Source organism: Bubalus bubalis, chromosome 1, assembly GCF_019923935.1.
Source record: "Bubalus bubalis isolate 160015118507 breed Murrah chromosome 1, NDDB_SH_1, whole genome shotgun sequence".
Classification (NCBI taxonomy): domain Eukaryota; kingdom Metazoa; phylum Chordata; class Mammalia; order Artiodactyla; family Bovidae; genus Bubalus; species Bubalus bubalis.
Genome location: NC_059157.1, coordinates 128,225,763 through 128,357,096, shown reverse-complemented (window position 1 = coordinate 128,357,096; position 131,334 = coordinate 128,225,763). Strand labels below are relative to the sequence as shown.

Here is a 131,334-nt window from a genome sequence, read left to right as displayed (position 1 = left end):
GCTCTGTAGTTCCTAGATACATACTTTTGGGCAAATTTCTGAACCTCTTTGGACCTGTTCCTCAGTCTGTGTGGAGGCAATAAAATCTAGAGGTGTAAGGCCTAGGGAGCCATCACTCACTAGCTGTGTGACTTTGGCAAATTACTTAACCTTTTAAAGCCCTAATTTTGTCATCTGTAAAATGAGGATAAAACAGAGTTTCTTGTGAGCTTTAAACATACGTAAAGCTCTTAAGACAGCGCTAAGCAGAGGGTGCTCCCTCATAATGGTAACTCAATGATATTTAGAATTAAGAATTAAAGATACTTAAATATGTAAAGTGCTCAGCACAGGGTTTGGTACAGAGTAGGAGTTCTACGAATGGACCCTGTAGCTATTACTGGAACCTCCTTTCCCTCTCCCAGAGCAGCAGCTGTCCAGGGTTAGTTGACCAGGACCCTATCTGCACCTGGAGAGGGCAAGACTTACCTTCCCATGACTTAAAGGATATGGTTGGGTGTGAGGGGCTGGGGTGGAACCTTCCTTTTGGAGGGATCCTTCAGCAGCGACAGGATACCTTCCCCTGTCCTGGGGAGAAACCATTGAGACAACTTATCAAACCGCCATAGTGGGCCACACGGAGCTCAACGTGTCCCCAGGCAGCCCCTAAGGCCTAGGCCTTTCACTCTTTCCCCCACGTCTGCCCAAGGAACTGCCCTGCTTTCTCACCTGTGCCACCTGCAGAGCGCAAAGAGCAAGAGCACGGTGAGGTGGGCAGTCAACAGTGCCAGGTGGAAGGCACGATGCAGGAAGAGGGCCTCAGGGAGAAAGCGCCAGTTCACTGTCCAGCGGAAGAGAAACTGGCGGCCAAGGTCAAAGGAGCGGGATAGGTAGCCGACGGGGTTCTTCAGCAGGAAGGGCAGCCCTAGCACCACCTGAGGATGAGTGTGACATCAGCAGAGCTGCCCAGGCTCACCCTCAGCTTCATGCTAATCACTGAGGGGAGGGGAGATAGGGTATAGATCCCAGAGGTTCCCTAATTGCCACTAGGAATAGCAAGAAAGCCAGCCCACCCAGGCAGACCAAAATCTTGGGCCAAAAAGGCCAAGGAAGGACATAATAACAGTGCTTTATATTTAAATTCATCTAGTCATAAATGTGCACAGCTAGAACGGTTCTCTGAGACCATCTAGTTCAACACCCTTGTTTTATAGCTAAAGAAACCAAAGTCTAGAGGTGGTGGCTGTCCAGATCAGAATCAACTCCAAAACTCTGTCCCCTGGCTTTGAAGATGTCTCAAAAACGAAAGGAGTCCAGACAGAGTGGCCGCCACTTCATCAGAAAGGGGACAGGGTAGGGAGGGAATACCTGAAGGACAGCACAGATGCCCAACTTGGGGAGGGCCCCACGGAAGCCAAATTTTGTGAGGAGAAGGAATAGTAATCCAGGGGCGAAGAGCAGCACACTCATCTTCACAGAGACTGCCAGGCTGGAGTGGATAGTGGGGAGGAAGAGTGAAGATCAGCTTCATCAGGGCCATGTACCCCTGACCATCACCACAGCAGCTCCCTGTTCCCTGCCAGCAAGCTCCAGGCAGAGGGTGAGCATTCATACTCAGAACCGCTGGAGGGGTTAAGGCAGCCTGGGAGGAGGCTGGGATAGGGAGATGATACATTGTCTCTACATTCAGGCTGAGCCGCAAATAATACATTGAGTACTTAGTAAGTGCAACTGACCAACTCCAACCACAGAAGCAGCCTGGAGGAAACAGGATAGGAAGAGGGTGGGGATAGGCGCCTGGGGATGGAGACTTTCTACACATCCTGGACTCGCAGGATTCGAGTGCGGCCCTTAACTGATCTACACTGTCTGGCCACTCCCTTACTCCTGCTGCTGCAGAAAACTGGGGAGAAAATGATGGAAATACAGAAAATGAAAGAAGGGTTCACAAGGGAGGGGTGTTGACCTGAAACAGCAGCAGCCCCAGCTCCAGCGCTGGGCCAGCAGGAGGTTGACACTGAGGAAGAGCAGCACCATGGCCACTGGATCATTGAAGAGCCGCAGCACAAAGATGGAGTGGACACGATAAGAGGCACAGCACATGAAGAAAAAGACGAAGGGAGGTACCTGAGAGGTGGGCACAGTGGGGGACAAGGTCAGCGCACCAACCCTGAACCGTCCCCACTCCCCAGCCCTCGAAGTTTGGGGGCCCCTGTTCCTGGTGGTGAGAACTCACCTTGCAGGTCTGGTGGTAAATCAAGAAGACAAGCAGCAAAGTGGCCAGGTAGAGCACAGCAAAGATGTGCTGGGCCATGCGGATGTCAGCGCCTCGGTCAGTGGCATAGTAAAGCCCCATAAAGATGTACACGAAGCCAGCTGGGTACCTGGAAGAGAGGGAACATGAGTCCAGGTCAAGCTACTCAGCCTGGCATCCAGTCAGCCCCTCCCATCCTCGCTGAACCTCCGATCCTACTCACACAAGAGGTCCAGTGTCACCTTGCAGTTGAGTGTAGTCATAGGTGCCATTTATGACGCCCTCTACCTCAGCCATGTAGGCTTTCCAGTCAATCTCTGTATCTGCAAAAGGACAGGAGGGTGTGGTTACTTTGTGGTCCAGAACTGCTCTGCCTCACTCCATCAAAGCACAGAGTTCCAGCTCATTCTTGGGATTTCTATCATAATCCCTTCTCTAACTGATCTATTCTCTGCATGAACCCAAGTATCTCAAAATCAAACATGTCTGTAATGGAACTCAGAACTTTCCACTCCAAATGTGGTCCCCTTCCTGGGTTCCATGAATGGCACCATTAACCTCTCACTTGCCCAAGCCACAAACCTGGGAAACATCCTTGATACTTCTCTTTCATTTCCAACCCTCAGTCACCAAGTCCTGCCTCTTCTTCATCCTAAATATTTGTCTCATCCTTCTCTGCTCAATTTGGGTGTAACAATCTCTAGCCTCAATGGTGCAATAGCTCCCTAATTAGGCTCCCAGCTTCCACTTTCACTGCACTACATTTTATTGTCCACCCTGCAACCAGAGAGCTCATCCTATAATAGAAACATCACATTTCTCTGCTTAAAACCCTTCAGTGATTCCCCAAGGCTCTTCGATAAAGACCAAGTTTTTTTATTATTTCCATTTTTAAAGAGAAAATTATGAATCAACGAGGTTAAGTAACTAGCTCAAGATCAGTAAGCTAGGAAGGGAAGAGTTGAGATTGGCACATATGGAGCTCTAAATTCTTTTTCTTGAGCTCTAAATTCTTAATCATCATACTATCTCCTTAACACAGCTTAGAGATTCCTTCATGATGTGAAATCTCATCTCTTAGTACTACCCTCACTTGATTTGTGTTCCAACTCTAATTATTTCATTTCTTCAAAGGAAGTGGACTTTCTTTCAATGGGAGCTCTTTGGAACAAGATTCTCTCCTAGAGTATAATCTGCCCCCTACCCCTTTCTCTCTTTCCTCAAGGAACTAGCTCTTATTGTTGGAAAAGGACTCTAGGAAGCCTTCTCTGACTCCTCAAGTCTGGCTGAAGTGCCCACCTTTGTCCATTATAGAACTTTGTCTAGTACCATTATGATGAATATAATGTAATGTAATTTTCTGTTAACTTATCTTTGTCCAGGTCTGCATACACAAGTAGGAAATCTGTCTATCTTTTTCACCACTATACCCTTGGCACCTAGTATGGTGTTTAGCCATATAATAAGCACTCAGCAAATATGTAGTGAACTAACTGTCTTTAGCAAGTAAGCTTGAAATCCAGTGCTTTCTGCCTGGAAAGGAGTGACCAATAATGCCGAACTGACTGTAACAAAATGCAATCACAGAGAAAATACTTCGAGACCTCAGAATTCAACAGATGAGGAGACTGAGACCCAGCAAGGGATGTGACGTGTCCAAAGCCATAGAGACAAGCAGTTGTTGCTGCTGCTGCTGCTAAGTCGCTTCAGTCGTGTCCGACTCTGTGCGACCCCATAGACGGCCTCCCACCAGGCTCCCCCATCCCTGGGATTCTCCAGGCAAGAGCACTAGAGTGGGTTGCCATTTCCTTCTCCAATGCATGATACTGAAAAGTGAACGTGAAGTCGCTCAGTGGTGTCCGACTCTTAGCGACCTCATGGACTGCAGCCTACCAGGCTCCTCCGTCCATGGAATTTTCCAAGCAAGAGTACTGGAGTGGGGTGTCATTGCCTTTTCCGGAGACAAGCAGCAGCAGCCATTAATTTAGACCCAGGTTTTATGGAGGAGATTAAGATCGAGTTTGGTTTTCTGTGGAGCAGACTTTGGATTTGGGTAAAAGATATTGGTCTGCAATTGATGGCTGAATGGATCAGGGGTCTAAGTTTGAGTTCCGAATGTGGGTCCCAGTTTTGACTGGGGGTTCGGTCTCCCTCCCCCTCCTCCCCTCCCCCTCGGCGCACTCACATGCCACCCTGTGAATGACCCAGAAGGTGATGCCCACCTCCGCCAGGCAGAGGCAGGCGGCCACCAGCAGCGTGTAGCGCGGTTCCAGCAGCAGTAGGCGCCGCTCTTGCCAGGCGCGCCGCAGCCACTGCCCGCAGAGTCCTGCCGCCCGGGTTGCGGGACCCTCCCGGCCGCGTTTCCGCAGGCCTGCCGCCATCTTGCCGGTGCGCCGCTCTTGTGGGCCCGCTACCCCGGAAGCCCGACTCTTTGGTACTTAGGTTCCGCTCCCAGCGCCACGTGTCCCAACGGACTGAGCGCAGAGTTGTCTGAGTCCTTTTTTACGCCTCGAAAATTTCCTGCTTTCACATCTGTCTTCTCTGATGGAGTGCACATTCCATACGAGCAGGACTAGTCTTACTCCTCAGTACATACTTAGCCCTGGGCGCAAAGGCGCTAATGTGAATCGAACGTTTGCCCAGAACAGTAACGTTACGTTTCTTTCTGACCGCGCCATGGTCTTCCGCACCTCCCCTCCCCTGCCCAGCATAACACTTCGCCCGTGTTGATATCTGCGTTCATGCCCGTCTTCCCTGGAGAGCAAGACCCGTGTTCGCACTACTCCCGCCACCCCTCAGAGCCCTCCGGGTGCTCAAAACTGGGAAGAAATGAATCTTTTATTAACATTCAGGCTTCTTAATGCAGAGAGCTTGTCAAACTGAAAATGAGGTGGGTAGTGACGACCCGGAATGTGTGACACCATGAGTGTGACTCTCAGAAGTCAGTGAGCAGTGCATCCAGAGAATTCAGCGTATGGACGATACTACTTTCCCACCCGGAAGATTCTTTCCCGAACGCTTAGCAGAGGACGGAAGTTCCACGTGTTTATGTTGAGCAACTTCAGATGCCGGGCGGAGACACAAAGGCCACGCCTCCCACATGCCACCATTCTCATTGGCTACATTGGAGCACCACGCCCCGCCTAGAGGTGGGTGCCAGTTGCCCTCACTGTCCGGCAGCCACAAGCAATGGCTTGTCTGGGGCCTTCCGCACAGGTGCCGGAGTTACCGGAGAAGAACTGCGGGTACCGCGAGGTCCAGTACTGGGACCAGCGATACCAGGGCGCTGCCGACTCTGCCCCCTACGAGTGGTTCGGAGACTTTTCTTGCTTCCGTGACCTCCTAGAGCCGGAGTTGCGGCCGTTGGACCGTATCCTCGTGCTAGGTGGGTAGTTGCGGGGCTGCCCAGTCCAGGTGGAGATGGTTGGACGGGCCCCGCCCCTTGCTCTGCTTGCCGCTCTCCGAGGACACTCCAGTCAGAAGTCAGGATCCAGTACCTTTAGAATCTCGGCAGTATTTCACCGGGGCAAACAGGAGCCAAGAGATTCTTAGTCCCGGGACCTTCAGGGGAAAGACAGTCTCTCTGAGTCTGAAGGTGGTAGGTGACCCATGACCCCGTTACGAACCCTGGGGAGGCCGCCTCGAGCACTAGCGAGTTCAGAGGACCTAGTTCAAGTCCCAGCGCTAGTTGACTGTGTGATTTAAGACAAATCATAAACTCTGAGCCCTGAATTCACTTCTAGGGACTGCGAATTCAAGTTGGATAAGGCACGTGCGTTCACCTTGAGCGGAATGCCTAGCGCTTTTCTGTTTGCGCCACTGGGTCATTGTCTCCTAGAGAGTTCTCTCTTGACTCTCCAGACTAACTGAAACTTGGTCCTCTGTCGTCCCGCTCCCCCTCTTCCTCCCCCGCGCCGTGTGTAGTGAGGATGAGGATAGCGCCCTCTGACGGGAGAGTGCAATCAAGATTGGTGTGATTGCCCAGAAGGGGTAGGGCTTCCCTGGTGACTCAGACAGTAAAGAATCCGCCTGCAATGTGGGAAACCTGGGTTCGATCCCTGGGTTGGGTAAATCCCCTGGAGGAGGGCCTGGCAACCCGCTTCAGTATTTTGCCTGGAGAATCCCCATGGACAGAGGATCCGGGTGAGCTATAGTCCACGGGGTCTCAAAGAGTCGGACACGACTGAGAACAGGATGGGTCTCTGAGAGATCCAACTAACCCCGACCTTGGAATTCTCTTCCACTGCCAGCCTTGAGGGCTCCAGTGAAGTTTGATTAAGTAACGGATTTCCTCCCAAAATCTTGATATTTTTAAAAGCATGTGTATGATTAAGTGAAATATTTCACATATGTGAGATATTTATATGTAAATACATGTAAAGCATAAATAATAACTCGAATGTGTGTATATACCCTACTCAGTTTGAGAAACAGAGCATTCTTCAGACCAGAAAGCGCTTAAGAACTTGGACCCTGGAGGCAGCCAATTATGTAGGGATCTTGGCACATGTAATCTTAGCTGTGGAATCATGAACAAAATCATGGAATTGTAGCTGTGGATCCTGGACAAAATACTTAAATTTATGTGCCTCCATTTTCTCAGCCTTTAAAAAAAAAAAGAGTACATACTTACAGCTTTTAAGATGATTGAGTGAGTATGAAAGATACCTAGAAAAATGCCCAACAAAATTAAAAGCCTTGTATATTCAATGTTTTCTGTGTGGGCCCCTAAAGCTCTTCCCCCCAGAGGTTAAAAACTCTCTTGAATTTTGTGCCTTTAAACCATTACATTTATTTATAGATTTAACATAGATCTATGTTTTTCAAGCTTTAGTGTAATAACCTGGAAAACTGGACTCACTTTGATTTTCTAATTCTAGGGATGGTCTAAGGCTGGTCCCAGGGATTTGTATTTTCAACAAGCCTGCAGGCTGATTCTCATGCTGGTGATTGGCAGAGAAACACTGCCTTAAATTCTGCCTGACTAGGAGGTATCCTTTTCTGGATAGAGGAGGGAAATGTCTAAAGATCAAAAAGAAAAACTTTCCAGACAGAATTCCTAAGATCTAAGAACAGGACCCACAGCTTGGGGAGTACCCTATGTCACATTTCACCTAAAAAAACACATCGAACACCTGATGCTAGGGAATGTGGTGGGCCCTTCCTAATTTATTTAATCCTCATGACAATCCTTAGAAGTTAGTGAAAAATATTATGAGACCTATTCTAGCTTCAGATCTGATCAGATCAGTCGCTCAGTCGTGTACGACTCTTTGCGATCCCGTGAATCGCAGCACGCCAGGCCTCCCTGTCCATCACCAACTCCCGGAGTTCTAGCTTAGGGTTCAGTAAATTTTTTCTGAAAACTGCCAAGTAGTAAATATGTTAGGCTTTCCAGGCTGTCACAACTGGAAAATGGTGATGGCTGCTGTAATAGTGTCTTCTCTCTGGAGCTACTGGGAAAATAAACTGAGATAATCCTTATAAAGTACTTAGCGAGAGACCCAGTGTTCAAAAACTGTTAGCTATCATTATTATTATTGAAAACGGGAGTCAGAGAGGCACTTTCTCTGGGAATGCTCAGAGAAAGAGGACCTTGCCTGAACACTTGTGTGTCTAGTCCCTGTGGCTAGGTTCCTCATTGCAGATGAGTGTATGTGGCTGCCCAGTTTTGCTGTCATTATACTTCTCTGGTTCTCACTTCTGGCTTGACTCCAAGCTCTGTAGAATCTTCTGATTATATTTTTGTCTTAAGTGTGTATTTCCTATAGAGACACAAGGGACTGACCAGAGGATTGACTGTCCAGACCCCATGATGGCTATTTTTCCTGTTATAAATTAGTGAACTGGTAATCTGGTTTATACTTCAGTCGCTTGGTGTTGGGGATAGCATTCACATAGCTCTGGGCTCCCATATGATGCATTCTTGGATCTTGGATCCAGAGCTCTGCTTCCCTAAGGCCCCACCTAGGGAAACAGTAGCTGTTCCAAGCCTCATCTTAGTTGTTAGTCCCAAGTCACTGCTTTGTGGGCATAAAGTGGCTCTGTGGTCAAGTTTTGTTTTCCCTCCATCTTTAATAAAGTTGTCTTGGAAGATGCCATTCCTGTACCAAAGGGGACAATGGGTCTGTCCACAGTTTGACAGAGCACTGCAGGCATATGAGGTCAGGTGTTGGGTGATGAAGGCATTGTGGGTCAGAGAACTTAGTGGGATTTCAGCCTGAACTGAGTTAGGGTCTCCTGCTCAGTCATCCTCACCTCCTGTCCCAGAGCCTGTTGTGGTTCCAGTGTTGGGAGGTACACATTAGGTTTTCCCAGGCAAGACAGTACTCTTCCTGTTTCCCAGAGTCTGAGGAACACAACAAGGGCAGCTGAGGACCAGTCAGCAGTATCTGGCATCTGTCCAGGTGCCAAGTTCTGCCTGCTAGATTAGGGCTATCCCAGCAGCTTATTTTGTGATCCTCTTAGGGAGGCAAATGGGGATTAAAGGCAATCTGATCCCCAGATCTGGGTATCCCCATGTGAGGCCACCAAGAACTGTCATCCAGGCCTGTTCTTGGTGATACTGACCACAAGAGGGCCTAGAAGAGACCAATAGATCTTTGAGGAAGACCATGCCCATTGGGCAGTAGGTCCACATCCACTCCTCTAACCTCCACCCTCCCTCCATCCCTTTGGGACTGCTTCCCAGAAACTTCCCACCAGAGTGTTATGATTCTTCAAGACTCTTGATTGGTTGTCAGTTCACCTGAACCTGTTAGCCCACCCACCTAAGGTGGGGGGACAGGGACTCTCCCATGTGCTCCTGCAGCCTGTCCCTATTGAAACACTTATCACATTATGAGGCAGTTGCCTGATTACACATCTGCTGCCCTCACCAGAGCATCAGCTCCTTAATGACAGGAGCTCTGTTCGTCAAGAGAACAACAATATGTGGTGCTCAAGCGTACATGAAGAAATTATTGGGTTGGCCATAAAGTTCGTTTGGGTTTTCCTATGTTATGGAAAAACCCAAACAAACTTTCTGGCCAATCTAATATAGGCAGTCATCTCCACTGTGTGTCCCCACTTAAGTTTCCCCTTCTACTTGTTGATTCTGCCTTAGAAACCCAAGTAAGATAAAAACCCCTAACATGAAGTCTTCCCATGGTTGATGTCATCAGAGGAGAGATTAGGAATTAGGATAATAGTAGTGTTATCCTGTTAATAATACTACATGCCAGTATTATCCCCAGGGCTTCCCTGGTAGCTCAGTTGGTAAAAAATCCACCTGCAATGCAGGAGACCCTGGTTCAATTCCTGGGTCGGGAAGATCCGCTGGAGAAGGGATAGGCTACTCACTCCAGTATTCTTGGGCTTCCCTTGTGGCTCAGCTGGTAAAGAATCTGCCTGCAATGCAGGAGACCTGGGTTTGATCCCTGGGTTGGGAAGATCCCCTGGAGAAGGGAAAGGCTACCTACTCCAGTATTCTGGCCTTGAGAATTCCATGGACTGTATAGGCCATGGAGTCACTAAGAGTCAGACATGACTGAGCAACTTTTATATTATAATATTGTCCCCATTCTGAGTCTGAGAAAACTGAAGTTGAGAGTTGAATGACTTACCAGGGCTTTATGACTAGGGATATCAGAACCCAAATCCTTGAACTTTTAAGTTCAGAGCTCCTACTCTTTGGGTGTTTTAGTTGTTAAATTTAGTGCATCACATCCTGTATGTAGGGTAGGTATTGTTGTCTTCATTTTTCTGGCAAGGAAATCCAAGTTCCTAGTATGTAAACAACTTGCCTTAGTCCACACAGCCAGGAGTGATAAAGCCAGGACATGTGCCCAGATCTGTACGACTCCCGGGCTCATGCTCTTGTACCATGCTGCTTCTCCCTCAGTACAGGAGCCTTTGGGCTTCAAGAAAACAGGCCAAGAGTGGATGGATAATTGCGGAGGTGAGAACCAAAGCTAACTAGACCTTTTGTCACCCACCCCTTCTCACCCCAGGCTGTGGAAACAGTGCCCTGAGCTACGAGCTATTCCTTGGGGGCTTCCCTGATGTGACCAGTGTGGACTACTCATCAGTAGTGGTGGCTGCCATGAGGGCTCGGTATGCCCACGTGCCCACGCTGCGATGGGAGACCATGGATGTGCGGGCACTGGGCTTCCCTAGTGGCTCTTTCGACGTGGTGCTTGAGAAGGGCACACTGGATGCCCTGTTGACTGGTGAACAGGATCCCTGGACTGTGTCCTCTGAAGGTGTCCACACTGTGGACCAGGTGCTAAATGAGGTGAGGGAGCAACAAGGGAAAGAGGGCTATTCAAGAGCTGGGGAGGGATTCCCTGATAGTCCAGTGGTTAAGATTCCTCGCTTCCACTGAAGGGGGCATAGGTTTGATCCCTGGTTGGGGAGCTAAGACCCCACAGGCCGCAAGGCCAAGAATAAATAAATAAATAAATAATATATATATATATATATATATATTTTTTTTTTTAAAGAGCTGGGGATGAAGGGTTAAGGTTTTAGGAGACTTGAAGAACTTAGAAGCCAGAGGAGGCATGGTTTGGAGCAAGTAGTGGGTCACCTTCAGGATTCTGGTTACCTGAAGGAAGAGGATGTTAAGCTGGGTCAAGATTATAGGGGGCTGGAGTGGCCAGGCTCCCAGAGGTTGAGGACTGGATACTGAGTTATCACAGAGATGAGGTTGTGGCCAGACCCCAGATAGGGAAGGTCAGCAGTTGAGAGGAAAGCAGTGCCCCCTGCATCTGACATCATTCCCATGCTCCTACCTATCTAAGATGTAGCCTGACACCCATGGAACAGCCAGAGGCAGAGAGGGAGCCTCAGCCTTTTGCCATGGAAAGCCCTGAGCTACTGGATGCAGGGTATAACCTGAGGTCTCACTGGGAGGGGATCTGGTGCAGTACTGACCTTTAAGAACCTGGAGGTGGGCTTCTCACCAATGGCTTCTCTATCTGCCTTGCAGGTGAGCCGAGTGCTGGTCCCTACGGGCCGGTTCATCTCATTGACCTCTGCTGCCCCCCACTTTCGGACAAGACACTATGCTCAAGCTCATTATGGCTGGTCCTTGAGGCATGCAACCTATGGCAATGGTTTCCACTTTCATTTCTACCTCATGCAGAAGGGCAAAGAGCTCAGTGTGGCCCAGCTGGCCCTTGGGGCACAGATCCTCTCACCCCCTAGACCTCCCACCCCACCCTGCTTCCTCCAGGACTCAGATCATGAGGACTTCCTCAGTGCCATTCAGCTGTGAGGCCATAAACATGGTCCTTCAGCCTCCCTTTCTGCTCCAGGCTCAAGTATTTGGTATTCCTGACTCAGGGCGGTCAAGTCCAAGGTGCTCACACCCCAGGGGCATCATGTCTAATATAGAGCTGATGGAAGCAACCCCACATGAAAAAAATACAGGTTCAGACCTCTCTTGGATTCCCCAACTGCCTCCCCCACCATATTGAATCACCAGTAATTCATCTCCAGCACAACCCTTCTGCATGCCAGCCAGACTTGGACACTTACATCCCTGGGGCCTGTTATTGACCCCCATCCAACCTAGATTAATTGACAGAAGGCTGCAGACTTTGAATCTAGATTGCTTCTGACCCCAGCTCCAGCCCCAACTCTGGTGACCTATCCTGCTTAGGTTGTATTATTACCCAAGGAGACCACACTATTATGGTGTTTCCAGGCCAGACTGACCTGACTTTTACTTGCCAACCCTTCTTTGCCAGTAACATGCACCTGAGATTCCCAAGTACCTTATCCCCTCCCTAAAAAGAACTGGAGCCGTTTGGGGCTGACTTCTTAGCAAACCAAAGCAGCAGCTACACACACACACACACACACAGGGAGGTCTGTGTTTATTCACACACTCCTGGTACAGTGAGGATGGAGGAACATTTACAAAGGACACCCCCAGGGGTTGAGAACATCTCCAGGGCCACAGGTGTCATCCAAAGATGCAGTGCAGCCCCTGTTTGGAATCCTAGGGGCAGGACGCAAAGGTCCAAGGTAAAATCAGACCTGGGCCCTTGGAAGGTGATACCTTGAGGGGAGGAGGTTTGCCAGAGAGCCGCCTGGAATCAGGCATGGGCAGACTGGTCATGTGGTTGGTTACCATGTTGGGGGCTTGTCCCATCCCAGCCTCAACATCCATCCTTTCTGCCAGGCGCAGAAGAGCGTGGCCGAGACCATGGGGGGCAGGGCATGAACCATGAGGGGAATTAGTAAACAAAGAGTCGGATATAAAAATACAAATGTGCTGAGGAAGTCCCTTAGAAAGAGGCTGAGGCTGGGGTCACGCTAGACAGGGGTAGGGGTGAGGAGCGGCTGGGCTCAGAGGGGTGGGAAGCTCATGCAAATACGCAGCCAAACATCCCTGGCTGCGCTCGAGGTCCGACACCGGCAGGCAGTCGGTTTGCAGACCAGACCTGCCGGAGAGGGGCGGGGCAGGGGAGCCGTGCGGGAGGGGACGGGCCGGGGATTGAGGGCCGCGGGTCTCTGTCCGTTCCGGTGTGCGGGGTGGGGCTGCGGCCCGAGGTTCTAAAGTGCAAGAGCGCGGCGGCGGGCTCCGGGCCGGTCCGCGCCGCCGCTACCGCCGCCGCCGTGGTGCTGAAGCGGACAGCTCCGGAGTGCCTGGCGGCGGCGGCGGCAGCGACTGCAACCCAAAGGCGGCGCGGCCCTGCAGTCCCCGCCCGCGGGCGCCTGGGCCGGGGCGGGGGGCAACGGCAGCCGCATCGCCGGCCCGCGCTCCTGGCCGCCGCGGGGCTGGGCCCGGAGCCCGCCGCCTGAGCCGGCGCGTCTACACTCCGGACGGCGGCTTCTCCCCCATCCCCTTCAGCACGTCGTCTATCCGGTCATCCTCGATCACCACTGCGCAGGGAGAAAGCGCGTCAGCCGCGCGGCCTCGGGGGGCAGCGGCGAGAATTGGGCCCCGGGTCCTCGCGCCCCACTCAACTACTGCCCGTTGCCCAGAGACGCCCCAGGGACCACTGTGCTACAGTGCCCTGCCCATCTGCTCTTTCCTGCCGATTCAACCCAAGGCCGACCCCCAGCTCCCATAGACCCGCTCCTCTCTTTGCGGAGGAACGCCCCTCTTCCTAAGACTCCAGCCGTTCAACCTTCCAGTCCAAACCCTCCCGCTGCCTGAGCTCTCCTACTTCCGAGCTGATCGGAAAGCTTTTGCTCATGGGATCCCCCTCTTCCACCCTCCCTTCAACAGGATCCCCTCCTCAACTCGAATCTCCATCTATTCCAGCCCTCTCCCCAACCTAACCTTGTGGTTTCAACCCCTCTTCCGATCCTGGCACCAACAGAGCCCCTTCCCCATGCAAACAACCAGGACAACCGAACCCCCCGCCCCCCTGCCCACTCTCCAATGGGCATCCCTCCCCTCGCGAAGATTCTTCCGTAGCATACACCGACTCAGCGTTTGATCCTGTAGAAGCGGCCAGTCGCCCAACGTCCCCACTTCAGGCAGCCCCGAATGCCCTGGTCGGCCCCTCCCCCTCGCCCGTGTGCCAAGGCTCTACTTCCAGAGGTGGCGAGCATCGAATCCGGGGCACTGCGTTCCCAGGAGAGGGGAAGAGGGGGACACAACACTGCAGCAGGGACCACCCTCTACCCGCCACCCCCCTCCCCCAACCGCGGCTGGCTGCGCTGGTCTGCGGCAAGAGCTGAGGGCGCTTGGCGGGGAACTGCAGCCGGGGGGCGCCCGGGGAAGGATTTCTGGGTCAAGCGGCGACTTCGGGTCCCGGCCGTGTACCTCTCTTGGCTCGGCCGATCTGGCCCAGCTTGGGGGGTCGCTTGGCTTGGTTGCCCGCGAAGAAGGAGTTGGTGTCCTGCAGGCGACAGCTGAAAGAGAGGTCAGAGCCCTCGGGGTCGGCGCCGAAGCGGCCCATCTTGTCCTCGCTGTAGGGCAGGATCTCGGACATGGCGGGCGCGGGACTGCGGCGGGGCGCGGGCGGCGGGCTAGCTGCCGGACCGGCCCTCGCTCAGCAGGGGAGCCGGCGGAAGGATGAAGTCATGCAGCATCCGGGGCTGCGGAGCCAAGCGGGGCCTCCTCCCCCGCGCCTCCGCCTCCCCGGCCGCTGGGCAGGCGGCGGCGGCGGCGGTGGCGGCGGCGGGGACCGGGCGGGGGCGGTGCGCGGGGGGCGGGGGCGGCGGCGAGAGCGGAATGACGATGAGCGCCCTACTGCCGCAGAGCGGGGCGGGCGGGGCGCGGGGAAGGAGGGGCGGACACCGGCCAGGGGTGGGAGGCAGGGAGGCGGGCCGGGGGTGGGGTGGGGTGTGTGTTTGTGTGTGTGCCGGGACCCGAGCGCCTCCGGCTTTCTGCGGAGATACGGGATCGAAAATGGGAGGGTCCTGCCATTGGCGGGATTGGCGCCTGGGCGAACCGTATCGGCCACAACGGGTGCAGGATCTGGCGGGGAGAGGCGGGACTCGGGGGAAGGCAGGAGCGACCCCGGCATGCGAGGGGCGGGAGGAGAGTCTTGCAGACAAGCTCTGAGATGCTTCTAGAGGCACTGGGAATTGGGGAGCGGGTCGGGGCCGGAAGCAGGGCCAGCATTCGAAGCTGGGCGGACACCGGAAGCGTGGCGGGGGGAGAGTCGGATACGCGGGAAGGTGTGCGGGAACCCGCAGGACGCAGGAATAGCTCAGGCCAATGGATGGTGTCCCCACCTTTGGCGCGCTCTCGTGTGGGATTGCTCTTCGGGTCTGAAACTGTTCATCTGGAGTCTGTTTCTGTGACCGCCCTCTGTTTCTGTCTGTGCCTATTTATTTGTCAGTCTACCTCGACGTCTCTGTGTCTCTGCCTTGGTGACCCATTTCTTTTTGTGTCGTAGTCTTTGTCTACGTCTCTCTTTTTTAAAATTTAAGCTATAATATTTTGAGAAAGACCTTTGCCTTACACAGCAGTAAAAAATTATGTATTGTACATTGCATGAGTATGTGACCAACTCTTTGCGACACCAGTGACTACTTGTAGCCCGCCACGCTCCGTCCTTGTAATTTTTCAGGCAAGAATACTGGAGTGGGTTGCCATTTCCTACTCCAGGTGTCTACGTCTATCTCTTAAGTGTCTCTGTTCTTCTATATCCATGCTTGGGCTCTTGTGTGCCCCTGGTGGTACTTGGGGACCTCAGGAGCTGGGAGAACCGCAGGGCGCGGCGGGCGCTTTGAGCCCGAGTTTCGGCGCCAGCAACAGGGCTGGGGGTGTAGGTCTGCCTTGGTGCGCGCGTGTCGGCCCAGTTACCGAGACTCCTCCAAGGAGAGAGCCGAGATTAGTGCCGAAACTCGGGCTCAAAGCGCGCGCTGCGCGCTGCGGTTCTCCCAGCCCCAGAGGCCCGCGCTGCGCTAGCAGTGTAGGAGGAATGAATGACGGCGTTTCGGTGGGGGGGGCGGGGGGGCGCGCTGGCTGCAGGTGACGCGGGGAAGCCCGGAGCGCCTGAGGACGCGACGCGCGCCGGTGAGTCCGGAGGTAGAAGGGGAGGGATAGAGGGCGTCTCCGCCCTGGGTGCTGGGGATCACGTGACAGTTCTCGCCGCACCGAAGACCACGCACCCTCGTCTCCCTCCTCCTCTGGCCGTCAGCGGCGGCGTCACCTGCTTGCTGGCGGGCTGGGGCTCTGGCGCAATCTCTGGCCTTGGGGGAGGGAGGTGTCGCACATTCGGTGACAGTGACGACAGCGCTGATAAGGATAATAACCATCCGAATAATAATCCATACTCAAGGCGAAGGGTTCTCTACCGTCGCCGAAGCCCATTTCCTCTTTCCCTCTAAATCACATAGCTGGTGAGGAGCCTAGTGCTGGGTCTTCTTCCTCCAACAGTTGTTAGTTCCAAGGACACAAAGGCGAATGCCATCATGGCTGCTCTAGGACGAGGCTCGGGAGTGCCAGAATTGCCTCTGTACAGCCTCACTCAAGACCAAAGACTTGAATGAAATTAAAGTTGTTCAGTCGTGTCCTACTATTTTTGACCCCTATAGTCCATGGGGGAGAAGGCAATGGCACCCCACTCCAGTACTCTTGCCTGGAAAATCCCATGGACGGAGGAGCCTGATAGGCTACAGTCCATGGGGTCGCAAAGAGTCAGACACGACTGAGCGACTTCACTTTCATAGTCCATGGGATTCTCCAGACCAGAATACTGGAGTGGGTAGACTCGCTTCTCCAGGGATCTTCCCAACCTAGGGATTGAACCCAGGCCTCCCGCATTGCTGGTGGATTCTTTACCAGCTGAACCACCAGGGAAGCCACCTGTACAGCCTCACTCAAGACCAAAGACCAAAGGCCTGTCCCTATCAAACCCTCCTCTGCTGTGTCCTGGTCTCTGGGATGAGGGCTGGAGCTGGAGGTGGAAGCCCTGCTGGGTGAGCAGAGTTTCCAGACCTGTAAGGACAGGAGAAGCTGGAGCTCAAGGTTACTAGGGGAGAGGCCAAAGAATTCCATCCCTACTGGAGGTTGTTCAGCCCTGGGTTCCAATCCAAGCTCTACCACTTCCTATGTGACCTTGAGCAAATAGTTTTCTAATTGACCCCACAATTATTTTTTTTAATTAGTTAATTGGTACTCATAACATTTTAGGGAGATATGGAAAATCACACAAAATATTTCATATATACCATTCCAATCTTTTTCTCATGTATTTGTATAACATGCATACATACTTCGCTGAGCCTCCATGTTCTAGTGTGAAGCCTAGAGATGATAGAGCCTACACTTACAGTTTTGTAGAAGAACTTGTTTTAAGGTGAAGTGACTTGTCTCAGGAGGTAATGCACTGCCCCTACCAAAAGTGATCAAGGGCCCCTCTGGGTTCTTGCCAAGAATAAGATGAGAGCACTGGGTGGGGAATTGAAACATTTCTGGTTTCTCCTCTCAGAATGAGAGAGAATGGAGGAATAGCAATTTTGGAGTTTATTTGGTTAGTTCCTTCTTAAATAATCTTACTTCTGTAAGACACATGCTGCATTGTGATTATGGCAAAAGACATAAGTGCAAAATTGTAAAGATATAGTAATACATGATTCAGCTATGTTGTGAAAATTTGGAGTGAGTTCATTTTTTTAAATAATTTTATTTATTTATGGCTGCACTGGATCTTCACTGCTGTGCGTGGGCTTTCTCTAGTGGTTACTCTCTAGTTCTGTTGCATGGACTTTTCATTGTGGTGGCTTCTCTTGTTGCAGAGCACTAACTCTAGGCACAGGGGCTTCATCAGTAGTTGTGGCACTTCTCAGCATGTGGAATCTTCCCAGAGCAGGAATTGAACCCGTGTCCCTTGCATTGGCAGGTGGATTTGTTAACTAATGGACCACTTGGGAAGTCCAGAGTGAGTTCTTTAAATTATGATACTCTACTTAAATCTGATGTTCTGCGTCCCTGTCCATGAGATGAAGATTCATTTTCACAGGTAAAGTGAAGTAAAGTTTGTTTGGATTGTTCTGACAATGCATTGAATTTCTTTTGAAAGCCCTTCAAAACCTACTAGTGGGGAATCCATACGTTCTCAGCAGAATAATATGCCTTTTGACAGTTGAGTATTAATGACACTTTTATTTAAGCGGAAACCGTAGGCCTGTGTAGTGAGCTGGACAGGGTCTCCCCTAAAACTTATGTCTACCTGCAACCTCGGAATAGACCTTATTTGAAAATAGGGTCTTTGCAGATGTTAATTAGTTAAATTAAGCTAAGGTCATACTAGATTAGGGTGCAGCCTTACTGGTGTCTTTGTAAGAAGATGACAAATGCACAAGACATATACACGCTTGGGAAGGCCTTGTGAGGAAGCAGAGATAGGACTGGTGTGGCTGCAAGCCAAGGAACACCTAGCATTGCTAGGAGCCACAAGAAGATGGAAGAGGCAAGGAAGGATTCTTCCTTAGGGCTTACTGAGGGAGCATGGCCCTGCCTAGATTTTGGACTTCTCACCTCCGGAACTGTGAGAGAGTAAGTTTCTGTTTTTCTTTTTAGTTTTTTCTTTGTTCTTTGTTTGTTTTCTGGCTGCACCCCAAGGCATTAGTTCCTTGACCAGGGATCAAACTTGCTCCTCCTCAACTGGAAGCACAGTGTCCTAACCATTGAACTGCCAGAAAATTCTAAGTTAAGTTTGTAAGTTACAAGTTTCTGTTTTAAGCCACCCAGTTTGTGGTACTTTGTTACAGCAGTCCTATTAAACAAGTACAATGTTACAAGTATTTTGGGGTCATCCTTTTACATCTCTCATGATCATGTCTCTCCTTCCTTAAGCTCTCTGGGGACCCTTTGCTCTCACCCTGTCCCTCAAAGAAAGCCTATACCACGAAGGTATTTCTGGGATTCTTCTTTTTAGCAGAGGCTGATAAATCACAAAAAAGAATGAAGCAGATCTGTGTGGATTGACATGGTAAGATCTCTAAGACCTGTCAAAATATCACCAAATAGCAAGTGTAGAGTGTGATTTCACATGTATGAAAAAGTATACACACATACCTATGCACACTTACACACACATACACAGTGTATTTAGATAAGTAAATACATGTAAAAGAAAGAAATATATACCAAACTGCTGCTGCTGCTACTTCTAAGTCACTTCAGTCATGTCTGACTCTGTGCGACCCCATAGAAGGCAGCCCACCAGGCTCCCCCATCCCTGGGATTCTCCAGGCAAGAACACTGAGTGGGTTGCCATTTCCTTCTCCAATGCGTGAAAGTGAAGTCGCTCAGTCGTGTCCGACTCTTAGTGACCCCATGGACTGCAGCCTACCAGGCTCCTCCATCCATGGGATTTTCCAGGCAAGAGTACGGGAGTGGGGTGCCATTACTTTCTCCACCAAACTGCTAATAATGGTTATCTCTGAGAATGGTACAGGGATCCTGGCAGAATGAACTTCATCTTTTATTCGATATACTTCTAGAGTATATTACATTTGCAATAAAAGAGTTTTAGTGATTTTTTTTTTAAAAACTTTTGAAACCAATGATATAGTCCATTTATCAAACATCACACTCTGACCTGAGACAAATCAGTTGACTTAAAAAGAGATTCGTGGTTAAGAGCATGGAGTTTAGATTCAAAGCAAGAATCTTCCTTCTCCTTGATGTGTGACCTTTTTAGGTATGTTATTAAGTTTCTCCCATCTGGACAATGATATTGGTAGACTCTATCTTACTGAGTCATCATGAGGATTGAGTAAGTTAACATACATAAAGTGCTTTGGTAGTGCTAGATAATAGAATTGTTAGCTCTTATGCAGGAAAGCATAAAGAAGTTAAAAGTAACCTCATCATTAGATACATTGATTAACATTTTGTTGCATGTCCTTTCAATCTTTTTTTTAACCTATGCTTTTATACTTTTTTGCTTCACAAAAATGAGATTTTATAATTATTTCTCTCTCCCACTTAACTCTATATGGAGACCATTTCCTGATAGTATTAACTCTTTTCCATCATTTGTAAATGATGGAATGTTTGGATGTGTGTATGGATGTTTGATTTATTTAACAAGACCTCTACCTTTGGACATTGAATCCCCTCCCATTTTGTTATTATAGATGGTGCTGAGATGAACATATGGTATAGGAGAAAAACGGCCCAAATATTTTGTAGCTCTTCCAGTCAAGAAGTAGACTCTTTTTCTCCATCCCTAAATCTGGGTGTGATCATTTGACTTGCTTTTCTCAGTGGGGACCTTAGCAAATTTGATGCCAGTAGAGGCTTGAAAAGTGTTTATGTACTGGGGCTTGCATGTTTTTGGTTGCTAGGAATTCTGATACCACCATATGAAGAAGCCTGGGCTAGCCTCCTGGTGAAGGAGAGACCACACAGAGACTGGGCCCAGTCATCTCAGCTGAGGCCCAAATATGTAAATGAGGTCATTCAGCTAGGCCATTCAGCTCCTGGTGAGCTGACCCAGACCTGAAGAACCATGCAATCAACCTACTGAACATGAAAAGTAATAAATGTTTGCTATTTTAACCCATTAAGTTTGGGCAGTCTGTTATTCATTCAAAGCTAATTGATACAAACATGCTATAGATAACATGCTTATTCCTAGAACAATTTCCTAGAATTCGACTTTCTAGGTAAAAAATTATGTACACATACCTGTTGATTCATATTGCCAAAAAGACTATGTCAGTTTATAAGCCACCAGCAATATATGAAGAGGCTTACTTTCCCCATCTTTGTCAACACTGAGTACTAATGTGTGTGTTATCTTCATGACTATACGGTTCTTATAAGTTAACACATAAAACATTTTCCATTCCTTCTCAATTCACAATCAATTTAGAGAAAAACTGACCTCATAAAATTAAACTTATAGGAAAATAAGAGCAGAAAATAGAAAAATAATAGAATGAGAGGATAAAACAGTCAAATATTATAAACACAGAGGAAGTAAAATAGAGTTATATAAAATAGAAGAATCTCCAAGCCTATGATACATAAGGCACTTAACATGTAGTCAGGAATAGTTGTGAACCTGATGAACTATCTGGGTTATGAAAGAGGCATGGAAAGGAAATATCCATTTAGGCCAAACCTAGTGAAACTGGAAATACTGTATGTAGAAGTACCAGCCTCTTTCTTACGTGGTTGCATTTAATTTTCACAGCAATACACTGAGTAGAAACGATCCCACCTTGATGAAGAAGAATGAAAGGTCAGAGCTTTCAAATAAAGATTATATACCTGATAAAGAATGGAGCCCAGATTTGAATCCAGGTCTGTTTGGCTTGAAAACTATGTGCTTCCCCTTATTCTTCCAGAGAAGATGTAGCAGAAGACTAGCAACTAATGTTGGGAGGAAGTATGTCCTCCTTTTGATTCATATTGCCAAACTGCTCTCCAAAGAGGAGTCAGATTGCCTGGCTTTGAATTTGAATTTCAGCTCTACTACTCACTAGCTGTGTATCTCAGCCTCTCTATGCCTCGGTTTCCTCACCTACAAAATGGCTTCATAAGCCATTTTGTGTGCCATGAAGATAAATGAGTGTGTTGATGTAAAAATACCTGGAACAGTGGCTGGCCATGGCACAGTGCTATATAAGCTTGCTACTTACAGCATGGTATTACAACAGCCATGGGACTATTTCTATGAGTCTGTTGCTGGAAAGTCCTTATACAGAAGTTTGCTTCTACTCACATGGCCATGTCATGGTGGGATTTTCTATATGACAGGACTGACCCTGTGGCCATGTTTCCCTCCATCCAGGCTTGGAGGAAGTGGGAGAGGTCAGCAATGTGATGCCACATAGTCATCTTATTGAACATGAACTCCAGAGACTTGTCCCGTGTGGACAGGAGAAGGTTGTGCTGCTGCAGACCACAGTGCGGCTGGATGAGAAAGTTCCTTACTCAGGGAACCCTTGATTAACCTAGAACCCATGTTCCCATCTGGAAAACAGAACAGGCTTCCTCCAGCCATACAATTCTCATTTCCACCTATAGGATTTTAATAATAACTACACCAACAATAACAATAGCAGCGAGAGTACCCTTTATGTGCCAGAAATTGTCCTAAGAATTTTACAAGTATTGTTTCATTTAATTCTCACCACCATCCTTTGAAATAGGTACTATTCTTATTTCCATTTTACCAGAGAGGAAATTGAGCCTGGATCCAGAATCTTTCATCCTAACTATGACACTGTACTGCCTCTTATTTGAGAACATGCAGTTTTGGGGTGAAAAATGCCAAAAGAAAGAAATCCAGCAGTTTCTCAGTCGTACATCATCTACCCTTTCTTAGCCACAAGAGCATTTCAAAATTGTTCGAGATGCTCACAGCAAGATGTTTGAGAACTGAGGTTAGAGTCAAGACACGGGTGTGGATTTGCTGCCATTCCAAGCCTTCTCAGGTCAAATCCGAGAGAGGTGGGATGAGGATGAGGCACTTTTAAAAAATTTGTGTGTTTTTAAAAAAAAAAAACAACAAACGACCAGACACTCTTCAGTGAAGCAGACTGCAACACCACCAGGCCTGATTAAGGAATGACAATATGGAAGGCAGATGGCAGATGCATAGACGCCACACTATTGCCTTTCAGTTAAATATTGCTTGGTGTTTTTTTTTTTTTTTCTTGTAAACCTCCCAAATAAAGTGGTTTGCTTTTCTCAAGTTAGAAGTGTTAGCTCGTCTTTTCTTTAAATATCTGTCATGGCTGCTTTTTTCCCTGCCGATTTGTCACCATCTGTAACCCTCCCTTTGTGAGATGATCTGATGACAACAATTATCTTGGAAAGTAAAAGTGCAGTCTTGAAGCAGCGTGTAAGGGTGGACTCAGAGTGTGCGCAGTGTGTGTATGCTGCCCAAGCACTGTGTGTGTGTGTGTGTGTGTGTGTGTGTGTGTGTTGACTGTGTGTCCGGAACCTCAGGGCAGAACACACGTTGTCTCTGGGTGCCTGGTAAGTGTATACCTTTTGTGTGAACATGCAGTCTGTGCGTGGTGTTGTGTGTGTGTGTGTTTGTGGACCGTGTGTTGGGCTGAGTGCCTGCCTGTGCACTTTGGGTCTATGTGCTCCCTGTATAGATACGGTGCTGACACCCTGAATGTGGGTCACCTCGGGCGTGCTGCTCTGTGTGTGTTGGCTGAAGAGGGGCAGTGCGGACAGCTGGGGGAAGACGTTCCCCTGAGAGCGTAATTTCTCAAAGGTGTTTGAAGGGGATGGGGAGGGCCTGCAATTTCGGGGATTGAGAAGGGTTTTCGGTCTGGGTCAAAGAAATGTAAATTAAGGGAGGCTTGCAAGAGGGTGTTGCTGGGATGGGGTGCTGACCACAAAGCGGGGAGGGAAACTCGGAGCTTCTGGAGGGCGGGTGGCTCTGGCTGGGTGCAGCTCTGTGGGGCGGGCCGCGGGAGCCAGGACCGGGCGCCGGACTGATGGCGGGGCGCGGCCGGCGCGCTCCTCCCCTCCCCCACCCCTACCCGGAGCGCCGCGCCGCGGGGGGAGGGGGGCGCCGGCAGGCGGGGGCGGTGGCGATGGCGGGCGGCGGCGGCGGCGGGGGCGGCGGCGGCGGGGGCCGGACCCGGGCCGAGGCCACGGCTTGGGCGAGAGCCAGCCGCCGGGAGCCCTAAGGTGCCGCCGGCCCCGACTCCAGCATGAGCGTCGCGCTGCAGGAGCTGGGCGGCGGCGACAACGTGAGTGCGGGCCCCGGGCTCCGGGGGAGAGGACCAGGGGTGGAAGGAGCGGAGGGGCCCGCGGCGTTGGGAAGCGGCTCCGGCTCGCGGACTAACTTGACGGGCGGGGGTCGGAGGGACCCAGGCTGGCTGGAGGGAAGGGGCCCCGCACTTGAGGCAGGAGGGGCCCGGCCGGGCGAGGGGCGCCGGGGCAGGGCCGTGGGCGCGCAGCCCTCTCTGCCTGACCTGGGTCGGCGCCCCGACTGTCTGGCAGATGGTGGAGTACAAACGCGCCACGCTGCGGGATGAAGACGCTCCCGAGACCCCCGTAGAGGGCGGGGCCTCCCCGGACGCCGTGGAGGTGGGCAAGGGGGTCTTCCCTGTCTCACCAGGCCCCCCAGCCCTGGCATGACGCCCGGCACACCCAGGAGCTCTCTGGGTTGCCCTGGAGGGTCACTTGCCCCCACCTCAGCTCCATCTCTGGCCTCTGCGCTAGGACTATGGGTGAGGCGACTCTAAGCCATGACGTTGCACAAAACAGGCTCAGGGCTCAACTCAGCCTGCCTCGTTGCCCCTGTGCCCCGAGTTAACCCTGTTAGCAGTCTTTGCTCCATGGCTCTGGAAACTGCCTGGGCCTTCACCCTCCAGGAGGACTTCTGTCGTCCGGTCGCCCACCTGAAGCTTGCTACTCCAGGTCCTCCTCTGTTCCCCAGGCGGGATTCCGGAAGAGGACCAGTCGCCTCTTGGGGTTGCACACCCAGCTGGAGATGGTCTTGGCTGGTGTCTCTCTACTGCTGGCTGCCCTGCTTCTGGGTTGCTTGGTGGCCCTGGGGGTCCAGTACCACAGAGGTAGGTACTCCCACTCCTGTCACTAGCCCTCCTAGCTGTGGGGACTCTGGAGGCTGATGGGAGGAGACCTCTGCCAGCTGTCCTCTGGGCTCCCAACCTCCCTGTTGGGAGGGAGGGCCTCATGGCCCATCGCAAAGCATTTGCCTCTCCCAGACCAACTGACTGTCCCCTACCCTCCCCACACCCCACCCCTCATGTCCCCTGCCACAGACCCATCCCATAGCACTTGCCTCACAGAGGCCTGCATTCGAGTGGCTGGAAAAATCCTGGAGTCCCTGGACCGTGGAGTGAGCCCCTGTGAGGACTTCTATCAGTTCTCCTGCGGAGGCTGGATTCGGAGAAACCCTCTACCTGATGGGCGTTCTCGCTGGAACACCTTCAACAGTCTCTGGGACCAGAATCAAGCCATCCTGAAGCACCTGCTTGGTGAGTGGGCCTACCAGGGAAGCGTTGTATCAGGTACGTGCTTCGTGCCAGCACAGGGCTCGGCACTTAGTAGGTACTCAATAAATGTCCAGGAATGAATAAGGGGATGACTGCCAGCCCTCCTGGGATAGGGATGCAGACACTGGGGGCTCCTGAATGGTGGAGTTGGGTTGAGGGAGCAGATCTCTGAGGACAGTGAAGGAACTCTCTGAGCACTGGAGCATCGCTGAGGGGTTGTAGACACCAGGGAATCTGTTGGGCTTTGAGATCTTTCAGAGTCTCCCTGGACAGGGGATAGGAAGCTCTGCTTTGCTGCGGTTGACAGTCTTCCCATGTCTACATTAGGAGCAGTGCCCCCTTGAGAAGACAAGGAGAGGGATCAAGCAAGGATCCAGACCCCTCTCAGCAGTTAGCATGGTTGCCACCCAGACCTGTGTTCTCTCTGACAGAAAACACCACCTTCAACTCCAGCAGTGAAGCTGAACGGAAGACGCAGCGCTTCTACCTCTCCTGCTTACAGGTGGAGCGCATCGAGGAGCTGGGTGCCCAGCCACTGCGAGACCTCATTGACAAGGTAGGCTCCTGGGGTAGGCTGTGGGTGGGGGAGCAAGACAGGCCTTGGGAGAGGATGTGGCCCCAGAGAGCTTTGGGGGCCTTGTGCCAGAGGTGCCACCATGGTCTCCACTCAGATTGGTGGCTGGAACGTTACGGGGCCCTGGGACCAGGACAACTTCATGGAGGTGCTGAAGGCAGTAGCAGGGACGTATAGGGCCACCCCCTTCTTTACTGTCTACGTCAGTGCCGACTCTAAGAGTTCCAACAGCAATATTATCCAGGTACTGGGCTGGGGAAGGGCGGGGAGGGACTTATGGACTATTTGCTGAGGCCACACTCCCTTCCCCTGTGATGGGCTGGCTGGGGTGGCCTCCCTGCACAAGAGTCCAGATTTCAGGGGGAGGGCTCACTGCTTATCTTACTATTGCAGGTGGACCAGTCTGGGCTCTTTCTACCCTCTCGAGATTACTACCTAAACAGGACCGCCAATGAGAAAGTAAGGAGGATTCTCAGAATATCCACCCGACACCCTTGTTGAGTTGGGCTGATCCCTGTTTACTTTTCCTTTTGCTCAGGGTCAGAGTGGGGAAGGTGAGCCCATCCTGTCTCCCAGCCAACCCCCTTTCTTTTTTTTTTTCTTTTCTTTTAATGTATTTATTTTTGGCTCCACTGTGTGGGCATGCAAGATCTTAGTTCCCCAACCAGGGACTGAACTCGTGCCCACTTCCCTCAATACCCTGACTCCCCCAACACCCCCACCCCACTCCGTGCAGTGGAAGCTCAGGGTCTTGACAACTGGACTGCCAGGGAAGCCCCCCCTTCCTTCTTTCTCTCTTCATTCTCCTCTCCCTGCATTCTTCCCTCGCTCCTTTCTACCCTTTCCTTCCTCCTTTCTTCTTCTCTTCTTTCCTTCTTTCCTTTCTCTTAGTTTTCCAGGAAAACACTTACAGGTACCCATTGTGAGGTGTATACTTCAAAGCCTCTGTCACAGGATGCTTTCAGTGCAGATGGGTTCATGGGCCTGGATAGCTGAGAGCAAGGCTCACAAGAGGGGCCTCTAGGGCTCAGGCGAGATCCAGCAGCTGGAGAAGTTTTCCTCAGGAGGTTGCATTTGAGCCAGGCCCTGCAGAATATCTCGGGCTGGGTGAGGGCATGCCGAGTTTAAACAAAAGTGTTAAAGAAGGAAAATCTAAGGTGTGTTTGAACAACAGGAAGGGGTCCAGTTTGGCAAAGTGTAGAGCTCAAAGCAGATGAGAAGGTGGAAAGGTGGGTAGGGACTAGTTATTGAGGGGACCTGCAGTGCTACACTGAGTTTACTGTATAGGCCCCAGAGAGCCACTGCATGCTCTGGGGCAAACCAGGACTGCCCCAGTGAGCAGTGCTTTGGGAAGGCAGTTTGGCTGGGTGTGAAAAGTAGATGCAAGAGAGGGAGCCTGGAGATCAGTTACTCAAAAGTGTCTGCAGTACTCCAGGCTCTGAGTCTCTGAGGACCCAAATGGAGGAAGTGGCAGAGGGAAAATCAGGAAGGGGAAGATGCAAGAGACATACGTGTGTGCTAAGTGGCTTCAGTCATGTCTGACTCTTTGTGACCTGGTGGACTGTAGCCCACCAGACTCCTCTGTTCATGGGATTCTCCAGGCAAGAATAGTGGAGTGCATAGCCATTTCCTTCTCTAGGGGATCTTCCCAACCGAGGGATCGAACCCTTAGTCTCCTGAATTGGCAGGCAGGTTCTTTACCACTAGTGCCACCTGGGAAGCCCCACAAGAGACATAATTAAGTCCAAATCATGAATTGTTAATGCCTGGATGTTAGAAGAGAAGAGATGAAAGAGGAAGAGATAAAGATAGTTGAGGCTGTATGCCAGAATGATGGTGGGATGGAGTGGTCCGTAGAGAATCTGGGGTATTTACAGGGACAACCAGTTTCAAGCACATTGTGGGTTGGGTGTTGCTATCACAGGAAGAGACAGACTTTGAAGTCAGACCTTGATTTTAATCCCAGCTTGGCAGCTTGGTGCAAGTTGATGAAGGTCTCTGAGGCTGTTTCTTCATTTGAAAAATGGGGATCATAGCATCTACTTCATTGCGTGCTTGGGGACAGTAGGAGGGTGCAGGTATATGATTCTGTATGTGGCAGACACTCGAAGTGGGAGCTGCCTGTTTCAGCGATGTGAGTGTGAGGGAGCTGGGCACCATCTCTCTGGAGAGGTCAGCAGGCAAGTATGAAAGTTGAGTGGGGTCCTGAAGAGAGTACAGGCCTGGAGGGAGCCAAAGGCTTGAGGGGCCTCTCCTTAAAAGCCTAGACAAAGGCTTAGGAGAAGTGAGAGAGAGGGCAAGACTGAGACTAGAAAGAAGGAGATCCTTGTATTTCAAGAGGCAGAGAGAGGAAGAGAGACTTCTGTGGAGCAAGGCAACCAGGAAGGGCTTTGTGCTTCTTCCATTCACCCCCAAACATTACTAAGCATCCCTCAGACAGACCCTCTGCTAGCATGTGGTGAACAAGACACTGCCATTCAGTGGAGAAGGCAGGAAACAGGACGCACGCAGCTGTCCTGTGAACAGTTGCTGTTAGAGGAGAAGTGTGGCAATCCGAGAGTCCTTTAACAGAGAGCCAGCCTGGTCCTAGGGTGAGGGTAGGCTGTGGAGAAGAGAGAGAGAGTCTGGGCAAAGGAAACGGCTGATGCAAAAGCTCTGAGAGGGGACAGGGTATGTCTTGTTGACAGATTAGAGAGGGGAGTGGGAGGGGAGAGTGGGCCAAGTCCTTCTGGACAGGTTGGTAGAGTCCTGTTATACATAAACACTATGGGTCAAGTTTAGCATTGATCCCAAAAGAAATGGAAAGAGAATCTCAAAAGTGGGGAGTGGTGTGGAACAGATTTGTGGTTTTCATGTCACCTGAGTCAGGGGAGGAAGGAATTTTGAGAATTCAGGAGAGAACCACATGGTCGACTCAGCTTTTAGTGTGATAGCAGTTTTCTTGAGTAGGAAGTCTGTGATTACATCTTGGGGAAGCTGCAGTGCCAGAGGTTTCTTATCCTATCTTATCTGCAGAGTTCAGGAAAGTCTCAAAAGTAAGTCTTGGGACTTCCCTGGTGATCCAGTGTTTAGTACTCCATGCTTCCAATGCCAGCAGCCCAGATAAGATCTTGAAAACTGCATGGTGTAGCCAATAAATAAATAAACAAAAGTAAGTCTTAAGCAGAAAGTAAGGAGGTAGGGAGAGAGGGGTGAGTTGGGGAGGGGTTGGCAAGATCACTGGTTGAACCAAACATCCCCCTTAGTAGCTGGGATGACTGGAATTGGTACTCAGACTTCTTCTGACATCAGCAGCAAGGAAGAGGGGAGGTGGGATAAGGGAGATACTTCGAAGTGCAGAGAATGGAAGAAGAGATGGCCTTTGGCAGTTAAAGGAGCCCAGGGTGGGGCAAAAGTGAAAGTGGTCCCTTGGAGGTCCATAGGAAGTCAGTGCTGAGCAGGGCTGAGGGTCTGTGTACAGGATTTCATCCATCAGTCAACAATATTTATTGAGCACCTACGATGTGCTAGATGCTGTGCTAGAGCCTGAGAACACAGGGGAGAACAGAGCACACAGCCCCTGCTCCTGTGCAGCTCATGTGGCAGCAGGGGCTGAGGCGACATGAGTTTGTTCTGAGCCCAAGCAGTGCTGGGGCTGTGGCCCTGGAGTCATGGAGCCTGGGTCACATTTGGACTCTGCCATCTGCTCGTTGATGGTATGAGTCAAGAAGTCATGTTGTCTGTAAAACGGAACCTAGTACTCACTTTATGGGGTTGCCTGGGCTCTGGTGGCGGGGGAGGCGGGAGATATATGTAAAGCCCCAGCAGAGAATTTGATACATGTACATACATGGAGTCACTACATATTTTTTCTCTGTGTTTTCTTCCGCCTTGGAGGCCAGAGGGGAAGGCAGCAAGTCTGAAGTCTGGCAGGATGAGAGGTAGAAGGGAATGAAAGCCAAATGTAGACCAAATTCCTCCATGGGGCCCACCCAGCTGTTAAGTGAAGGCACGTGGTCACTGATGGGCTGGGAAAAGTAGAAGGGCTTCAGGAAATGAGAAGGGCAGAGGGATATGGGAAGCAGGGCCACCCACTGGACAGAGCCTATTCTGTGCTAGGCCCTTTTCCAGGCCTTTGGGATACAGTGGGAAATACTCCTCTATAACCTGGAATGGTGCTCTCCTGGAATTTACCTTTTCCTTGGGTAAACAGATGTTGAGCAAGGGCACAAATAAATAAAAAAAGATCCTAGCAGATGGTGATAAGCAGTATGGCAGAAACGATGAGGGTCATCTCAGAGAGCTTCTTTGAGGAAGGTCCACAGAAGAGACGGTGCACAGGGGCAGCGGCCGGAACAGTCCTCTCGGCCTGCAGGACTTGTTGCTGGGCTCTGAGCATGACTCGGGGCCCCAACAGGTGCTTACTGCCTACCTGGACTACATGGAGGAGCTGGGGATGCTGCTGGGCGGACAGCCAACCTCCACGCGGGAGCAGATGCGGCAGGTGCTGGAGCTGGAGATACAACTGGCCAACATCACGGTGCCCCAGGACCAGCGGCGGGATGAGGAGAAGATCTACCACAAGATGAGCATCGCGGAGCTGCAGGTGGGGCAGGCAAGGAACTGACACCACTGGAAGGGGTCAGCCCCCAGCTCAGGCCACCCAGCTCCCCTTTGTGCTGTCTGCCTGAGACAGACAGTCCTCTCCTTGTTTCCCTGCTGTTTCTGAGCTTCCCGGCTGCACCATTGCTATCCTGGAAAGAAAAATAGTGTCCATTTTAGGGCACCCCCACTGGGCCACCCTTTGGTCCCTTTCATGTTGCCTGGGGTTGCATAGAGGGATTATGTTAAAAATCTGTAACAACTTGTACAAGATGCCCACAAAACAGTCAGAAGAGAAATGGAAGCATCCCCTGGAAGGCCCTTACTGCACCAGGTATCAACCTCTTAGTCTTTGGATTATGAAGAAGTTGAGTAAGGGGGGTTCTGGAGGAGAGGCCAGGTATGTAGGGACCCTGCATGGTGTCTGGGGAGTTGATCCAACTGTTTGAAAAATATTTGAAAATCTGTAGCCCAACTAACGGAGAAGGCAATGGCAACCCACTCCAGTACTCTTGCCTGGAAAATCCCATGGACAGAGGAGCCTGGTAGGCTGCAGTCCATGGGGTCGCTAAGAGTCAGGCACGACTAAGCGACTTCACTTTCACTTTTCACTTTCATGCATTGGAGAAGGAAATGGCAACCCACTCCAGTATTCTTGCCTGGAGAATCCCAGGGACAGAGGAGCCTAGTGGGCTGCCGTCTATGGGGTCGCACAGAGTCGGACACGACTGAAGTGACTTAGCAGCAGCAGCAGCCCAACTAAATATCACAGATGGTTGTTTTCCATGTATAATAAGTGACAGAGTTCCCAGATTGAAGCACACTTAGGCCTTAAAATGGGTTTACTTTAGGAAGGGGCCACCAAGCAGCTGGTAGCTGTTGCTGTGGTGATGGAAGGGGCTCCCAGCTCCAGTGTACCAGTGGGGAGGGGTCTGCCGAAAGCCAAGGGGCAGGGAGGCTTGAGACTTTTTGCTCACAGGCCCTGGCACCCTCCATGGACTGGCTGGAGTTTCTGTCCTTCTTGCTGTCACCGCTGGAGCTGGGTGATTCTGAGCCTGTGGTGGTGTATGGGACGGATTATTTGCAGCAGGTGTCGGAACTCATCAACCGCACAGAGCCAAGGTTGGGGGGAGCCCACAGTGTCTGGGGTGGGGTTCAGGGCTCTGGGCAGGCTATTCTCCTAAGCTGGGGCTTCAGGGGGCCCACTGTGGTCTCTGTTCCCATACCTTGCTCCACCCCAACTTTTACAGGCAGGTGTGTGGTCCCAGGATCAGAGAGAGGGATTCTGGGAGAACGCCCATGAATGACTCTAAGGGATTCCTGTTATCTGCATGTTGGTAGAGCTGGTTTTGTGGGGGCGGAAATGGTTCCTGCCTTTATCTTATGTTCTGGTCACTTATATACCAGTGTCCTGAACAATTATCTGATCTGGAACCTGGTACAGAAGACAACTTCAAGCCTGGACCACCGCTTTGAGTCTGCACAAGAAAAGCTGCTGGAGACCCTCTATGGCACCAAGAAGGTGGGTTTTCTAACTCTGCTCTCACCTTCCAATCCAGTCAGGCTGATGCTTCACAACCCCTGTGTGTCAGACACCATTTAATTTACATGTAGAGCACATGACTGAGATTCAAGCTAACTTAGGTTTCAGTCCAAACTCCTCCATTTTTTGGCCCATGGGACCTTGAGCATATCTCCACCACCATTTTGTCTCTTCATTTCTGGGTTGGAGAAACAGAAACTTCTTGTGGGGTTGTTATGAGGACTGAATTCACATAAGTGAAGTACTTACCAGTACACGCTATGTGTAGGCACTAACTTTGATAATGAGAGTGAAGAAGAAAATGAATAAGTGCCGTTCTCAGTTTCAAGAAGCCCTGTTAAGTGGGGGAAGGAGATACGTAAACAGACATTATATTCTGGGGTGCTCACGCTGAATGACCTTCTTTGTGATGTAGGACAGAGGTGGGGTAGCACATTTTACCTGGGGCGTGGAGTAATGGAGGGGAGAAGGGCATTCCGGGCTGAAGGAGTAGGATGTGCAGATCCCAGAGGCCAGGAGGAGTGTGGTGGTGTTGCCTGTGTTCTGGCATGACTTTGAGGAGAGGGCACCCGAGAGGCTGAGGGTGGTGAGGCTGGCCTGGGGTGATCCATAGAGGGACCTGAATGGGGGCCTAGGGAGCCTGGCCTTTCTTTCAGGGATGGAGAACCTGGGACAGTTTTAAGCAGGGGTGTAACTGGTTGGATTTATATATTAGGTCATCATTCTGCAGCTAAATGGAAGACAGATGGTGGGGAGTGACAGGGGAGGGGGATAAGAATGGAGTTGGACTGTCTAGTTAGGAGGCCACTGAAATCTTCAGACAAGAGATGATAGTGTTATAGGGCAGGGAAGTGGCAAAGGGTGGGTGGAGGAGATGATTAAGAAGCAGAGTTAGAATCTGGTGATAGACTGAATGTGGAGATGCAGGAACCTGTGACTCCCAGGTTTCTGGCATGTGGGACTGACTGGATGTAAGACTGAGATGTACAGCTGGGTAAGAAACATCTGGACCCCAGTGGGCCTCTGAGAAACCAAGAGGAGGAGAGTGCTGAGAACAGAGTGGGCAGCGTACATGTGCCTCCTGAGGTTTCACTGCTGGGGTTCGCATGCTTTGCAGTGTTGCTCTTCATTTTCCCTGGAGTCTGAGGGAGAGATGGCACCCCAAACCCAGGGCTCTGATGTGCGGAGCTGAGAGGGGCTGGCCCCAGAGACAGAGAAAGACCCTCAGACTGGAGGGCAGAGCCATCTCTAGGGACCCACTCTTTCCCCTTCCAGTCCTGCACACCGAGGTGGCAGACCTGCATCTCCAACACCGATGACGCTCTTGGCTTCGCTCTGGGCTCCCTCTTTGTGAAAGCCACATTTGACCGGCAGAGCAAGGAAATTGTGAGTTTTCAAGGTCCTTCCAACACTACCCTTCATTTTAGTTAAAATTCACTGCCTCTATTTGTATGTACATAAAGGGAAAAAAGGCTTCCCAGGTGGCTCAGTGATAAAAGAATCTACCTGCCAATACAGGGGATGCAGGTTTGATCCCTGGGTCAGAAAGATCCCCTGGAGAAGGAAGTAGCAGTCTACTCCATTATTCTTGCTTGAGAAATCCCATGCACAGAGGAGTCTGGCGGGTGTCCATGAGATCACAAAGAGTTGGATACGACTTCAGGACTAAACAACAACAGGGAAAAAACTGGGAGGGAATTTATGGTGATTACTTTCGGTGGTTGGGGTTATGAGGGATTTTTTTTTTCTTTTATAAGTTTTCTGTATTTTCCAAGTTTTCTACAATGAGTTATGTTACCTATATAATTAGAAAAATAATATTTATTTATTTATAAGGAGATGATAATGTTTGTGCTTCAGATATTACCTACAAGGATGTAAGTGGCAGTGTTGCTTATAATAGGCAAAAATGTATCCTTTGTCCCTGTCCACCCTAGTGCCCCATCCCTGTTCTTCCAGATTCTTGAAATAAGGCTGAGCATCTGGAGAGGGTGAAAAAGAAACATGATTTGTCTTTTATTACCTACAAAGATGTAAATGGCAGTGTTTATAATAGGCAAAAATGACAACAGCTTAAATGTCCAATATAGAGGACAGGAAGAACAAATTGTGACTAGGATGGATTATAAGGCAGCATTAAACTGATGATTGTTAAGTGAAAAAAAAGGTTTTATATATATATATATATATATATATATATATATATATATGTTGCACAACATAATTCTATATTATATATGAATATCCCATCAGGGAAAGACACTAGAAATAGGTAATCAAAACATTAGAGTTATCTCTGAGTGATAGGATTTTTTTTTTTTTTTTGGCCGTGCCGTGTCACGCAGGACAACCAGGGATCAAAACCTTGCCCTCTGCATTGGGAGTGCAGAGTCTTAACCACTTAGGCTGCCAGAGAAGTCCCTGAGGGATAGGGTTTTTAAATGATCTATTTTCTTCGACTCCTTTCAGTTTTCCAGTTTTCTGCTATTAATGCCTGCCTTTTATAATCAGATAAAAATCAAAGCACTATATTATGTTAATTCAGTTAACTTATTAGTTTTTTTGATTCATTTGGAGAAAAACCATGACAGTCCCAGTGCTTTCACGAATCACGTGTCTTTTTCATCCTCTTGGATGCTCAGCCTTATTTCAAGAGTCTGGAAGGACAGGGATGGAGCACCAGGGTGGACAGGGACAAGGATGCATTAATGTGTGTGGGAGGCCGACTTGTGCACCCTCCCTCCCAGGCAGAGGGGATGATCAGCGAGATCCGAGCCGCCTTTGAGGAGGCTCTGGGACACTTGGTTTGGATGGATGAGAAGACCCGCCAGGCAGCCAAGGAGAAAGTGAGCAGTGGCCGGGGTTGGGGCGCCATCTGGAGGTGAGGATGGAGAATACAGTTTTGGGGGGGGCCTGGGGAGGGAAATCCTTAACCTGGTCTCTTCAGGCAGATGCCATCTATGATATGATTGGTTTCCCGGACTTCATCCTGGAGCCCAAAGAGCTGGATGATGTTTATGATGGGGTGAGTACCTGCCTGTGAGTACTGAACCTTAGCTCTGTGGAGGTGGGGTGGGGCATAGGGCTCAAGCACTGCAAGGGCAAGAGGTGCTTGCTGGTTCCTTTCAGAGGCAAATGCTGGCTCTGTGCCAGGCTGCAGGCTGGACAGCAGCAGAATGCAGTGTTTACAAATAGAGTTTTGCAGTCAAACCTGTTTCTACCCAACTGTAACCTTGGACAAGTTATATAACCTCTCTGGGCCTCAGTTTCTTCATCTGTAAAAGGGGGTCCTGTTAGCACCTACCTGATAAGATTGTTGTGATAATCAAAGGAGACAGTATATAAAAAAATAAAGTGCCTGCAAAATAATATTGACAAGTTATTATTTGCTAGCTATTTTACACCCATTTTACAGCTGAAGAAACTGATGCTCAGAAAGCTGCTAACTAGTAGCCAAACTGGGACTATTACCTTCTCTAATGTGTTCTCTCACTTGTTTTCTACTTCTGACCATTCCCATAGTATGAAGTGTCTGAAGATTCCTTCTTCCAGAACATGTTGAATTTGTACAACTTCTCTGCTAAGGTGATGGCTGACCAGCTCCGCAAGCCTCCTAGCCGAGACCAGTAAGAATGGGAGCTGCTGATGCTTGGGGCAGCAGGAGAGGTGGGGGAAGTTTTCAGAGTAGACAGAGGGGGATGGCAAGATGGATCCCAAATGAGGCACCAGGTTCTGGTAGGATGTAGGTCAGGCTGCTGGACATCAGGAGAGTCAGGCTCCGTCTCAGCTTCTCCCTCCCCCAGGTGGAGCATGACCCCGCAGACAGTGAACGCCTACTACCTTCCAACCAAGAATGAAATTGTCTTCCCTGCTGGCATCCTGCAGGCCCCCTTCTACGCTTGCAACCACCCCAAGTGTGTCTGAGGCAGGAGGGACTGGGTGCTGGGGCCTGGGCCTGCGGGTGAGCTGGGAGCAGGGCTGGAGGTGAGATTGAGGTGTCCCTCCACCACGCCCTCACTCAACATTCCTCACCTCCCAGGGCCCTGAACTTTGGTGGCATCGGTGTGGTGATGGGCCACGAGTTGACACATGCCTTTGATGACCAAGGTAGAGGTCCACGCAATTGTGTCCTCCAGCCTAGAATTGCTCATGGCTCCTGTAAAACCTTGAGATGTTGGGAGCAGGCCCCATGGTCCCTAGCTGGGAGGTGGGGTGCGCAGGGGGAGGGGTCTGTGGATGAGAGGTAATGGGGGCACTGGTGCCCCCAAGGGTTGGGTTCTGGTCTCAGTAGGATGTAAAGGTTCATTTTCCTCAGGGCGCGAGTATGACAAGGAAGGGAACCTGCGGCCGTGGTGGCAGAATGAGTCATTGGCAGCCTTCCGGAACCACACGGCCTGCATAGAGGAGCAGTACAGCCAGTACCAGGTCAACGGGGAGAAGCTCAACGGGCGCCAGACACTGGGGGAGAACATTGCTGACAATGGGGGGCTTAAGGCTGCCTACAACGTGAGTGGCCCTCTGAGGGCTAAGGCTCACCTCTTCTGGGGGCGGGGGCAGGGCAGGCCCCAACACGCTTGCCACCCATGTTCCCAACCCCAGGCTTACAAAGCATGGCTAAGAAAGCATGGGGAGGAGCAGCAGCTGCCAGCTGTGGGACTCACCAACCACCAGCTCTTCTTTGTGGGATTTGCCCAGGTACTGTCCTTCTGGGAGGCCAGGGGTCTGCCCTTCTCCCACTACCTCCCAGGCATGTCATTAGAAGTCTGGGGCATGCAGGAAAAGGGACTGGGAAATGGGGCTGAAGTGGGAGTGTGGAAAGTGGTCTGGGAGGGCCTCATGGTCAGCCTCCTGTGGGGCCCACAAAAGCACGTGAGGAGGCTGGAGGAGGGAGGTTTCAGGAGGCTTTTGCAGATCTCAAAGGGCAGGGGGTAGGGAGCAGGACTGATCTTCATGATGCTCCTGTGAGGTGGCTGTGGAGGAGGAAGCTCGGGGACAGAGGTACCCAGGAAGACAGTAAGTGGCAGACTCAGCAAGGTCTCCAGGTACTTTGCACTATGGCAGGCAGTCTCCGGGGCTGGACTTCTTCCCCTCAGACACGTCCATCCTGGGCAGCCCTGTGTCCAGGCAGCTTTGAAAGGCCTTCGAGGAATTTCAGAGGGCAGGCGCCTTCTCCTCCCTTGGTGTTGATAGCAAGGCCTTGGGGCTGAGATGCTGGCTAAGCCCTCTTCTGCGTCCTGAGGCCTCCTGAGCCAAGAGGCTGGGGTGGTGGTGCCACGTGTCCCTGGGATAGCTCTGCTGCAGCTGGGGCAGGGGCCTCGCCCACACTAGACACTCTGTGTCCCCGTGTCTGTCCTGGCCTGCAGGTGTGGTGCTCGGTCCGCACACCCGAGAGCTCTCACGAGGGGCTGGTGACCGACCCCCACAGCCCTGCCCGCTTCCGCGTGCTGGGCACTCTCTCCAACTCCCGTGACTTCCTGCGGCACTTCGGCTGCCCTGTCGGCTCCCCCATGAACTCAGGGCAGCTTTGTGAGGTGTGGTAGACCTGGGTCGGGGGAGAAATGGCCAGCTCGGTTGCCGGAGCCTGGGGTAGCTTGCCCAGCCAGGCTGTCTGCTCTGGGGTTGAGGGAAGGCACATGCCAGCTGGGCTGTGTCCTGCCCCACCACACCATAGGTGTGACATGAGTCCTAGTCCCTCCTCGGCCTCCACATTGTGCCTCTGCTTTGGGGGTGCCCCTGCCTCCAGCAGAGTCCCCACCATTCACTGTGATGTTCTTTGCCACCCTGCCTGGAGGAGGCCTGGGCAGGGGCCACCAGCTCCCACAAGAAGGGGTCCACCTCTTTAGGTCCCCAGCTCAGTGGGTTTGGTGGCCACAGGGCCTGTTGTGCCTGCTGACCACGCAGGGCCCGGCAGATGTGCCTCCCACACATCTCCCCAAGGCTTACTCACTGCTCCCTTGGGCATAGACGGAGCTCCTTTCAGCCCTGCCCCCAGGGGCGACCTTTATTCCATGTTCCTCGTGCCACTGCTCCTAATACTGCTGCCAGCCCTCTCTGACAGACCCCCTGTGCTCAGCTCTTAGTGGAAGTCCAACAGCCTTTACAAACCTTCCTGTTGCCTCCCAGGGTCCCTGGGCTCAGCGGGGATGTGTGTACATGTCAGGGATACTAGGCCCTGCATCTTGGGGTTACAAGTCTTAGGGGGTGACTGATTCTCCCTGGACCAAGCAGGAAAGCAGATAGAGTAGGAAGAGTGAAGGATAGAGTCTATTTTTACAGGAAAGGGTGTGGGGAGGGAGTGGTCTTGGCCCTGGAGGACCCTGTGCCAATAAATAGACGCGCATCAGTCAGTCTGTCTCTTCCTTCAGTCCTGTTTTCATTTACTCATTCCACCAGTATTTACTGAATACCTGCTGTATGCCAGGTGCTCTTCTAGGCACTCATTTATTCACTCACCAGACACAGGGGACTGAAAATAAAACCCCAGAGAGACAAAAAGGTAGGATGAGGAGTGGCACAAAGTTGAGCCTGGCGAGTGGAGCATGTTCTCCGCTCACTGGTGGCCATGTCCCATCCCTGGCTGACCTATAGCTGGAAGGGTCTGCCGTGGCCCCCATGGATGCATGTAGCTGGGCCTGACACTGATTCTGGGTAACAACTTGGCCAGGGTCAGCTTGGAAGGTGGGTGGCCCTTACCCTGCAGTGGAAGGCAGCCCTGGCCAAGGTAGCACTTCACTCCCTGCAGCTCGGAGCGCTAGCCTCTGCTTGTGATGAGAAGACATGCGTTTCTCCATGTCCTCAAAGGCTTAGCGTTCCTGAGAGCCCCTCATCCCACCTACACATACTCATCAAGCCCTACCAGGTGCCAGGCACAGAGCCCACAGGTTTGGTGGCCACAGAGCCTGCCACCCTCTAGAACAAGTGAGGGAAATGGAGCGTGCATGGAATACCTCTGTATTCCAGGCACTTCTGCTAGGAGACTCATTACTTTCTTCATTCATTCATTTGTAAATTTATAGATTTATAAGTATTGGGTTGACCAAAAAAGTTTGTTTGGATTTTTTGTGACATCTTACAGAAAAACCCAAATGAACTTTTTGGTCAACCCAATATATTGATTACCAGTAATGTGCCAGGCACTGGTGATGCCAAGATGAAGATGATTCCTTCCCTCAGGTGACTCTTCTGTTGGTACTTTCACCTTCATGAACTCATCTGATCCTCACAGCAACATATGCTATATGTGCTCCAGTTTCCATTTTATAGATCTAACCATAATCACTTCACTGCAGTCAGAGACCTGGATTGAAATTGAAGCTCTGACAGCTATATGAGCTTCAGCCTGTCCCCTAACCTCTAAGAGCCTGTATCTGTAAAATGAGAACCAGAGTAAAACAGTGGAAAGGGCCCAATCTTAATTCTCTTTATAATGTAGTGTCCCCTAAGGTTTAAGTACAGTTGGGTTTATTAAATTAGGAAGGGTAAGAGTGAAGTTTTGTTAATGATTGATGGGTTCCTGGTCACGTGTCCTGCATGCTGTATCCTGTCCCAACATCAGACTGTCCCCATAAAGAGCTGTCTCTATCAAGTGACTTGGATATGTGGCTGCCTGCCAAGGGAAGGAAATCGCTGGCTCCTTGGGGAAAGTGGGCTTGGGAACTCTTAATATCACGGGAAAGCATGGCTTGAGTCTCTGCTCTGAGAACACAACTCTAGGAGGGGCGGCAGAGTGTACTGGAAAGAGGAGGGCTGTCACATCTGCAAGCCTGGTTCTGGCTCCAGCTCTGCCGCCTGCAACTGTGACGCCAGGCACGGTTTATCCCGTCTTCAGATCTCAGTAACCTTGGCCGTCTGTAAAATAAGTGGGTTGGATGAGATGCTCTCAGAGGCCTAGATCAGCTTTAATGTTTCAATAAGTGGCTTCATGGGCTTAGCAAGTTCTAGAACCCAAAGAAAAGAACTGGCTTATGAAGTTTGGATGTTGCACAGAGAATGGGATTTATAATGTCAGTGTCATGATGGAGGAGAGAGGCTTGGTATCATAAAGCCTTGCCCTTCTCTTGACACTTGATTTCAAAGACCAGCTTAGAATACTGACCAGCTGGCCACTGTGGCATTAAAACTCCATATTTGCAAAAGGTCAACATGTCAAATAATGATAATAAGCAGAAGCCCTGATTTACCAAGTCTCTTTTGCTTCAGTCTGTACTAAACACTTTAAAAATATCACCTCGTTAAAGTCCCACAGCTTACAAGGAGGTTCTATCATTGTCTCTATCTTACAAGTAGAGAAACTAAAGGAAAAAATTATATAACTTCCAATGTCAGCTAAGACACACTGCATTAAAGTCAAATTTAGAATTCAGATGCTCTTAATCACCACCAGTTAGTCCTCTAAGTCATGACAGAGTTGAGACTCAAGCATATATATCTCTTCTGGGCAATTTCATCATGCTTCCAAGTGAGGCTGTTACCAGCAGGTGCATTTCCATGGCACCCAGCTCACTCAGGCCAGATACATATGACAACCAGGTAGCTACAGGAAACCTAAGCACATGTTGAAAGTAAGTGAGGCAGCACTGTTTGTTGAGCACTCTGCAGGTGCTTGGTTCCAGAGGCAAGGCAAGGTGAACATCAAGTGACAGATGTAACCTTCACCCTTAGTGGCCTGCCAAGCTGACAAATACCCATCTGTAATATGCTTTGGTGTGTTAAAGCAGAAGAAGGAATAAAGGATGGTGCTCCTCAGTGGGTACATGACAGCAGTTATTAGTTAAGGTGCTGGGCCATACCCTACACTGTCCCATGAAAGTTGGACTAATTCCGATGCACAGTACAGTAACATGCGAAACAACATAATTTCATACCTGGAGGTACTCTGGGAATGTCATGTTGGAAGAGAGTCGCCCATTAAATAAGCACAGTGTCGGTAGACCTATCCTGACTCACAAGTGGAGACTCCTGAGTTTCTCAGTGCTGAGCTCTGGGCTCCAAAGAGACTCCTCCTAGTGGGCCATTATCATATACAAAGATGACCTGAAGATGAATGCAAAGCCATTCGGTCACTCACTTATTTAACAAATACTTGTCAAGGCCTACCACAAGCCAGGTATTAGACTGGATGCTAGGGGTACAAAGATGAATAAGACATAGTTCCTGTTCTTCTAAGAGCTCAGAGTGGAGTGAGGGAGAGGTAGGTACCAAGCAACATAGGAACACAGGGAAAGGCTTCCTACATAGGTGATACTGAGCTGGAGTACAAAGGATGGGAAAATTTGCTAGCAAAAAACAGTAATGAGCAGGGGACTTCCCTGGTGGTCCAGTGGCTAAGAATCTTCATTCCAATGCAGGGGACACAGGTTCAACCTCTGGTCGGGGAACTAAGATCCCACACGCCGCTCGGCAACTAAGCCTGCATGCCACAACGAAGACCCAGCGCAGCTGAAAGTAAATAACTGAATACATTTTTAAAATAAAAAATGGTGACGGGTATTCCATACAGAAGGAACAGCAAAGTGAAAAGGCTGATCCAGCTCAAAGGGGCAGAGCATGTTCAGAAATAGTAAAATGTTTAGGCTGATCAGAAGGAGGGAGGCGAAAGGGGCATAATAAAGAGGTTGTAACAGAAGAAAGGAAGTTGTAACAGTCATTATGAAAAAGAGGGGATTGTAACAATTCCTTTCAGTTCTGGGAATTAATGGTAGGAAGGGCCACAATGCAATCTGACTTTGAAAAATATCACACAAAGAAAGTAGCAGCCCAGTGGAAACAGTGCAGGTGTGTCCTGTCTGGAGCATTTCTAGTGTTACAGAAATGATGCTTTGGGTTGCATGATTTTCAGAGCCTCCATAAGAGCTGTAGTTCTACAGCTCAGGCCATAAGTTTGGGGGAAGCATGGCTGGTCAATGGGTGCAATTTGAAGGAAGGTGGTGAGAAGGGAAAGGTGATGGGCCTTGATTGGAGAGCAATTTGGTCACAAGGCTGGGAGTCCGGCCAAATGGTAGGAAGGAGTGCTTCTGAGAGAGCAATTTGACTGAAATGAAGCTTGAGGCAGGTCATCAATGTATCATCAAGCCTTGAGAATAAATGCGGGACATTTGCATTTGGCCAGAGAGGTTTGGGGCTTGAGTGCTTGGAGGTAGGGAGCAAGGGGCAGTCCTGCAAATCTGAGGAAGCTGGAAAATGATACTGTTTTTTTCTCCAGTTGCCAGGCAACTAGCCAGACACTTTATATACTCTTATTTTATTCTCATAAAAACTTATGAGGGAGATACTTAATTACTCACATTTCATAGAAGAAACCAAACAGAGAGGTTAGGAAGCTTGCCCAAATATCACAGCTGGTGAAGGGCAGAATTTGGTGTTTGTTCTTTTTTTTAAAGTCACAATATACTTTATTCAATGACCTAAGTTATTGGCTTATTTCCATGTTAGTACATGTTTTTGTGAAAGGCTGTATGTTCTTCCATTATATAGATGCACCATAATTAATGCACTAGTTCCCTATTGTTTTCCATTTTTTGCTTCTGACTGGGTCTTTTTTTTTTTTAACTTTTTGTTTTATATTGGAATATAGCTGATGAACAATGTTGAGATAGTTTCAGGTGGATAGCAAAGGGACTCAGCCATATATGGTTTTATTATTTAAAAAAAATATTTATTTTTTTAGGCCATGCCACATGGCATGTGGGAGTCTACTTTCCCAGCCAGGGATCGAACCCACACCCCCTGCATTTGAAGCATGGAGTCTTAACCACTGAACCACCAAAGAAGTCCAGAATTTGGTTTTAAATACCAGGTCTGTCCTCTCTAAAGCTTATGTTCTCCTACTCATCCTCAAATTTTTAATTTTGAAACATTTTAAACAGAAAAAACAGTTGAAATAAAGTACAACAAACATTCCTATACTCTTCATCTGGAGTCACCAGCTGTTAACAGCCTGTGCTTTATACCACAACATTACCCCATCTCCTCTAAGGTAATGGTGGGGATATGATTGGTATAAAAGACAAAATTTGAGATCTGACAAAAGGAAGTCATGGAAATAGGAAAGATTTAGGAAAAATATCTCTATAGTGACTGAAGAAAGCATGTGTTTTGACACGGACATCTTGAAGCCACAGAATAGGCAGAATAGCTGTGCGTGTGTGTCTCTGTATCTGTGTGTCTCAGTCGCTCAGTCACGTCTGACTTTTTGCGGGCCCCATAGATTGTAGCCTGTCAATATTTCTGCCCATGGGATTTTCCAGGCAAGAATACTGGAGTGGGTTGCCATTCCCTATTCCAGGAGATTTTCCCAAACCCAGGGATGAAACCCATGTCTCTTGCATATCCTGTTCTGGGAGTCAGATTCTTTACCACTATGTACCACCCAATATCTGTCAGCAGACTAGGGCTGGGGCAGTCACTGGTGATGGAAATGAAAGGTCATCCCCAGAATTCAAACACTGAGTGGAAAAGAACAGCTTTTAAAATGGGCATCACACCTTTACATCAACATCTATACAAATATTTAGCCAACCTTCATTCAACGCTAACTGTGCTGACCAGGTGTTTTTTGTTTTTTTGTTTTTTTAAACAAACACTTTCCGCTTTTTTTTAATGACTCAGAATCCATAAAATAGACTCCAGGCCAAATGGTGAGTGTTCCCACAAGATGAAGGGGAGCAGAGTTACTACTTCTTTTCTCACCTTCCAGATATACACAGAGGCCTAAGAGAAGAACTTTTGAGATTTGCCTGAAACACTCAAGAATTTGGGAGACGGAAAGACTGAGTTTCATTCTGATTCTATTACTTACTATGATTTTCTCTGTAAAATGGGCACAATCCTACCAAACTCAAAAAGTTGTGAGAACAATATATATCATTTAAAATAAGACCTGACATAAACTACGTTGGTCATATCCCTCCTAAGTCATAACAGGGAGAGGAAGACCAAAAGACAGATGGAGGACAAAGACCTTATCTTCTTCCGTTTTTAGCTTCAGAACTTCGCCTTAGGGCGTAGGACTGGATGTATTTTTTTCTACTTCATCTGGCTCAGCAGGTGGATTTAAGGTGGTATCCACATCCTCACAGTAATATCACAGCACTCTTCTTCAACGGGTGGTGATGGTGATGGTGATTTAGTCGCTAAGTCGTGTCCGACTCTTGCGACCCCATGGGTAGCCCGCCAGGCTCCTCTGTCCATGGGATTTTCCAGGCAGTAATACTGGAGTGAGTTGCCATTTCCTTCTTCAACGGGAGAGGAATGTTATTAGGTGAATATACCACGGGGCTTGATTTATTACACAAACTTCACAAAGACTGCAATCAACAGTCCAGTACTTCAAGAATCTCGTCCATTTGTCCCAACACGCAGCTAACTGGGGTGTCACCGTGGGTACTACTCACACTGCGGCCTCGGCTCACAGCCAGTTCAACTCCTACTGCACCGAGCGCCCCCGAATCCCAAACAGCGTTCGGGAAACTCCAGGTCCGAGCCTCTGGGGCTCCTATAGCGCATGGGAAGCTGGGAATTGTAGTTTTCTCGTTGCTCTGATAGCGAAGTCAGCGGTTGCTCGGATAGCGAAGTCAGCGGATGGGGACTCCCAGGCCTCGAGGGTGGGTGGGTCGCCGCGGAGTTTCCGGTCGCAGGCGGGCTTTGGAGGGGGAGGTGCCGTGGACGATGCACGCAAAGACACCTGGGAAACGGGGCGGTGCGCGCGCAGCTGGCCCGCACTGGCGGTGGAGATGGAGGAGGGTGGCAGAGACAAGGCACCGCTGCAGCCCCAGCAGCCCCCAGCGACGTCTCCCGGCAGCGGGGACGAGAAGCCGAGCGGCAAGGAGCGGCGGGATGCCGGGGACAAGGACAAAGAGCAGGAGCTGGTGAGGCGCGGCCCTGGGAGCTGGCGGAGGAGGCGGCCATGGGCTGAGTCACGGCGGTCCCGCAGGCCTCGGACTCAACTCCCAACGGCCCCACCGGCCCCGGGAGAGGGCAGATAGGGCGATCCTCTGGGATCCCGGCACCCCGCCTCTCTGCCCCCTCTCCCATCATCCGTTCCGCGCTGTCACCTCCGCCGCCCCTACCAGCCCTCACCACCTTCCTCACCGCCTTCTCGTGAGGTGGGCTCGGGCTGGTAATTGTCACCCCCTTTTTTCAGAACGGCTTTCAAGCAGAGCCTGGCCCAGAAGTCAGGCTGCCTTCCACCAGGTCCTCTCACTCCCACTCTCCTTGTCCACCTGGTCCCCCCTAAGGAGGCAGGCTCACTCTCCTCCTGCCCCAGGGTGATTGGGAGGAGGATGTGTTTGAGATTCCTTCTCTTGATGGGCTTCTTCCTTCAACTCTCCAGTCTGAGGAGGACAAACAACTTCAGGATGAACTGGAGATGCTCGTGGAACGATTGGGGGTGAGTCACAGTGTTAACAAGAGCCGGTGCATATACGAATCTTTCTCACTTGCCTAATTCCAGTTTGGGCAGCAACTCTTATATGAGGTAGAGAGAAGGATGGAATGTATTTTAGAGTCATGTTGCGTATTTTAGAGTCATGTTGCGTATTTTAGAGTCATGTTGCAATCATGTTATGAGGGAGGGGAGTAAAAATAGATGAAACATTTTTGTGGCTTCGTTTAATGGGAGAAACAGTTCTTGAACTCTTAACTGGGGACATTTGTTTTTGTGCCAGGCAGTGTGTGTGTGTGTGTGTGTGTGTGTGTGCGCGCGCGCGCGCGCGCGCCGGAAGCTGGACAATCCAGATAGATGAGACACAGTTACTTTCCTAGGGGAGTTGTTAAACACTTCTGTATTATGACTTAAGGGATGAGATTTCTTTTATCTGAACCTTGATATCTCCGGGTCAGGAGAAGGACACTTCCCTGTACCGACCAGCCCTGGAGGAACTGCGGAGGCAGATTCGTTCTTCTACAACTTCCATGACTTCAGTACCCAAACCTCTCAAATTTCTGCGTCCACACTATGGCAAACTGAAGGAGATCTATGAGAACATGGCCCCTGGGGAGAATAAGGTAAAACTATTCCAGAATCTGGTGGAGGCCTAGTTTGGGAATTCCTTTTCATCTAGACCATGGGGCTTATGGTGAATCAGGAAGCCTAGTAGACCTGAGATCCTGAGCAAGTTCAACAGAACTCATCATAATCAAAACACTTACGTAAGAGTGAGTTGATAGGAAGATTGTTTTTAGAAAGGATAATTTTTTATTCAGAAAGGATAATAGTTTCTGTTATTTATGTTGGACCTTGGGATTTTATTATCATGATTTTTATCAGTTTACTTTTAACCTAAATTTTTTTCTATTCTTTACATCCCATGCACCTTTTCTATTTGTTTTATCTCTAGAATATTATCCCCAACTCAGTAACTTTTCTGCCTGTTGGTACAACCCTAATCCAAGAAATGTTCAGTTCTCACCTGAACTACTGCAGCAGCCTCCCAACTGACTGACTCTCTTCCTTTTTTCTGTGACTTCCTACACAGTTTGTCTTTCATAGAGCAGCCATAGTGATCTTTAGAGTGTGAATCTTTTCTGCTTAAAACTTTTAAATAGTTTACTATTGCAGTTGGAATAAAATTTAGAGTCTCCATCTTTCTCTGCTCTCCCCTGGCTAGCACCCTCCAGTCATGTTGGTTCAAAAGGGAGATTGCAGCAGGCTTGGGTAATATAAAATGTTTTAAGCTTTTAACATGAGATTGGTGATATAATTAACATTTACTTTGGGGGATAGTGACAGTGATCTTGATTCCATAATGTAACATTCCCCTTACCCTGAATTTGACTTCAAAGGACTGATTTCTTTGTAGCGTTTTGCTGCTGACATCATCTCTGTTTTGGCCATGACCATGAGCGGGGAGCGTGAGTGCCTCAAATATCGTCTTGTGGGCTCCCAGGAGGAATTGGCATCATGGGGTCATGAATACGTCAGGTAAGACCTTTTCTTCTTGGGAAGCTGAAGGGGTTCTGAGTTATAGTCCTGAGGTCTGTCTTAGAGTACCAGTGTATCGAGTTTCCCAGATAGTGAATTCTTTGACCCACAGGGAAGTGCTTCCCGTGAAGGTCTGTTTCTCTAATGGTCTGGGCCTGTCCATAGGCATCTCGCAGGAGAAGTGGCTAAAGAGTGGCAGGAGCTGGATGATGCGGAGAAGACACAGCGGGAGCCACTGCTGACCCTGGTAAAGGAGATTGTCCCCTATAACATGGCCCACAATGCAGAGCATGAGGCCTGCGACCTGCTCATGGAAATTGAACAGGTGGATATGCTGGAGAAAGACATTGATGAGAATGCCTATGCAAAGGTCTGCCTCTATCTCACCAGGTAAGTGAGCAAGGTAGCGAAGGGTGGCAGGCCTACCCTCTCCAGTATTTCTTTCTCAATTGTGACTCCTTTATTTTCAAAGAGTGTCTGCTTCAAAAATAGCAATCAAGCTGTAGTTAATTTGTTAATGTCTGTGAACTTCTTGAAGACAGAGACATCATGTCTCCTTAGTAGTCCCAATAACTAGTGTAATGTTTAGTGTATAATAGGCATCCAATACTTTGGCCACCTGATGTGAAGAGCTGACTCATTTGAAAAGACCCTGATGCTGGGAAAGATTGAAGGTGGGAGGAGAAGGGGAGAACAGAGGATGAGATGGTTGGATGGCATCGCCGACTCAATGGACACAAGTCTGAGTAAACTCTGGGAGTTGGTGATGGACAGGGAGGCTTGGCTTGCTGCAGTCCATAGGGTCTCAAAGAGTCAGACATGACTGAGCGACTAAACTGAACTGATAGTAGGCATCCAGTATCGGGTAAGTGAATTAAACAGGGTAAATGAATATCTGATTGCTGTATTATTTTTACTTTGGTAGTTGTGTGAATTACGTGCCCGAGCCTGAAAACTCTGCCCTACTGCGTTGTGCCCTGGGTGTGTTCCGGAAGTTCAGTCGCTTCCCTGAAGCTCTGAGATTGGCACTGATGCTCAATGACATGGAGCTGGTAGAAGATATTTTCACCTCCTGCAAAGACGTGTATGTAAGGGAAAAAGTGGGTGAAGTGATAAGCTGATGGATGGGACATGTGCATGAGGGAGGACATGTAGTTTCTGGTTAGGGCTTGAAGGGCTATTCTAGTCGATGGGGGCTGAGCAGATGTGGCGGCTGTCTCCCACAGGGTTGTACAGAAACAAATGGCATTCATGCTGGGCCGGCATGGGGTGTTTTTGGAGCTGAGTGAAGATGTGGAGGAGTATGAAGACCTGACAGAGATCATGTCCAATGTGCAGCTCAACAGCAACTTCTTGGCTTTAGCCCGAGAGGTGAGATTCTTTGTCCTTACCCATCAAGGTTTTTTGGTTTTGATTCCACCTGGCATTTTACCTCCCTGATGCTTCTGACTAGACTCTCCTTGGTTAGAACTGCCATTCAGTGGGATAACAGAAGGGATGACTAAGGGAGGACTGGGGGAGCAGTTGTGACCCTCTGACTTCTCTTCAGCTGGACATCATGGAGCCCAAGGTGCCTGATGACATCTATAAAACCCACCTAGAGAACAACAGTGAGTGGACATCTCCATGTGTGTGGGGATTGGAGGATTGTTAACTGTGCTTCTTGTATTGAGTGTTGGCTTGGCCCAATATGCTTGTCCTATAGAGCTCAGAATTCCCACATGCTTTTTCCCTATGTCACTGTTGGGGGCCACAGATAGAGGATTCTAAGGGGCCAGCTCAGAATCAGCTGTCATGCTATGTTCCTTTCTTGTTCTACTCTAAACCTTCATTTTTTTCCCCTCCTTTGCAGGGTTTGGGGGCAGTGGCTCTCAGGTGGACTCTGCCCGTATGAACCTGGCCTCCTCTTTTGTGAACGGCTTTGTGAATGCAGCCTTTGGTCAAGACAAGCTGCTGACAGATGATGGCAACAAATGGCTTTATAAGAACAAGGACCATGGTATAATTCTGTTCCTCTTCTGTGTAATTTTGTTCAATCTTTTTGTCCTTCTAGGTGCATGTGTTATAAGGGATTCCCGAGGCAGTTCTTTATAACAGTTTTTCAAGGGTAGAGCCTAAAAGACTGATTGGTTTTTCCTTGGTATAGGAATGTTGAGTGCAGCTGCATCCCTTGGCATGATTCTGCTGTGGGATGTGGATGGTGGCCTTACCCAGATTGACAAGTACCTGTACTCTTCTGAGGACTATATCAAGGTTGGTCTGGGCACAACCCACTAATGCAGACATCCCCCTCCCATGTGCTAGGGCCCTCTTAGGGCCTCCTTTTCACTGGTAGGTCGGCCCAGTTTTTGACTCCAGTTAAGGCAGATGCTATAATGAGGCCCATGTGGCATCCTTTGTGGTGAGGAAGGTAGAGTAGCCCAGGTGAAGAATCTGTTTGCATTTTGTAGTCAGGAGCCCTCCTGGCCTGTGGCATTGTGAACTCTGGCGTCCGGAACGAGTGTGACCCTGCCCTGGCACTGCTCTCAGACTATGTCCTCCACAACAGCAACACCATGAGACTTGGTTCCATCTTTGGGTAAGGCTTCTTGCTTCTCCTTTTGATAGTACTCAGCCTGTAAGCTCTGTGAAAACAGAACCGGGCCCCTCCACCTTTGTATAGCCAAAGACTACCATTGTGCTTATTTGGCTCTTGGTGACTGTTGAAATGACCAGTTCTCATTTTGTTTCTTCCTTGTCTTATCCTCGGGTGTGTGTTGGGGACTGTCTCTCTTTGGCTTTTGTAGGCTTGGCTTGGCCTATGCTGGCTCCAATCGTGAAGATGTTCTCACCCTGCTGCTACCTGTGATGGGAGATTCCAAGTCCAGTATGGAGGTGAATAGAGGTTGTTGATCATTTAGGGGAGTTAGGAAAGGTATTCTGAGTCCTTCCAGTCTCTCGTAAATAGTGGGGAAAAGAGTGTGTGTGTTGTGGGGTAGTGGGGGAGGGGAGAGAGTGGGGATGTGTATCATTTCAGTGAAATTGCTTGGAATTGGGTTTCTAAGCCTCAGGGGACATTGAGGCTAAAGAGTTAATGTTTTAGTATTGAGTTCCAGCCCTTGGGATCCATGAGGAAGTATCAGACTAGAGTGGGGAGGAACTTTATCCAGCTTGGGGTGGGTATGCTGTTTTAGTCATTAGCCAACCTTAAATTTTCTTACTTGTGTAGAATCATTTTCAGTTCAGTTCAGTTCAGTCGCTCAGTCGTGTCCGACTCTTCGCGACCCCATGAATCACAGCACGCCAGGCCTCCCTGTCCATCACCAACTCCTGGAATTCACTCAGACTCACGTCCATCGAGTCAGTGATGCCATCCAGCCATCTCATCCTCTGTCGTCCCCGTCTCCTCCTGCCCCCAATCCCTCCCAGCATCAGAGTCTTTTCCAATGAGTCAACTGTTCGCATGAGGTGGCCAAAGTACTGGAGTTTCAGCCTTAGCATCATTCCTTCCAAAGAAGTCCCAGGACTGATCTCCTTTAGGATGGACTGGTTGGCTCTCCTTGCAGTCCAAGGAACTCTCAAGAGTCTTCTCCAAAACCACAGTTCAAAAGCATCAATTCTTCGGCGCTCAGCTTTCTTCACAGTCCCAACTCTCACATCCATACATGACCACTGGAAAAACCATAGCCTTGACTAGACAGACCTTTGTTGGCAAAGTAATGTCTTTGCTTTTCAATATGCTATCTAGGTTGGTCATAACTTTTCTTTTAAGGAGTAAGCGTCTTTAGTGATGGATAAATAAAGTGTGGTGGCTAAAAGCATAGGTTTTAGTCAGACCTCAGTTCAAATCCTGCCGCCTCTGCTTACAGGTAGTGTGAACTTGGACTTGTGACTCAATCTCCTTAGGCATCCTTTTTCTTGTCAATACAAGGAATAACAGTAGAACCTGTTTCATGGGGTTTTTGTGAAGATTAAATGTTAATAGTATGCAAAGCAGTTGATGTAGTGGCTGCTTGATGCTCTCGTCATTTTGGCCTGTCATCAGAAGGGGGTTGTTACCTAATGTGGTTTCAGTGGACTCTAGGAGTTGGCTATCTTGAATCAAGATAGGTGAACAACTATTTTAACAACTTACTTAATATTTGATAACTTAATACTTAATGTTTAATAGCTTGATATTTAGTAATGCTAAGTATTGATTTTGCCATTTCTAGGTGGCAGGTGTGACAGCTCTGGCCTGTGGAATGATAGCAGTGGGCTCCTGCAATGGCGATGTCACTTCCACTATCCTTCAGACCATCATGGAGAAGTCAGAGACTGAGCTCAAGGACACTTACGCCCGTTGGCTTCCTCTTGGACTGGGCCTCAACCATCTGGGTGAGAGAATGTCTCTCTCTTTGGGCAAAAGACTGGTATTAACTGGATACAACAGGGAGAGTTTATGAGTCAGGCTGTGCTGGAAGAGAGTATCTGTCCTCTGACCCCTTGAACCTCTCCTTTAGGGAAGGGAGAGGCCATCGAGGCCATCCTGGCCGCTCTGGAGGTTGTGTCTGAGCCATTCCGCAGTTTCGCCAACACACTTGTGGACGTGTGTGCCTATGCAGGTCTGTGTGTTTGTTCCTCCTCAGGGACATGTCACTTCTTTCTTGGGCCTCCTTTCTTAGTCATCCTGAATTGCCTTAGATTCTTTAGCTTGTGTTCCTAGAGGAAGCTTTTCCTTGGTGCCTTCTCATCTCTTCCCTTTCTTTGCGTGACCACCCTGCCCCAGGCTCTGGGAATGTACTGAAGGTGCAGCAGCTACTCCACATTTGCAGTGAGCACTTTGACTCCAAGGAAAAAGAGGAAGACAAAGACAAGAAGGAAAAGAAGGACAAGGACAAGAAGGAAGCCCCTGCTGACATGGGAGCACATCAGGTTCTGTGGGCAGCTGAGCACACTCCAGGGAGGCTCTGGGAAAAGATAATATGGATTTGGATTTGTTTTAGAGCCTCTCTGGGCATTGCTGAGTGTTGAAATAGCACGAGACAAGGTTCCTGCATGAGGGGTCAGGGTGTGCCCCACAGGACAGCTTTTTCTTCTTAGATGGCTTGAGTCAGGGGTGAGTTTTCTGTTCCATGAGCTTACTGGGCTTTGCTGGCTCTTCTTTTGCAGGGAGTGGCTGTATTGGGGATCGCCCTTATTGCTATGGGGGAGGAGATTGGTGCAGAGATGGCACTACGAACCTTTGGCCACCTGGTGAGTATCACATGAAGATTGAAATGTATTGGTTTTGATGCCTAGAATTCCCCCAGGAGATTTCCCTGATGGGTTTTCTCAGTCGGGAAATGGTCTTTCTGCTGCACCCTTGCTACAAAACTTAAGGCCCCATCTACCCATCTGTCTGTTCTTGTAACTGAGCTTGTTCTTTCTGCTTTCTATGACACCCTTGTTATTTTATCACCAGCTGAGATACGGGGAGCCTACGCTCCGAAGGGCTGTGCCTTTAGCACTGGCCTTAATCTCTGTTTCAAATCCACGACTCAACATCCTGGATACCCTAAGCAAATTCTCTCATGATGCTGACCCAGAAGTGTCCTATAACTCCATCTTTGCCATGGGCATGGTGGGCAGTGGTAAGTATTGGTCAGAAAGAAATCTTAGGCATCTTGGGGGAAGGGTTGAAGCCCTTTTTTCAAGCCTCTGTAACACTTAATATTTCCAGGTACCAATAATGCCCGTCTGGCTGCGATGCTTCGCCAGTTAGCCCAGTATCATGCCAAGGACCCCAACAACCTCTTCATGGTGCGCTTGGCGCAGGTAAAGAATAGATCTGTTCTCCTTAGAGTGCGTGTGCCAGGGGAAGTGTCTGTGTGATGGAAGGGAGACATGACGCTGTGTGAAGGGAAACCTTAAATCTGGCCTGGAAAGAAGGATGTGAATGAGTTGTGAGATTTGTGTGGCCGAGTTAGGTGATTTCTCCTTAGACGTGACTTCCCCACCTCCACTTCTCTCTGTATTTTTTCTTCTCCCAGGGCCTGACACATTTAGGGAAAGGCACACTCACCCTCTGCCCCTACCACAGTGACCGGCAGCTTATGAGTCAAGTGGCTGTGGCTGGGCTGCTCACCGTGCTTGTCTCTTTCCTGGATGTCCGCAACAGTGAGTTCCCGTCAGGAATCTTCCCTGGTGGCACAGAGTGCCCTCTTTCCACCCCTAACCAGGGCCTCCTTGGTAATTTAGGAACGAGACTCAAGTTAACTGTGTACTCCTCTGGGTTTCTGAGGTTCTTTGGGCCTCATGAGACTTCAATCTCTCACACTTTTGATCTTAACCAAAGAGATTTCTTTTGAAGATGAACCAAGCCCATTTTCTGCCCTGAGGGGAAAAGTGATTATCCGAGTCAGGTGGTGGCATCTCCAGTTTGTAGTAGGATGTCTGTGGGGAGGGCTGTGGGTTCAGCTGTACAGCTGAGGGGTTAAAGAGTCAGGGCTAGAGTGGGGTCCCAAGATTTAGGCCTGCTCTGCTGCCTTTAACTCTATTTGTCCTGTGTGCTTCCCTCAGTCATCCTAGGCAAGTCACACTATGTATTATATGGACTGGTGGCTGCCATGCAGCCCCGAATGCTGGTCACATTCGATGAGGAGCTGCGGCCATTGCCGGTGTCTGTCCGTGTGGGCCAGGTGAGGGGCTGAGCAGAGGGGAGGGCCCAGGCTGTACTCCAGAGCTTGTAGAATGCATATATGCCATTTCTCTGAAACTGGGATGGGCACTGGGTTGCTGTTGCACTCCTATCAAGAGTCCTTCATCTCAGTTTTCTCACCCTACAGGCAGTGGATGTGGTGGGCCAGGCTGGCAAGCCTAAGACCATCACAGGGTTCCAGACACACACAACTCCAGTGTTGTTGGCTCACGGGGAGCGGGCAGAATTGGCCACTGAGGAGTTTCTTCCCGTCACCCCTATTCTAGAAGGTTTTGTTATCCTTCGGAAGAACCCCAACTATGACCTCTAAGTGGCCACCAGAGGCTCTGAGCTGCAGCTGATATGTCAGCAGGTCATGATTCCTGCTGCCAGGGGTGGACACTGCTCCAGACCTTTAGGGGAATCCAGACCTTCTTTTGTTACTGAGTGCGATAACTTTGTTGAATAAAGACCTTTATCCCCAGGTCCCTCTGTGTCTATTTTCTGGGATATTGTGGCTGGAGGCCACACTGGGGTGGAGAGGGGATATGAGAGGGTATTGTTTGTAGCAGCTCTGAGCCTGGGCTAGCAGGAAGGCTGCTGTGAATGGAAAAAGCCAAGCCCCTTTTCCTTCTCCCTTCTTTCCTAATCTTCTTAAAAAGTGGTTAATCTTTAAGGGGCATGAACTTTGAAAAGCTTATAAACGTCATGAATCTCCTTTTAGGAGAGATATGTATACCAATTTTTACGCAAACTCTTACAAATAACTTTCCAAGGGGTTTGTAGATCCCAAGCATCCCCCCTATTCCCACCTGCCAATGCACACCCACCTCAAGCCCGTCATTCCCTGGCTTTGGACTAAGGATCTCTGCTCTTACGAGGCAGCAAAGTTAGCTCCACTCTTCCTAACTTGACTTCTGTGCTGCTGAATGAAATGGACATCTTTACCTCCTATAACCCTCTTGTCCTTTTGGTGAGGCTGCTAGTTGAGGGATTTGATCATGTTAACATTTACCTCTAGGCTGTTCTTGCAAAAATGGTGCAAGAAAGCTTGACCCTGACCTTCCTCTTTAGTAGAGCAATGGGAAAGAAATGGCCTCCTTCCTGGAATGTAATCACTCATGATCTGTAGTGCTCCTTCCTGGTGGGGCTGGTATGAGTATAGCTACAATACCAGTAGGGGCCTGGACCCCTATGGATGCAGTGGAGGAGAACAGATGGCCCTGTCAGATAATTGCTACCATTTATCCAACACTTGAACTGTGGTTTTACCCTCTGAATAGTAATCGGCACTTAATAGGTCATCAACAAATGGCCTAGTAAAACAACAACAAAAAGAGTACGTACTCTATATTTCTAGTGACAGCAGATCAATGGTTATCTATAGATGGGAATGGAGAGAAAGATGATTCTGAAGGAAGAAAACTGTTGAGAGCAATGGAATTGGTCAGTATCTTGATTGTAGTAGTGGTGGTGATCATATATCTGTCAAAATTAATCAAATTGTACTTATTTATTTTTTTGGCCACCCAGCTTGTGGGATCTTCATTCCCTGACCAGGGATTGAACCCAGGCCCTCAGCAGTGACAGCACAGAGTCCTAACCACTATACCACCAGGGAATTAATTCCTTGTATATTTTAAATATGTGCAGTTTGTAACAAAGTTTTCAAACATGAAAAAAAAATAGTGATTGTAAAATGAAAACATAAAAGGTAATTCTCTTTCCAAGTCAGTGATTGTACTTTAAGAAATTTTCGTAATGGCTCTTAACCTTTCACATTTAATGTCATTCAGCAATAAATAAATGGAGACATTGTGCTTTAGACTTTCTAGTTTGTGGGTATATAAATAGAGAAAAACAAATCCTATCCTCACAAAGCTTACAAGAAGAAGAAAACAATTGTGTTAATGTTGCGATCAACTCTATACTGGAGTCTAAGCAAATACTCTGGGATCACTGAAATAGGGCCTAAGTGCCTAAATAGGTGAGGGAAGATTTTTCTTTTTTTGATGTGGACCATTTTTAAAGTTTTTCATTATTTTGCTAGGGGGCTGCTTTGTTGTGTATGGGCTTTCTCTTATTGCAGAGAGTGGGGGTTACTCTTCCTTGTGGTGCTTGGACGTCTTATTGCCATGGCTTCTCTTGTTGCTTAGTGGGGCTCTGGAGTGTTTGGGCTTCAATGGTTGTGGCTCTCAGGCTTTAGAGCACACGATCAGTCGATGTGGTGCACACGCTTAGTTGCCCCAAGGCATGTTGAATCTTCCCAGACCAGGGATTGAACCCTGCATTGACAGGCAGATTCTTAACCACTGGGAACCAGGCCGGTACTTTTAAGTCTTTACTGAGTTTGTTACAATATTGTTTCTGTGTTTGTGTTTTGGTTTTTTGGCCTCAAGGCATGTGGGATCTTAGTTCCCTGACCAGGGATTGAACCCCCTGCACTCTGCAATGGAAGGCAAAGTCTTAACTACTGGACTGCCAGGGAAGTCCTGAGGGGAGATTTTTGAGAAAACATTCTTGAAGAAAGATAAGTTTATCCAGAGGAAAAGAGGGCAGGATACAGCCAAAGGAGTAGCAAAAGCAAGAAGGCAGACAAGCTACTTGCTTTCAGAAACCATGGATAGTTTGATTCAGCTAAGTGTTACATAGAGTTAGGGGAAACTGTGCTAGGAGCTAGAGACACAGGCTTAGATCAGGTTTAGAAGAGCTTTGTTAAGAAATTGACAGTGTCTCTCTATGGGCACCAATGAATGATAACAGGAAAGGGACATTCTCAGCTAGCTATCTCGGTGAGAAAGCTCACCATGGAGGCCTGGAGACCAAGTAAGTGAAATGAACTGAATTAGGGCAGTAGAAATGGGGAGGGCGGAAGAATTTTCAAATACAAAAACAACAGGACTTGATTCTGATTCAAACACCAATAGGACCTGATGTCTGATGAGATGTAACATAGACAGGAAGGAATGTAAGATGAAATCCAAATTTCCTGCCTGGGCACTAATCACTGAGAAAGAATACATGCGCAAGACACATTTGGGGGCAAAAGGCGGACACTATTCAAGTAGGGAGAGATGACACATTTTTATCTAGACATACATAATTTAAGATGCCTGTACGGTGATCAGGCAGGCTACAGTCCATGGGGTCTCAGAGAGTCAGACACAACTGACTAAGCACACAGCAATGTTTTAGGTAGTACCTTGTTCTGATGGGAGTTTAAGATTAAAAAAAAAAATCTTAAAAGTATTGAACTTGTTACAATATTGCTTCTGTTTTACGTTTAGTTTTTTTTTTTAAATACTGTGTTTTGGGGATGTTTGTATGAAGAATACTGAGAAGGGATCTATCATTTTTGACTTTTTAAATACTTTTTAAATTAAGTTTATTTTTAAGGATAATTGCTTTACAGTATTGTGTTGATTTCTACCAAAAATCATGTTTCGTTTTTTTGGCTGTGAGGTACGGGGGAATCTTAGCTCCCCAGCCAGGAAAGAACCCACACCCCTTGCACCGGAAGGTGAAGTCCTAACCACTGGACCACCAGGGAAGTCCCCTGACTGGAGTTTCAGAGTGATTTCTGAGCTAAGAAGGAATTGCCATGTAAGCAGTAATCGATTTTTATTTATTAGTTTTCTTTATTTTTTTTTTTTTTTTCTCCCCGCCCCTATTTATTAGTTTTCGTAGAAAGAGAAATGAGAAGAGCAGAGAAGGGAGGCAACCATATACCATAACGTACAGAACTCCAAGAATGTTACAGAGAACAGCTACATGTGCATTTTCATTCTCCTTATGGTTCTTCCTGTGTGTCTATTTTTGCTCTTCTCTCTTTGGAGCTTAAGTTACTCTGATACAGTTCAGTTCAGTTCAGTTCAGTCGCTTAGTAGTCTCCGACTCTTTGCGACCCCATGAACTGCAGCACGCCAGGCCTCTATGTCCATCACCAACTCCCGGAGTTTACTCAAACTCATGTCCATCAAGTCGGTGATGCCATCCAGCCATCTCATCCTCTGTCGTCCCCTTCTCCGCCTGCCCCCAATCCCTCCCAGCATCAGGATCTTTTCCAATGAGTCAACCCTTCGCATGAGGTGGCCAAAGTATTGGAGTTTCAGCTTTAACATCAGTCCTTCCAATGAACACCCAGGACAGATCTCCTTTAGAATGGACTGGTTGGATTTCCTTGCAGTCCAAGGGACTCTCAAGAGTCTTCTCCAACACCACAGTTCAAAAGCATCAATTCTTCGGCGCTCAGCTTTCTTCACAGTCCAACGCTCAGATCCATATGTGACCACTGAAAAAACCATAGCTTTGACTAGACGGGCCTTTGTTGGCAAAGTAATGTCTCTGCTTTTCAATATGCTATCTAGGTTGGTCATAACTTTCCTTCCAAGGAGTAAGCATCTTTTAATTTCATGGCTGCAGTCACCATCTGCAGTGATTTTGGAGCCCCCAAAAATAAAGTCTGACACTGTTTCCCCATCTATTTGCCATGAAGTGATGGGACCAGATGCCATGATCTTCGTTTTCTGAATGTTGAGCTTTAAGCCAACTTTTTCACTCTCCACTTTCACTTTCATCAAGAGGCTTTTGAGTTCCTCTTCACTTTCTGCCATAAGGGTGCTGTCATCTGCATATCTGAGGTTATTGATATTTCTCCCGGTAATCTTGATTCCAGCTTGTGCTTCTTCCAGCCCAGCATTTCTCATGATGTACTCTGCATATAAGTTAAATAAGCAGGGTGACAATATATAGCCTTGATGAACTCCTTTTCCTATTTGGAACCAGTCTGTTGTTCCATGTCCAGTTCTAACTGTTGCTTCCTGACCTGCATATAGGTTTCTCAAGAGGCAGATCAGGTGGTCTGGTATTCCCATCTCTTTCAGAATTTTCCACAGTTGATTGTGATCCACACAGTCAAAGGCTTTGGCATAGTCAATAAAGCAGAAATAGATATTTTTCTGGAACTCTCTTGCTTTCTCAATGATCCAGCAGATGTTGGCAATTTGATCTCTGGTTCCTCTGCCTTTTCTAAAACCAGCTTGAACATTTGGAAGTACACGGTTCACGTATTGCTGAAGCCTGGCTTGGAGAATTTTGAGCATTACTTTACTAGCATGTGAGATGAGTGCAATTGTGCGGTAGTTTGAGCATTCTTTGGCATTGCCTTTCTTTGGGATTGGAATGAAAAGTGACCTTTTCCAGTCCTGTGGCCATTGCTGAGTTTTCCAAATTTGCTGGCATATTGAGTGCAGCACTTTCACAGCATCATCTTTCAGGATTTGGAATAGCTCAACTGGAATTCCATCACCTCCACTAGCTTTGTTTGTAGTGATGCTTTCTAAGGCCCACTTGACTTCGCGTTCCAGGATGTCTGGCTCTAGGTCAGTGATCACACCATTGTAATTATCTGGGTCGTGAACATCTTTTTTGTACAGTTCTTCTGTGTATTCTTGCCACCTCTTCTTAATATCTTCTGCTTCTGTTAGGTCCATACCATTTCTGTCCTTTATCGAGCCCATCTTTGCATGAAATGTTCCCTTGGTATCTCTAATTTTCTTGAAGAGATCTCTAGTCTTTCCCATTCTATTGTTTTCCTCTATTTCTTTGCATTGATCACTGAGGAAGGCTTTCTTATCTCTTCTTGCTATTCTTTGGAACTCTGCATTCAGATGCTTATATCTTTTCTTTTCTCTTTTGCTTTTCGCTTCTCTTCTTTTCACAGCTAGTTGTAAGGCCTCTTCAGACAGCCGTTTTGCTTTTTTGCATTTCTTTTCCAATGGGGATAATAATACAATGCATAGTAATACATTTTGTAGGATATTGTGAGGATTAAGTGAAATCACAAAGGTCATCATTGGTGCAACATGTTTTCTGAGATTATATGTGTTTGAATACAAAGAGTGGGGTGGGAAGGAGAGAGAGAAAATAGCTTTTGCTACATACCTAGGCACAGTTTTAAGCACTTTCACAAGAACTAACTTCTTTAAACCTCACAATCCAATAGGGTGAAAACAGGGTGGGTAAAAGCTCAGAATTGAGCCAGACTGCATAGTTTCAAATACTCCCATTTTACAAGTATTAAGTAGGTAAGTAGTAGGTACATCACTAGGAGAGTAAGTAGAGAAATTTGGATTAAAATCCAGGCTGACTCTAAGTAGCTTTGGCTTTAGTATGTCCCTTCAGGCAGTTCAAAATTTTTTGGCTGCCAGGGAGAGGTCTTGGATTTACTTATCCCATCACTATTTGAACTTTCTATGACTGATTTTAGTCCCTCCCTGGGAGTGGCTGATCTTTATAAAAGACAAATCTAACTCCCTACTTAGAATATTTCAATTCTTTTAGCGTAACACCCAGTTTAATAGTTCTATATCTAATTTACATTATTTTCAAAGGCTGCCTAATTTGTATTTTTTTCCGTTTTTGTCCATGGTTTACTTCGGCGGGACCGAGTCTTTAATGTCAGTATTCTCAACCCTCAGCCAGCACTTCGCCTGGCACTCAGTATGCACTCAATAAATGCTTGCTCAAAGTATGAATGAACCAAAGAATCGCGGAACACAGACGCGGAGCCGGGTCGGCCAGGGAGTTCCAAAGTTCGGGAGGGGACAAGAGGCGGGCAGTGGCTGTCACATGATAAGGCGGGGCAAATCCCATGTGCTCCGCGGCGCCGGGCGCTGCTCCGCCCTCTGCGCCGGTCACGTGGGGCCGCCGGCTGCGCCTGCGGAGAAGCGGTGGCCGCCGAGCGGGATCCGTGCGGGGAGCCGGAAATGGTTGTGGACTACGTCTGTGCGGCTGCGTGGGGCTCGGCCGCGCGGACTGAAGGAGACTGAAGGTAAAGCCGCCATGTCCGGGCCCGACCCGGCCCCCCCACCCCCTCCCCCCGCATCCGCCACCATCCGGGCCGGGACCGGCTACCCTGCGCCGCCGCCCCAGCGCCCTGGCCCCGCGGCCCAAGCCCGGGCCCCGGCCCGCCAGGGCCCGATCCCCGGCCCACGTGTGCCCGGCCTGGCTCGGCCTGGCTGCTGGGTGGGGGTGGGGGAGCGCGGGGCCGGAATATGCGGTCCCCGCAGGCCGGGAGGGCGCCGGGTTCCCCGGCTGCTAAGTGCCACCTCGGCCCGACCCGAGGAGGCCCCGCGGGCGCAGGCACCGCGGCTCCCGGCCCGCCGCCCCCTCCCCCCTTTGCGGCCCGGCCGCCGGGAAGTGACACGTTGTTCTTTGGCACTGGCCGGCGCTGCGCAGGGAGGGCGCAGGGGAGGGAGGCGGCGGCGGCGGGCAGGGAGGAGCCCCCGGCCCCGCCCGCCCTCCGGGCCGACCCTCACTTGCTTCAAATCGGCTCTTCTTCGGCCGCCGCCCGCCTGGCCTTTTACGGCCCGACTGCCGCCTTTCCTTGCCTCCACTGCCGGGCGGCGGCAGGCCTCGCCTCTGGCCCCGCGTGGGTGCCTCCGCTGCTACCCACGGCAGGCGTGCCTCGTGTGCCCCTGGGCCAGGCCCCGAACCCGGTGTCCCCTGGTGGGGGGTGGGGACACCACGGCCGAAGCTGCTAGCTCCGTTTGTGATCCGGGAGCCTGGTGCCAGCGAGACCTGGAATTTCCGGTCTGGTTGGTCTTGGGCCCCGCGGAGCCAGGTTGATACCCCTCACCTCCCAACCCCAGGCCCTCGGATGCCCAGAACCTGTAGGCCGCACCGTGGATTTGTTCTTAACCGAGGGGGTGAGTGAAGGGCTGTTTCAGCAGATCGGGGGGTGGTTGGAGGTGGTGAGGGTTTGACAGGGTGTTGGTGGGGACGTAAGCTGGGTCTTTAATGTTCCTTTACCCCCTTGGCGCCTCCCGGCCTCATTGTGGGACCCAGCCCTTGCTTTAACCCCTCCCCCACTCCATTTGCCTTAAGTTTGTGTCCCTTTCCTCTTCTGAGCCCCACTCTTTCCCAACAGGTGCTGGGGGGACCCTGATGTGGCACCAAATGAAATGAACAAAGCTCCACAGCCCACAGGCCCCCCACCTGCCCCATCCCCTGGACTCCCACAGGTAATTAGGAAGGAATTAACAGGGACTGGGGTGGGGGTTGGGGAGACCAGGCAGCCGGGTCAGGAACAGGTTCCAACCTCTGGATTTTCCCACCCCCTTCTGTGTCAGGGCAAAGTGCAGCTTCCTGCTGCCAAATTGAGACAGGGCCCCCAGGCTGTTCCCAGGGGCTGTCATGGGGAGGGTATATGTGGACTGTTGAGGCTCTTGCCACAGATCTGCTCCCCTTCACCAGCTTGAGTTTCTGCACCACCTGGGTTTCCCCTCTTGCTGAAATCTGGTCTCCCCCCTTCAGCCAGCGTTTCCCCCGGGGCAGACAGCACCGGTGGTGTTCAGTACGCCTCAAGCGACACAAATGAACACGCCTTCTCAGCCCCGCCAGGTGAGGGGCTGTGGGGAGGGGAGTAGGGGGCCTGGGTGGGAGCCATGTAAAGCTTAGGCCAGTTTGGGCCTAGGATGGAAACTCTGGAGGCCTGGTACCTGCCCCGGTTTCCTGACAGTTGCTATGTATTCTTTTATGCGGCTCTGCACTTTGTACTGTTGATTACTCACGGTGCCTGGCCCCTCGGGGAGTATGTTGTTGGTGGGGATGGCATTGCTAGGGGTTCTGGTGCCTTGAGAACTGGGGGCAGCGCTTTGGGCCCTGCTGCCAACTCCTGCTTTCCTATTTCCTCCTTTTACTAGGAGGTCGCCATTGCTCTGTTCCTCATCCCTTCTTTCTCTTTGGACTGTGGGAAGAGAAACATTCCAGCTGGTTCTTAGCTTTCTCTATTCCTAAATTCTTCTTCACTAAATGGGAGAGGATTCTTGTCCTGCCTCTTTCATTTTTTTCCCCCTCATCACCTTGGGGATAATTCTCTTCTTTCCTGTCCCCATGTGCTCTCAGGGAGGATTCAGGTCTCTGCAGGTAATACCCCTTTGCTAATCCTGGACTCTCTCCTGGTCTCACCCTTACCCTCCTCCCTAGTCAGGGGCTAGACACAGGGACTGGGGTTCCTCAGGGTGGGGACTTGTTGGTTGTCCAGGTCCTCAGTCTGAGGCTGACCAGTGCATGTTAGGGGCTAAATCTTGCATAGCGCGTATCTGGGAACTGGGAAACTTGCATGTTAGCAGTTAGCTCCTCAGTACCTTAGGATGGTGCAGTGCATGCTGGGGAGTATGCTGCTGAAAAAGGCTTTACTTAGGCATGATGCATCTGGGTGTTAGGAAGCCTCTGCTGAAGGATAGCGTGGAGGAGGTGACATGAGTATGCATGGCAGGGAGGGAGTAAATATACCGAGTGCAAAGTGTGTACCTGAGTTTGGAGGGCACACGTGAGTTCAAGAGGCCACTTAACCATCCAGTTGGTCAAGTGAGTCTTGGCAGTGTTGGTCCCATGTTCCAAAGCCCCTGATACTTCTCTCCAGACTAGAGACATAGTGGAATGGCCATTTTGCTGTCCACTTCCTCCCCTGCCCAGTGCCAACTGCCTTCCTCCCTCCTGACAGCACTTCTACCCTAGCCGGGCCCAGCCCCCGAGCAGTGCAGCCTCCCGAGTGCAGAGTGCAGCCCCTGCCCGCCCTGGCCCAGCTGCCCATGTCTACCCTGCTGGATCCCAAGTAATGATGATCCCTTCCCAGATCTCCTACCCAGCCTCCCAGGGGGCCTACTACATCCCTGGACAGGTGAGGCTGGAGGCTTGGGTGCTGAAGCCACACAACCTTGTCCCCGCTCCCCCACCTCCCCCCACCCTGATCCTCCAGTCCCATCTCTCCTCTAGAGGTGGGACTTTCTTCTGGTCATTGCCCAGAGTTGGCTTGTCCTGTCTTGCCCTGCATTCTCTTTGTAGTCTGATGTGGTATTCATAGCTCCCTCAACTCCTTCTCTCCCCTCCTTATCCCCCTTCCCCTCCATCAGGGCCGTTCCACATATGTTGTCCCGACACAGCAGTATCCTGTGCAGCCGGGAGCCCCAAGCTTCTACCCAGGTGCAAGCCCTACAGAGTTTGGGACCTACGGTAAGCGGGGTCTGAAGTCGGAGAGTGAGTCCCAGGGAGCATTTAAACTTGCCTAATTTCTAGGACCCTTCCCAGGCCTGTCTCTTGCTCTAAAAGTGATAGCGGTAGTCAGGATTGGTGCTAATATGTAACTAGTATTGGGGGGTGGTGGCGAGAGGATTTTACACTATTGTTGAGAGTTGTAGAGTCCTCCCCACATCAAGGAATATAGTTCAGGTGCTAGTTTGAGGACCTGTCAGTAAATATTCCCTGACACTTGTTCCATGGTTGGGGGGAGCCCATGTAACATGGATTTGGGAGGTTTCTGTAGCTGTTTTTCATTTATATTCTAGGAAAGGATTAGTCTGTTCTTTATGGCAGTGGTTTCCAAAATTTTTTGACCATCAGGAAAAATTTTGAGTATGTACTTCTAATACATGTATGTTTTTGTTTGTTATACGTATGCATAATTTAAACAAATAACACTTAATGTTGCTTGTCAAAAACAAGTGGAGGTTATGGATGATATTAAAGAATGTATCCCATTTTGGAGACCATTGCTTTAAGGAATTTTCCTCATCCTGGGCCTGGTTCATAATGTTACTTTTTGTTTCCTTGCCCCTTAGCAGAGGGCTGGAGACTGGAATTGGACTCAGGTTGAATGGAACAGGGTTGGCAAATCTGTTTTTATCATTCCCAGCCAAAGACCTGATTCTGTTTCAGGTTAAGTAGTTGCTGCTCTCTCAGAGTGTATGTGTGTGTTTGCTGGGGGTGGGATGCACCCATGTTACCTTATGGGGTAGAAGAGGAACAGACATAGTAGCTGGTGTGTGGTGGGGAAGGAGTGCCTGCCTACAAGGGGTGTGTGTGTCAGTGTTAGGAATTCTTGTAAACGCAGTTCAGACTGGTTCCCCAGCTTTGACAGACACCTAATTCCCTTGGGGAGGAGGGTGGGGCAGGGTAAGGGGCCGGTTGTGGGTGATGAGAGGTTCTCCAGGGGCTGGGAGGCATTTGTGCTCCAGCAGGCATTTGTATGTGGTTGGGCCCTGACCCTGCCACTATTCTCCTTTCCTTGTCCCCCCCCCTCCCCCAAGCTGGCGCTTACTACCCAGCCCAGGGTGTGCAGCAGTTTCCCACTGGTGTGGCTCCCCCACCTGTTTTGATGAACCAGCCACCCCAGATTGCTCCCAAGAGGGAGCGGAAGACGGTGAGTAGCAGCAAGGGGTTGTAGGACATCTGGGAAAGCAAGGATCAAGGTCAGGCACTTTGTGGGTCAGGGAGCCGGAAGTTGAGGGAGATCTTCACCTGAGAGGAGGCAGAGAATGGGGATGTGTGAAATGCTCAGGTTCTTTGTAAGGTACTACGATTTCAGTATAGAAGAAGCTCACTAGAAGATTGAAGTGTCTGGTAGGGAAATTCTTGAGAGACCTGGGTTCTCTGTCCATAACATCTAAGTTTGGTTTTGGGTTTCTGGTGGCTTGCCTTGAAAATGGTTTGTTTTCTGTGTCCCCACCCCCCAGTCCTGGAAGCTCTTGAGGCCTCCGCCTCTGCTCAGTCCTCAAGCCCTGGGCGTGGTGCCCAGAATAGGGTGCCAGGGCTGGGGAAGCCGCTGAGTCACCCTGGCTCCACCCACTGGATCTGGGCCCTGCCCCCAGAGATCAGGCAGACTAGCCACAAGTGAGCCGGATGGGTGCTAGATGGGGGTCCTGGGCCCCCAGGCATGCAGCCACTTCTTGGGGACTGGTGGGGCAGGGATAAGGGAGGGAGGGGCATTGTGATGTACGTATCTGCTCTGTGAGGTCAAGAGTGTCTTAGGGGTGGGGGCCAGGGCAGAGACTACAAGAGCAGCTGGATGGGTTGACAGTAGAACTCACAGGGTTTCTGGCGCCCACCCACCTGCTTTCCGGTGGGGGGTGGGGGGTTGGCTTGGAGTCTTAGGAGCGGGGCAGGGTGGAGAGGTGGGCTGCTTCTGTTTCCCACTTAGCCCGTAGCTTTTTTTCCCCAGATCCGAATTCGAGACCCAAACCAAGGAGGGAAGGATATCACGGAGGAGATCATGTCTGGGGCCCGCACTGCCTCCACACCCACACCTCCCCAGGTACTGTCTGGCTTTTGAGTGATGCCCTGACTGGGATGGCTGTTCTTCCCTGGATTCCCAGGTCCCTTGATCTTTTTCTTCAACTAAGGGACTTATTTCCCTGCTTTCCTGGATTTCTAGGCAGCTAAAGTAGAAATGGCTGTAGCAGGGTTGTGGGACTCTTCAGGGCAAACTTGGTAACCCTTTGTGTCCTGCAGACGGGAGGCGGTCTGGAGCCTCAGGCTAATGGGGAGACACCCCAGGTTGCTGTCGTCGTCCGGCCAGGTAAGTAAGCAGGTGGGGCATGGCTTTTAAGGGGAAAAGGAGTGTGGCTGTTGAAAATGTCTGAGAAGAATGACTTAGGTCTCAAGTAGTAGTATTTAAAGGCAGATGGATTTTGAGTGGGAATGAAAAAGACCTAGGGGAGAAGATTGGTATGTGTAGGAGAGGCTATTAGGTTGGGAATGCTTGGCTGGGAGGAGGAACAACAATCACGGGGAAGGACTTGCCTCTAATTACCTGTTCTTCCTATGGTGCAGATGACCGGTCGCAGGGAGCAATCATTGGGGAGCGGCCAGGGCTGCCTGGCCCAGAGCACAGCCCTTCAGAATCCCAGCCTTCATCACCTTCTCCAACCCCATCACCACCCCCAGTCTTGGAACCAGGGTCTGAGCCTAATCTCGCAGTCCTCTCTGTTCCCGGGGACACAATGACAACAGGGATGATGCAGATGTCTGTAGAAGAATCAACCCCCACGCCCCGTGAAAGTGGGGAGCCGTGTTGCCTCTCTCCAGAACCCACTCCCCTCGCTGAACCCATATTGGAAGTAGAAGTGACGCTGAGCAAACCAGTTCCAGAATCTGAGTTCTCTTCCAGTCCTCTCCAGGTTCCCAGCCCCCTGGCATCTCACAAGGTGGAAATTCTTCCTGAGCCTAATGGCACAGTCCCATCTGAGAATTTGGAACCAGAGGTGGAGTCAAGCCCAGAGCTTGCCCCTCTCCCTCCTCCAGCTTGTCCCTCTGAATCCCCCATGCCTGTTGCTCCAACTGCCCAACCTGAGGAACTACTCAACGGAGCCCCTTCACCACCACCTGTGGACTTAAGCCCAGTCAGTGAACCTGAGGAACAGGCCAAGGAGGCTGTAGTGTCGGTGACTCCCCCCACTGTCCTTCCTGCTGCCCCAGCTGTGGCTCCTCCAGTGGCTTCCCCTGCTCAGGAGGAGGACATGGAGGAGGAGGAAGAAGAGGAAGAGGAAGGAGAAGCTGAGGGTGAGAAGGGAGGAGATGAACCTCTCCCCCCAGAGAGCACCCCTGTCCCAGCCCACCTATCCCAGAATTTGGAGGTGGCAGTAGCCACCCAAGGTAAGGTGCTGCTGGATGGTGGAGGTGGGGCAGGCTGGGTGTGCTTTTTCCTTTTTTGATGGGTGACCTCTTGGGCCATTGTGTCTGGGTCATAGAAGCCCTGTAATGGAACTCTCAAGGGCTAGATTGAGGAATTATAAGTTGAGAGAGGATGTGACAAAAAAAGCGAATATTGTACAGTGGCCTCTTTTTATTTTTCCCAGAGGTTGGGGTACTCCTTAAGTTATTCTCACTCCTCCCCCCCAAATAGTGGCAGTGTCTGTGCCAAAGAGGAGACGGAAAATTAAGGAGCTCAATAAGAAGGAGGCTGTAGGAGACCTTCTAGATGCCTTCAAGGAGGTAAGGGAGCAGAACGTGGAGGGAGCAGGGCAGAGTGTGGATGTGGAACAGTGGAGACAGTGCAACCAAAACGGAATGTGCAATGGTTCCAGGCGAACCCAGGGGTACCAGAGGTGGAAAATCAGCCTCCTGCAGGCAGCAATCCCAGCCCAGAGCCTGAGGGCAGCAGTGTGCCCCTGCGGCCTGAGGAAGGAGAGGAGACCTGGGACTCAAAGGAAGACAAGATTCAAAATGCAGAGAATATCCAGCCAGGGGAACAGAAGTATGAATATAAGTCAGGTATGTGGAAAGAAAGGGTGAGAAGGGTTGAGTATGCTTGTCAGGATCCAGGAGAGAGCAGTGTGATTGCTTCATCCTGTCTTCCTTGCAGATCAGTGGAAGCCTCTAAACCTTGAGGAGAAAAAGCGTTATGACCGAGAGTTCCTGCTTGGCTTTCAGTTCATCTTTGCCAGTATGCAGAAGCCTGAGGGATTGCCCCACATTAGTGATGTGGTGTTGGATAAGGTTGGTAGGCCTGAGAGAGAGAGTAAGTTTATGCTGGTTGGTTGACTGAGGAGGAGCCAGAGGTTCTGAAAGAGTGGTCAGTAGCTAGCCCTGTCCTGTTTCTGATACCTTCTCTGTCTTTTTCACAGGCCAATAAAACACCATTGCGACCGCTGGACCCCTCTAGACTTCAGGGCATAAATTGTGGCCCAGACTTCACTCCGTCTTTTGCCAACCTTGGCCGACCAGCCCTTAGCAACCGTGGGCCCCCGAGGGGTGGGCCAGGTGGGGAGCTGCCCCGAGGGCCGGTGAGTGGGTCTGGCAAGGGATGCGCTGGGGGTGTTGGCCCCTGTATCTCATTGAGGGGTGGGGAGAAGTCTGCCCTGGAGATGTGGGCGATGGTGGTAGTTGTGCTGACTAATTCCCTGTCTTTTGTCCCCGCTCCTTGCTTAGCAGGCTGGCCTGGGACCCCGGCGATCTCAGCAGGGCCCCCGAAAGGAACCACGCAAGATCATTGCCACAGTGTCAATGACCGAAGATATAAAGCTGAACAAAGCAGAAAAGGCCTGGAAACCCAGTAGCAAGCGGACGGCGGCTGATAAGGACCGAGGAGAAGAGGATGCTGATGGCAGCAAAACCCAGGTACCTGCAAGTTGTGCCTTGGTCTCCAGTTCTCTTCAGGGTCTACCCTCTGAGCCAGCCTTGACCTCTGCTTCTGGCCATTCTCATCACTAGCACCTATCCGAGTCCCCACGGCCCTCTCCCCCGCCTCCCGGCAGCCCCTGAACACGTCACTGGATTCTATGTCTTGTCTGTTCCCTCTCTCCTCCAGGACCTGTTCCGCAGGGTGCGCTCCATCTTGAATAAGCTGACACCCCAGATGTTCCAGCAGCTGATGAAGCAGGTGACGCAGCTAGCCATCGATACCGAGGAACGTCTCAAAGGGGTCATTGACCTCATCTTCGAGAAGGCCATTTCAGAACCCAACTTCTCCGTGGCCTATGCCAACATGTGCCGCTGCCTCATGGCGGTTAGTTTCCACCATTCTCTAAGCTTTGTGGTCTAGTTCTCACTTCTCTTCCTAAGCCTCTGAGTCCAGCTTTTTGGTTCTCCTCTATCCTATGCTGGTGGTGGCAGCCAGAAGGAGGCAGAGCCGGGCCAGAGGTCTTCAGGGGTCACGTAGTTGAAGACTTTTGGAGGGTTTTCCTTGCCCTGCCCTCGACTGGTCTGAATGTGACGTTCTCTTTGACGTACAGCTGAAAGTGCCCACTACAGAAAAGCCAACAGTGACTGTGAACTTCCGAAAACTGTTGTTAAATCGATGTCAGAAGGAGTTTGAAAAAGACAAAGATGATGATGAGGTTTTTGAGAAGAAGCAAAAAGAGATGGATGAAGCTGCTACGGTGAGAGAAACTCCCCTCCCAGTTCCACTACTTCATCCAGTCGCTCCTCAGCTGCAGAAGTGGGAGTGGGGATAGTGGTATTTGGAGGGTTCTCTGCCTTAGAATGTGAGTGCTTAGTGCTAGGTTTAGGAATCCAGGTAGTGGAGGGAAGGTTTTAACTGAGTGGCTGGTGTCTTTTTGACATGACCCCTGTCCTATGACCGGCAGGCAGAGGAACGGGGACGCCTGAAAGAAGAGCTGGAAGAGGCTCGAGACATAGCCCGGCGGCGCTCATTAGGGAATATCAAGTTTATCGGGGAGTTGTTCAAATTGAAGATGTTAACAGAGGCAATCATGCATGACTGTGTGGTTAAACTACTTAAGAACCACGATGAAGAGTCCCTTGAATGCCTTTGCCGTCTGCTCACCACCATTGGCAAAGACCTGGACTTTGAGAAGGCCAAGGTAGGGGTCCCGGGGTATGGGTGAGGCCAGGCTGAAGCACGTGGGGTCTGCCACACACTGACCAGAACCCTTCCCAGCTGTTGCATCGGCATGGCACTGTGTGCCCCTGAGCTGCAGTGGTGGGGCTGAAAGCTTGAGGAGGGGCGGGGTCTGTAGCTGCAGGTGACCTTGATCTCTTTGCTTCTTGCTAGCCCCGGATGGATCAGTATTTCAACCAGATGGAAAAAATCATTAAGGAAAAGAAGACTTCATCCCGGATCCGCTTTATGCTGCAGGATGTGCTGGATCTGCGAAAGGTGTGTGTTCCCTCTTGCCCACTGTCAGTCTGCTGCCTCTGACCCCACAGCCCCTACTTCCTGCCACTGGTCTGGTCTTCTCTGATGTAATTACCCTGTGACTGGCCTGTCCCACAGAGCAACTGGGTGCCACGCCGAGGGGACCAGGGGCCCAAGACAATTGACCAAATCCACAAGGAAGCTGAGATGGAGGAGCATCGGGAGCACATAAAAGTGCAGCAGCTAATGGCCAAGGGCAGCGACAAGCGTCGGGGTGGCCCTCCAGGCCCACCCATCAGTGAGTTTGAGGCTGGGACTGAGGGGGGACAGTGTGAGGGGTTGTGCTTTCCACTGATGACTTCTTATTAGTGCCACGTGTCTGGGCCACTGAGACCCCGTGATGGAACTGAGGATCTGAGGAAGGAAGGCTGGTGGCAGCTCTCCAGAACAGGGTTGCTGGGACTTAGTTATCATTCCACCATGCTTTCCTTGTTGTTCCAGGCCGTGGCCTTCCACTTGTGGATGATGGTGGCTGGAACACAGTACCCATCAGCAAGGGCAGCCGCCCTATTGACACTTCTCGACTCACTAAGATCACGAAGGTAGGGGTGTATATGTTGGAAGGGGTGTTGGTCAGTGATGGGAGAATAAAAGAGTGGTCAGACGGGCCTTAAGCATAGGCTTGGATCTTAGTCCCCTTGCTTTCTGAAGTTGGGAAGGTGACAACTTGAGTTTTCCCCCTTTGACCAACTAGTTCGATTACTGGGCAGGACTGTTGTCTCTAGGGAGTGAATTCACATTGGTCTGAACCAGTGATTAGCACCCTGACATGCATACCAAATCCAGCCATTCCCTGCTTCTATATACCCACAAGCTACAATTGAGAGTTTTCTACATTTTTTTTAATGGAGGAAAAAAGTGATACTTTGTGACAAGAATTTTTATAAAATGTAAATTTCAGTGTCTTTAAGGGTTTGGCACAGAACCACAGTCCTGCCTTGTAAGTGCTGTCTGCCACTGCTCCTGTGCTACAGTGGCAGTCAGCTAGTTGAAACGTATGGTCTGCGTAAGGCCTGAACTATTTACTGGTCTAGGCCGCTTGTGGCTCTGTGTGGTGGGGGCTGGCTGGGGGCTTTGACTGGATCAGACCCATGACTCTCCGCTCCCTTTCCTTCCTCAGCCTGGCTCCATTGATTCTAATAACCAGCTGTTTGCACCTGGAGGCCGATTGAGCTGGGGCAAGGGTAGCAGTGGAGGCTCAGGAGCCAAGCCCTCCGATGCAGGTATGGAGGCTACTGTCACTGTCAACAGCTGGGTGGTTTTTCAGCTCTTGAGGGCAGAGCCTTGTCTATATGGGAGGCTTTGACTGCAGAGTGGTTAGATCATACAGGTGGTGTGTACTCGGGACTAGGGACTGAACTACCTTCGTGCCAGAACTAGGACCAGGTGTCTTTAATCTGAGTTTTCTGCTTCCCCAGCATCAGAAGCTGCTCGTCCAGCTACTAGTACCTTGAATCGCTTCTCAGCCCTTCAACAAGCAGTACCAACAGAAAGCACAGACAACAGACGAGTGGTGCAGAGGTGAGGTTTCCTCGGTGTCTCTGTTCATCACACTGAGAATGCTCATTGGGTTTTGGCTGCTAACACAGGAATTCCTAACACCTGTAATGCTCAGAGCTCCTGACTGAGTTGGGGTGTATTCCTGCTGCCACGAACAAGGCCGGACAGTTGCTCAGCATGTTTGACAGTTAAAACAGGCGCGCACCTGGGCAGTACAGGTGAGAGACGATGTGCCTGTCTGTCTTCCAGGAGTAGCTTGAGCCGGGAACGAGGTGAGAAAGCTGGGGACCGGGGAGACCGCCTAGAGCGGAGTGAACGGGGAGGTGACCGTGGTGACCGGCTTGATCGCGCCCGGACACCCACCACCAAGCGGAGCTTCAGCAAGGAAGTGGAGGAACGGAGTAGAGAGCGGCCCTCTCAGCCTGATGGACTACGCAAGGCAGCTAGCCTCACGGAGGATCGGGACCGCGGGCGGGAAGCAGGTAAGGGGCCGGGGGAGGGGAAGAGAAGAGTGTGGGCTGGTTTGGGACCAACCAGTCCCCAGACAGTGTCTTCAGGGCTTCAGACCCTGTTTGCTAGGAAGACGGGAATTGATGAATCTGTGATATGTTTTTCTCCGCTCAGTGAAGCGAGAAGCTGCCCTCCCCCCGGTGAGTCCCCCGAAGGCTGCACTCTCTGAAGAGGAGCTGGAGAAGAAATCCAGGGCCATCATTGAGGAGTACCTCCATCTCAATGACATGAAGGTAAGCCGTGAGAGCGGTCTGAGTGAGGGATGACAAGGTGGATGGCCTGTGCTGACAGGCAGGGGTGGAGGGTCTGAGCCACACAGTGACTGGCCTCCCTTCTGTGCCCTGCGCCCCTGCAGGAGGCAGTGCAGTGCGTGCAGGAGCTGGCCTCGCCCTCCCTGCTCTTTATCTTTGTACGGCACGGCATCGAGTCCACGCTGGAGCGCAGCGCCATCACGCGGGAGCACATGGGCCGGCTGCTGCACCAGCTGCTCTGTGCCGGGCACCTCTCCACTGCTCAGTACTACCAAGGGTATGACTGGTCTCTGCAGGCCTCCCGTTCTTACCTTCTCATACCTTTCTCTCCTTCATAGGACCCATGAACCTTGAATAAGAGTGTAGGCTCCTCAGCCATTCTGGTCAACATAAGTTTTGGCATGGTTGGGGGTGAGCTCTAAGGAGAAGGTGGCCTTAGTGTGAGATAGGGCTTCCCTGATAGTTCAGATGGTAAAGAATCCACCTGCAATGCAGGAGACCCCAGTTTGATTCCTGGATCGGGAAGATCTGCTGGAGAAAGGGATAGGCTACCCACTCCAGTATTCTTGGGTTTACCTTGTGGCTCAACTGGTAAAGAATCTGCTGCAAAGCGAGAGACCTGGGTTCAGTCCCTGGGTTGGGAAGATCCCCTGGAGAAGGGAAAGGCTACCCACTCCAGGATTGTGGCCTGGAGAATTCCATGGACTGTATAGTCCATGGGGTCACAAAGAGTTGGACATGCCTGAGCGACTTTCACTTAGTGTGAGATAATTGCCCCGTGTTTAGGAAATGTTCCTGAGGAGGGTCCTGCAGTTGATCCTTTTAGCGATGCCTTTGTTGCCCCAAAAGGAGGGCAACAAAGGAGTGTAGGCTTGTCTTAGAAGGTCCTGACTTTGAATTCCCTATGCAGGCTATATGAAATTCTAGAGTTGGCTGAAGACATGGAAATTGACATCCCTCATGTGTGGCTCTACCTAGCAGAATTGATAACGCCCATTCTGCAGGAAGGTGGGGTGCCAATGGGGGAGCTGTTCAGGTAAGCCCCCTCTGGTGGAATTCAGGGGAGGTAAAGATAGGAAGGAGAGAGAAAGGAGGCGTGGTGGGTCAGAACCCTGGATTTAGGAACCGATGGGCTAGTATGTTGAGAGTGTGTGGGAGGCTAATTTAACAACGGAATGTTTATCTTATAGGGAAATAACAAAACCTCTGAGACCCCTGGGCAAGGCTGCTTCCCTGTTGCTGGAGATCCTGGGGCTCCTGTGCAAAAGCATGGTGAGTGAGCCTTTCAGAGGTGGTTTGTTTAGGACGTCTCTTCCCACCATGTGGTTTTGGTTGCTTGTGGTGACCCTGAAGCCTCATGGTCCTTTTTCAGGATGCATGGTGCTGGGTTGGTACCTGGGAGGGAAAATGGTGAGGCTGGCACTCTTGCTCAGACCAGTTCCTATAGTAGGTTCTGGCCAAGGCTGGAGGAGAATGAGAAATTTAAGGCCCTCTGGAGAAGGAAATGGCCATCCATTCCAGTATTCTTGCCTGGAAAATCCCATGGACAGAGGAGCCTGGCAGCTACAGTATGGGGTGGCAAAGAGTTGGACAGGACTGAGCAACTGAGCACAAGGTCCTAGGCCTTTGATTGATGAGTTAATTCATTCAGCTAGCCTCTTTTAGAACATTGACCACATACTGGGCAAAGTACTGTGAAATTGCAAAGGGGTGTCTGTTTGGTAATGTTCACGACAGAAACTGCTTTATTAAAGTTAACTGACTAGCAAATACAAAGGTGAAATGACTGGAAGGGCAAGTTGTCTGTGGTACTTAGTGGTGGTGAGATGTCGGGAAATACAGTTTTAAGAGAGTTCAGCTCTGGAACATGGAGGAATGAGTCTTTGAATCAGAGAGAAATTGTCCTTTCATATTCTTTTAGGTAAAAATGTATACCAGATAGTTTCTAAGAAGTATAGAATAATAATTCAAAAGAAAAAACGTATTGATCTAGTAGTATTTCATTGACTCCAAGGTGCCATGGATTTTGTGACATTTATGCACTGCTAAGAAAGAAAAAACTTACGGTCTTATTTTAAAAATGTATGTCAGCTGTGAGACAACTCGATTTTAATGGTGTTAAGAGGGACGTTTTTTAAAGTCCATGAAGTACTTTTGTCAAGAGTTGATGACATCATCCTGAATATGTTGCTGTAAAACTGCCATGGCTTCAGAATCTGTTGCCCCTTAGAGAAAATGAACTCAAAAGACTGCCGTTTTCTGATTTGTGTTGGGGTTACATCTGCTTCTAAATTTTTCTGGACTTCGAAGCTGAATACTTATTAGAGGTTGTTCTCTCCCATAAGCTTTGTTACTTGCAATAATGAAAAACTAAGCTATTTTAGAAAGAAATGTAGATGTGTGTGGAAGGCTTGGATGAGGTATTTTGATTTGGTTGTTTACCTTTTGTGGTCCAGTAATTCTTTGAGAGTCCTGTGACCTAGTTGACCTTTTCCTAGAGGCTCTCAGGCCATCTCCTGAGTCTCATAGCATTGTGGTAGGTAACTTCTCGTGACTGGATGGTTATTTGACTGATGTCTGTGCTTGGTACTAGACTGTGGCCATGGATGCACTGTTCCCATTCAGTATCTTAGCATCCTGAGCTGCTTGCAGGTGTCTGGTGAGATTACAGTATGCATTTGTTAGATGATATTTGTGAAGCTGTTAGATTCTTGGAGAGAATGAGAGTTGTCTAATGAGTTGGTCTAATGTTTTCCAGGGTCCTAAAAAGGTGGGGACGCTGTGGCGAGAGGCTGGACTCAGCTGGAAGGAATTTCTGCCTGAAGGCCAGGATGTCAGTGCCTTTGTCACTGCGCAGGTTTGTGGCTAGACTTGGGTGGACTCTAGCACTTGGGGCCGGCCAGTCTTCTTCTCTTCTGTTATCTCATGTGATGCGTTTACCTCCCGACTGTGGGCCTTTCTGCTTGCAGAAGGTGGAGTATACCCTGGGAGAGGAGTCAGAAGCCCCAGGCCAGAGGTTGTTCTCCTTTGAGGAGCTGCGCAGGCAGCTGGAGAAGCTGCTGCAGGAGGGCAGCAGTAACCAGCGGGTGTTGGACTGGATAGAGGTATGTTTCTCCTTGAGACTGGCGTGGAGAGAGCGAGCGAGAGAAGGTGGTGCTTGGTGGAGGCAATAAGAATGGAGCCTTCCAGGCATAATTTAGAACTTTTGAGCCATTTGTTTCTCTTTCTCCTGCACAGGCCAACCTGAACGAGCAGCAGGTGACATCCAACACATTAGTTCGAGCCCTTATGACAACTGTCTGCTATTCTGCAATTATCTGTAAGAGGAGCCAGGGAGTTGGTGGGGCAAGGGTGGGTGGTTTTGGTCTTTACCTCTGGTTCTGAACCAGGCTGAGGGTGCATTATTCTACTTACCCCTGTCTTTCTCCCTATAGTTGAGTCTTCTCTCCGAGTGGATGTTGCAGTGCTGAAAGCACGAGCGAAACTGCTACAGAAATACCTATGTGACGAGCAGAAGGAGCTGCAGGCGCTCTATGCCCTCCAGGCCCTTGTAGTGACCTTAGACCAGCCCCCTAGTAAGAGCCAGGCCACGGGGATGGTGAGGGTGGGTGGGATGGAGGAACTACCAGACCGTAGCGGGGCAGTGGTGGAAAGGGTCTCAACCGAAGAAAAGTGGGTGGTCCCTGGAGAGCAAAATATTCTCATGATTGAGTCCTTTTCTCTCCAACACTGTTTCCTTACTGACAAGTGGAAGGAGTTAGACTTGGCCTTGAAGGTTAATTGACTGCCTGTTTTGTGCTTCCCCAGTGGCTCAGTAGGTAAAGAATTTGCCTAGCAATGCAGGAGACATGGGTTCGATCCCTGGGTGGGGAAGATCCCCTGGAGGAGGAAATGGCAACCACTCCAGTGTTCTTGCTGGGATAATCCCATGGCCAGGAGAGTCTGCAGGGCTACAGTGTGTGGTGTCACAAAGAGACACGACTTGCGTGACTGAGGATGTACTCCTGCCACGCACTGTGTGTCAGGGCATTGGGGTTGGGATATTAACAGTGATTAAGTCAAACATAGTTCCCATATGAGCATGGAGTTGGGTAAGTGTTGGAAGATGGGTCCTGCAGGATACTCTGGGAGAATTTACCTAGTCAGAGGGAATGAGTGGGAATTGATACATGGGGACTTAAATGACAAAGTAGAAGGGGAGACATATATGTATATGAACTGTATATGTAAAGGGAGGCCTTGAGGTTGAAAACATGATACAAGGTAAAAACTTAAAGGAAGGCCAGTGTGGAAGAGCACAGCAGCCAGTTGTATGTGAGGCAGGTAGGGTGGAGAGATGGATGTGGCCAGGTCATGCAGGACTCTGTAAACCATGGGATGAGTTTGGGGCTTTAGCCTAAGGACAGGAAAACCGGCCTTTGTGGAATTTTAAGCAAGGATTTTAAAAATTCTTTTTTAGTGTTTAGATCATCTTGGCCATTAGTGGGAAGAGTGATTTGGAGTGGGGTGAATGTGGCTAGATTGGCTGGCTGATTGGGGCGTATTGGTAGTGGCTCAGCCTCTCTGGTGGAAATGGGGATGGGAGAGGGGTGGGCAGATTCAAGACACACTGGCCTGGGGATAGAAAAGAGATTGGAAGTCATATATGACTCCCAGGATGGTTTTAACAGGTGAGATGATAGTGGGGATGTCATTTACTGGGCAGTAGTGACCACTGGATCAAGTTGAGTTTGGTCATACTGAGTTTGTGGTCCTGGTGGGGATGATCAGAGATGTCAGGTAGGTAGGCAGCTACCTGGGTATCTGATTTGGAGAGGAAGAGGTCAGGGCTGAAGGCCCATTTCTGGAGGCACAGGGCATATTAGGAGAGGGAAATGGTCTATAATGCTAGATGCTGCTTGAACAGATCTGAAAATTAGGGCCTCTGGTATGTGAAAACATGGAGGCTACCCTGGCAGAAACAGTATTTGGTAAAGCAGGGGACAGGATCTGGATTGGAAAGGACAGGGTAATACTCCCCTGAATCAGGAAGAAAATAGCAAGTGCAGACAAATTTTTTTTTTTCAGTACTTTGATTATTTGATTTGGCTGAGCCAAGTCTTAGTTATAGCTTGGTGGGATCTAGTTCCCTGGCCAAGGATTGAACCCAGGCTGACTGCATTGTGAGCATGGCAGTCTTAGCCTTTGGACCACCAGGGTAGTCCCTAGAAGAAATGTTTGAATTCAACTAATCTCTTGTCAAAAGACAGATCTTATTTTGTTTGGGTGTGAAGAGATAGTAGGTGTTAAAAGGAGGCTTTTAGTGTTTAGGTGGGAGAAGCTTGGGCTTAATAAATATGGGGCAGAGTGGTGGATAAATTGATTGTGTAGAGTCACTGGGATACGTATGCATAGGGTTTGGAAAACAAGTTTGGGATAAGTGATCAGTTGCTGCCATTGCTGAGGGATAGGGGTTGGAGGCTGTCCATAGCCTCGGTTGTGGCTTTGAGGGTGTGTGCCTGAGGAACATCCTGGCTTGGAGTTTCTCTTAGATGGCTCAGTTGGTGTTTCACTGAGGCCTGGACTCTAAATTCTATGCTGTATTCAAAAGAAATCAACTTCTCAACCTCCTTTTGCTTTTAAGAATGTACTGTTTTCTTTGGAAAGACTGGCAGTGCATGTGGGGAATGGAATAGATTATGTTCAGGGTTGTATAAGTGCTTTGGAAGGCTGACGGAAAGCTGGGGGTGAGGGAGCAGCAGAGCAGAGAGGGTGCTTGAGTTGAGCCTAAAGGAATTCACTAGGAAGGTGATAAAAGGTGACAAGAGAAACAATGTTCCTGGCAAAGGATACATCACACCTAAAAGTGTCAAGGCCAGAGACGGGGTGGATATATGTTCAGGAGATGTGTGGAAAGTAAGAGAAAATTAGGGTCAAGTTTGACAGAACCTGTAAAATGGGGCCGGGGTGGGGTCAGTGAATGTTCCAGGTTATACCCTTGACTTTTGTGGGAGATACGTCTCAGCCTTTTGTGATTCCTCAAATTCAGGAGTACCAATTCTGCAGTTTTCCCCATTAAATAAATATATCATGAGTGGAGAAGCTTGAAGCTGCTGAGGTGAGGCTGGGCAGGTTTTACGTTTTGGCCAAGTGACTCATTCTCGCCAACCAGTGTTTTAGATCATGAGATTAGCATGGTGTCAGAGACCTAGTCACTCTGGAATGGCTAGACACACAAATGTCAGCATGTTGGGTCTGGGCCTTGTTTCAACAGTGGAGCTTAGGGGTGGGATTCCTGGGCGGTGGGATGGGGTGCTTATGGATAGCATGCCTCTAACTGCTGTTCTGCCTGCTTGCAGACCTGCTTGGGATGTTCTTCGATGCGCTGTATGACGAGGACGTGGTGAAGGAGGACGCCTTCTATAGCTGGGAGAGTAGCAAGGACCCTGCTGAGCAGCAGGGCAAGGGCGTGGCCCTAAAATCTGTCACGACTTTTTTCAAGTGGCTTCGTGAGGCGGAGGAGGAGGAGTCTGACCACAACTGAGGGCGGGTGGGGCCGGGGACTTGGAGCCCCATGGACACTCGGATGGCCAAGCCAGCCGCCTGGACTGCAAGGGGGGGCGGCAGCAGCGGCGGCGGTGGCAGTGGGTGCCTGTAGTGCGATGTTGTCTGAGCTAATAAAGTGGCTGAAGAGGCAGGATGGCTTGGGGCTGCCTGGGGCCCCCCCTCCAGATGCTGCCAGGTGTCCCTCTCCTCCCCCCCCGGGGCACAGAGATATATTATATATAAAGTCTTGAAATTTGGTGTGTCTTGGGGGGGGCACCACCGCCTGCCCCTGGGGTCCTTTTTTATTTTCTGAAAATCACTCTTGGGACTGCCGTCCTCGCTGCTGGGGGCATATGCCCCAGCCCCTGCACCACCCCTGCTGCCTGGGCAGGGGGAAGGGGGGGCACGGTGCCTGTAATTATTAAACATGAATTCAATTACGCTCACTGCCTCTCTGCTTTATGGCCTGCTCCCTCTGGAGAAGGGGTCTGGATAGGTGGGCAGCCTCCTTTCCAGAGCTGGCACTGTAGCACAGTTCCCTCTAACTGGGCACCCCTCTTTCCTCTTCCCCTGTCTGCGATCTGGAGGGTTAGGAAGTCTTAGATGGTTGGCCCTCAAAAATGGACATGGTGGGGCTCCCTGTATATTAGAAGGGGAGAAAGGGGACATAGCCACGGGGTACTTAATGGGACACACTTGCTGGTCTTGATCTATGACAATGTGCTGTAAGACCCCTGTATGTGAAGACCCCGGGTTTCAGGCTGTTTTGAAGTTGGCACTTGCTATGGCTTCGAGGTCTCATCTGTGACCTGAGAGCCCAGGATAACAAAGAATGTCTTATGCCCCTATGCAGTATGACCAGCAGCCCCGGCCCAGTGAGTGAGCGTGACCCGTCCCACCAGACCCCACCCTTGATGCCTTGGGTCTGGGAGCACAGGACAAACCTTTTCTGACTTGGCCCCAGGCCGCCTCTACGTGGCTGTGACGTCGGCTTCGCCCCGCCCGCCTTGGGTGGTGACGCGGTGGCCACGCCCCCGCGCTTACGTCACCAGCCCGGTTCCCTCTCCCGGGAGCGTTGGCGGACGCGCGGCTCCCACCCCCTCCCTTCTCAACGGGCTCTCCCCTCCCCGGTGGCGGCCGCGGCCCGACCCTCTGCAGGGCGATGGCCCGGACCCCGAGCGCGGGCTAGCGTGGCTGGGTGCCCGGTCATGGGCTGTATCGGCTCCCGGAGCCCGGCGAGTCAGGGTAAGAGGCGGAGACCGGGCCCGGGTTGGGGAATCGGGCTGAGGCTACCCGGTGCGCGGGCCGCCGCGGGCGGGTGGGGACCTTGAGGAGGGGGCCGGTGTTGGGAGAGGGAGGAGCCTGCACTGGGGAGGCGGGCCCGGCAAGAGGAAGGAGCGGGCCGAGCCGGGAGGGGGGTAAACCGATTCAGGCTCGCTCCTAAGGCCTGCTACTGCCTCTGGGCTCTGCAGGGTGGACTCGTGGTCTTTCCGCTTGCATCCCCACCGCTGAGGGTGGCAGGAGGCGCACAGCCTAGAGAAGGGCTGCTCAACCCTCTCCAGCTCGTGGCGACTGACCTTGCATGCTCACTCACAGTCACCTCCCCCTCTGCCTACACCTCTCCTCTCACTGTCCTGGGAGTGGCCCTATGCTGGGAACCTGTCTTCTCCTAGCTGTGTCCCAACCCCCTTCAGGAGGTAGCCTGCAGACGCTGGCCAAGCATCCTACCTTGGAGTTTTTGACCAAACTTATTACCCACTTCAGACTCCGTAGGTTGATGAAGGGGACTGCAGCCCCATTTGGGGGCACCTGTGAACACCTGATCACCTCTCATCTGTAAAAAACTGTTTTAGTCCCCTGACCCCACTCCCAACAAAAACAGAACTCACTCTGCCCTGTGGAGGGAAACAGGAGCATAGAGGGAGGCTGTTGGGGCATCCTTTCCACAACTGCCGACCACTGCCTGGGCCTTGGTTCCCATAGATTGTGGTGCACACTAGGGCCTGGCCTTAGTTTAGTGTCTGAGGTAGGCCAGCCTACTTTACTCCCGTGTCATGGATTTCCCCAGACCTAAAGCCAGGCAGTAACTTGTGACGTGTGTAGGGTTGGGTTTGGAATGAGTCCTGGGCTTTTAGGGCAGGCGGTCAGGCACAGAGGCCTTAGTGTGGGTGTTACTTGAGGTTCTTTGGGACTAAGACTCTAGCTGAGACATGTATTTGACTGGGGTTCCCATGAGGAATTCTAGGATTTGTAGTCTTAAATTAATCTCATGACTTTTGAAGCTGAGAAGCAGCAGGCTGCTCTGATCCCTCTGGCCCTGCTAAGGTTTGGCGTTCAGGAAGTCATTCCCTCCTGCAGTCAGGAGAGTTTGGCTGACTCCATGACTGGCCTCGAGAGCCCTGATTAGGTACCAGCTGGGGGCCAGGGCTGGCCTGTAACCTTGTGTCTTCCTTCTGGTTGGTAGTGTTTCTGGGGACCACCAGCTGGCTGAGGCTCAGGGACAGAGACGGCTGCTCCAGCTAAAGGTCAGTTGTGATGTACAATTGCCTGTTGGCACTGTCTAGGGGATGGGCCTCAGCTCCTGAGCTCCAGAGAGCTCAGCTGGGCCCAGGCACTCCCACCTCCTCAAAGCCATGAGGCAGAGTGTTCTCCTTCTGTGACTAGGCACAGGTTCCAAGTGGGGAGGGGACTGGCTCAGCATCCGGAGCCAAAATAGGAATAGAACTGGGAGCTGAGCCTGGAGCGGTTCTGGGCTTTTGGTTCTCTGCATCAACACAGCCAGCATGCCTATGATTTCTGTGCTGGGCAAAATGTTTCTGTGGCAGCGTGAAGGGCCCGGAGGACGATGGACTTGTCAGACAAGTCGAAGAGGTGAGGCCAGGGACATAGATGTGATTTGGGAGGTGATGGGAAGCTGAGGAGTAGGATGCTCAGGCGGCAAGAGGAAAATTACTCTGGGTAGCTATTGGGAACCAGGCTGAGATAGGAACAGACAGGCTGGGGCCAGACAGGGCATCAGGAAAAAGCCTTAGGGGACTGGGACGAAAGTCAGAAAAATCACAGGTTTGTCAGAAAAGAAGAGTAAAGAGCTGCGCACAAGCTGAGGCTGGCCAGAGGAAAGAACCATAGGGAGCTTGTAAAGGGTCCAAGTTGGTGGTAGGGAGAGGGGGTGATGTTGGTGGAAGAATGTGGTGTGTTTTCCAAGAGGAATGGGTAGGTTGAGAAACCTGAGAAGGTTCAGAACTTATCAAAGTTGAGGTTTCATACCTAGGGTTTTGATAGAATATATCTTGAGGAAGATGGTGGGGAGTGTCTGCCACAAAATGGCCCCGGAAGCCTGAAGGTCATGGCTGTGAGGATAGGGGCTTTCAGGCTTGTGGAGAGCACCAGGTGGATGCTCAGGTTCTAGGGGCTGGGGGATGGGGTACGGAGAAATGATAAGGGCAACACCCGATGAAAGTGGGGATCTCGGCAGAAGTAGGAGCCTAGCTGAAAGCCTTTCCCCCACCCCTCAGTGGCCTCGGACCCCGCGTGGGCTGTGGAGTGGATCGAACTTCCTCGAGGCCTCTCTCTGTCTTCCTTGGGATCTGCTCGGACTCTCCGAGGCTGGAGCCGGTCCTCCCGCCCTTCCTCAGTGGACAGCCAGGACTTGCCAGAGGTGCTGGGCCCCTGGTGTTGGTAGGGGGAAGGGGGCCCCTGCATCCACGTGAAGGGGATCTGTGTGCCCCACCCCCGCTTCGCCAGCCAGCCTTGCTTCTGGCTCCCTTTTCCTGCAAGCGGAGGCGCTATCCGGCCACCGGGGCCACAAGGCCGCCCCCGCGCGCCGGTCTGCTCTGCTCGGCGCTGTGCCAGCGGGCGGGCTTGCTTGCGCCTTGGGCCCTGACGTCAGCGCATCCCGGGCCGTATCCCGGGAGACCCTGTTGCATGGTGATGGGTTGCCAGGGAGACATACACCTTTTTCTCTGGGCCTGGGCCGCAGCTGCGCGAGCGCAGGCAAGGATGGCGATGGCTGGGGGGAGTGATGGGAGGGCGGGAGAGCGAACCAGGGAACACCCACCAGGTGCTCCCCGCCAGGCTGGGCCTGAAGCTGCCGGCGCCACCCTGGGGGCCCTGTCAGCCAGGTATTGAAGGGACGGGGTGGGCCTGAGGTCAAGGGGGCAGGTGGAGCCCGTCTTCTGAGGGGTGGGAATGTGTTGGAGGAGAGGTCAGCAGTGCCGGGGACGGGGCGTGTGCCTCTGACTTCATTCATTCATTGAGGGAGACGTTTCCCAGGGCTGCCAAGGAGCACCGAGCCAGGTGTAGGGTGGAGGTAGGAACCCAGGTGAATCAGACTGAGGCTTTGCCACCCCAAAATTCCTCAGGAAAGATGCAAGGACATTGCTGAGCTGGGGGTGCAGGCATACAAGAAGACAGAGAAACTGTGGACTGAAAACATAATTAGAAGGTGGTGGCACTTGAGAATTGGGCCTTAAATGATAGGGAGCGTTTTGTCAGGCAAGGATGGCATTCTTAGCCCAGGGGAAAGCTGCGTTCCTTTGCCTGGAGGGAAGGTGGGAAGGTGGGCTTTCACTGGGCAGAGGAAATCACTGGTGGATTCCAAGCAGGTCTGGAGGCAGCCTAGGGCCTCACAGAATGGATTCCTTCAGTGCTTGACCATGCAGCTTCCACTTCACTGGGCACTGGAAGAACCCAGGAAAGATTTTAAATAGGGACATGTTGTGACCGGCTGCACTCCAGGAAAATTACTTGTTTATTTTTATACTTTGCCTAATTCATTCAGCCTATGTATTTTCAGAGCTACTCTGTACCAGGCCCTGTGTTAAACACAGGGTGGGTGCAGCAGTGACCAAGGGAGACCAAATTCCTCATAGAGCTGAAAACCAACAAGAAGTAAGGAGACACAGGAAACAGACCATAGTGACACACACAGGGTCTGTTGATAGAGGATGGCAACTGGCTGTAGGCTACAGAGGGAGCCTGGACTACTGCTAGGGTGGCCAGGAAGGCTCTCTGAGAGAGTGATATTTCAGCCAAGACCCTAAAGATGAGGAAGAACCAGTCATGGGAAGCGGGGTGGGGAACACTTACATACACAACATTCTGGGCTGAGAAAACGGTGTGGAATTGGAACTTGGGGGACCACCGCTTGCGCTAATCTGAGCAGGGGGCACTGAGGGTGCACCCTTGAGAAAGGGCTGTGGCAGTAGGAGTAGAAAGGATGACAGTAGTATAGAAGGCAGTTTGGAGATGGAGTCGTTAGGTGTTAATAACAGATCTAGGTAAGCAGGCTTAGGGGAGAGCTGATGGTAATGCTGAACTTTGGAGCCAGGTGGAGTGGGAGAATGGTGGGGTGGAACGAAGTCAGGAAGTCTGGTAGCAGGACCACATGTGAGGAGAAGGTGTTGGGCTTGGTTTTGATCATACTGAGTTTGTGGCCCTTGTAAGCTCGATAAACAGCTAGAATGGGAGATCTGAAGACCGAGATGGGCAAGGGGGAGAGAACCTGGAGAAGTCCCACTTGCCATGCATTTGGCCTCCCCTCTTTGCTATTCTGAAAGGCCCCACTCCATTTATTTGTCAACCTGCTTCCCTCCCTGCAAGCCAGGATGTGGCAGGTTAGCTGCAGTTCTATTCCCTTGGACCTGCTCATGTCTATGTTGTTTCCTGAGTGGACACAGTTTGCAGATCTTGGCCTCTTACTTTCTGACATATCCCAGCGGCAACTGGGACATCAGAGATGCTCTGGCATCTCTTCCGAGCTCCCACATCTCCTTGATGCCTTGGGTGGAGTATGGGCCTGTGGGGGACACTGCTATCAGAGGGGCACTCACCCTCTGATGCTGTCACCCAAGGTGAATGTTGGAGACACAATCGCAATGCTGCCCAAGTCCCGGAGAGCCCTAACTATCCAGGAGATTGCTGCGCTGGCCAGATCCTCGCTGCATGGTATGCACCCCCTTTGTCCTTTTGCACATGCCCTTGGGGACTGTATCCTGTGAGCTTTTGCTGGGCTCCCTCTTTCCTCTCTTTCTCAAATGAATCCCAGCTCCCTCCTCCCGGCCAAAGACACATGTGGACTCTTAACTACCATCACCTCTCCCCTCTCTTCCCAGATGCTCTCTGGTCTGTGTCCTTACCAGCTTTCCTCATTCTGCACCCCCTTCCAGGTATTTCCCAGGTGGTGAAGGACCACGTGACCAAGCCCACTGCCATGGCCCAGGGCCGAGTGGCTCACCTCATTGAGTGGAAGGGTTGGAGCAAGCCAAGTGACTCGCCTGCTGCCCTGGAATCAGCCTTTTCCTCCTATTCGGACCTCAGTGAGGGTGAACAGGAGGCTCGCTTTGCAGCAGGTGGGTACTGAAAGGGTTTATCGTAGGGATGCTCATGTTCATCTCCTCGGGCCTGATGTGGGGGTTGGAGTCTTTCTGTACCGCTGTGTCTTCCCTCTCCTGTGTCTAAGCTGAGCCCTCATCTCAGCTCACCTCTGCTAAACAAACTCTGTCCTTCCTGTCAGGAGTGGCTGAGCAATTCGCCATTGCAGAAGCCAAGCTCCGGGCATGGTCTTCGGTGGATGGCGAGGACTCCACTGATGAATCCTATGATGAAGACTTTGCTGGGGGAACTGACTCAGGTGAGGGAGATATCTCATGCCAGTGCTGCCAGCAGAGGTGGAACCGCCTGACAGGCCTTGTGGTTCAGAGCTCAGGCTTTGTTTTGGAAAGGGAGACCCAAAATGTCCTCAGCTTGCAGAAGGGGAGAGGAGAAGGACAAACTGTCCAGACAGTCCTTGACATTCCAAGGGCAGGATAGCTGGCTACCACTGGTGAGTGGGCAGTCAGCGGTTGGAAATGGGAGTGGTTCCTTTTCCATAGGTGCTGAGCCTTCTTTGCCTGTCTGTGCAGTTGGGCTTCACAATCCTTCAAGTGAAAGTCGCTCAGTTGTGTCCCACTCTTTGCGACCCCATGGACTATGCAGTCCATGGAATTCTCCAGGCCAGAATACTAGAATGGGTAGCCTTTCCCTTCTCCAGGGGATCTTCCCATTCCAGGGATTGAACCCAGGTCTCCTGCACTGCAGGCAGATTCTTTACCTGCAGAGCCACCTTCAAACAAACAAACAAACAAAAAGCCCAGAGACCTCACCGATGCATTCTGTGCAGCTGATCTCTGAGGGTCTGCTGTGTCCTGCCTTGCCCTCTCAAGGCAGCCTTCTGGCAGCTCAGAGGAGCTGCAGTGCAGCAGCACAGCTCCCTGCAGGGCTGGGGCCCCAGGAAAACAGGAAGGCTTGCTGGGCTGGGACCGCCCACAGGGCCTCTGGCTCCAGCTCGGGATCCTTGCCCTATCCCTCCAGCCGAGGCCTGCCTGTGGATCTTTCCCTGGGCCTGGGCTTGCAGAGGGGACCCTGCAGGAGCTGTGCAGCTGTGCAAAGGCCCTCCTTTCATCTTCCAGTCTCTAAACCACGTGGCTTACTTTCTCTGTAGCTTCTAGCCTCAAACCTCACAGGTCACCATCCCCCCACCCCTTTGCCTTTGAAGATTGCCTCTACCCATTGGCCCATCCCCTCCAGCTAATTAACAAGTTCTCCAGGGTGGGCAGTACATTAGAGCAGATTGGGGATTGCTGCTGTGGTCTTAAGGGGACTGATTGTGTTTTTGTTTGAGTTCCAGGCCTGTTTTGACCCCTGGTATAATGATAACGACCAACATTTATCCAAGGCCACTACTAGCCCCTGTGGAATCTGTGGAAGTTAGAAAAGGGGTCGCCTTTTTCTGGTGGGGATAGCCCCGTGCCTGGGCATGTTGCTTGGCGGGGACTGTGGGCTGAATTCAGCCTTGGACAGGCGCCCCTTGTGCAGTGAGCCACCTGCACCACGTATGGTATCCCTGTATTTATTGACTCTCACCAAGTTCCAGAGTCTGTTGTTCTCTCAAAAATCCCATAAAGTTATAACCTCCAGTTCACCGTTAAGGAAACTAAGGCACTGAGAGGTTAAGCAACTTGCTCCAAGTTACTCAGCTCCTGTGAGGCTGGGAGCCGGGAGGATGTGGCTTCTAGGTGGGCCAATTGAAATGGGGCTAGCAGGGCTGTCTTCTTTCTCTCCCCCTGCAGACCTGGCTGGGCAGCTGCCCCTGGGGCCCCACCTTCAGGACCTCTTCACTGGCCACAGATTCTCCCGGCCTGTGCGCCAGGGCTCCGTGGAACCTGAGAGCGACTGCTCGCAGACCGTGTCCCCAGAGACCCTGTGCTCTAGTCTGTGCAGCCTGGAGGACGGGTTGCTGGGCTCCCCAGCCCGCCTGGCTTCCCAGCTGCTGGGCGATGAGCTGCTCCTCGCCAAACTGCCCCCCAGCCGGGAAAGTGCCTTCCGCAGCCTGGGCCCACTGGAGGCCCAGGACTCGCTCTACAACTCCCCCCTCACAGAGTCCTGCCTTTCTCCTGCTGAGGAGGAGCCAGCCCCCTGCAAGGACTGCCAGCCGCTCTGCCTGCCACCAGTGAGCAGCTGGGAACGGCAGCGGCAAGCCTCTGACGTAGCTTCTTCTGGGGTGGTGTCCTTAGACGAGGACGAGGTGGAGCCGGAGGAACAGTGACCCAAATCATGCCTGGTGGTGGCATGTGTCCCCTGGCTGCTTCTGGGGACAGAGCCTCCATGCCCCAGCGTGGGCGAGGCTTCCAGCAGAGCTCCAAAGCCTGGAGGGCTTCTGGGAGCACTCACTCCTCCATTGTGTGTTTGCATGAAAGTGTTCAGAGGAGAGAGGGGCCAGGCTGGGGGCGCATGTCCTGCCCCCACTCCTGGGGTTTGCCGGGGGATGCCCGGGGCCCCTGGGGCATGGCTACAGCTGTGGCAGACGGTGATGTTCATGTTCTTAAATCAAAAATACCACGTACACATTTCCTCCTCGGGTGATGTGAACCCCTAAGGGGGTGGCTGTGACTGGGCTGTAGAGCAGGAGGGAGCCCCACCTCTCCCGCCCTCTACCCCTGCCTCTCCTCTGCTTCTCTTCTCACCTCCGAGTCCATGTGCAGTGCTTGATAGAACTGCCCCCGCCCGGGGGGGCTGGCTCCAAGCCTCCTGGAGCCTCTGGATCGAGCTGTCCCCCCAAGGGCCCCTTGCCCAGCTGGGCTTGTGCTGTGCTTCACCTCTCCATCGTCTCTAAATCTTCTTTTTCTTAAAGAGGGGTCTCGGTCTATTCTTTCAGTCGGATCTTCTCTGGGAGGCCATGGAATGACGAAAGCCTGTACCCTTGGCCCTCTTCCTGGCCCCTGTGATGGGGTCTAGGCCTTTCCCTAGCTACTTGAAGGACGTGTGGGCAGGGTACTGGTGGCTCGAAGCCCAAAGGCTGCCCCATTCACTCAGGAGTTCTCTTTAGGGTGGAGTTGGAAGAAGGGATGGCCCTGGTTGCCACGGAGCAGTGATCTGGATGTTCTTCCAGAGAGGGCCACAAGGGGGCCACATGAGTGGCCAGGCAGTTGTCTGTAGGAATTGTGCCAACAAAAGACAGTCATGGAGGGAGCGTCTCTCCTTGGGGAGGAAAGAGGGTTGTGTCTTTCTTGGCTGAACAAAAGGGCAAAGCTACCTTCCTGGGGCCTGAGCCTCAGCTGGGGTCTGGATGAGCAAGCAGCGGCGGCCTCTGCAGGCCCGGCATTCCATGGACAGCGGGCTCTGGAGTTTACAGCTCTGGGGGCTGCGGGTGGCCGCTCAATTTGGAGCTTTGTAGACTTTGGCAGGTGAGAGGGCCCCAGGTAAGAACAGAGCCGAAGGGCACAGACATTCTATATATAAGTGGCTCATTAGGTGTTTATTTTGTTCTATTTAAGAATTTGTTTTATTAAATTAATATAAAAATCTTTGTAAATCTCTATATACATCTGGTCATTGTAGGTTCCAGTATAAACCCATCTTAGTTCTACCCCTTCCCTCTCAAAGAGGGAGCAGGGGTCAAGCGAACCCACCCCCTTCTGGCCAGGCCGGTGTTGACCTTCCTGCCCTGGGAACACTTGCTGCAGGTGGGCACTGGCTCAGATTTCAGGTAGGATGAGTTGGGAGAAGCTAGCACCCCAGGTCTGGAAGCGAGGCTGGAGCTCCTGTGTTCCCATGGTGGAGAGAACAGGAAAGCCACAAGATCTGGGCCGACAGCCACGGCCACTGCTATCCCGGGTCACACCTGAGGGGATCACTGGCACTTGTCATCGCTGTCAGAAGGGCTGCCCTCCCGGGGGAGGCCGTGGCGGGAGCGAGGCCCCCAGAGTGCATGCACCTCGGTGGTCTCTGTGTCACTGCTACTGGTGGCACTGTCTCGGAAGCTGGCGAGGGGCGGCCGGACTTTCACGCCCTGCGCTGTGACAGAGCCCTCGATAGCCTTCCGGAGCTGGAAGGGTAAGAGGGTCAGACGTGTGGGCTCGGGGCTCCCTACTCAGATGCCTCCCCAGTGCTTCCCCAGGTGGGCTAGAGAGAAGCCTCTGAGCCTTTGTGGAAGTGGCTTTGATGGCCATCATCATCTCACCTCCTTCAGGGTGACAATTCCAATGAGTCTGCCAATACTGGTGACATACGCATGGTCTACTCCCAGCAGTGAGAAGATGGTGTGAGTCTGCAGGGTGGGGATAGAACACACTGGACTTGATATGTGACGGGACAGCTGTACATTACAGGCCAGAGGGACCCAGAACAAGGTGGCAGTGGGCACTAGAAGGGGTGTCATGGATGGTGAGGGGAAGGGGACAGGACCACCAGAGGAAAAACAACAATAATGAGAACGTTTCTGTAACCAAGCCTCAGAAACTTGATAGTGGGAATGTTTATGTTGCTTACGTTGATGGGGGAAGGAACAGGGGAAGGCTTCTTTATTCCATGTTAGAAAGGAGGACAGAGAACAACTGTTGAAATACCACATTAGATGACTGGCCGGGCACTGGGCTAGGTTTTTCCTATATAGGCATTTAATTTCGGTAGTGTCCTGAGAAGTAAGTATGGTACCCATTCTATAGGCGAGGAGCATGAGGCTCAGAGCTGAAGTGACTTGCTGAAGGTCATCAGTAAGAAGTAGCCTTGCAGCCCCAGGCAACTTCTCGTCACACTATGCAGGAGGAAGCACAGCCCCTGTCGTCCTATGCCGCTGTCCAATTAGTCGTGGACCCAAGTTCCACACACACCCCACTCCCCCTAGGGGTACTGGCCCTGAATCCTCCACCTCTAACTCACTTCTGTGGCTGACATGCTTGCTGTGGGCCCTTGCGGGGCTGGCCAGCTTTGCTACCTCTCTAAATTTGGCCTGCAGCACCTACATCTCTCATACACTTTGCCTTTTCTGCTAGCCCAGCTAGCATCCCGGCTCCTTCTGAGATGTAGTTTGCAGTCCAGGGGGACAACAGTTACACCCATCCTCCCCATGTTTTTCTTGCTTTGGGCCCTCCCCCCAGGCCTTCTAATGTAATCAACAAGGGTTCAGAAATTGTCAGGCAGTTCGCCTCATGCCCTAAGTGGATTTTCTCAGGCCAGATGTCTTGAAAAACACTCTACTGATTCAGCAGTTCCTGGAATTTTTGGCCTATCATTTATCGCACTGTTCTGAGTTTACTTGTAAGCCTTTTGGCTTAACATTTGAGTCAAAATGGGCACTAATAACCCAGATTCTAGAGTACCAGTTACTCAGAACTCATTGTAATCATCTTAACAATTTAAAAATGTTGCTAAATTCTTTAAAAAAGGACTTCCAGGACTTTCCTAACTTTCTCCATCTGAGGCATGACAGTAATCATAAAGGGAGCTAGAAGTTCAGTTTTAGAATACGCTCTCCTGTGCTCCTTCCATGCCCTTGTCATAATTGTCCTGTGGTTAGTTAGCAAGTTCCTCCTCCTATCTAACCTGAATCCTGTGTGCTACAAGTTATCTTTAATTTCATCATCTGCCTTTGGAGGGAAACATTATAAGATTTCCTGTTTCAGTAATCCTTTAGTCTTGCCTTCTTATGGTTTAATAATCCTTTTCATCTCCCAAGGATCCTATTAAATAGTTCGCCTTGATTTTCAGTTCTCCACAATTCTAATCAGAGTGAGCTTCTGGCAGACAATATGCTTTTTAGATTTGCAAAACACTTGTCCAACTAAGCCTTACGGATTGACTTTCTGAACATCCTGGTGGTTCTCCCAAACTCCCTTAGCATCGTCACCAGGATAGGGCTGCCACATTGTAATGGGTTCTGCTTTCTGCCTCCTTTCCCCCCATGTTGGCTCTGCTATCCTAAGAGCTTTCCCAAACTTGAGTTAGACCCCAGACTCCCCAGAATGGCTCATAAGACCCTTCCCAAACCCGCCTCAGCCGGTCTTTCCAGTCTCAGATGCCATCAGGCACCCCAGCTTCAAGTCTCACATGATCACTCATCCTTTTCTGAGAACATCCATTTCTGCCACACTCAACCCTTCCCTCATGACACCATCTTTTAAAGTCTCCTATTGGTTGTTTCTCAGTGTAAGTAGCAGCAGTAATTCCGAAAGGATATTGAATACTTACTATGTGCTAGGCACTGATATAAGTCGTGCCCGACTCTTTGCGACCCCATGGATAGTAGCCTGCACCAAGCTCCTCCGTCCATGGGATTTTCAAGGCAAGAAGTACTGGAGTGGGTTGCCATTTCCTTCTCCAGGGAATCTTCCCAACCCAGGGATTGAACCCAGGTCTCTCACATTGTAGACAGACACTTTACCATCTGAGCCACCAGGGAAGTCCATAAGTGCTTTACATGTTATTAACTTTAATCCTCAGAAAACCCTATTATGTAGGTACAATGATCCCATTTTATAGTTAAGGAAAGTGAAGCACAGAGAGGCTAAGAAATGTGACAGGGTTAAAAAGCTGGCTACAATACGGTAGGATTCAGGTTCAGCCCGCTGGCCTCTTGTTGGCACTCTAGCTCCTCCCCTCTACCCACTGGTGCTTTGCAGGTGGCCCTGAATGAACAAGGTACTCCACTGGTATGAGATGTCCATTTGCACAGGTTCCTAACTAGTCTTCCATGTATTCCGCTCCCTTCTGAATATTCTCTTCCTGCACTTCATTGGACTACTTACTGATTCCTCAGGCCTAAAAGGGCAGTTTGAATTCTCATTTTTATGTTCTTATCACTTTCAGTTCTTTGTACTTTTGTTGGTTGGTTCCTCAAAGGCTTCTTTTCTTCCTCTGATTTTTAAATTTGTAACAAACATCTACTTGTTCCTTTTCATTTTAATTTAATTAGACACCAGGGAGCTCACTAAAAGGCCTGTACTTCTTAGGCTTAGGAACAGTGAATTGACAGGGAGAGGGACAGGGTGGCCTTCTGAAAGAATCCTGGAAGTAGGGCTGGGAAATCTGCCCTTGGGCCTGACTGCTTTACTGACTTGGGCAAGTGACCTACTCACTGCCTCAGTTTCTCCATGTATAAATATGGTTAAATCCACAGGCTTTTGGGCTCCAGGCCTAGTTCAGGCCTAGTTCTGCTACTTACTTAGGTGTGTGCCGCCGCCGCCGCTGCTAAGTCGCGTCAGTCGTGTCTGACTCTGTGCAACCCCACAGACGGCAGCCCACCAGGCTCCTCTGTCCCTGGGATTCTCCAGGCAAGAATACTGGAGTGGGTTGCCATTTCCTTCTCCACTAGGTGTGTGACTTGAACAAACTGCTTAACCTGTCTGAATTTCAATGTCCTCGTAAAAACTAGACTATCACAATATCCATCTTACAGCGTGGTTGTGAACATTGAACATGTGAAGAACTTAGCCCACTGCCTGGCCACGTAGCTGGCACTAAAAAATGTCAGCATTTTCACTATCATTGTGCGATGTTCGAAGATTAAGTAAGATGATGGAAAAGCTTTAGAGGTCTTAGGAAGAAAGGCTTTAAATAAAAACCAGATGTATTATTCACAGGCCTATCTTCTTTTTTCCTTGCAATTGCATGGCAATTTTGATCTGGGGTCTTTACCCAAAGGCTTATAAGTTCCTTTATTACCTTTTGCTTTTTTGTTTTTGTCCCCTGTTCTTCCTGCCCTCCTTGTCTGGCTGGCTGGCTAGGCTGGCTCTTGGGCAAAGCTGGCGTCTAAGCTAGCTGTCCAAGCTGCAGACCTTGGGAGTGTTCCTTCTCATCCCCTGTGCCTCAGAGGCTTGCACGTTAAATCTGTCAACAATTTAGCTAAACTCTCCTGGTGTCTGCCTGAGCAGCCTGCTGGTGTACCTGTGCTCCCTGCCTTCCCTGAGAGGCTGGAAGATGCCCAGTGATGCTGGCCACTTCACCCTGGGGAGCCTGAGGTAGTCCTGCAAAGAGAACCCCTGCCCTCCACGAGCATCAGCCTCACCCATCAACCTGTCTGCACTCTGGTTTTCTGCAGGCTGTTTTGCCCTTCTGCTTAGCTATCTTCCTGTGTCCCTGCCAGTTTTCCTCTGGCCTACATTAAGTCAGACTTTCTGGGGTCTGACATTCCAAGCCCCCTGCTAGGCACTTCTCATCTTTGTTTATCTCTTCTCTGCAGTGTCCCCAGTCCTACTTGGATGTTTGTTCACTTGTTTATTAGATTCTCTTCTGCCTGTTTCTCATCCATTTTTTCCCTTTGTGAGTGTATTAGCCTCCTCAGGCGCTGGCAGCCTCCTGCCTCACTCTGACCCTAGAGGGTCAGAGGCCTTCTGGCTTCCACTCAGCTCCAGCCCTGTCTTTGTTGCTGTTTTGGTGCAGAGTTCCCGCGGGCAAGGCTGAGCACAGAAAAAATGATGCCTGGCTCTACCATAGACAGGAAGGGGCTAAGGGGCCCTGGCTCTTGGCCTCCCAACATTTGAAGCGATGTGTCTGAAAAACATGTCAGCACAGAGCCCACTCTCTGCTGTCTCTTTTTCCTGTCGCTGGCTTGAGTCCAAGTTTGTAGGAGGACTTAGATCCCCACCCTGTGCTCCTGAGGGCCCAGGTAGCCCTAGGCCTCTGGCCCTACCTTGTGCAAAGAGGTCCGCTCCACCAGCTGGAAGGGTGCAGGGTCAATTTTGCAGTCACTGAAGTTGACAGGTTCATCTAGTTGCTGCTCTTCCCACTCCAGAATCTGAGGGGACAAGACTAGAAGGGTTAGGGAGGTGCCAACAGCTGCTCTCAGCTCCCTGAAACCTGCCTCTTTTCCTACCACACAGCCCCTCCCACGGGGACAGCAGCCAAGATGATGACTGAACACAGCCAGGAAGAAACAGAGTCTAGAGTCCAGTCACACCTTACCTCCTCAGGGGTCATCTCGCCTTCCAGGTCTGAGTCGCTCTAGGAGAGAGGAAGGAATGTTGACAGTTTGGGGGCTGGGGGAAGGGAGTGTCTCTCCCCAGCACAGGGAAGCTTGCCCCACCTACAGCCTGGCCCTCCCTGTCTCCTGCTCCGGAGGAGCCACAGGAGGAAAGGGAGCACTTACCGCCAAGGAGATTCGGACCCGCTTCAGCTTGCGCTTGTCACATTTCCCCGACATCTCCAACTTTGTTAGAGCCAAACCAGAAAGAAGAGGACTTGATGTTATAGGGAGGAGGGAGGTGAGGGAAAGTGGTGGGGCTGGGAGGAAGGGCATACCGCAGGGACTGCTGACATCCAGGAGGACAGAAGGGCAGGGAGGATGGAGGCAGGCACTGCACACTAATGGAGAGGTGGTCTCAGGGTCAGAGAGAGATGGAGAGAAAGTGCCAGATGGAGAGGCTCCGACCACTCACCTCTGAGGCGGGCTCGGCGGGTGGACTGCCACAGAAGAGGCTTCTGAGGGCGATGCCAGCCTGCTCCATGTTCCCTGTGTTCCCAAACACAAGGCCCTGAGGGCAGTGCCATCTTTGCTGGAGAGGACCAGGAGAGGTGAGGAGGGCAGGGGAGAGGCATCCTGCTGCTAGTCTGGTGCATCTGGGCAGGGACCTTGTGGGTCTCTGGGGCCGGTCTCTGGCTCCATCCTGCTAGCCGGTGGGCTCACCTGTGGGGCTCTCCTTGACATTCACAGTGTTGCTGGGGCTCCTCTTGAGAGCAGGCTTCAGGGGCTTGTGAGTCTCGCTCCGGCCTGCAGGGAAGCCCTGGTCCTCTGTGTTCACCTGCATAGGCGGGAAGGGGTTGGGGAGCCTGTGGTCCCTGACCACCTCTGTGTCGCCACCCTCTCATACAGTCTACACGATGGCATTTACGAAGTCTGGGTGGCCCTGCCATGACGCCTTCCCCCTCACCTGGAAGCGGACAGAGGTCTCAGGGCTGGGGGGACTCTCCTGATCGGAGGGTGAGGAGGTCTGGGCAGCTCGATGCTCTTGCATGTACCGCCGCCGGCGGGCTGGGCTCAGCTGTGCCCCCAGCAATGCCACCACTTGCGAGCGCTCGATGGACCCCAGGAGGATCATGGACTCTGGAGAGAACAGGTGGGAGGACTCAGGAGCCGGGGAGAGGCCCTCCTACCCACTGGCCTTCTCTTGCACCCAGTGGGGGGCCTTGGATACAGCCCACATACCCAAGGGAAATCCTGGCTGGGTTTGCTGGCTTACTGCCTTTGGAACCAAGGAGTCTGGTCCTGAGCTCCCGCCCCTCCCCCTTCCTGAGCAGCAACACTGGGAGATGACCCTCATTCCTGGTACCCCTCCTGGCTCACCAGGGGACTCTACTAGGGCCAGCATGCGGCCCTTGGTCCTGTGTAGTGCCAGCCGCAGGTCCCGGAAGGTGCAGCTGAGTGCCACGTGGGGAACGTCCCGCACCATGATGTCCTCCACTCGCACCCGGTACTGCCTGAGGGCCGAGAGAGGCACTCTCTTTGTGGTCAGTATGGGGAGGGCAGCCAGGAGTACTACCATCCCAGGGCTACAGGGAAGGCCCCAGAGCTTATGGGGACAAGGGTGAAGGACCCAGGAGCACCCTCTGCCCTCGTTCTGATTAGGTGGGTCAGTCATAGTTCCCCATGGAGTGGACAAGGGCGGTGTTGGCCAGGAGGCAGCAGGGTGGCTGGTCTCCCAGCCTCACTTGCTGGAGGTGTGTGTGACAGAGTCCCAGGATGCCTTCTGCCCCTCACCCGCACCCCCCTCGTCACCCAGCCCTCCGTACTGGTGGCGGCCCCAGCCCAGCTCAGGCAGGTAAGGCAGCTTCTTGATTCGGATGATGCTGTCATAGAGTGAGGGCTGTAGGCTCTGGGCAACGGCATTGGCCAGAATGACGGCGATCATAACAGGCAGGATGTGGGCGATCTGGCCTGTGAGCTCGAACACAATCACGGCCGTGGACACAGTGTGCGTCACTGCTCCTGCCAGCGCAGCCGCCCCTGGGGACAGCCACTTTCAGTCTCCTCAGGGTGCCCAGGCCCCAGATGAACCCCCCACCCCTCAACTCTGGGCAGGACCCTCAGGGCTGCCCTGTGCAATCCTGGGGAGTGGGCCTGTGCGTCTGAGGGAAGCCTGGTTTCTGCCAGCAGGGGGCGCCAGAGCCTCAGGCCCTATGGCTCAGCCACAGGGGTTTTCCAAGACGGATAGACGCCTGGAGTACTCACCCACCACTGCATAGCCTCCAGGAACAATCCTGTAAGTGCTGCTGTCTGTGTGGATGCCGTCAGGGAACCAAGCAGCCATGCTTTCGCCCACCAGACGCCCAAATGCTGCTCCTTCAGGGAAGGGGGTGGGAAGAGAAACAGGTAGTGGAGGGGGAGGGCAGGGACACTAGGAAGAAAGAGGGTCAGAGGGTGGGGGAAGGGGCCGGTGGGTCATTCAGTGCAGGGGACTACCCTGCAGGGGTGGGGGTTGGGGCTGGGGCTGGACCAAACCCGCTCCCAGGCAGAGAGGGGACGGCCAAGGGGTGGCCAGAGGGTGCAGGTTGGAACAGGCAGCTGAGGACTCACCAATGACAAACACCGGCATGAAGGCCCCACAGGGCACTGGGATGGTGGTAGCCAGTGCAGACATCCAGAACTGCAGGCAGGAGGTCGTTCAAATAGGTAGAGGCACCACCTGGCCCCAGGCAGCCCCCAGCTCCACCCCAGAAGCCTACCTTGCTTATCAGTCAGACACAAATGTCCCAGTTATCTCAGAATCCCCCAGAGGTGAGGAAAAGGAGGACTTTGGAACAAGTTGGCTTAGGTTCAGCTCCTCACTTTGCTATCTAGCTGTGTGACTTTTGGGCCAGTTACTTTTAACCTCTTTGTGCCTGACTTTCCACCTCTAACGCAAGGGTACCAGTAGTACCTTTCTCATAGCATTGCTGTGAGGCTTAAAGGGGTTAATATACGGAAAGTGCTTAGAGCAGTGCCTGATACCTACTAAGCCTGTGTTGGCTATACATATGTAAGGAGCCCCACCTTCATGAGAATGAAGATGACCAGGGTGAGGAAGACGTTGGCCCGTGGTGGGTTCCAGGCCTGTGAGGTTCCAGGTGGCTCTAGTTCCTCCATCAGACCCTGGCGGACCCACGTCCGGTTGTCAAACAGGGTGACCAGTGTCTCTTTCTGTGAGAGCTGTAGGTGAATAGGGTGCCTCAGTCTGGGGAGACAGGATGGAAAGGGAAGGGGCCCATAGGCAAGCAAGGGCTATTGGCTTTCAAAGGGATACATCCCAAGAAAAGGTACATGTGCCTGTTCAGCCTGGGGTTACCTGTCCAGCCATGAACTGTCCAAAGCCAGGGGGGAAGGTCAGAGTAGAGATGAGTAGAGTCACCAGAGCCGGGAAGAGAAGGCGTCTAAGAGATGTAGGTTTCACAGCATCAAATACCAACCTCAGGCTGGTGATAGGCTTGGGTGCCCTCACATACCTTATAGCTAAGGTCACAGCAGAGCCTTGGCTCTTACATTAAAGCACACAGTTCTGAGAAAAGGCCCCCTTTGCCGCTCATGATACAATGGCCCTGAGGTGACGGCCATCCAGGCCATCTAATGTCTTTCTTTCGGCTCCTCACTCCCTAAGTAGGAGCAGCAGCGGAGAATCCATCCCCCCAGCCCTCTGTGGGCACCTCTAAAGCTGTGACTCCACCCTTTACCCTCAAGTTTCTGTCTCTGTCTCTCTGTGGTGACTTAAGAGTGAAGGTGTTGTTGGGGAAAGCTAGGGTTACTCATGAAGGTGCCAAGGGAGCAGGTTGCCCTTTCCCTGAAGCGTGTCAGTCCCAAGAGAAATCATGTCTCAAGTCTCCCAGCTCCCAATCCCTGGGGTCTCAACTGCGAGAGCAGGAGGAAGAACTAAGACTCAAACATTCTTCAGGGGGCACTGCCATCTGGGCCAACTCAAAGGCCTACAGGAAGCCTTAGTCTTTGATCCAAAATGCCCTCTGCCACTGACTAAAAATTCAAAAGTGGCAATTTTAGGTAATTTAAATGAAAGTCAAAATGTTCAGTCTGGAAAACATTGGACAATTTCCTCCAGGGACTGCCCGTTTTTGACTGGGCCACTATTTGCTTCTCACTTGTTACTACGCCTCCCCTCCCCGCACCAAGGGAATGACCCTCATACAACCCAAAGAAGAATCAACTCACTTCTTCATGAGGAAACGGTTGATGGTCTTCTGCTTCCGCATCACCTGGACAATCTTCCGGTTCAGGTAGACAAAGAGTGCTCCCCCGAAGCCACTGGCGATACTGGAGAGAGAGAAGAAGCACCCTCGAAAAGGAGGTCTTCCTTCTCTCACCTCCTCCTCTCCCACACCTCAGCTCCTTCAGCTCCTCACCCAATAACAGCAAAGGCTGGCAGCTCCTGGAGGTCGAAGGGGAAGTCAAGCCGGAACCGGGTTTTGAACAGAGCTGTGATGGTCTCTGAAGGGAAGTGGAGCAGCAGAGGGAGGTGGGTGTAGCCTCGGAGGGCCCCACCTCATCTGAACCATTTCAGGGCTCGCCTCCCGAACCATGCTGCCCCACCTTCATCACGGTTCCAGACAGCCAAGACCCGGAAGATGAAGGCGCTGAAGGTGGCGGCAAAGAAGCCCCGCCAGTAGTTGCGCACCGCAAAGAAGGTGGAGGTGACCTCAATGCTGAATAGCACACCTGCGGGGGTGGGGGCAGGGAGGCCGCCCTTGAGGCCTGGGCCTGGCCCATGGCCTCTGACCCAAGGGCCGGGCTGGGGCTGACCCTCTCTGCCCACCTCCAATGGGAGCCGCAAAGCAGCAGCCCACCCCCACGGCACAGGCGGCAGCCAGCATCTCTGTGTTCCGGGATTCATTCTGGCGAAGAGTAGTGGGAAGGGGAGTCGGCATTAGCGTGGGCTCAGCGGTCCACCCCACCCCTAAACCTTCCCCCAACGTCCCCCTCACCTCGTAGATGCCCCCAAACAGCGAGAGGAACTTGCTGAGAAGGGCGGCACACATGCTTGCGATATGCACAAAAGGGCCCTGGGAGGTAGAGGCAGGTGGTGAGTGGGGCTGGGGCACACCCTGATGTTGGCCAGGCTTCGTCCTCCCCTGGGAGGAACTCCTTCATTCCCCAATCTGCACTGACCTCTTTGCCAAGGGGCATCCCACTGCCAAGGGCACAAGTCAGCCCGATGACCTTAGCTACGAAGGTCTTGAGCGTGAGGTATTCCTTCAGCACCACTCCCCGCAAGATGGTCTTCATCTCCGGGATGCCAGACCCTGGGGTGGGGGGTGAACAATCCTAGGAGAGTCACTGGATGTGCCTGTTTCAGGAGGCCCATCTCCGCCCTCTCTTTCTCTCCTATTGTACCGACAGCCTGAGGAGCCAGGATCTGTGTGAATCCGGCAGAGAAAGTGATGAGGACGACGGGGTAGGTGACCCAGGCCAGATACTGGAGTAACAGGTTAGTGTTCAAGCCCCGGGACATCCACTGCTGAGCTGTGGAGAGAGGACATATCATTGGCACCCTGGTGCACACACCCAGTCCCTGCCTGGCCGCTGGACACAGTTGTGTGACCAGCTGTTCTAGGGAGTACTGCACAGAGCCAGGGGAACAAAGGGTAGGGAGGGGGTTAGAGGGCATTCACTGAGACAAAGATCACTGTAGGTGATAGGGTCAGCTGGATAGGGCGGCAAGAAGTTGTGGCCTATGGGAGTGGCAGTGATTACGCCTGAAGACAGGGCGGTCAGGCCGGCCAGGGGAAGTGGTCAGTGGACAAGTGCGGCATGGAGAAAGCAGGCTTGTTCTCCCCCGCCCTTCCCCACCAGCCCTCGTCCTCACCCTGCAGACAGGCAGCGATGGCGTAGTCCATGGCCCAGCTGACCAGGGCCATGAGGAGCCCCAGCAGGACTAGGAAGATCCAGTCTTCACCAACCCTGGACACTAGGAACTTATGGCAGTGTACGGTACAGACTGGGAGTAGGCGAGGGAAGAAAGGGACGCTGGCACCAAAGCATACCTACCCCTGTCCACCCCCGCCCCTCCCCTCCCGGGCAGCTTGAGCGGCCTCTGTCCCCTTCAGCACAGCTCGGCCAAGTCCCCTGCCCCAACCCAGGTCTCACTGCGGCATCGGGCGCAACGGCTCTGTCCATACTCCAGGAGCTCTGGGGGAGCCCGAGGGGAAGGTGGACCCCGCCAGGGTTCGGGCCCTCCCAGGCGGATCCGAGCAGCTTCCTCTTTGGCAAAGGCCCCAAGGTCCTGAGTATAACGCCCGTACATCTGAGTAATAGGGGAGATAGGGGTTAGACATGGGCAGAGTGGGGAGGCAGGGAAGGCTCCTGGGGCCTCAACTCCCCTTCTCCCAGCCCCCACATTATGTACCCCTTTTTAAACCCATGTTTCCCACTTTGGCCTGGGGTGTGGGAACAATGCACACTGTGGATTGTGGGGGCTGTTCTGGCTGGAGTGATGGGGACAGCCAAGGTACAGGGACACAGCTCTGGGGGTGGCAAAATAATCGGTCCTCTTCTCACAAGCCTGGGGAGGCGGGGAGCAAAAGAGGAGGAGTGGGAGGGAAAGCCCCAGAGAAGGAAAAGATGGAAAAACCTAAAGCAGTGTGCAAGTGGGAGGAGGGAAGGTCAGAGAATAGAGGATGGTCAAGGGCACATGGGTAACAATAAGGGCCTCATGGAACTGGGGGCAGCTGAGCTGGGCCTAGGAACAGGCGGGGCCCCAATCCTTATCACGTTCCTGCTGGGCCTCTGGCCTGTGACCGACTCAGCTGCACCCCTCCCACCCACCCTAATCCCCTTGTCCCCATTCTCCACTCCCACCCCAGCCTGTCAGCTCAGCTGGGAGTGGAAAGTCTCTCTGGGTGGGTAGAGAGTACTTGGTGACCTCAGCCCCACTCTGGAGCTGCCCTGAGACCCGTGGTGGGTTAGGGGACAGCAGAAGCTGATGGCTTGGCTGTGACTGTGGATGCTGGGGTGATGGGATGGGAGAGTGGCCGAGCAGTGGCTAGACCTGCCAAGCTGGGCGAGTGTTTGGGGGGTGGGGAGGAGTAGATTCCGGCTGCCACCCGCAGAGCTTCGGGACACAAAGGGCTCCTGTTGGGGCTTGGAGGGGAGAGTGGAGGGAGGGAAAGATAGAGATACACAGAGAGAGAGAGTGATAGAGAGCAGGAAAAGGAGGAGAGGGAACCAGAGAGGAGAAAGAGGTGGGTGGGTGGGGGAGTCTGGGAGGGGGCACAGAAGAGAAAGGAGACTAGAGGGTAAGAAGGGAGGAGGAGAAGAGAGAGAATAGAGTATAAGAGGCGGACAGCATAGGAGGGGAGGGTGAGTGTGTGAGAGAAAGACAAAGGGATCAGAAGGACCAGGGGGAGAGGCTGGAGCAGGGAGTGCCCAGGAGAGAGCCTGACCCTGAGAACTCTGTTCCAGAGATGCGATAGAGACCAGGCAAGGAGACGTGGCTGGTGCCCGGCTACCCTGACCAATGCCCCATTCTTGGCCCATGCAGACTGGCAGACACATCCCAGGCTGTGCAAAGGCTTACCCCTCTCCCCTTGCTTCACCCCAACCCTGCCACCTCTCCCTGTCATCCTGTTTCATCCAGTCACTCTTATAACTGGGCACCTCCCTGCCTCCGATACAGCCCAGGCCCCCTCCTCCTGGAGAAGTACCTTCCCTGCCTCCTTCCTGGGCAAATTCCAGCCCACACTGATAGAAACGAGCTACAGGACCCACTCCCTTCCCTAGAGTTTGGGTCCCCCACCCCAGTGACAAGCAGAGGCAAAAGGTTTCTCAAACACTGAAGTTACAGTGGTGGCTGTGAGTCAGCTCAGACCCCCAGGACCCCTGCTTCTAATGATGTTGAGGGCCCGCCCTGGGGTGGGTAGGGGCTGGACACCCAGAGTCAGCCTGGACAAAAGGCCCAACTCCCACACCCATTCCTGCTTGACCCATCCTCCTGTAAAGCTCCTGTCCCCCAGGGTAGCAGGTAACCTTTTTTTCCCCAAAGAATCAACTGAAGGATTCCTACCCATGCTGGGTTGCCAGCCACTCCAGCGGTAAGGGCCAGGGATGGGTTTGGGTCTGATCATCTTTCTAGCACGTGCCATGCACAAAGTAGAGACAGAAAGAACGTCTTTGGATGGTGGAGATACAGCGGAGAGAGAGAATGTTCAAGGGTGTGAGTAGTGCTGGGAAGGGGTAGTGGGGTGCTGAGCCCTGACCCCAGGTGGTGGTGGGGAGGAGCAAGGAAAACGTTGCTGGGGGGGAGTAGAGGGAAGGACAACTAGGACAAGCACCTGAAGTCCTTGTCCTGTGCAGGCCCCCAGTCTCAGCCAGAGACCTGCGTGCAGCTTCCCACCTTTTAGCCCTTCAGGCTCTCAGTTTCCCCAAGTCAGAGGGCGGGACGGGGTTAGGTTAGGCCCCCCAGACCTCGTCGCTTCCACAGGTAACTGGGAGCAGCGGTCTGGGAGCACATTCCTCAGGGTTCTGCTGGCTTCACTTACCAGGGTCTGCTCGTACTGCAGCGCCCGCGGCTCCATCCCTTCCTCCGCCGCCGGCCCCGCCGCCGCCGCCGCCATCTCCGCTCACAGCCCTCTGGCCTCCCGCCGCGGCTCGGGCTCTGGCCCGGCTCGATTCCCGGCCCGCGGAGCCCGCGCCCACAGCTGTCCCGTCCCCGCAGCCCGGGCGGCCGAGTGCAGAGTGCGGCGGGCCCCGGGCGGGCGCCGCTGGCACAGCCTCCCGCTCGCGTCCCCTCCTAGGCGGGCGGGCCGAGGGCGGTGCCCTCCGCGCTGCTCCGCCCGCCGGCCCCTCCGAGGGAGCGGGCCTTGCCTGGCCGGGGTCCGCGTAGGGGCCGCCTCCCGGGCTCTGGAGAGGCGGCAGGGGGCGCGGGCAACGCGCGAGCCCGCGACCCCACTCGGTGGAGGCCGGTGGCCGAGAGGGGCGTCCCGGGCCAGGGCGGGGGCGGGTCCGCTGGCACGTGGAGGGGCCGGACCACGGCTGCGGCTCTGCGCGCCGGGTCGGGAGGGGCTGGACAGGCCGGGGCTCGGTAGGGCCTGGGGCGGTGGGCTGCCGAGCCGTCTAAATCAGATTTCGGTCCCAGTTCCTCAGCGGCGGTCCCCTCTCTTGCTTCTCTGGAGGGGCCAACGGCTGACTGGCCAGGAAAGGTCCCTGTGCTCTGCTGGGGGATGAAAAACAACTAGTGGGGAACTCGGAGGGAGTCGCTAGACCCAGAAACGGGGGTGGCTTGGAACTAGGACCCTCGGTCTCTCTCATCCCCTTCCTTTCTCCTTCCCTTCTTTGCGGGTCCCCCAGGGGCACCCCCAAGGAGGTGCACTTTGAGCCACCTGGCCTTCGGGTAGTGCGGGGGTTGGGGTGGAGATGGGGAGGGAACGGGAATGGGTGAGGCCCGAGGGAAGGGAGGTCTAGGTGCCTGGGAGGCGGGCGTGGTGGGGACAGAGGTCGCTTCTCCCTGGCAGGGCCCAAAGAGAAACCGGAGTAGGTGCTGACGTCTATCAGCCATGAGGGAACACGGCCTGCTGGGGCTCTGCGTTCTCTATGAGGGTCCGGAGGACAGAGCAGAGGGGGTGAGCACTGGTGTATGAGCAGCGTCAGGGAGAGTGTCAGGAGAGGCCAGTGCCCAGGAAACAGGCAGTGTGCAGGAGGAGGCAGCGCCGGGGTGAAGGGGCGCGCGGGAGGTCGCAGGGGGCTCCCGGGTAAGGGAGCAGTGCCCAGGAGGGGGCCGATGTGAGAGCTGGCACCCTAGAGGAAGGGGCAATGTAAAGAAAGAGGTGGCATCTGTACGACAGGGTAGTGCCTGGATGAAGAAGCACGTAGAGCTTTCCTAGAAGGAGAGGACCGGGGTAGCGGAAAACAGAGCTTTAAGGGGCAGGGCTCGAGGAGGGCAGTGGGTTTGGGGTTAATGTCCTGCTGAAGGGGCGGTGTGAGAGAAGAGAGCAGGGAAGGGCACGGTGCAGGCTTTCCTCTTCCCCATGGTGACATCATGGCAAGTTCCCAAACTGGAGGGACCCGGCTCAGGTGACATCCAGCTGGGACGAGCCGGCCCGGGCCGGCCTGGGTGCCCGCTGGAAGGGCTGGGTTTTGCGCCCAGTCGGGCCAGCGCCCTTGGGGCGGGGTGCTGCTCCCCTCGCTTTCCGTGCAGACGTGCCCTCGGCGGGCATGCAGACCGGCAGGGTAGGGCTCGGGCCGGGCTTCTCTGGGCCAAGGATCAAGGTCCCTGGCTGGGGCAGGCCCCTTGAGCATTCCAGCCTTCCAGACCCGGCTTCTGAAGAGGGCGCAGTAGAGCCTCGGGAGAGAGCCGGACGCGACGCCACCTCGGTCGGAGGTGGGACCCATCGTGTCGCCGCCCGGGGCGGGGTTTTCTGGACCCGAAACCAGCCCTCAATTCTGCAACCTCTGGGAAACCATCATTCGGGGCGGAAGTTAAGAAGCCCTGAGAGCTAGGCAGCGGAAGTGGCTGCGTTACAGCTCGTCTGTGCGCATGCGTTATTCTATTCCTTTGCTGCGGCCGTTCCAGCGCGGAGTCTTCTTAGCGCCTCTCTTTTCCTCCACGCAAGGGGGTGCGCTACCCCTAGTCGTCGTGGTCGCGCGCTCAGTCCCTCTACTACTCTCGTGGCCCCCTCACCATGGCGGGCATCCTGTTTGAGGATATTTTTGATGTAAAAGACATTGACCCGGAAGGCAAAAAGTTTGACCGAGGTAAGCAAGGTTTGGAGGGGCGGTTTCGGGGAAGGGGCTAATCTCCTCGGGTACACGCCCGTAGGCCGCTTGTCCACCCACTTTCGCGTGGCCTTTCCCTACCGGCCAGTCCTGGTGTGGGGACCTCTCTCGAGAAATAATTTTATAGATAAGAAAACGGAGACTCCCGAGCTCTCCCTGGTTTCACACAAGCTGTGCTCGCTGCCTGGGTGGCCTTTTCTCCTGGTGCTGGTGGACTCCAGGCATCTTTTCTAATCGCTCCCCACTCTGGAGTAGGCGCTGTACTGTACACTTCACACACACTTTGTCTCACATTCTCTTCCAAGAGTAGGCGGTGTCTTACCCATTTTGCTCTGAGAGGCTAAGCAGCCCACCCAAGGTTGTGCAGTGAATAATCCGACTTCACATCCCATTCCTCAGAGTCTTTAGCTGTTTGTAAAATCCTCTCAGAGTTTAAGAGTTGACTGCTTGGTATACACCTCTTTCTTCTGTCATTTATCAATAATTGACCTGGGTGTCTCTTCCTTTGCCCGAACACTGATATGTTCTTCGGGACAAACACCAGTTCTTACACATCTTGATAATCAATCCCCTTAGCACAGCACCTGACACAGGAATAGGAAACCTTAGGATGAATGAATACCTTGCCCCAAATCAGGTTGTTTCTTAATCACCTAGGTTGGTCTAGAACCTGGATATTATTTATTGCCAGAGGATGTTTGATTCTTTTCTGTGGATTCTGTCCACTGGCCACAGGTTGTCTCCCCTTTCCTTCCTGCACGTGTGATTCTGATTGAGCCTGCACTTCTGTGAGAGCAGATGAGAGGCCAGTGGATACAGACTGCATTAGACTGAGTATTCTATTGCATCCAGTCCCCTGAAGTACCTGTCTGCCCTGCCCTGTAGGGTCTGCTCTGGGCCACAGGCAATTAACTTCTGCCACTCTTCCCCTCCAGTGTCTCGGCTGCATTGTGAGAGTGAATCTTTCAAGATGGACCTCATCCTTGATGTAAACATTCAGATTTACCCTGTAGACTTGGGTAAGTATTGAACACAAACAGCAGGAGGCTTTTTGCCATCTCAGTTGTTCTTCACCCTCTGATACCGCTGTTATTTCAGGTGACAAGTTCCGGTTGGTCATAGCCAGTACCTTATATGAAGATGGTACTCTGGATGATGGTGAATACAACCCCACAGATGATAGGCCTTCCAGGTGAGGGGGTGGAAAAGGGAGCACCTGAAATGTGCCTGAGGACTAAGTAGATAGGCGTATAGAAAGACCCTTACTTAATTCATGAAATAAATGATTATCAGCAGACTCTGTGTTAGCTTAAGGAAACTGCAGCACTTGAGAATCCAGACATCCAGGCGTTTATCCAAGGCAGTGATTACAGTGTGAGTTGTCGCTTTTTGATAGTGGAGGAAATGAGCACTGAATGACCTAGGCTCTGTGGGCCTTGTGTCTTGGGAGGGAGTTTAGTGTGATGGAAAGGCTTCGGACGCCCACTCGGTTCACATCTCAGCTCTACCACTTATTTGTTGAATAACCTTAACTTCCTTCAACCTTAGTTTTTTCTCATCAGTACCAGTGATGGTCATACCTAGTTCACAGGTTGCTGTGAGGATTGAATGACATCACGTTTAGAAAGTACCTGGTGTTATGATGCTGGCACATAGTTACTAGTTACCATTGTTTTTAAAGGGCCTCTTACTTTTGTTAACTGTATTTAAGAATAACTGCCCCTGTTGTTCCACAGGGCTGACCAATTTGAGTATGTCATGTATGGGAAAGTGTACAGGATTGAGGGAGACGAAACTTCTACTGAAGCAGCAACACGCCTGTAAGTTCCGCGGTCTTGTGAGAGCCCTTTCCCTCCTCATTTTGTGAGAATTTGGGCTATGCTTTGAAAATCTGGACCATCCTCAGGCTCCCTGGATTTCTTTCTTCAAGCACCTCAGACCTAGCGGGACCCAGAAAGGAACTGTTTTGGGAACAGTTTCAGTCCGAAATGTAGGCTGCTCAGTTTGCCCTCTGTCAGGATCTTAAGGCCTGTGATCTAAATGAGAAACTGTTAATCTTGCTGAGTGAAATGCCAAGGAATGTTACTTCTCCAAGAACTAAATGCAGCATAAGTGATTAAACTGCTAGGCTTTTTTGTTTGTGTGTGTGTGTGTGTTTTGCTACTCTGCAATCCAATCCCTAGTTCTTTGGTTTCTCTGCCCAACTATTTTTTCCTTTTCTTTAAAACCTTATTAAAACAATATGTGCCCTTTGCAAGAAATTTGAAAAGCAGAAAAGTAATATGAAGAAGGAAAAAAGTCACCTATAATTCTATAACCAGAGGGAATCTTCTACGTAAACATTCTTGAATGTTCTAGGTTTTTTCCCTATGTACTTTTTTCTCTGAGATCATGTTATTTATTACAATGTTTTGTTCTGTTTCATTTGCTTAATGTTATGTAAAACATGTTTCCTCATGTCAATTTAAAGCTTTTCCTAAACTTTTTTTTTTTTTTAATTCCTAAACATTTTTATAGCTGTGTAACATTCCAGTAAATGGATGTATCTTATTGATTTGACCATTTACCTTATTCTGGGCATGGAGTATTTTCCACCTTTCTGATATAAAAAACACTGCCTTGCACATATCTGTGGCATCATCTTTGTCTGAAATTTGGTTCCTAATGACTGAACTCTAGAAGGGTGCCTTTTTTTCTTAGGCTGGCATGGAGAGTAGCTGAGTAGTTTTTGCTCTGGCACTCAGACTGACGGGACTGTGTCTTCTGTTTCAGCTCTGCCTACGTGTCCTATGGGGGCCTGCTCATGAGGCTGCAGGGTGATGCCAACAACCTGCATGGATTTGAAGTGGACTCCAGAGTGTACCTGCTCATGAAGAAACTGGCCTTCTGAACCACCCAGGAAGCTAGCCTTGCTGCTTAGTCACTCAGGTCCTGGATGTCAGTTCAAGCCCGAATAGCAGTTGCTGTTGTTCACCTGTTCAAAAGGGGCTGGCTCTCTGTCCACTGTGGGTGCATCTTTAGGAGGTTTGGACTCAGTGGGAAACTGACTTGCCTGTGAAAGACCCAGTGGGAGAGCTTAAGATGAATCAGTAGCTGTTTTATGTACATGATTTTTTAAATTAAACTTTACTTTTTCAGACTCTTTTTCTTTCCTTTTTAAAAAAGGTTTTCCCATTTTAAAATCATTTTTTTCAACTTGTTTGTGGTACATTATGTTTCTGGCCCACAGCCAGATGATCATGGGTCAAAACAGGATCTATCCCAACCTTTCAGTATCTGGGTTCAGGATTATCTCAGGCTCCTAGCTGACCATCCCCAACATTTCCCCTCCAAGGTGATTTTCTGTGTGGGAGAGAAAGTGTTGTGCTTTTGACTCCTGAGGGCACCACCCATTTGGCATAGAACTTTGAATAGGCAAGGAGCCTTGCTCGTGTTCTTCCAACACTTTCAGTCTCTCAGGAAGTCAGATCACGTTGACTTGAATGTGTTGCCTGCATAGCCTGGATGCATTCATCATTTTTATGGAAGCTTTGAGATGAGGCTTTTAGACACAAACATGGGACACGACTCTGAAGAGGAGAGCCAGAACTATCTGGTGGTTGTGGAAGCAGGTGGATGAGCTAGCTCTGTTCTACATTCTAGTGGTGACCTGGAGGGAGGGTAAGTGGCAGTGGTTTTCACCAGTGACACGGAACAGAGAGCTGCCACACAGACCAGTGAAATGGACAGGGCAGCAATACCAATTAGGTTGGCAGTTCAGTGCCAGTGCCCTGGACAATACATTAGCCTGACTGCAGTCACTAATTTAACAGTAGGGGGGAGAGCAAAGTTGAGGCAGTGGTGATGCTTGCAAGGACTCCAGCATCTGAGCTCGGTCTTCAGCCTGGCATTTGTGGTCTCAGAAAGTACATGGGACCCTGATTTCCCCTGGGAAGTTCAGGGTAGCAATTCAGAAAGATTTTTGTGTATATTAAGCCGTTGTCTCTTTTGATTTCCCAGTTTTGCCATGGGAGCTGGTCGTCCTGCTGGGATTCCTGGGGTATTTCCTTCCCCATCTTTTTCAGGTCTTTACTGGATGTGTTAGGAATAGTATTTAGATAAATGGGTTGAAAATGAATGGCCTCCGAAGGGGGGTGGGGGATGGGCAGGGTGGTGGTGGTGGTGGAGAAAAGATGTTTCTTTTGCTTTACTGTGGGGAGGGGGAGAGTGAGGGGAGAGGGAAATAGGACATGAATTGAGTTGGGGTGAATTTTTATGGAATCCTAGGACCTTTTCCATGCAGTCAAAAAAATTTTTTTTGTAGGGATTGGAGAAGGATGGATTTAGGTAAGAAAGGAACCTAATTACCAATAATGGTTTGTTGGGTAGCAGACTGTCCTAGCCGCCCTGGGGTGGCAGAAGAAAGACAGCTGGCATACAGTTGAATAGAGATAAGAGTGTCCTCGTTGTAACAGTTTTTTGTCTTTTCTGTAAAGGGAGAAAGGGACAGACCATCAGCCAGATAGAATGAAGGGTTAGATGTTCAATAGAGGCGAGTTAGTTTACACTGGAGCAGCCATGAGTTGTTTGCATTTGCCCCAGGGTAAGTCAGATGCCAGCCCTGGATGCCTGGAGCTTTCTGGCTATTTACTTTTTTGTAGTCTTGCCATCTTCGTCTCTCAGCTGACTGTGCTGAAAACTTTTCTTTGTCTTCGGTCCCTTTCGCGTGTCATGTACTGGGTGCTGGCTTTCATGTACCATGAAGTGTTTCATTTGATCATTAGATTTAACCTCCTTTAATATTTCAGTAAATTAAAATTTCCACTCACCATTCCCTTGACTCCACATTGGAATTTGTAGTGTGGATAAATGGATTCTCTTCTATGCAGAAATTGTCACCATCTGAGATTTGGACAGCACTTTTGAGCTTTGTGCGTTTGTTGATTTTTTTTCTCCATGGCAACTGTTCTGTCCATGAAGTGGGCGGCGGGGTGGGGGATGGGGGTGTGGGGAACAACACCTGGAGATGCCTAAATTGGTCACCCCACCAAGAGCTTTGGTTTCTACTCAGAACTCGTTTTAACTGTTGATGTGTCCTCTCTAAGGACTTGGAAATTTCTTCCGATAGAGACACTGATACATTGGACAGTGCACCACACTGGGGAGCATTTGGGCTCCAGACTACGTCAGCGTAGGGTGTTTCTTTTCCTGTTCACAGGCTATGAAACCACTGGGAACTTGCTCCTCATCTGTAAAGCAGAGATGTTAATAACCCACCTTATAGGGATGTGTGAGTGTTAAGGTCATGTGCATTAAGTTCCTGACATGGGGCTTTCACTCTGTTGTTTTGGAATGCCTTAATGACCCTGGGGTTTTTGTGGTGTTTGGAACCCTAGGTTTCTGGCTCCTCTACCTAATGGTAGCTTTTGCTGTCTTTTGGGGAGTTTGAAGTGGGAGGGGAAAAGCTTCCAATAGCTTTCCTACAGGAGCCTCTGGAGGTAGTGTTGACCTTTGCAGTGGAGTGTTTGGGGGCAAAGTAAACTTCTTCCTAAGTACCAAGGTGACATTTATTCAAAAAGCCCCGTAAGCTTAGCTTCTTTTCTAGACATCCCCAGGCAGAGTTTATGGTGGTCACACAGGTTTGCTTTTCAGATAGTATATACTTCTGGGAATTGGGAAATGAGCCTTCAACTTGTACTTGCCCCTCCTGCTGTGTGAGCCCAAGGAGACTGACTCAAGCCACTTCCTGCATTTCCCCCTGACCTCCACAGGAGGGAGGCAGGAACCTGCGCCTGGCGAAGCTTCCTGCTGAGCTGCTGAAGCGCTGGCTGTTTGCTCAGCTGTCACATCCAAGTCTCATCTCGTCTTGACTGACCCCATCTGTACAGCCTTACCTGGGGTGTAAGGCTCTCCAGAGCTTCCTGTTAGCATCTCTCAGGGTGGGGGGTTGGGGGGGAGGGATCTGTTGCCCATGAGAAGAACATCTTCCCTTCGCTTTTCAGGTAGCTTTGGGTCCTCTCGTTTCTTCATTATTTAATCCCTTTCAGTTTTGTCTGTTATGGAGGAACTTTTCTGAGAGACCTCTCCTTCATTTCTCAAGAGTAAGGGTCTCCTAAGAAAAGGGGATGAGAGCTCCATTAAAAATGATAGTAAAGAGAGTAGAGAGACTAACTTTAGTTCTGAGCAGAAAACACAGGCTTTTTTTCTCTGAGATAAGTTCTACCTCTGTTCAGAAGCTAGGCCAGGTCAGGCCTTTGCAGAATTATCACACGAAAAATATATAGAGAATTAGTAAGCTGTAAATTTGTGCAGAAAATAGACCAGAGATAACTAACTGCTCTGGTGAATATTATTGATGGTTTAAAAAATAGCTTTTGAAGTTTTTTGGCATATAGTAAAAAATTATACGTTTTCTGTCCTGCATGTCCCCCTTCACCAGGACTTTGGGTGTCAGGTGAAAGCAGGAAATCTGATAAAGGCCTACCTCGTGGATCTTGTAGATTCAGTTCTAGACCACTACAATAAAGTGAATATCACAGGAAGCAAATCACACAATTTGTTTTTGGTTTCCTAGTGTATATAAACTTCATGTTTCCATGATACTGTGGTCTATTAAGTGTATAATAGCATCAAGTCTAAAAAAGTAATTCACATACCTTCATTAAAAAATACTTTATTGCTAAAAAATGCTAACCATCATTTGACAACACAGGGTTGCCACAAACCTTCAATCTGTAAAAAATAGGATATCTACAAAGAGCAATAAAATGAGGTATGCCTGTGTAGCTGCAGCTGTCTCCCAGGGCCTCTCCTACAAGTAAGGGGACTACGTGGAGGCTGACGTTGGCAGTGCTGAGTACCTTACTCTTCCTGAGACAGATTCCGGAAGTGAGAGTGGGCTGCAACTAGAAGAGAACTGGAAGAGTTGGGTGTGATGGCTGAGGGGTCAGGAAGCAGGGGTTGGAGCTGGACCGTGGGGATGGGTGAGGTTGGCGAAGGAGAGAAGAGTGTGTATTGTCCAGGGGGAGGATGGGCTGGGGAAGGAGAATCTCCAGGCTGGAGGTAGGGTGGCAGGGAGCCCATGTCTGAAGTTCCCAGAGGAATATCCGGGGCTCCTAGGGCCCTGGGTGAGGGCCCAGGAAAGAGTCCATGAATTCCACTTAAGGGTCCTTGTGTCCTGTTCAGGTGTCCAGGGATTTGGCCTAAGGACCTGGAGGTTTGGTTCAGCAGACCAGGAATCTTGGCTCTGAATCCTTGCAGCCTGTTCGGAAGTCCAAAGCCAGTAGTTCTGGCTGAGACACTGGAGTTGGTCTCCAACAAGCCAGAAGTCCTGTTTGGGAGCTTGTTCAGTGTAAGCAATGGAGAAATGCTGCCCGGGACAGCTGTGGCGGGTGGGGCCCGCTTGGCACAGAGGCTGGGCCCCACTACAAGCAGCAGGAAGCGCACCTTTCCTCGGAGCAGCTGTTGGAAGCTCAGGAAGATGGCACTGGGATCCTTGTGAGCTGTGGTCCTGCCCTGTGGAGGAAGCTGAGGGCAGAGGATGGGCCTCAGGCCAGAGACCTGGGCTAGATATCATGCCTGCCTGTCTTCATGGGGACGATAAGCTGCCAGAACCCAGGCTTTGTGACTGGGAGGATGCACTCCTTAGCAGGTCAGCTCTTCCACCCTCAGGATTTCCAGAATTTTCTAAGGGGACTGAGTCAGAAAAGAAATATTCTCTTAATTCCCTTGAGTGGGGACTTACCTGGGTTCCTAGGAGGCCCTGCAGGGCCCCAAGGAGGAGGCGGACCTGCCCAGAAAGCTGCACCAGGAGGGATGAGAGGCAAGTGGGGCCCAGCTGTCCCCGCGCTGCCATCACTGCCTCCAGCAGAAGGGTCGTGGTTCCCAGGACGTCCTGTGCTTTGGTCTGCTCCTGGGAAAGAGATGGAAGAGAGAAGCGGACAGCTTCAAAGGGTATTCGAATGGCGGGTGGGGAGCCTGTAAGAGCAGCCAGCAGAATGAATCATAGGAGCTGAGAATTGGACAGGACCTAGGTCCCACCCAGCACAGGAATTCCTTCAGTCTCCCGACAATTGGTCATCAGCCTCTGCTTGAATAACTCCAGTGTCCGGTAACCCAGCTGGCTCTTAACACGTAATTTCAGTAAGAAAAGCTCTTTTTATTTTTATTCCCGTTCTTGCATTATTCTGTAATCTGCCCTATTATAGCTTTTACCTCTTGGTTCTAGTGCTGTAAATCCAGTCTTCCTTCTACAGAATGTTAGGATCATACGATTTTTAAAAAGTTAATGTAGATACGAGACCATCGTAAAAATTATAAAGATGAAGGGAAGGGACTTACTGATAAATGGCAGAACAGATCGCAAGGGATCACTAGCAATTGCCCCTCCTCCCTGGCCCGGTCCCCAGAAGACCTGAGGGAAGCGAGGGAATTCTAGGTGTCTTGAGGGCAGAGGAGCTGACCTGGTCAGCAGTACTCCCTTCTAGTAGGTTTCTTCAGTCTCAGACTAAAGCAGTTTGTGCTCTGCCATAAGACAGCTACTCTTCTCCAACCCCATCACATGAGCTTTATTATTTTTTTAAACAGTTCCTCACATAACATAATTTCCAACCTCTCACTGTTCAGGTTGCTTTGACATGCTAGTTTAATATGGGCCCCTGAGTACATGAGCATGCACCTAAAAGAGGATAGCTAGTACTCAGTGCAGTAGTTTAAGTGTAGTCCACAGACACAGAGAACAAACCTATGGATGCCGAGGGGGAGATGGGGGGTGGGGTGAACTCAGAGATTGGGATTAACACATATACACTATTGATGCCATGTATGAAATAGATAACTAATGAGAACCTACTGTATAGCACAGGGAGCTCTATTCAATGATCTGTGGTGACCTAAATGGGAAGGAAGTCCAAAAAACAGGGGATATGTATATGTGTAGCTGATTCACTTTGCTGTACAGCAGAAACTAACACAACATTGTAAAGCAACTATGCTCCAATAAAGTTTTTTTAAAATGTGCAGTCCACTCAGAATAGAGCTTTTTAGGAATGTTTCTACATAGTGGATGTTAAACATCTAAAGCCACCTAGGATCTCTAGCTTTTTAAGTAGCTGCTGCTTCGGTAATATTACAGTGGTAAGTTTGAGGCAATCCAACCCTCCCAGGTCTGTTTCATAGTAAGTACTAGGGCTAAAAATTTATGTGAGGGAAGCAGGGTCAACTATGGCCTGAAAGTTGGAAGCGGATTTTATTCAGTTACTTCACACATCCAGAGTTTTATACGCATCTGTTATATACATCTTTGTTTTTGACCTAGCCTTTTATCGGTTTGAACCTTCATTCTGTCTTTTGTTATTTTAGCTGTGCCTCCCAGTTTTGTGTCATCAGAGGATGATAGATCCGTCTTGCTTCTTCACACCAACTTAAGGTTGAACAGATTAAGATGAATAAGTTCTGGGGGTCTAATATACAGTGATTACAGTTCATAATACTGAATTATGTGCACTTGAAATGTGCTGCTGCTGCTGCTAAGTCACTTTAGTTGTGTCCGACTCTGTGACCCCATAGATGGCAGCCCACCAGTCTCTTCTGCCCCTGGGATTCTCTAGGCAAGAATACTGGAGTGGGTTGCCATTTCCTTCTCCAATGCATGCATGCATGCATGCTAAGTTGCTTCAGTTGTGTCCAACTCTGTGCGACCCTATGGACAGCAGCCCACCAGGCTCCTCTGTCCACGGGATTCTCTAGGCAAGAATACTGGAGGGGGTTGCCATTTCCTTCTCCATGAAATGTGCCAAGAGAGTAGATTTTAAATGTTCTCACCACAAAAAAGAAATATTAGGGCTTCCCCGGTAGTCCAGTGGTTAAGAATCCACCTGCCAATGCAGGGGACATGGGTTTGATCCCTGGTCCAGGCAGATCCTACATGCTGTGAGGCAACAAAGCCCATGAGCCACAACTACTGAGCTCCTGCTCTAGAGCCCTCGAGCTGCAGCTACCTAGGCCTGCATGCCCTAGAGCCCGTGCTCCACAACAAGAGAAGCCACCACAATGAGAAGTCTGTGTACCGCAACTAGAGAGCAGCCCCTGCTCTGTAACTAGAGAAAACCCATGTAGCAAAGATGACCCAGTGCAGCCAAAATAATAAATAAGAAATATTAATTATAGGATGTGATGCAGGTATTAGCTAATGTTAATCATTTCATAATATATGTATATTATATTAACACATTGTATACTACCTTAAACTTACACAATGTTATATGCCCATGATATCTCAATAAAGCTGAAAAAGGGGAAAAATCTGAATTTAAAGGTCAAGGAGACTAATAGTATGCTACAAAATAAATCGACTACTGTTTCTTGCCTTAGAAAAAGAAAGGTTGAATGGAAATAGGTCAAAGGCATGGCCATGAGAGACATCTATCCAGCTTTTCCTGGTCAGCCTTGACTCTATTTAACATATTGGGCCACAAGCCATCATCTTGTCCAGAAGATATCCCCATAGTAGAATGTATATTGGGTTAGGGTGGCCAAGTTGAAGTGGAGCTCTTTTTAAAAGAGAGCTCAGAAATTTTGAAAAATTCATGGGAATCAGTAGCAAACAGATGAAGACAGGATTAGGGAAACCAAGGGAAAGGATGGCTTTCTTACCGTCTGGGTTTTCCATTCTCCCAAGCTGAAGTCCACAGCAGGCAGAAGGACAGGTGTGGACAAAGGGTTAATGTCTGGACACTGGCTCTGTTGAAAAAGATTGGTGGGGTGGTGGAGAGGGCACGTTATGGTGGCCCGATTACCAGGATAGGCTTCCATGCGTAATACAGCCAGACTAGAGCTTTTAAGAGAGCATTTGACTATAAACCATAATCCTTGTAAAGGGGTAGTAATTGGGTCAGGGGGTGTTGGTGGTGGTCTTACTAAGACAATATTGGAAGGGTAGTGATTGGATTGGGTCGTGAGAGGGAGTGGTGGGAGTGAGGGTATCTCTCTAGTTAAGTGGGCAGAAGGGAGAGTGCCTGGGGATTCTCACCAGTCTGCTGTGAAGGACATGGGAGTCACGAAGCAGTTTATTTAGGAGTCGAGGGTCACAGGCAGGAGGAGCCGGGCTGGACAGAGTTATTCTTGCAGTTAGGAGAAGGATGACCACGAGGAGCAATTCTTAGATGAGGAGAGGTGAAGTTGAAAGGGGTGGATAAGGAAGAAATCATTGTCGGTTGGCGGTCCAGAAATTCCTATTTAGGACCCAGACCTGCAATCCAGGGAATCTGCTGCTCAGAGGCCTTATTCCTGGGAGACTGGCCGCCTCCCCCTCATCCCACCACCACGGCACATTTCCTTTCTCTTTTCCCTCTACCAGGTTCTGATTTGGCCCTAGTTCTCCCAAGGGTTTTCTTACCAGTCAGCTCCATTCTGGCCAGGCTGTCTGCTTGGAGTGGCTCCCTGAATGGGGCCTCTCCCCTGAATCCGTCCTGGGGCCATGGAGGCGGCTTGGGCTCTTGCACTTCTGGGCAGAGTGGGGCGGGGCACAGGTGGGGCACAGGTGGGCCAAGGAGGAGGAGGATTTAGAACCTATCCTGCAAGTGACAGGAATGATGAACAATTAATGGAGTTTCAAGGAAATGAAACTCTGCCTGGCTGGGGGAACAGACGTTGGGAGGGTGTGAGATGCTGACCAGCCTGGAACTGCTAAAGCCCCGACTGTTCCAGTCATCTTGTGATTGTACCGTATGGTGTCTCCTCTTCGTCAGAGTACCTCAGTACCTCTGAGGTGGCTCTGGTGCCCCAGCCCCCCGCCAAGGGCAGCAGGGCAGAATTTGTACACACACATCTAACTGCCTCAAAATCTGAGCAACTCTGCTTGTTTGGTTGGAGAAAACCTGGAATGGGGATAGAGAATGGACGCACTGGGGCTCAAGCCTGGAGAAAAGATTGGAAATGGCTACAGGGCCAGGACCAGGAGCTAGCAAACATATACAATGAGCTCAGGGGTAGCTTGGGGAGTGGGGCTGAGGAGGGGAATTGGACCAAAATAAAACTGAACTACTAAAAGTCTGTGATTAAAAGGTTGAGAAGATGATGTGGGAGAAATTAACCTCTCATTCTTTTTCTATCTACTCCAACACATAAAGCCTCTTGGGGTTTCTCTTTGGTTATTTAAGGAGAAGAGATGGGCTAACAGTTCTGGAACTTCCTTCCTGAAGCAAGTTGCCCAGGAATGAGCACCTGCTGGGTGAGCTGATGCCTGCCTTACAGGGCTTACCTCACCTTAGACACCCACCATATCGGTCTCATAGCCCTCACCTTCCTCCCTGCCCCCTCTGTAGACCCCTTCCGGTTCCTTTGCAGGACCCCCCACATGGCTTCCTTCTTCTTTCACAAGTTGTGCAAAGAGGCCTGCACCTGATTCAATATTGGGATTTCCTGTAGGTCTGTCAACATTCATGAGCCCTCCTCCCATTACCCTCTCCTTGTGCCCTGGCTTGCCTGGCCCAGCTTCCCCAGCCCCAGGATTCAGAACCTCTTAAGCTCATTAGGAATGACTGGGTATGAATGGGGGTTGAGGCTGTGTCCACCTCGGTGCCATGTTCCCTAAGTCCGAAAAGCACCTTCTTTCTTGTTTTCTCCCTGGGTTCATGTCCCCTTTCTTGAGGGCCAGCCAGGACTGTGCTGTATTCCACTAAGTCTGTTATCAGTCCCTCAGAACCCAGCACCCCACCCCCTACCCCTGCTCTGTCCTGCTCCTCCCATTCTGGGAAGGCCACACTCTTCTCGACAAAGGTCAGTGCCTGTAGGTTCCAGTTTGCCTCCCCCTCCCCCAGCAGAGAGCCCAATTCCTCTTTCCAGTCCTTCCTACCCTCACTTAACTCCAAACCTGGCTTGCTACTCACCGGGTAGAGAAGGGCTCCAGGACTCAGGTCCAGAGAAGGCAGCACTCTGGGGAGCAGATGGGTAGGAAGACAGGTGGCTGTTGGGGCACAGCCCCTCTGGGGCACTGGGGTCACCCGCCTGCCCAGGCCAATTCTGCCCAATCAGAGAGCAGGGAGCCACTAGACACAAGCAATGGCCCCGGAAGTGACGCTTTCTCCTCCCACCTGCGTAGGACTTGGAGCCCCTGCCTGGACCATGGTTCACTAATGGAGCCCAGCTTTCCCACTCACACATACCACACAGAGGATTTGAATAGGGGGATCTGTCTCTTCCTAGGAGCTGGGAAATCTGGGAGCCGGCTAGGGGAGAAGACGGGAGGGAAACAGTTTTTTTCCTAGGAGGAATCTGGCAGGACATTTTCACCCCTCAGGAAGAGGTACAGAGGTCTGGTTTTAGACTGGTGGGTCTCTCGGTTCCTGGCTGTCCAAATTTCTTTTCCCTGGACAACACACCTGCTGCTAAAATCTGTTAAGGCTCTTGCTTTCCTGCTTTTGTCATCAATAACACACTGGGGGTCATGTCTTGTTCCTCCTACTCCAGTGGGAATGTGGGTACTGCCTGTATTAGAGAAGATCCTGTCAGGGGTCAGCGTTTCCAGGAAGCAGTCTGGACAGTTTGAGAGGACTTCAAGGTGAGGGGGTGCATGTGCTGGATTAAGCTGGGTTCAGGTGTTGGGGCCCCATGGCTCTGATGGCTAAGCCCACTTATCTCTGTGCCAGGGCCCTGTTTGCCTGCCCTGTCTTTCTCCCTCTCCCATCTCTTACCACTCCACATGTGACAAGAGGAATAACCAGGCCCATGTGTCCCTGTCTTAGGAAAGACAGCTGCTGAACCTCCCCCGCAAATACCTCCTGCTGGCCCCCCTCTTCCACTGGCCTTGGCTCTAGTTCCTCTGCTTTCTCCTCAGTCCCACTCTCCCCACAGTCTGTCCTCAGGGGCCTCCTGGCCTGACCTTATTCCCACCTCCTCCCCCACCCCCCCACTTCATCCTCAGGCTCTCTCCTGCTCCTCCTCCCAAGGATGGGGCTCTCTGCTAAGGAGTATGGCCTAGATCCCGGAATTCTCCAGTTCAGCCAGACCAGATGCCTCCCAAGATTAAGAAGGAGGGTGCTGGGATGGTTGGGAGGATGGTGGGAGTGTGGGGGTGGGAATGTGGGGGTGGGAGGTGGCAGGGAGGCTGTCGTGGCAGGGAGGCTGTCATGCCTGGGAAAGCAAGACAAAAGAGGTTTGTGGGTAGGGTGGAGAGGCAGAGGGTCCCCCAGGTGAAGGAAGAGGGTGGGGAAGTGTGTCAGGCTGGGGAGGAGGATGGTTGGATGGGCCTGAGCACAGGTAATAGTAGGGAGAGAAACGCTGTCAGCAGACAGAAAGGGGAGACAGTCTGTTTCTGGCTAAGTTCCTATCCCAGGGACAGAGGAAAGAGGAGAGATCTCATAGGGGAAGTAGGGACACAGGCTGGGCAATGAGAATGGTGTGGGGTTTGAGAGGTGCGGTGGGCCCGGAGACAGGCGAAGATGAGTTGATGGGCCCGTCCTGCCCGTTGTCATCCTTAAAGACAATTCTTCATCCTTCCGGCAGGAACTCAGTCTGAACGCAGTGGCCGGCCCAGGCCTCAGGCCGTCTCTGCCCCTCCGTGGCCTGGGGCTCCCATCCCGGGCCGGACACGCACCTCCTGGTCCAGTTGCCCTGTGGACGCCGGCAGCGGGTGGGTGGGTGGGGGGTGCTCCAGATCCGCCTCTCCTCCCCGCTTTGCGCCCCCTGGTCCCTCCCCTCCCCCTATCCCCTCCGCTCCCCCTTCCCCTACAGCCCCTCCCTCCTCCCCTGCCCGGTTCCAGCCCCTCCCTCCCCTCCCCCACTCGCGATCCGGGCCGCTGCTGCTGGGCCGGACCCCCCGGGCTCAGCCCGGCCCCTCGCCGAGCCGCCGCCGCCGCCCCGTTTGCTGAGGAGGAGGCCCCCGGCCGGGGCGCCGGGCGCGGGGCATAAAACGGGCCAGAGCCGGCGCCCGGGGCACTAGAGCCGCGTACGGCCCGGGTCAGCGCCCGCCCGCCCGCGCTCCTCCCGGCCGCTCCTCCCGCCCCGCCCGGCCCGGCGCCGACTCCGCGGCCGCCCGACGAGCCCCTCGCCGCACCGCTCGGGCCCTGGCCCCGGCCCCCTCCCGCCGCACCGCCCCCGGCCCGGCCCTCCTCGCGTCTCCCTCCTCCCTCTGCTGCTCCCTCCTCCCTCCCGCCTCCCCAGCTGTCCCGTTCGCGTCATGCCGAGCCTCCCGGCCCCGCCGGCCCCGCTGCTGCTCCTCGGGCTGCTGCTGCTCGGCTCCCGGCCGGCCCGCGGCGCCGGCCCCGAGCACCCAGCGCTGCCTATCCGGCCCGAGAAGGAGCCGCTGCCCATTCGGGGAGCAGCAGGTAGGTGGTCGCCCCGGGGGAGGCGCGGGCGGGGAGTCCGGCTCGGGGCAAGTCTGCTCCCGCCCGGAGGGGGCGCAGGGCGCAGGTGGCTCGGCGCGGCGGGCGGCCCGGAGGGGTGCCCAGGGTACCCGGGGCCCGGCCCGCAGCGCCCGGGGCGGGCACACGGCAGGAGCGGGACAGCGGCCGCCAGCCAAGCTCGTCCCCGCAGGCTGCTCCTTCGGCGGGAAGGTCTATGCCTTGGACGAGACGTGGCACCCGGACCTGGGGGAGCCCTTCGGGGTGATGCGCTGCGTGCTCTGCGCCTGCGAGGCGGTGAGTGGACCCAATGGCTGTGGCTGGGGGCCCTGTGGGTCGGGGAGCGCTGAGGTCTTGGGACGTCGGATGGACCCGGAGCTGCTGAAGAGAAAGAAGCCAGTCTGCAGATATTTGGGATAATTTTTTTTGGCGGAGGAGGCACGAGGGAGGATAGAGGAGAGGAAGCGCCCCCTTCAAGTCTCAGGTGTTGCCTATTATTGATCGTCCACTATGTGTCAGGCTCTTAGCCAACTCCATTTCATCTCTCACTAAACTCCTAGTACAACCACGTTAGACAGAGACTATCATTACTCCCGTTTTCCAGATAGGGACCGCACAGCCCAGAGAGGTTAAGTAACTTGTCTAGAGTCGCGCAGCTTGTAGGTAGCAGAGCACTCTTGCCTCCGTGGGCCGACCTTGCCCTTGTCCGATGCCTTCCCGGCTTGCCTTTGATTCTCAACAATTGATGTCTTGCCCTTCCTCGGGTTTCCGTCTTCTCTGTGAGCAGCCTCAGTGGGGTCGCCGCGCAAGGGGCGCAGGCAGGGTCAGCTGCAAGAACATCAAACCTGAGTGCCCAACCCTGGCCTGCGGGCAGCCGCGCCAGCTGCCTGGACACTGCTGCCAGACCTGCCCCCAGGGTAAGGCCGGCTCCGCGGAGAGGGGAGGGCGGCAGGGCCGAGATGCGTGGCTGGGCGGAATGGAACGGTCAGCTGGCCCTCTCCTTGCCCACCTGAAACCCATGTCCCCCACCCCCGGTGCAGAGCACAGCAGTCCAGAAAAGCAGCCGACGGGCCTGGCCTTCGAGTATCCACGCGACCCAGAGCACCGAAGCTACAGCGACCGCGGGGAGCCAGGAGCTGAGGATCGGGGGCGTGGAGACGGCCACACGGGTAGGCAGGGGCCGGGTAGGAACTGGGGTTGTGACGGGCGCCGGGCCGCTGCAGCGGGTGATGGAACTTGGGACATCTTCCTCCCCTCGCAGACTTCGTGGCGCTGCTGACAGGGCCAAGGTCGCAAGCGGTGGCGCGGGCTCGAGTGTCGCTGCAGCGCTCCAGTCTGCGGTTCTCCATCTCCTACCGGCGGTGAGAAAGAGGAAGGAGGGAGGAGGGGTCAGCGGGGGCCAGGGAGGGAGAATTTGGAGAGGCTGGAGCAGCCTTCTGGCCCAGGCTCAGAGCTGGTGCTCAAGGGATGCTCATTACCAGGCTGGACCGCCCTACCCGAATCCGCTTCTCTGACTCCACTGGCAGCATCCTGTTTGAACACCCTGCAGCCCCCACCCAAGATGGCCTGGTGAGACGATGCCATTTATGAGTACTTATCCCATCTGGGCACTATGCTGAGAGCATGCTCTACATTGCCTCCTTGGGTCCTCACAACAGCCCAGTGGGAGAGAGGCACTGACATGATGATGCCCATTTTACAGATGAGGGAACTGAGGCTCACTAGCAGAATGTGATTTGTTCAAGGTCATACAGCTAGTTAGTGGAGGATCTGGGATTTGGACCCTGGCATCTGGTTCCAGGGCCCCTTCTTACATGTCCTAGGAGAGCCTGGGGGCAGCTTCCCATATTCCTTCCTCACCAGACATGGGCCTCTCAGCAGGCATGTCCTGTATACTGAGAGGGCCTCTTGTGTCTCTGCTCCAGGTCTGCGGGGTGTGGCGGGCAGTGCCTCGGTTGTCCCTGCGACTCCTTAGGGCAGAGCAGCTGTATGTGGCACTTGTGACACCCACTCAGCCTTCAGGGGAGGTCTGGGGACCTCTCATTCGGCACCGGGCCCTGGCTGCAGGTGAGGGGAGCCAACAGCTCCTGGACGTGAAGCTCAGAGTCTTTTTGGCCCCAGAAATGGAGTGGGCTGAGGGGGCACTTTCTGATGGGCTCTCATGGTCCTTTCTTCCCCAGAGACCTTCAGTGCCATCCTGACCCTGGAAGGCCCCCCACAGCCAGGCATAGGGGGCATCGCCCTACTCACTCTCAGTGACACAGAGGACTCCTTGCACTTTCTGCTGCTCTTCCGTGGGCTCCTGGAGTCCAGGAGTGGGGGTAAGCGGGATGGGGCAGACACGTGAGGAGGGTAGGGAGAGCACCCATCTTTCAGAGGTTCCATGTGTGCGCCTGTTGCAGGACCAGCCCAGGTTCCCCTGCGGCTCCAGATTCTACACCAGGGGAAGCTACTGCGAGAGCTCCAAGCCAATGCCTCAGCCCAGGTGAGTGAGGGTCTGGCTCTTACTGCCGCCTGCTCTAGCCTCTTGCTGTGCCCACTGCACCCTCCTCTGCCCCCAGGAACCGGGCTTTGCTGAAGTGCTGCCCAACCTGACAGCCCAGGAGATGGACTGGCTGGTGCTGGGGGAGCTGCAGATGGCCCTAGAGAGGGCAAGTGGGCCAGGGCTACGCATCAGTGGACACATTGCAGCCAGGCAGAGCTGCGATGGTGAGGCAGGGTCAAGCCGGGCACCCTGGGCACACACAATGAGAGGCACAGCAAAGTGCCAGAGGAGGGGCCAGGGTGGGTACAGGAAGGATCCTGGGGGCTGGGGTGTGAATGGCTGTGGGGCAAGCCTGCGTCCACCTGTCCCTCCCCTTTGCAGTCCTGCAAAGTGTCCTTTGCGGGGCGGATGCCCTGATCCCAGTTCAGACGGGTGCAGCGGGCTCAGCCAGCCTTACACTGCTAGGAAACGGCTCCCTGATCTACCAAGTAAGAGTCAGGGGTGGGGCAGGGGCGGTGCAGGAGGTGAGAAGGCAGCAGGGCAGGGCGGGGCTTTAGACTACAAAGGTTCAGGGCCCAGCCCTTCTCTGCTAGTCTCATTTGCCCTCCCCACTCCTGCCCTCCAGGTACAGGTGGTAGGTACAGGCAGTGAGGTGGTGGCCATGACGCTGGAGACCAAGCCTCAACAGAGGAACCAGCACACGGTCCTATGCCACATGGTTGGACTCCAGCCGGGAGGACACAGGGTGAGTACTTCAGGGAGACCAGGGCCGCAGGGCCCAGGCAACAGAGTTGACAGTGTTGGGGGGCCGTGGGAAGCCATGTTGGATGAGCAGGGACGTTTGGTATTATTCACTCACTTGCAGTCTCTCTCACTGATGCGTTGATTCACTGGACTCATATAGTGAGCCTTGGGCTAAGGACTGCAGTACAAAGAAAATCAGATGTGGCTCCTGTCTTCAGGAAGCTTGTATCCAGTGGAAGGAGTTACATAGGGAGGCCAGTGCAGCAGATCATATAATAATAAACATGATAGCAATGACTGCCATTTATTGAGCCTTTCTATATGCCACAAACTGCACTGGTTGCCTTGCTTACATTATTTTTGGCCCTCACATTACTCATCTAACAGATGATGAAGAGAAGGATCAGAGAGCTTAAATAATTCCTCAAGGTGGGTTGCATAGGTAGGAAGCAGCAGAGAAGGGACTTGAACCTGGGCCTGCCTGGTTCTTAGCCAGTTACTGGTGTATGGCAGTGTGTATGGGTTTACTGGGGATGCAAAGCAACATGGAAAGGGTTCAGAATCTTGGGCTCGTGTGAAAGCTGAGGAGGGTTCATCCAGGGCCTGGCAGGCTGCACTTAGGGCTCTTCCCTGCCCCCTCAGGCCGTGGGTATCTGCCCTGGGCTGGGTGCCCGGGGGGCTCATATGCTGCTGCAGAATGAACTGTTCCTGAACGTGGGCACCAAGGACTTCCCAGATGGAGAGCTGCGGGGCCACGTGGCCGCCCTACCCTACAGTGGGCACAGCGCCCGCCATGACAGTGAGTGCTCCAGGGGTCTGCCCCACCTTTGGTGTCCTCTAATTCAAGCATGTGAGGGATGGTGCCAGAGGGCCAGAGCCTGGCACTTCTTTCTCTGCACCTGAGCTCCAGTTGGCATCTGGAGAAGGTGAGGATATTCAGGGTGGCCCTGCCGGGAGATGGTCCCTCTCACCACAATGCAGGCCTCTCCCTTGCTGCTTCCCCAGCCCTGGGCCTGTGGACAGTGCCCGCTAGTTTGTGGAGTCTGTGCCGAGGGAGATGGGAAATGCTAGGGTTAAGTCGCTGCTCTCAGCCATCTTCTCATCAGCCATCTCTCCTCTGTCTGGATCCAGCACTGCCTGTGCCCCTGGCAGGAGCCCTGGTGTTGCCCCCGGTGCAGAGCCAGGCAGCAGGGCACGCCTGGCTCTCCCTGGACACACACTGTCACCTGCACTATGAAGTGCTGCTGGCAGGGCTTGGTGGCTCAGAACAGGGCACCATCACTGCCCACCTCCTCGGGCCTCCTGGAATGCCAGGGCCTCGGCGGCTGCTGAAGGGATTCTATGGCCCGGAGGTGAGGAGGTGTTGGTGGGAGGCAGTTTGGAAAATAGCTGCTTTTTAGCATGAAAGGCTCTGTGGGCCTGGGCAGGGGAAACAGAGAGCAGGCAAGCCTCAGGAGTCAGGCAGACCTGGGTACGAATCTGGTTCAGCCTTTTAGTATCCCTTTACCCACCTGCGTCCTACTCTGCTGGGATCTCGTGGGTAGGATGTAATGTCTTGGACCTCCAAGGGGTGGGTGGGATGGACTAAGCTCCTGACACGGCTGGGTTGCCGTGGACCTGAGGCTTCTGAACTCTACACCATTGCTGATGGGTTTGCTTCTCTGGAGACCTTACTTAACTTTCCTGAGTCTCAGTTTCCTTACCTGAGAAACTGGGAATGGTAGGCTTAGTCCGAGAGTGCCTTGTTCTGTCCCTTCTTCTGTCTGCTGCCAGGCCCAGGGTGTGGTGAAGGACCTGGAGCCCGAGCTGCTGCGGCACCTGGCTCAGGGCTCTGCCTCCCTGCTGATCACCACCAAGGGGAGCCCCCAAGGGGAGCTGCGAGGGCAGGTAGGGAGGCAGTGCGGGCCAGTTGGGATGGGTCAGATTCGGGTGAGCACCGCGGTGCTCTTTGTTAGCCACTTGCCCTCTCCGAACCCTGGGGGCGGTAGAATTGTGCACACTCCCTAGCTCGCTGAGAGGATGAAGCCACACTAGGTACTTAATGAGGCGAGAAGCTGACCGCCTGTCCTTGGCAGCTGGGATGAGTGCGTGGCTAAGAGCACCCTTCTGGGGCACAGTGGGTGCTTTGGGTGTCTTGGCTGCCACTGGTGGAGATGCAAGAGGGAGCCTGGGTGCTGCCTCAACCTGCCTCTCCTCTCAGGTGCACATTGCCAACCAATGCGAGGTGGGTGGCCTGCGCCTGGCGGCAGCGGGGGACAAAGAACTACAGGCGCCTGGGGCTCTGGAGGCAGTGGCGGCCATGGTGGCCCCACTGCCCGCTGTGCCGGGCCCAGACACCCCAGTGCAAGCCAGACCAGGTGGCCCCAGTCGGCTCCGAGACCCCAACACCTGCTTCTTCGAAGGGCAGCAGCGCCCCCACGGGGCTCGCTGGGCTCCTAACTATGACCCGCTCTGCTCGCTCTGCATCTGCCAGGTAGGAGGCCCCGGAAGGGCGCACTGGGGCCAGGGTTCTGGAGCCCCGGAACCAACCCTCAGTCTCTCCCTGCAGAGACGCACGGTGATTTGTGACCCCGTGGTGTGCCCGCCGCCCAGCTGTCCAAGCCCGGTGCAGGCACCAGACCAGTGCTGCCCTGTGTGCCCAGGTGAGTGCCCTGCAGGAGTGGAGAGGGTCATGGAGGGTCCACCATGGGAGGCGGTGAGGCCTCTGGGGAGGGAAGGAAGAAGGGGGCCATCCTCTGCCTTCATTATTTCTTTGGATCCACAGAGAAACAAGATGTCAAAGACCTCCCGGGGCTGCCAAGGAACAGGGACCCTGGCGAGGGTGAGTTGGAAGTGTGTGAATGCAGGGGTGGGGAGTCCAACGGAGCTGTTGGGTAGGATTGGGGGGGAGTGGGAGGGGGAGTATATTTACTGGGATGGAGGTGGTTGAGGGGCACAGGTTACAACTGACACCTGAGAGGCTTCATTAGAGTCCTTGGCCCACAAGTAGGCCCTGGGGTTAGACCACTGTGGGGTTGGCCTGAGGCTCAAGCCTGGGTTGTGGGCCTAGCTAATGAACTCAGCACTAATGGCGCTGGGCACTGTCTCCCACCAGGCTGCTATTTTGACGGTGACCGGAGCTGGCGGGCAGCAGGCACCCGGTGGCACCCTGTCGTGCCCCCATTTGGGTTAATTAAGTGTGCTGTCTGCACCTGCAAGGTATGGCAGCCCAGCTTTCTCTGATGCTGGAACCCCTAAGATCTGCAGAGTGGGAGAGGGGGCTTCTGGGAGAGGAAAGCCCAGTCTTGGTGATCAAAATAATAGAAGTCCTTTGCACAATCTTTTCGGGGGGTGGCCACACCATGGGACTTGGGCTTCCCTGCTGGCTCAGATGGTAAAGAATCTGCCTGCAATGCAGGAGATCTGAGTTTGATCCCTGGGTCAGGGAGATCCCCTGGAGGAGGGAATGGTAGCCCACTCCAGTATTCTTGCCTGGAGAATCCCATGGACAGAGGATCCTGGCAGGCTACAGTCCATGGGGTCGAAAAGAGTTGGACATGACTGAACAACTAAGCATAGACAGCACACACACTATGTGACTTGCAGGACCCCAGACTGAACGTGGACCCATGGCAGGAAAGTGCCGAGTCCTAACCACTAGGCCACAGGGAACTCTCAGTTCCTGGGCTTTGAAAGTTGGCTTCCTGTAGGAAAAGGTGAATTTGGGTGAATTCTGGCTCTCCCAGCTGACTAGCTCCATGTAACCCTGGGCACTTTCTGTATGACCCTGAATCTCACTTTGCTCGCCCAGAAGCAGAGATGGTAGCACCTACCTTGCAGGGCTACAATGAAGATTTGAGTTCAGGTATATAAAGCCCCAGGCTTCTCAGATGGTATTAGTAGTAAAGAACCTGCCTGCCAGTGCAGGAGATGCAAGATATGCAGATTTGATCTCTGGGTGAGGAAGATCCCTTGGAGCAGGAAATGGCAACCTATTTCAGTATTCTTGTCTGGAAAATCCCATGGACAGAGGAATCTGGAGGGCTACAGTCCATAGGGTTACAAAGAGTCGGACATGACTGAAGCGAATTGGCATGCATATAAAGCTGCAGTCCAAGCCCTCTGGGCTTCCCTGGTAGCTCAGCTGGTAAATAATCTGCCTGCAATGCAGGAGACGCCGCTTCAATTCCTGGGTTGGGAAGATTCCCTGGAGAAGGGACAGGCTACCCACTCCAGTATTCTTGGGCCTCCCTTCTGGTTCAGCTGGTAAAGAATCCGCCTACAATGAGGGAGACCTGGGTTCAATCCCTGGGTTGGAAAGATCCCCTGGAGAAGGGAAAGGCTACCCATTCCAGTATTCTGGTCAGGAGAATTCCATGGACTATATAGTCCATGGGGTCACAAAGAGTTGGACACGACCGAGTGACTTTCACTACAAGACCTCTGGGTGAAAAAGGTCACGCGTCTGAGGTATGGGGGAGGAAAAGGAGGAGGCAGAAGGCTTGTGTGTTCTGCCTTTTTCCTGACACCCTTCACTTCGTGGGTCCCTGCAGGGGGGCACTGGGGAGGTGCACTGTGAGAAGGTGCAGTGTCCCCGGCTGGCCTGTGCCCAGCCCGTCCGCGCCAACCCCACTGACTGCTGCAAGCAGTGTCCAGGTAAGGGGGACGGGGCACTGAGGCCTCTAGGGGCACACGAGGCTCTTCATGCCTTGTCCTGGGTGGGAGGGATGCGTGGCGAGGGGATGCCTTTTGAAGGTGGAGGGAAGGGATGTCTTAGCTAATTCAGCATTTGCCCAGGCTGCTCTCTGCTTAGCCTGAAGCCAGGGATCTACATGCAGCAAAAGAATGTGCATGTGTTAGTGGGCTGTGATGGGATCTGGTTCCTGTCCCACCCACCCATCCACCCACCCATCCATCCACCCATCTATCCAAATTTATCACCTACTAAGTGCCAGAAACTGCTAGGTGACAAATATGGCTTGGATGGTCCCCACAGAGCTCACATCTACTGATCTATTTCTCCTTTCCTCCTCTTGCTGCCCACAGTGGGGTCAGGGGGCCACCCCCAACTGGGGGACCCCATGCAGGCTGATGGGCCCCGAGGCTGCCGTTTTGCAGGGCAGTGGTTCCCAGAGAGCCAGAGCTGGCACCCTTCGGTGCCCCCCTTTGGGGAGATGAGCTGTATTACCTGCAGATGTGGGGTGAGTGGGGGCTTGTGTGAGGTAGGCATTGGGGACCTGGCCTGGGGGAGGGGAACTTCCTAGGGAGGGCAGGCGGGCTTTCCCTAGGAGGCTGAAGACCACTGTGCCCCAGCACCTCTGGGAACCCTCAGGATCTGGTCTGTCCTGCACCAGGCAGGGGTGCCCCACTGTGAGCGGGATGACTGTTCACCGCCACTGTCCTGCGGCCCAGGGAAGGAGAGCCGCTGCTGCTCCCACTGCACACCCCGGCGGAGGCGTAAGTGCGGCGTCTGGGGCGGCAGCTCTGGGATGCCTGGGGAGGGGAGGGAGCACCGACCACGTGCTGGGTGCAGTGCCCTCTGCTGCACAAGTGTTGTCCTGTCCCCTCCCACAGCAACCTTGTAGGCTTGGTCTCCATTGCCTTTTCTTCACCAAGGAACTTGCTGACCCTCAAAGGGATCAGGCAACTAGGCTAAAGGCACACAGCTGGTGTGTGCTGACTTGCTTCATGAATTCTGACCTTTCTGAGATCAGAACAGGGAAGCTCCACTGTGTCCTCTGTGTCCCCCCACCCCCTTGCTCCTCTTCTAAACTTCACTCTCTTCTGCCTCCAGCAGCCCCAGAGACCAGGACAGTCCCAGAGCTTGGGAAAGAAGACGAAGGCTCCTAGGGAGCAGCCAGAGGCCCTGCGACCAAGAGGATGGGGCCTGGGCCGAGGGAAGGAGGGGCACCGAGGACCCCGTGTTCTCCTGCGGGAAATCCAGTGCCTTTGGCCCCTCTCTTCTGCCTCTTCCCCCTCCCCCACTACCTCTGGGAACCACAACTGCACACGGGGGAGGGGCAGCCATGGCAGACCAAGGCCATGTCAGCTCCAACTCTGGCCTCGTCACCCTCCGGCTCCTGCCTTGGAAGCCCAACCCCTTTCCTTCTGTACATACTGTCACTGGCTTGTTGGGATTTTTAATTTATCCTCACTCAGCACCAAGGGTCCCCTTCCACTTCACTCCTGCTGCCCCTGAGCTGAGCAGAGTCATTACTGGAGATTTTTGTATTTATTAAAACTTCTTTTTTTCCAGTCTTTGGGCTAATGGTTGTTTCTTTGTGACCAGGGGCCTAAGTGGGCCCTAGTGGAGAAGGGTCTGAGGGGTGGTAGGGAGAGAGAGGGGCACTGGCTCCAGGGGCTTCGCTCTACCTTTGGGGAGCAGTAAAAGACCCGGGGAAGGGGGCAAGATGACACAATAGCCGGTGGTAGGACTAGATCCTGCAGAGGGGCCTAGGCTGTCTTTGAGATGGAACACAGCTTCAAGAACTCAGGCCACTGGAAGCAGTATTTGGACATTAGTTTCCACTGACCTGCCCAGGCCGGCATTTTTGCTAGTGTTATAGTGTCTCAGCCCTGGAGGAGGACATGGCAACCCATTCCAGTATTTTGCCTGGAGCATCCCATGGACAGAGGAGTCTGGCAGCTGCAGTCCATGGGTTCACAAAGAGTCAGATACGACTGAAGCAACTTAGCATGCACGCACGCACAGTGTCTCAAAATAGGTGCTGGCAGGATTTACAGTTTGATTTGTTACCCTGGGGTCAGTCAGGCCTTCTACTTTGTAGCAAGTTTGAGCCTCTGAGCTTCTCTAGCAGAAAAAGACAGAAGGTAATACACAGGGACCCTAACCAGAGGAGAAACTGGGGTGGTTCTGGTACACCTGGTTTTTGAAGAGAAACCTCTTTCACATAGAATCCTCCTCTTTGAGAATCACCGTTCCGCATTCTCTAGTGACTGCCCTGGGGTATCTTTTATACCACATCAGATTTTGGATCTGTCAGAGGAAGGACAGCCTCTCAGAGCCATCACTTGATGGCGCTGCTGGCAGCCAACAGTTCACTTTGGGCCAAGTCAGTGTCTGTGGAAAATTCTTAAAAAGATGGGAATACCAGACCACCTGACCAGCCTCCTGAGAAATCTTTATGCAGGTCAAGAAGCAACAGTTAGAACCGGACATGGAACAACAGACTGGTTCCAAAAGAAGTACGTCAAGGCTGTATATTGTCACCCTGCTTATTTAACTTATATGCAGAGTACATCATGAGAAACGCCGGGCTAGATGAAGCACAAGCTGGAATCAAGATTGCTGGGAGAAATATCAATAATCTCAGATATGCAGATAATACGACCCTTATGGCAGAAACCGAAGAACTAAAGAGCCTGTTGATGAAAGTGAAAGAGGACAGTGAAAAAGTTGGCTTAAAACTCAACATTCAGAAAACTAAAATCATGGCATCCGATCCCATCACTTCATGGCAAATAGATGGGGAAACAATGGAAACAGTAAGAGACTATCTTTTTGGGCTTCAAAATCACTGCAGATGGTGACTGAAGCCATGAAATTAAAAGACACTTGCTTCTTGGAAGAAAATCTATGACCAATCTAGACAGTGTATTAAAAAGCAGAGACATTACTTTGCCAACAAAGGTCCATCTAGTCAAGGCTATGGTTTTTCCAGTGGTCATGTATGGATGTGAGAGTTGAACTATAAAGAAAGCTGAGCGCTGAAGAACTGATGCTTTTGAACTGTGGTGTTGGAGAAGACTCTTGAGAGTCCCTTGGACAGCAAGGAGATCCAACCGGTCCATCCTAAAGGAAATTAGTCCTGAATATTCATTGGAAGGACTGATGTTAAAGCAGCAGCTCCAATACTTTGGCCACCTGATGCGAGATGTTTGACTCTGATGTTGGGAACGATTGAAGGCAGGAGAAGGGGACGACAGAGGATGAGATGGCTGGATGGCATCACCAACTCAATGGACATGGGTTTGAGTAAACTCCGGGAGTTGGTGATGGACAGGGAGGCCTGGCGTGCTGCAGTCCGTGGGGTCGCAAAGCGTCAGACACGACTGAGCGACTGAACTGAATGTCTGTGCAGGTATTTGAATAATGTATGACTACAGACTACAGAGGGTGCCTCTTCAGGACAGGGGGAGAAGTGAGGGCCGGAGAGGCAGCCCAGGCACTTCGTGGGAGTGTGGAGTCCGGGTTCCACCACTCTAATGCATGTCAGCTGCTCAACTTGTAGGATAGCCTGCATTCTAAACGAGAGTTGGTTGCTTTCAAAAAAGTTTCTGGATTATTTCATTGCATTTCACCCTTAGTCTTTTATGAAATAATGGGAACTAGAAAAACAAAGTGTGACACTTCTGACCCAACAAAAGTGGCTTCATAAAGTGACACAATTGGGATAAGGAGAGAGTTTGCCAGGCATGCTGGAGTGGGCACATTTTAGCTCACCAGATTTTAGGAAGTCAAAGAGGATGAGCGAAGGAAAAAAACACAGAGCACAGTCTGGAATACTGGAGATATATTGTTGTAGAGGACAAAAGGGGAAAAACTCAGGGATACTGAAATGATTATGGTGCCCTGAGAATGGTGCTGCCCCTTATAACATTGTTTGGCTTTGATATATGATCTCAAGAACAAAGGGAGCTGCCAGAATGATTTCTGCTCATCATCGTAAATCA

The 131,334-nt window shown here is 51.8% G+C and overlaps 11 protein-coding genes, 2 long non-coding RNA genes and 1 other non-coding gene across 38 annotated transcripts in view; 9 read left to right on the top strand and 5 right to left on the bottom strand.

The window, feature by feature from the left end:
* Nucleotides 1-4,651, bottom strand: part of ALG3 (ALG3 alpha-1,3- mannosyltransferase) — a 5,355-nt gene extending 704 nt beyond the window's left edge. Inside the window, exons 1-7 of the mRNA XM_006056698.4 lie at nucleotides 4,419-4,651; nucleotides 2,457-2,556; nucleotides 2,216-2,363; nucleotides 1,946-2,106; nucleotides 1,348-1,468; nucleotides 709-914; nucleotides 491-567 (exon numbers count right to left, since the gene is read on the bottom strand). Coding sequence (XP_006056760.3) covers nucleotides 491-567; nucleotides 709-914; nucleotides 1,348-1,468; nucleotides 1,946-2,106; nucleotides 2,216-2,363; nucleotides 2,457-2,556; nucleotides 4,419-4,614 — 1,009 coding nt within the window. The 5' untranslated portion in view covers nucleotides 4,615-4,651. The remainder of the gene's footprint in view (nucleotides 1-490; nucleotides 568-708; nucleotides 915-1,347; nucleotides 1,469-1,945; nucleotides 2,107-2,215; nucleotides 2,364-2,456; nucleotides 2,557-4,418) is intronic.
* Nucleotides 4,652-4,786: 135 nt separating this feature from the next.
* LOC102404191 (endothelin-converting enzyme 2) lies at nucleotides 4,787-37,682 on the top strand. 5 transcript variants are annotated; one of them, XM_006056705.4, is made up of 20 exons: nucleotides 4,787-5,618; nucleotides 10,225-10,508; nucleotides 23,619-23,705; nucleotides 24,058-24,193; nucleotides 24,404-24,619; nucleotides 25,069-25,193; nucleotides 25,309-25,455; nucleotides 25,605-25,670; nucleotides 29,608-29,796; nucleotides 30,772-30,914; nucleotides 31,200-31,314; nucleotides 32,611-32,721; nucleotides 34,083-34,181; nucleotides 34,283-34,360; nucleotides 34,858-34,961; nucleotides 35,139-35,249; nucleotides 35,375-35,442; nucleotides 35,651-35,841; nucleotides 35,935-36,030; nucleotides 36,699-37,682. In XM_006056705.4, exons 1-20 carry the CDS (start codon nucleotides 5,423-5,425, stop codon nucleotides 36,873-36,875), a joined length of 2,739 nt encoding a protein of 912 aa, XP_006056767.1. In that variant the 5' UTR covers nucleotides 4,787-5,422; the 3' UTR covers nucleotides 36,876-37,682. The 5 variants fall into 5 exon arrangements, with proteins under 5 accessions (XP_006056767.1, XP_025143165.1, XP_006056772.1 ...); XM_006056710.4 differs by lacking the exons at nucleotides 4,787-5,618; nucleotides 10,225-10,508 and adding an exon at nucleotides 23,215-23,365; XM_006056712.4 differs by lacking the exons at nucleotides 4,787-5,618; nucleotides 10,225-10,508; nucleotides 23,619-23,705 and adding an exon at nucleotides 23,215-23,365.
* On the bottom strand, nucleotides 12,080-14,397 carry CAMK2N2 (calcium/calmodulin dependent protein kinase II inhibitor 2). The gene is made up of 3 exons (XM_044944098.2): nucleotides 14,001-14,397; nucleotides 13,037-13,108; nucleotides 12,080-12,804 (listed from the first exon to the last, which is right to left on the bottom strand). The coding sequence occupies exons 1-2, from the start codon at nucleotides 14,167-14,169 to the stop codon at nucleotides 13,038-13,040; spliced, it is 240 nt and encodes a 79-aa protein (XP_044800033.1). The 5' UTR covers nucleotides 14,170-14,397; the 3' UTR covers nucleotides 12,080-12,804; nucleotide 13,037.
* Nucleotides 37,683-44,013: 6,331 nt separating the features above from the next.
* On the top strand, nucleotides 44,014-53,378 carry PSMD2 (proteasome 26S subunit ubiquitin receptor, non-ATPase 2). The gene is made up of 21 exons (XM_006056715.3): nucleotides 44,014-44,201; nucleotides 44,666-44,722; nucleotides 45,175-45,339; nucleotides 46,134-46,255; nucleotides 46,421-46,645; nucleotides 47,181-47,339; nucleotides 47,482-47,626; nucleotides 47,805-47,865; nucleotides 48,108-48,254; nucleotides 48,402-48,508; nucleotides 48,706-48,833; nucleotides 49,042-49,129; nucleotides 50,449-50,611; nucleotides 50,737-50,838; nucleotides 51,003-51,148; nucleotides 51,386-51,469; nucleotides 51,678-51,846; nucleotides 51,936-52,030; nucleotides 52,246-52,372; nucleotides 52,775-52,893; nucleotides 53,041-53,378. Exons 1-21 carry the CDS (start codon nucleotides 44,067-44,069, stop codon nucleotides 53,221-53,223), a joined length of 2,727 nt encoding a protein of 908 aa, XP_006056777.1. The 5' UTR covers nucleotides 44,014-44,066; the 3' UTR covers nucleotides 53,224-53,378.
* A 6,194-nt stretch (nucleotides 53,379-59,572) lies between these two features.
* EIF4G1 (eukaryotic translation initiation factor 4 gamma 1) lies at nucleotides 59,573-78,558 on the top strand. Of its 6 annotated transcripts, none has more exons than XM_025287299.3 (33): nucleotides 59,573-59,724; nucleotides 60,545-60,601; nucleotides 60,823-60,916; nucleotides 61,209-61,295; nucleotides 62,401-62,577; nucleotides 62,810-62,909; nucleotides 63,983-64,095; nucleotides 64,894-64,986; nucleotides 65,184-65,250; nucleotides 65,505-66,326; nucleotides 66,577-66,665; nucleotides 66,758-66,944; nucleotides 67,036-67,169; nucleotides 67,298-67,456; nucleotides 67,605-67,790; nucleotides 67,981-68,178; nucleotides 68,405-68,551; nucleotides 68,759-68,995; nucleotides 69,187-69,291; nucleotides 69,409-69,568; nucleotides 69,772-69,872; nucleotides 70,451-70,553; nucleotides 70,749-70,851; nucleotides 71,080-71,312; nucleotides 71,455-71,573; nucleotides 71,696-71,868; nucleotides 72,502-72,627; nucleotides 72,782-72,863; nucleotides 74,350-74,448; nucleotides 74,561-74,695; nucleotides 74,829-74,910; nucleotides 75,026-75,166; nucleotides 77,930-78,558. In XM_025287299.3, the coding sequence occupies exons 3-33, from the start codon at nucleotides 60,857-60,859 to the stop codon at nucleotides 78,112-78,114; spliced, it is 4,803 nt and encodes a 1,600-aa protein (XP_025143084.3). In that variant the 5' UTR covers nucleotides 59,573-59,724; nucleotides 60,545-60,601; nucleotides 60,823-60,856; the 3' UTR covers nucleotides 78,115-78,558. The 6 variants fall into 6 exon arrangements, with proteins under 6 accessions (XP_025143084.3, XP_025143073.3, XP_025143095.3 ...); XM_025287288.3 differs by having other exon boundaries at nucleotides 67,602-67,790; XM_025287310.3 differs by lacking the exon at nucleotides 61,209-61,295 and having other exon boundaries at nucleotides 67,602-67,790.
* Nucleotides 69,617-69,692, top strand: LOC112587468. The gene has a single exon (XR_003111973.2). It is a non-coding gene; the product is annotated as a small nucleolar RNA SNORD66 (small nucleolar RNA).
* Nucleotides 78,559-78,698: 140 nt separating the features above from the next.
* On the top strand, nucleotides 78,699-87,284 carry FAM131A (family with sequence similarity 131 member A). 4 transcript variants are annotated; one of them, XM_006056722.4, is made up of 6 exons: nucleotides 78,699-79,361; nucleotides 81,632-81,774; nucleotides 83,969-84,062; nucleotides 84,284-84,466; nucleotides 84,631-84,747; nucleotides 86,225-87,284. In XM_006056722.4, exons 1-6 carry the CDS (start codon nucleotides 79,325-79,327, stop codon nucleotides 86,698-86,700), a joined length of 1,050 nt encoding a protein of 349 aa, XP_006056784.1. In that variant the 5' UTR covers nucleotides 78,699-79,324; the 3' UTR covers nucleotides 86,701-87,284. The 4 variants fall into 4 exon arrangements, with proteins under 4 accessions (XP_006056784.1, XP_006056786.1, XP_006056783.1 ...); XM_006056721.4 differs by lacking the exon at nucleotides 78,699-79,361 and adding an exon at nucleotides 80,673-80,987; XM_006056724.4 differs by lacking the exon at nucleotides 81,632-81,774.
* A 600-nt stretch (nucleotides 87,285-87,884) lies between these two features.
* Nucleotides 87,885-102,022, bottom strand: CLCN2 (chloride voltage-gated channel 2). 6 transcript variants are annotated; one of them, XM_025287332.3, is made up of 24 exons: nucleotides 101,883-102,022; nucleotides 99,493-99,649; nucleotides 99,212-99,343; nucleotides 98,740-98,868; nucleotides 98,515-98,648; nucleotides 98,331-98,408; nucleotides 98,162-98,240; nucleotides 97,939-98,064; nucleotides 97,752-97,836; nucleotides 97,561-97,662; nucleotides 96,689-96,773; nucleotides 96,397-96,552; nucleotides 95,941-96,010; nucleotides 95,596-95,706; nucleotides 95,157-95,370; nucleotides 94,711-94,844; nucleotides 94,298-94,470; nucleotides 94,054-94,168; nucleotides 93,806-93,879; nucleotides 93,517-93,576; nucleotides 93,333-93,371; nucleotides 93,061-93,165; nucleotides 88,615-88,701; nucleotides 87,885-88,479 (listed from the first exon to the last, which is right to left on the bottom strand). In XM_025287332.3, exons 1-24 carry the CDS (start codon nucleotides 101,955-101,957, stop codon nucleotides 88,285-88,287), a joined length of 2,715 nt encoding a protein of 904 aa, XP_025143117.3. In that variant the 5' UTR covers nucleotides 101,958-102,022; the 3' UTR covers nucleotides 87,885-88,284. The 6 variants fall into 6 exon arrangements, 4 of the variants coding, with proteins under 4 accessions (XP_025143117.3, XP_044799988.2, XP_025143119.3 ...); XR_003109830.3 differs by lacking the exons at nucleotides 87,885-88,479; nucleotides 88,615-88,701 and having other exon boundaries at nucleotides 93,062-93,165; nucleotides 93,806-93,922; XM_044944053.2 differs by lacking the exons at nucleotides 99,212-99,343; nucleotides 99,493-99,649; nucleotides 101,883-102,022 and having other exon boundaries at nucleotides 98,515-98,670; nucleotides 98,740-98,867.
* Nucleotides 97,997-99,338, top strand: LOC123465866. The gene is made up of 3 exons (XR_006641156.1): nucleotides 97,997-98,428; nucleotides 98,746-98,833; nucleotides 99,199-99,338. It is a non-coding gene; the product is annotated as an uncharacterized LOC123465866 (long non-coding RNA).
* On the bottom strand, nucleotides 101,964-103,731 carry LOC123465624 (translation initiation factor IF-2-like). The gene is made up of 3 exons (XM_045165190.1): nucleotides 103,396-103,731; nucleotides 102,971-103,137; nucleotides 101,964-102,456 (listed from the first exon to the last, which is right to left on the bottom strand). Exons 1-3 carry the CDS (start codon nucleotides 103,729-103,731, stop codon nucleotides 101,964-101,966), a joined length of 996 nt encoding a protein of 331 aa, XP_045021125.1.
* On the top strand, nucleotides 102,803-107,254 carry POLR2H (RNA polymerase II, I and III subunit H). Its single transcript, XM_006056716.3, has 5 exons — nucleotides 102,803-104,094; nucleotides 105,051-105,134; nucleotides 105,214-105,307; nucleotides 105,852-105,935; nucleotides 106,888-107,254. The coding sequence occupies exons 1-5, from the start codon at nucleotides 104,022-104,024 to the stop codon at nucleotides 107,003-107,005; spliced, it is 453 nt and encodes a 150-aa protein (XP_006056778.1). The 5' UTR covers nucleotides 102,803-104,021; the 3' UTR covers nucleotides 107,006-107,254.
* A 3,497-nt stretch (nucleotides 107,255-110,751) lies between these two features.
* Nucleotides 110,752-118,646, bottom strand: THPO (thrombopoietin). 4 transcript variants are annotated; one of them, XM_006056727.4, is made up of 7 exons: nucleotides 117,474-118,646; nucleotides 116,982-117,027; nucleotides 115,490-115,667; nucleotides 115,124-115,251; nucleotides 114,748-114,834; nucleotides 111,839-112,006; nucleotides 110,752-111,621 (listed from the first exon to the last, which is right to left on the bottom strand). In XM_006056727.4, exons 3-7 carry the CDS (start codon nucleotides 115,500-115,502, stop codon nucleotides 110,956-110,958), a joined length of 1,062 nt encoding a protein of 353 aa, XP_006056789.1. In that variant the 5' UTR covers nucleotides 115,503-115,667; nucleotides 116,982-117,027; nucleotides 117,474-118,646; the 3' UTR covers nucleotides 110,752-110,955. The 4 variants fall into 4 exon arrangements, with proteins under 4 accessions (XP_006056789.1, XP_044799993.1, XP_006056790.1 ...); XM_044944058.2 differs by lacking the exon at nucleotides 117,474-118,646 and having other exon boundaries at nucleotides 116,982-117,179; XM_006056728.4 differs by lacking the exon at nucleotides 117,474-118,646 and having other exon boundaries at nucleotides 110,752-111,609; nucleotides 116,982-117,179.
* Nucleotides 117,256-118,156, top strand: LOC112585452. The gene is made up of 3 exons (XR_003109844.2): nucleotides 117,256-117,397; nucleotides 117,562-117,652; nucleotides 118,016-118,156. It is a non-coding gene; the product is annotated as an uncharacterized LOC112585452 (long non-coding RNA).
* Nucleotides 118,647-119,132: 486 nt separating the features above from the next.
* On the top strand, nucleotides 119,133-128,898 carry CHRD (chordin). 5 transcript variants are annotated; one of them, XM_006056730.4, is made up of 23 exons: nucleotides 119,133-119,417; nucleotides 119,626-119,729; nucleotides 120,220-120,349; nucleotides 120,473-120,601; nucleotides 120,694-120,793; nucleotides 120,914-121,001; nucleotides 121,358-121,499; nucleotides 121,613-121,753; nucleotides 121,835-121,917; nucleotides 121,994-122,141; nucleotides 122,299-122,405; nucleotides 122,543-122,662; nucleotides 123,304-123,460; nucleotides 123,793-124,013; nucleotides 124,435-124,548; nucleotides 124,862-125,134; nucleotides 125,210-125,303; nucleotides 125,426-125,482; nucleotides 125,756-125,859; nucleotides 127,194-127,296; nucleotides 127,687-127,841; nucleotides 127,995-128,097; nucleotides 128,438-128,898. In XM_006056730.4, the coding sequence occupies exons 1-23, from the start codon at nucleotides 119,270-119,272 to the stop codon at nucleotides 128,488-128,490; spliced, it is 2,874 nt and encodes a 957-aa protein (XP_006056792.1). In that variant the 5' UTR covers nucleotides 119,133-119,269; the 3' UTR covers nucleotides 128,491-128,898. The 5 variants fall into 5 exon arrangements, with proteins under 5 accessions (XP_006056792.1, XP_006056791.1, XP_044799987.1 ...); XM_006056729.4 differs by having other exon boundaries at nucleotides 128,435-128,898; XM_044944052.2 differs by lacking the exon at nucleotides 124,435-124,548 and having other exon boundaries at nucleotides 128,435-128,898.
* The last annotated feature ends 2,436 nt before the right edge of the window (nucleotides 128,899-131,334 follow it).

Bases quoted from the DNA above. Each gene is read 5' to 3' on its own strand.
- LOC102404191 (XM_006056705.4), top strand. From the start codon at position 5,423: ATGGCTTGTCTGGGGCCTTCCGCACAGGTGCCGGAGTTACCGGAGAAG. The intron at 23,706-24,057 runs GTGGGCAAGGGG...TCTGTTCCCCAG, and splicing joins CCTCCCCGGACGCCGTGGAG to GCGGGATTCCGGAAGAGGAC. The intron at 29,797-30,771 runs GTGGGGCAGGCA...TTTTGCTCACAG, and splicing joins TGAGCATCGCGGAGCTGCAG to GCCCTGGCACCCTCCATGGA.
- CAMK2N2 (XM_044944098.2), bottom strand. From the start codon at position 14,169: ATGTCCGAGATCCTGCCCTACAGCGAGGACAAGATGGGCCGCTTCGGC. The intron at 13,109-14,000 runs GTACACGGCCGG...CTCCCTGCGCAG, and splicing joins GATCGGCCGAGCCAAGAGAG to TGGTGATCGAGGATGACCGG.
- PSMD2 (XM_006056715.3), top strand. From the start codon at position 44,067: ATGGAGGAGGGTGGCAGAGACAAGGCACCGCTGCAGCCCCAGCAGCCC. The intron at 51,149-51,385 runs GTTCTGTGGGCA...CTTCTTTTGCAG, and splicing joins CTGACATGGGAGCACATCAG to GGAGTGGCTGTATTGGGGAT. The intron at 52,894-53,040 runs GTGAGGGGCTGA...CTCACCCTACAG, and splicing joins TGTCTGTCCGTGTGGGCCAG to GCAGTGGATGTGGTGGGCCA.
- EIF4G1 (XM_025287288.3), top strand. From the start codon at position 60,857: ATGAACAAAGCTCCACAGCCCACAGGCCCCCCACCTGCCCCATCCCCT. The intron at 67,791-67,980 runs GTACCTGCAAGT...TCTCTCCTCCAG, and splicing joins CTGATGGCAGCAAAACCCAG to GACCTGTTCCGCAGGGTGCG. The intron at 69,569-69,771 runs GTGAGTTTGAGG...TTGTTGTTCCAG, and splicing joins CCCTCCAGGCCCACCCATCA to GCCGTGGCCTTCCACTTGTG.
- FAM131A (XM_006056721.4), top strand. From the start codon at position 80,900: ATGCCTATGATTTCTGTGCTGGGCAAAATGTTTCTGTGGCAGCGTGAA. The intron at 81,775-83,968 runs GTGCTGGGCCCC...CTGTCACCCAAG, and splicing joins ACAGCCAGGACTTGCCAGAG to GTGAATGTTGGAGACACAAT. The intron at 84,748-86,224 runs GTGAGGGAGATA...CTCCCCCTGCAG, and splicing joins TGCTGGGGGAACTGACTCAG to ACCTGGCTGGGCAGCTGCCC.
- CLCN2 (XM_025287332.3), bottom strand. From the start codon at position 101,957: ATGGCGGCGGCGGCGGCGGGGCCGGCGGCGGAGGAAGGGATGGAGCCG. The intron at 98,649-98,739 runs GTACAATAGGAG...CCCCCACCCCAG, and splicing joins CCTGGCTCCTCAGGCTGTCG to GGTCTGGCATCCCGGAGATG. The intron at 96,774-97,560 runs GTGAGTTGATTC...TACATCTCTTAG, and splicing joins AACCGTTTCCTCATGAAGAA to ACGCCTTCTCTTCCCGGCTC.
- LOC123465624 (XM_045165190.1), bottom strand. From the start codon at position 103,731: ATGGGTCCCACCTCCGACCGAGGTGGCGTCGCGTCCGGCTCTCTCCCG. The intron at 103,138-103,395 runs GTTTGGGAACTT...CCCTTCCTCTAG, and splicing joins ACCTGAGCCGGGTCCCTCCA to GGTGCCAGCTCTCACATCGG. The intron at 102,457-102,970 runs GTGCTCACCCCC...AATCTGATTTAG, and splicing joins CTGACGCTGCTCATACACCA to ACGGCTCGGCAGCCCACCGC.
- POLR2H (XM_006056716.3), top strand. From the start codon at position 104,022: ATGGCGGGCATCCTGTTTGAGGATATTTTTGATGTAAAAGACATTGAC. The intron at 105,135-105,213 runs GTAAGTATTGAA...CTGTTATTTCAG, and splicing joins GATTTACCCTGTAGACTTGG to GTGACAAGTTCCGGTTGGTC. The intron at 105,308-105,851 runs GTGAGGGGGTGG...GTTGTTCCACAG, and splicing joins ACAGATGATAGGCCTTCCAG to GGCTGACCAATTTGAGTATG.
- THPO (XM_006056727.4), bottom strand. The intron at 112,007-114,747 runs GTAAGAAAGCCA...TCTCTTTCCCAG, and splicing joins GAGAATGGAAAACCCAGACG to GAGCAGACCAAAGCACAGGA. The intron at 111,622-111,838 runs GTAAGTCCCCAC...CTCTGCCCTCAG, and splicing joins AGGGCCTCCTAGGAACCCAG to CTTCCTCCACAGGGCAGGAC.
- CHRD (XM_006056729.4), top strand. From the start codon at position 119,270: ATGCCGAGCCTCCCGGCCCCGCCGGCCCCGCTGCTGCTCCTCGGGCTG. The intron at 122,142-122,298 runs GTGAGGCAGGGT...TCCCCTTTGCAG, and splicing joins AGCCAGGCAGAGCTGCGATG to TCCTGCAAAGTGTCCTTTGC. The intron at 125,483-125,755 runs GTGAGTTGGAAG...GTCTCCCACCAG, and splicing joins GAACAGGGACCCTGGCGAGG to GCTGCTATTTTGACGGTGAC.